Raw genomic sequence first — 144,179 nt, forward strand, 5'->3', positions numbered from 1 at the left:
TATTTCGACCTTTTTGTAAGTTTACAGTTGTAGTAATATGCATTTACTTCGAATTCGGTCCTCTCTTTTGTTTCCGGATGGAATTTTAGTACATCTATATGTATTATTATTATTATTATCATCAATGCATATTATTATCATCAATAGGCATACAATGAGTATAATAAACAACTTGTTGGCTAGTGTAGATTTCAGGCTCAGGAGAAGTTATTCTAGCTCCAAATTAAAATTCTTTATAAGAAAAATTTTGATACTGAATGATACAGTACATTAGAATTGCTATGCAGATAAATTGCTATCTCTGAAGTGCAGAATGTACTGTGTGTTTTGATTTCATTATCTTTTCGGTTAGATTACAAATTCGTATGCAAAAACTGTCGTAAATGAAAAATTACAACTTAATGTGAAGAAATTTACTTTTCTTAACAAGTTCATTCATTGTAAACAAATTCTCTTGATAAAAATAAATTGTATTGAATTGTATTGTATCATGTAGCTTGTATATTTCCAAAACCGTTTTAGGGAAGAATTTTCTTAGATAATCCACATTCAGCTTCAGAAATTGGTGCATTTCCTTGCCTTATCCCACTTTCTTGCCTCGTCAGCAGAAAGGATTTAGGAAGACAGTTAACGGGTTTCGTAGATCAGTAAGCAGACGAAGATTAAACTGAAGAGGAAGTCATAAGTTTCAAAAACATTTTTACAGTTCTTGCCCCTCATGTTTGATATTCCACTGAAAGAATGAATGAATATTCTCATGCATTAACAGAGTGACTGAATTTAAATATTTGAGGTCCCTGTTAAAGCATGTCAAGAGGGTCCAAATATGTATTTATAGATTTTTATCCTGAGAAAAGGACACCGCGAGGCCCTGTGCCTAATTCCTTCGAAGTAACATTGGGCGCATGATCAAAACTTTGTGTTCAGTTTCGCCTCGCCATTGTGATGACTTCCCTCTTGTGACGGTAGGTGGTAGGGTTCGTAGCATAGCGGTGACGTTATTTTTAGCTCCTGTATTATCGTGTTAGAACTATGGATTTATTCGTGTTAAAAGTGCAGTTTTTTACCAAATAGATAATTACAACTTGAGGATTCTGTTGGTAAGCACAGTTTTGTGTTATTAGAGCTCTCTTTCGAGTTTCTTCCATTTTCTTCTCACTACTATTGTTCTTTGGTCACTCAGCTTAGGCGCCATAGCCGAAACTTTTGGGAGGTGGCCACTCCTTTGCCTGACCACCATAGTCTCTATCCTTGCGAATTTGACTGGGGCTGTTTTCCCCCTTCCGTGACCTTGGACGGGCGTCGCATTGAAGCTACCAGTTTCATCGTTTTGTGCCTCCGGTGTTTACTTCCTTCTTACACTTACCCAGTGCCAGCAGTGCTTGTCTCAATAGCACGCATGCGTCGCAAATTTTCACTATCTGCATAAAGATCTGTACAGCTCCCATTTTATGCCAAGATCAGCTACCAGACTGCAAAAATCTGACCTGAAGAGTCTGTTCTCTTGGACTCCACGAAGACTGAAGAGGTTTCAAGTTAAACTCTTCTTTTATCTCAGTGCCATCACTTTTAGATATTAAATTTGCTCTACGCATATATTTCTGATTTCAGTTAACATGGATGATAAACAACCTACTGCAGCTGATATCTTTTCTCCGTTGCCATCTCTTGGTGAGATCTCAAAACCTCTGACCCCTCAAGTGCCATTGACTCAATCACCGGAACCGACTTGACTCTCAGGAAAGCTCATCTTCAAAAGTTGCTACTGATTCTCTTTCACAATCAACTCTTGACAAAGAACGTCAGACGGAGCTCCCTTCGAGTAATAAACTTGGAACTGCAGGTGCAGAGGAGAAAAATAATTTAACAAACGCTCAGGCAAGCGACCCGGGACAGAATGTTCTTATTTTATACGACAGAATTGCAAAAATGAGACGGGATCTCTCTAGCTTCCTTTCTTATGAAGGCAACAAGATTACCAAGCAATCAGGTAACACCATAATGGATAAATGGCTCAATTTGGAGTCTGTTGCGACTTATCTCCTTGTAGAGAACGAAAAGCTAAAGGCCCTAAACATAGAAATAAATACACGTACCAATCTTTTGGAAAGAGTTATAAATACATTTTCCGGTATAACAACAACAAATATGGCTTGTTTGGCCAAACAATCTGTTAGTGACAGTCCTCTACAGACAAACCTACATTAAGACATGATGTGTCCCCTGCCCCGATTGTCACGGATGATTCAACTTTGCAGGAAGACGCTGCTACTGACACCTCTATTGTCAGGACCTTTGCTGATGCTGCCCGTTCCGCTGCAAATGTTCCTAAAGTGAAACCTGACAATGTCTTAATTCTTAGAGCTTCTGAAAACAGTGATTGTAAGTCAAGTGCTGACGTTAAGACATTGGTGGCTAAAACTCTTAAATCGGATTTAAAAAATGTTAAGATCAAGTCTCTTAGGCTAGTGAGGAACAAAGGAGTCCTGCTGGAAACGGCCTCTTGTGGGGGGGTGGAATAAAAGATTTATATATTTAGTATATTTATTTTATTGTTATTTTTATTTCATTTTGTTCCCTATTATGTGTTTGTCCACTTTATTCTTATTTCTCCCACTTACGCATCTGACTTTACTTCCTAGGAGAATTCCAGATTCAAGGGAACTTCTCTATTATTTATAATTCCCTTCGGAAAGGCTGAGTGTTCAGGAATGACAAACAACACACACATTAATATATGACATGACATAGTTTATTTACACTTATATAAATTCAACAAAATATACAATTGAATAAAAAATTGTAATATGCATACAAGGTTAAGTCATAAATGCATAAATTATTCTTATTGCATAAATTATTCTTATTTTAACAATCAATATGCTATTTTCGTCATTATACTCTGTGTTCTCTCCATTCTGTTACAATACACTGAAGACTAATCTTAACTTTCCTAAAGTCTCTATTTGTTATTAGTCTTTCAGTTAGATCAACAATTCTTCATCAATTCAAACATTATATTCAATTATCTATCCTTAGAACATTCAAATATTCTCATATAAAATTTACTATATTCAATTATCTATCTTTAGAACATTCCAAGGTTCTCACTATAAACGTTATTATCCTTCTAACATATTATAATCATTTGAACAACAATTTAATTTATTACTTATCTTTCGTTTGACTATACTGTTTCACTCAGTCCTTGTTAACCTACGGTACTTACTATTATCTTTTTTTCTTTGGTTTGCTTTCCGGGGCGGTTTCAACCTTCCTTTTTTGGCTCACTGAGGATCTCCTTCATCTGCTACACCTGAATTTGCTACAGGTAGGTTTTAGGAACTCTTTACTGCATGGGACTGGCGTTCTTTCTCCGCCTTATTAGGGCTACTTCTATCTTTTCCATTCATTGCTTCCTTCCTTCTCGTTGAGCTACTAATTCCGCATTTTCGCTCCTTCTCTTGAGCTACTGATTCTGTGGATTTCGCTCCCTTTCTCTCCACCTTATTAAAACATATCACAAGAAAAACTCATAGGGCATCTCACACTAACTCCTTCTCCTCTCCACTTTATTAAAACTTATCACAAGGAAAAACTCATAGGGAGCTACCCTCGTTTTACCGGTCCACCTATTAAGAACTCTTTCAAGAAGAAAACTTCCCAGGGCGCTACCCTTCTCTTTTCCCACCACGACCAAACACTCCACTGTTAACTGACACATATTTCCTACCACAACAGAACCCTCAACTGTCCATGTTACTAACTCATTTTACTTATCTCGACGAAAATCTCGACTGCTGTGTCCGCTGACTATTTCATTTTCCCTATCACCAACAAAACTCAACTTAGAATCCTACTAACCCTTTTTCATAAAACCCACAAACTCAACTGTGGTTTCTCTCCTCGTTTTTTCCTGTTCACTCACTTTTTGTTCATCTTAATTTCTGTACCGCCTACATATGTCAAAAATAGCCAAGTTTTCTGTTTAACCAATCTTACTCATTTTATCAACTTTCTCTCTCTTCTATTCGCTAATTTTTATATTTCTCACGCTGATTCCTTGTTGTTCGATCTAACTTCTTATTTTAAGAAATTTGTAAACTTTCTCAGGCTGTCAGTACCTTTAAAGTCAGCCGCTTATAGTTATACTGTAGCAGACTAATTTCCCACGATCTATAAAACTTGCCATCACTGCCAGCCAGACAGACTTAAATCTAATTCCCAGCATTTCTTCCGTTTTCACTACCTTGTCTCTCTCCAGGTGTGACCGATTAAAGAAATGTCCAGACAGCACATGGTCCATCGCGCTATTGTTTACCAGAGTTGACACCTTTTACTAATAGCAGTTGCTACTAGTTTCTATTGTTCTGGTTTGTTTGTGTGAGCTGAGAGTCGAGTGTCCCTAGGTTGCTAATAGCTTTTCACTTACCGCTCTCCTTGTATAGACGTTGTCTAATTTAATCCCTTGGGTGATCTTAGTAATATTCTTGACGTATCGTTTCACTCCCCCATATTGCTATATTATAAGTTTTACTTTAAATAAATCTCCCTCCTCCACAAAATATTATATTTGTAAGATTTTACATCTTACACTCTAAAGCAGATCTGGAGTGTCTGTCCTCCTCGGAGTCTTTTACATCTGCAGGTATCAGCTCAGGTGTTCCTCGAAAGGGAAACTCCACTGTATTGATTTATGATGTCCCAAAGGAATTGACACGTGACGAGATATTTGAAAATTTAAATAACAAAAATCTTGGCGATTCGGATTTTACATTTGTGGAGGTTAAGATCGGAACTTTCTTTCGTTTCTCAACTAAAGCAAGGTCAAATTTATCTGTAAACTGGGCTGTTAGTTTTTCTCCCAAGATTTACAAACATATAATTACTCTGGAGCGCATATTTCTTGCCTGGAGTTCTCATAGACACAGACCTTATATTGTCGTAACGAAATGCTTTCACTGCGTGGGATATGGTCACACCGCTCAGTACTGCACCCACGAGTCCCCGTCTTGCAGTCACTGTGCGCGGGGTGGTCATGTGTTTAACGAGTGTCCTAATAAAAACGAAGAGCCATCGTGTATCAATTGTAAGAGAGGAAAACGTGACTGTCACCATTAGGTGAGAGATAGCAACTGTCCTGTCTACAAAAAGGCCTTGGAAACAGCACGACTGAGGATTTCTGATGTGTAACACACCCAATTCCAGTGTATATAGTGTAAATAATTCCCCTGCTGGTGATGTTAATAGTACGAACTTGCCTAGTGTTCAGTCTATTAATCTGAAATTTATGCAGATCAACGGGCATCATTCTCGAGTTGTTTCGGACGAGATTAGATTAACAGCAGAACAAAACTCAATCGACATCATCACTATTCAAGAGCCATATTTTGCTAAAGGGCGAGTGGGAGATTGTTCAAAGATCACAGGTTATTCTCTTTCCACCCGAGTAATCCAACCTGCTCACCAGCAACCGAAGACTTGTATTGTTGTATTAAATGACAAAATTGATGTAACTGTCATTAATGGTCTCTGTCACCAAACTGCAACTTGTATCCTTGTCACATATTCTACCATGACCTTTTATATCATCTCAATATACTGCCCTCCATCTGAAGACTTAAATAACTCATTAAATTATTTAGAATCCACATTGAATTTTCTGGGTCCTCCTAATGTCCTTATTTCAGCGGATGTAAACGCCAACTCTAAGTTTTGGTTTAGTGCACGCTCTGATGCTCGAGGGCAATTACTGGAAGAATTTATTATTAATAATAATATGAAGATCTTTAACAGACCTCAACAGTTCACTACATTCTCCAGCTTCTCCAGAGAATCAAATATTGATATCACTTTTTCAAATTCCTTCTGTAATGTAGCTATCAACGATTGGACTGTACAGCCTAACTGGACAACAAGTGACCATCGGGCAATTTCTTTCTCGGTCTCCTTACCTTCTCGTCCCTCAGATTCGAGTATCTGTGTGCCTGAGTACGTTCGCTTCTCAATTAATAACATTAATTGGGACATATTTGGACATTCTGTAAATGCTGATTTCTCCAAACTGACTAACTCTCATTTTGACGACGTCTGTGTCTGAAGCTGCGACACAGATTCAAAAAATTTTGATTAATGCATCATATAAATCATCAAGGAAAAAACGTGTCAATTTCAGAACTTGTTCCTGGTTGTCGTCAGAATTATCTTCCCTTCGGAAACAGGTCCACCACGCTCGACGCATCTATCAGCGCAATCGTCATTTGTCTCACGCTGATGTTCGCATCTTTTATAATTATTATGTTGATCTCAAGAAACCTTATGCGAAGCCAATTGCTACAGGAAGAAGGAAACTTCGACAGAATTTGTGTACAACTCTGGTAATGCAGACCAGTGGGGGCTACTTTACAAAATTGTAGGAAATAAATTATTTACACAAGAAGTGTATGGATCGATCATATACAATGGTCTGGAGACCACTAACTGGACGGATTCTGTAAATATTATTCTAGATAATCTTTTTCTACAGGACAATGTGAGCTCCGACTCTGATTTTCACACTAATATTCGTTCTGCCAATTCTCTGTATGTTTCTTCGATTAAGACTGAGCCTTTTAGTGCCATCAAGTTGGACACAGCGGTCAAACAAGTGAAAGTTAAGAAATGCCCAGGGATGGACATGCTGGAGAGTACCTTCATTGTACAGTTTGCCAAGATTAAGCCCAGTTTTCAATAAATGTTTTCCAACTTTTCAATAAATGTTTAGATGCTGGGACTTTTCCAGATCCGTGGAAGACAGCCCTTATCAAGCTGATAAGGAAACCAGACAAGCCTCCCCACGAACCGAGGTCTTATCGGCCTATAGCCTTATTGGCCAACCTTGGTAAGCTAGTAGAACGTTTAATTGCTCTGCGATTAAACAACTTGTTATTGGAACGGGGACTAATTGCGCCTAATCAATACGGATTCACTCCTGGAAGGTCCTGCGAGGACGTCCTTGTAGACTTCATTTCTTCAGTCTGGTTTAGCCTTGACTTGTTTACCTCCTATTTGATTTCAGGACACGGATCATTAAATAAGAAATTGTTTAAATTTCGCTTGTCTCCTACGGAACTTTGCCATTGTGGCGGTGTGGAAGATTGGCAGCACGTGTTGTACTCTTGTCCCTCATACAATGAATTTAGAGTAATTCTGCAGAATGTAATTCCCAACTTCATCAGGATTGGAACCTAATTTGGTATCAAATGCCACGAGTTACCGCGCTCTTCAGGATTTTGCTAAGGCAACCTTCAATAAAAGGCTGGCAATCCTTTCTGCAATGACTACACATGCGAATGTTTCAAATTCAGCTCAAGACTCTTCACCTTCACTGCAATGACGTCCATTTTCTCAACAAGATCTACAATTCTGGACTTGTGCTCTGTGTGTTTTTTTTTTTTTTTTTTGAAACTCTACACGTGTCCTACAACTACAACTCAATTTGGCGATGAAAATTCCTGTGCTCCTTTGCTCGGATGGCTGTTAACTGACTGTGACTTTGTTATTGGTGATTGACTGTGACTTTGTTATTGGTGATTGACTGTGACTTTGCTACTAATGACTGCAGGACTTACTGGATTTAACCTCAACTGTTTATAAGGTTTGCGCCTGCTTCTGGACTTGTGTAAAGTTTTGTCGGTTGAATGGTGCTGTTATTTTAACCTCAATCTGTTGAGGTTATCTTTTGTACTGTATTTAATCTTTGTATAGTTGTATAAGTTTTTTGGGCTCTTGGCGTCCCTCTCTTCTGCTGCCGCCGGTTGGTAGCCCCTTGGTCTACCTTCCCGTGGTGGTGGTGGTGGTGTTGGCGCGTTTCCGACCTGCTAACTCCGGGTAGCCAATCGGCCAGTTCACTTCTGGCCATTTCTGCAGAATCCTCTAATTTAAAAGTGAAACGAGGCGGAGATGAACTAACGTTCGAGGTGCCGCCCAAGACAAATACATGCATTCCCTCTTGTGAGAGCCAACGGTGCGAGAAAGGAGTTGACAGAGGCGTTAGCTACAGAAGCACCGCCTGCACTCGCAAGCAAAAGTTATTGCCAAGTACTTATAATTACTGTATTAGGTACTCACAGTATTCTCCCACCTCTCTTTCTGTCTTACAAATTGTGCTTTTTTTATTATTATTTTTTTTTTTAATTTTATACTTCAGCTTCAACGAGAAACTCCAGGATCACATGAATTCAATTCTTAATACAGAAAGCGGTTCAAGAGGACCAATATTTAAAAACTTTTGTTATCTCTCTGTTAAATTAATTGTATCTGCTAAACTGTTGATTAGAATGTTCAAAAACTGATGTAAATATTGAATTTAATAGTGTGTACTTTAAATAGTTCAGTTTTTCCTATTTATTTCTTTGAGAACAGTTAAACTTGATTGATTACAGTAGAGCTGTAAAGCCAGTTTGTGCATTTTTTATAATTTTTAAAAAATGATTTTCCAAAATCATTAAATGAAATGTATGGCATTTCTGTCGACAAGTTGTTTGAGTAAAGTCGAAATTTAATTTGTAGAAAAGGTAAAATCGTGCTGAATATTTTCAGTAAGGGATATCTCAATTCCCTCCTAATTCCACAAAAATAAAATATCGAAAATAACTCGTTGATATCTAGATAATTCTAAATAATTGTATTTATAAAGAAATTCACAGATAAATTTTATTTTAATGCAGTATTGGTAGCTTTAAACAGTCCGCGCATGTTTCAGAGAGAGAGAGAAAGAGTAGATTAAAAAAACAATATACAGGGGAAGACTAATAAATATGAAGTTAGAATCTCAGTAATTAACTGATAAGAGGTGCCTCCGTAGCCAGGTGAGAAGGAGCAGCAGTGTGTAGGACCCGTTTCTTGATTAGACCGGGGTTCGAGCCCGTCACCACCAAATACGGAGGATGCAGAAAGGTCAGGGAATGACCACCGCATATCCCGGAGCAATATGGCATTAGTTGCTAATGCTCCTAAAAATCAAAATAACAGAAACTGATAAGAAGGTAACTGTATTTATTTTTCACTTCTGTTAATCGCAGAAAAACAAAAAAAATATTCAACGAATTTAATTAAAAAACGAACTCTCTTGAAATGTAACACACTGGAAACATTAAGTAACTTGTTTTTGACTATTGCGATATCACCTGTTCCCACAACAGCAACGTCTTTCTTAAACTCTACTGGGAACTCAAATGAAATTTATTGAATGCTTTAGAAATAGTCTTGCCTTTCACCGACGAAACTGTGAACCACTCTGCTATTGTTTTAAGAATCTCTCTCTGCTCCAGATAAGAACTCCATATGACTGTTTGCAGTGTCTTATTGGTGCTTCATTTCTTTCTGTGAAAATATTTATCATTTTTTTATTTATTTATTTTTTTTTTTTATGAAAACCCCAAACACGAAAGGTATCGAAACCTATAGTACTTAGTACCGTGCATGGGTTGAAGGAGAAATATGGGGGGAGTGGGATGCCGGAAACTTTGCTCTAGAGACTAAACACGGGTTTCACCACTTCAAGTGCCCAATAAGCAAAGCATTTCACCGGTTGATGAAAGTCATATTGAATACTCTTCACTATACGTGAATAAGAGGTAAAGTGAAATACCACGTTTTATGACGACCATTCAGAGACATTTGAGAATAAATTTGAGCCATCAATACGCATTACACACACACAGGCACTTACTCACATACAAGTGACACGAATAATTCACACGATCTGCGCAGTATTGGTGGCATAATGTACACCTGTGCAACGTCATCGTACAGCAGAATACATCAAATATTTGCGGAAATGTAATTTGATGGAAAAAAATGCATTGAAAACGATAGCAGTTTATTGGACGATTTGAACGCACGTGTGTAGTTGGTAAAATTCACGTGCTTCGGATTTTTCGCGATATAAGTAAATGGAATTTTAATTTCATCAAAAAAGTTCGTGAAAGTGAATCAGTTGACAACAGTACTATTAACTACCCTCTGATAAGATGATAAAATCGATGTTTATTGTCGCATTTGCTGCTTTCCTAATCCAGGTAAAAACTTTTACAAACACTTTATTTGACCAGTATTTGAACTCTTGTTTCAGAAAATACAGATTGCTTTTATAATGCGAAATATTTTGTGGAGCCCCTTAAAATATTCCTTCGTTTGTTATTAATTTTAATTTATAATGGAAATAAAATCAGCGAATGTTGAGTGAATGGATTATTAAAAATGTCTGAGATCACCTTATTTCATAAAGCGTAATTGATCTATGACAGTAAATTGGTTGCGCAACTTGCCAGCTGCTTTGAGAGATCTGGCTTCCACACTTGTCATGACTGGAGGAATTTTTAGGGGTCTCTTTAATCAGGGCTGTACTCAGTCGATTTTAGCCGAATCGTCCACGTCTCGCATGAGTTATTCCCGATTTTTCAATGTGCGCAATACGTAAATCGGTTACTCTCTTACAGAAAATAATGCAGTGTGGTCCAAGTTACTGAGACACCTAAAACTCACTACCACCAATAACAATACCTGGGTAGAGTAACTTCGAATCCCTATAAAAAATGTTAATAATTCTTCTTGCTTGTTATAGAAATAGTATGGGTAATCCTGCAGTTTACTGTCGTGAGTCACAGTCAGCCATCCAGTCACCGCTGCTCGGAACTGTCGTGAATGGTATTATTATGATGGGCAGTTCCGACTTGACTGAGCATGCGCAACACTCACTCTAACTGACGGTTGCTGCTGTGTCTACCAGTCTACGTGCTGGGTCAGAATATATGGACCGTATCTGCCGGTCCCTAAATTCTGACCGAGAAGTTCCGACTTCACTGAGCATGCGCGACACTAACTACCGGTATATCTGATGGTCTATGTGCTGCGAATTGTCACGGAGTATGCGCGACACTCACCATACACTGATCACAGAGAAGTAAATAAATGTACTACGTACGCGCAATCTTTTTTTCTTCGTTTTCAGAAAGAATAAAAAATCAATTTTCTGACTACATAAGAAATATATTTTCATAATGAAAGTAAACAGTTATAAGACAATAAAGGAAATAAATAATTATTATTTTCAAGTAATATGTTTTATTTTGCCTGAAAATAATAATAATAATATGGCTATATTTTGTGATTATTTGTAATAATTTGTACACATCGCACATTGAAGAGTTAACAATAACGTGGACGTGTAAGGTGTAAAATCTTACAAATATATTATTTTATAGAAAAGTGAGATTAATTTAAAGTAAAACTTAACTTATCATAGAGCAATTTGGGGGAGAGGAACCTTACAAGTCAAGAATATTACTAAGATCACTCGCAAGGGATTAAATTAGACAAAGTCTATACAAGGGGAGCGGTTAGCTGAAAGGCTATTAGCAACCTTGGTACACTTCAACTCCCAGCACACAGAAGGTAACCAAAACAATGGAAACGGGTAGCAACTGCTGTTGGTAATAGGTGTTAACTCTGGAAGACAATGGTGCGGTGGACCATGATACTGTGGAGACATTTCTTTGATCGGTGACACCTTGAGAAGAGATAGGAAGTAAATACGGGACAAATGCTGGAATTAGAGTTAAGACTGGCGTCTGGTTGTCCGTGATGGCAAGTTTTGTAGATCGTGTGAAATTAGTCTGCTAAAGTATAACTATAAGCGGCTGACTTGAAAGGTACAGACAGCCTGAGAAATTTTACAAATTTATTAAAATAAGAAGTTAGATCGAGCAATAAGGAGTCAGCTTGAGAAAATAAAACGGGCAAATAAGAACAGAGTGAAAGTTGATAAAATGAGAAAGATTGGTTAAGACTCAGAACAAGGGCACGCCTGACACATAGGGGCAGTATGTATTCAGATGAAAAAGGTGAGTGAAAGGGGGGAGCAGGATGACAAAGTTGAGATTCTTGTCGGTGTTTCTGAAAATGGGATAGTCAAGAACACAGTTGAGTTTTGTCGGTGTTTGTCGAAATGGGTTAAAAAAGTGACTGAGTAGGAAACACACCGAACCCCGAGTTGAGTTTATGTGGGTGTTTATGGAAATGAGTTAGGAAGAGACAAAGTTGAGATTCTTGTTGGCGTTTGGAAAAATGAGTTAAGGATGACAAAGTTGAGATTCTTGTCGGTGTTTCTGAAAATGGGATAGGCAAGAACACAGTTGAGTTTTGTCGGTGTTTGTCGAAATGGGTTAAAAAAGTGACTGAGTAGGAAAAAGACAGAACCCCGAGTTGAGTTTATGTGGGTGTTTATGGAAATGAGTTAGGGAAGACACAGTTAAGGTTTTTTTTGTCGTGCTAGAAAATGTGAGTAGACACAGAACCCTGAGTTGAGTTTTATGTGGGTATTTATGGAAATGAGTTAGGGGGGGGGGGAAAGTTGAGATTCTGATCAGTGTTTGTTAAAATGAGTAAGGAAGGACAGTTGAGCTTATTCATCGGTGTAAGTAATAATGAGTGAGTAACATGGACAGTTGAGTTTCTGCCGTGTTAGAAATTATGGAGTGTAAGGAGAATAAGCCTGTCCGTCATTGGAAGGCAAGAGCAGTGGCCGTATGCTATAGTCTAATGCACATCGGAAGAAAGGCAAGGGTAGTGACCCGAATGCAATGAGCGCTGTGAAATATTTCTTAATTTAATAAGAATAAGAAGTTCTTAATAGGTGGAGCGAAGAAGCGAGAGTGGCACCATATGAGCTATCTACTTGTGGATGAGCTGTAAAAAGTGGAGTAGAGAAGAAGTTAGTGTGAGATGCCCTGTGAGTTTTCTTTTTGTGAATAAGTTTTAATAAGGTGGAGAGGGAAGGAGCGAAAATGCGGAATTAGTAGCTCGATGAGAAGGAAGGAAACAGCGAATGGAAGGTAGCCTGAATAAAGTGGAGAAAGGACGCCAGTCCCATGCAGCCAAGAGTTCCTGAAAATTAACTGTAGCAGATTAAGGTGAAGCAGATGAAAGAGATCCTCAGAGAGCCAAAAATGGAAGGTTGAAACCACCCCGGAAAGAAAAGAAAAAAGATAGAAGTAGGTGAGAATATAATAAGTACTGTAAGTTAACAAGGACTGTTAGTGAAACAGTATAGTAATTAATTAAAAAAAAAGAGGTAGCACTAGAAGTAAAATGATAGATACATTATCTCTGAAGTAAATTATATATACTAACAGAGTTTAATTAATTAAAAAAGGTTATTGTAAAATGCAAGGGAAACGAAGGATGAGTAATAGATTAAATTGTTGTTAAAATGATTATAATGTGTTAGAAGGGTAGTAAGGTTTATATGAGAAGTTTTCATTATGTTTTAAAGACAGATAATTGAATTATATAAGAAACTTTGAATATGTTTTAAGGATAGATAATTAAATTATACGAGAATCTTTGAATATGTTTTAAGGATAGATAATTGAATATAGTGTTTGTGTTGATGAAGAATTGTTTGTTCAACTGAAGACTAATAACAAATAGACTTTAGGAAAGTTAAGATTGGTGTTCAGTGTATTGTAACAGAATGGCGAGAACACAGAGTATAATGATGAAAGTAGCATATTGATTGTTAATATAAGAAACACAATTGTATCCAGGAGTAAGTGAAATAGGTATGGTGAAAGTGTATAAGTGTTAGGAGTTAGTTAGGGCAAGAAGAATGAATCAAGTGTTTTCATATAGTGGTCAACTCAGATTAGCTAGTGAAGGGAAACAGGAATAATAATAATATATGCAAGGTATCCTTGATTTAACTTTGTATGCATATTACGTTTTTTTTTATTCAATTGTATATTATGTTGTGTATATATATATATATATATATATATATGTGAATAAACTCTGTTGTTTATTAATTTGTGAGTTTGTTATTCCTGAACACTCAGCCTTTCCGAAGGGAATTATGCATAATTGAGAAGTTCCCTTGAATCTGGAATTCTCCTGTGAAGCAAAGTCAGATGTGTTGGTGGGGGTGTAAGAAATAGAGGTCTATATAGTTATAAGAGAAGAGAACAAATAAGGAATATTTAATAATGAATTATTATTATTATTAATATTCAAAAAAAATAAAATTAAACAAAAATTCCTTTTTATTATTTCTCCCCCCCACAGACGATACTTTACTTTCTGTAATAAGGTCCTTCTGAGGAAAAAAAAAACACTTTTAATAACTTGATACTTAAATTTAATGGGTATACAGGTCAATTTCGAGGGTAAAAAAAAAAAAGTGCAGCCATTATCAACCCACTGCAGGATGGAGGGTACAGCTATAAAACGGTGTTCGAGGGCCGGCCGCTAGTTAGTACGCCGGACCGAACCTATTGGTAACTCTCCAGGAGGCTTCGGGATCAGCTAGTGTATAATCTTGCTCCCTCTACTCTGCCAGATAGTGACTGGAAGGAGTCCGAGTAGTGTGTAAGCGGGGAGCATTATCGAGGCCACATTATGTCAAGGATCTGGGTATATTCTTACCACGTGTACGCCATATCCAAAAAATTCATTACTTCATACAGCATGCCCCACTCACTTTTTCTTACTATTGAATACACCATGAATTGTCAAACTAATAGAGCAAGCTTATCTGCGAAAAGATCTAAACCTCCCAAGCACTTCCTAATTCATTTCACAAATACACGTGGTCTCAATTCTAATCTCAACGATGCCCATTTCCACTTGCAGTCTGCCAAATCCCACGTACTTTTTCTGACAGAATCTCAGTTATCGATTGATTCAAATACTGCTCATCTCAGATGCCCAAATTATTCGCTGTATGATTCCTTTTGCCACAAAGGTGGTACTTGAGCATATGTCCGTTCTGATATTCCCTGTCAGAGACTTGGCAATTTGGAATCTCCTCTCTTTGATCTTCTCTGGCTCAAAATCTCTCTACCTCATTGTGTCAAATTCATCTGTTGTCTCTACCGTTCTCCCAACTCCACTAATCACTTGGAGCTCTTTGGCTTCCTCTCTTTGCAACTTGACTTTCTCCAGTCCAACTTTCCTAACAGTAATTTTCCTTGGTGATTTTAATGTTCACAACTCCAGCTGGCTTCCGTTTTCTAGTCACACCGACCCAGCAGGTCGAGATGCTGAGGCTTTTACAATTACTAATGACTTTACACAGATTGTTCATTTACCTAAAAAAATACCGGACAATCCTAATCATACAGCCAATACGCTTGATCTTTTTCTCACAAACAACCCTTCTAAGTACACGGTCGAAGCGAGAGGTCCTTTAGGCACCTCAGATCACAACTTGGTGATTGTCTCTTCTCCAATGGACCCTTTATCTCATGGCTATTCCCAACCTCGTGCTGTTTGGCATTACAAGAATGCAAAATGGGATGACCTGCGAGACTTCTTTTCTTCTTTTCCTTGGTCGGATTACTGTTTCAAAACCTCTGATATCAACGTTTGCTCAGATCGTGTCAGTGAAATTATTCTTGCAGGAATGGAATCCTTTATCCCACACTCCACTTTAAAATCTCGTCCTTTATCTAAACCTTGGTGTTCCAATAAATGTGCTAAGGCTGTTCAAGAGAAGAATGTTGCATATCGTAATTGGCTTGTTTCTAATTCTTCAGTTTCATTTTCTGCCTACACCAAAGCTCGCAACAATTGTAAAGCAGTTATTAATCATCCCAAACTAGAGTTTGAACTGGCTAAGAGTAGAAAACTTGCTTCTTGCCCTAATGGTAGCCGAGCATTCTGGTCTCTTGCCAAAGCTATTGGCCGCAACTTTTGCATATCTCTGCTCCAACCTCTGTCCAAACCAGATGATTCTGTTGTGACTTCAGCCAAGGATAAAGCTGACCTGCTAGCATCCCATTTTTCTTCCAGCTCATGTATTAATGATCTTGGTAAAACACCTCCCACCATTCCCAACATGCTCCATTCATTGCCTCCTGTGGTCTTCCGTCAAAAGGATATCTGAAGGATTTTGATGAATCTTGATGCTAAGAAAGCTGAAGGTCCTGATGGTATTGCTCCACTTGTTCTCAGAACCTGTGCTCCTGAACTTACCCCTATTCTTTGCCGCCTTTTTTCACATTCTTATTCCAAAGATGTTTTTCCTTCTGCTTGGAAATTTTCTCATATGCAGCCAGTTCCTAAAAAGGGTGACAAATCCCTCCCATCCAATTATCGTCCCATTGCAATTACTTCTACTCTTTCTAAAGTAATAGAGAAATCAAATAACCGCCAACTCTTAAACTACCAAAAACCTTCCGTCTGATCAACGGTCGCCAGTATGGATTCCTTCAGTGTCCATCCACTGGTGATATTCTGGCTTATGTTACCCATTTATGGACTAATTGAATGGAAAGGTTCGGTGAAACACATGTAGTTGCTCTTGACATCTCAAAGACTTTTGATCGTGTTTGGCATAAAGGTCTTCTAAAGAAGTTTCCATCTTATGGTATGCCAACTGTTTTCAGTAATTGGTTATCCAGTTTTCTCTCTGATCACTCATTGAGGGTGATGGTAGATGGCTCTCTGTCTTCTTACTTGTCCACTAATGCCGGTGTCGCCCATGGTTCAGTTCTTTCCCCCACTCTTTTCCTCTTGTATATTAATGACTTTCTTCCATTGACTGGAAATCCTTTCCATAGTTTTGCCCATGATAGCACATTGCATTCCACTTTTCATTTTGAGAAACCTTGTCCTGCTCAATCAGCTTCAACTGCTCGAAATTTTGCTACCAATTCCTTAAATGCCGAGCTTCAGGTAATTCTCCAGTGGGACAAAGACAACTTAGTTGATTTCAACCCTTCTGAAACTCATTCTTGTCTTATATCTCGCAAAAAGGATTCTTCTGCTCCTATGGTTATCTTTAGTGACACTCCGATTTCTAGGGAAAATGATATGTCTCTTTTGGGGATTACCCTGACTTCTAATCTCTCTTGGCACAAGCACATTACAAATATTGCTTCCTCTGCATCTAAACAACTTGGTTTTCTCTTTCGCTCTCGGCGTTACTTTCCTTCCGGACATCTGCTCACTCTGTATAAATCACAAATCCGCCTGCCATGGAATATTGTTCCCATATTTGGGGTGGTGTCTCCAAAACTTCGTCTGCGCGGGTAGCACTTTGGTATCGTCACCGTTCTCCCCACACCGGGTGGAAAAGGCCGGGGTTCGAATCCCGTCGATGACGCGAGGAACTTTAATGGGCTTTTTTCTCTCCGTGGCTGAGTTAGTTGGTCTCAGGCGTAGATAGCAAGGTTTTTTCTCCCCAGTAACTGGGTTTTTTTTCGTCCAGCAAAACAGGAAAATCAACCATAGAACATACGCAATTTACAGACACAAATACAGGTTATTGTATTTAATTACGGGCAACCCTAAAAAAAAAAAATAATAATAATAATGTCCCCAAAACCTCTCTCAGGCTTCTTGATTCCATTCAGAAGAGGGCAGTTAGGTTAATTAATGATTCATCTCTAACAGAGTCTCTCCACTCGCTGTCTCATAGCCGTATCGATCTATGAGACAGCTAGTTGATGTTTTTGCTGCATGCCTTTTCTACAGATATTTCCATGGGCACTGTTCTTCTGAATTGGCTTCGATAATTCCTGCTCTCTCTTTCAAAACAGTCTGAACACGTGCCGCCATCAGCCAACATCCATTTACTGTCCAACTTCAAACTCACAGAACCAACTTTTAATTTTCCTCGTTTATTCATTCAACTGCCGTTTTCTGGAACAACCTTCCTTCATACGTATTTCCTGAAAATTACAGTCTACAGAAGTTCAAGTCCAATATCAAGAAATATCTTCTTTCGTTTTCTCAACCTCCAACCCAAGCACTGTACTAAGTATTATAGGTTCTAATACCTCTCGTGTTTGGATTTCACATTAAAAAAAAAAAAAATTAAATTTAAGTTCAAAGGGATATTTTTATTTTTTTTATTTTTATTAATAACAAGATACACAACATGTAACCATTAACAGTGTATCTGAGATCAGATCAATAAACATAATAACAATAATATGAAATCCAACAGGTTGATAAACATTGATATAGTTTCAAACATTAAAATCATATGTACAAAAGAGGATTGTATCAAGTTGAGTTACCGGTATGCTCAGCCAATTCAGTATACTCAGTTCTGTGTGCTGTGGCATAGTGTTTGGGTCAGGCGCCACCTGTGGTTTCCCACATCTGCGCCATCAATACTCTTGATGGCGCAGATGTGGGAAGCAAAGCAAAAGGGGTTCTTCCTGAAATACCTTTGTACACAGAAAGCGATTGAAGAGCAAGAATATGACTATACTCTTTTACAAAACTTCTGTAAAAGCCAGAAAAGTGTTGTGTGTGTAGTTTTGTGTCGGGTTCTGACCTGGCTTCTTGGACGCAGTCCCTATTGGAATTCCACGTTGTCCGCCACCACCGCTGGGAGGTGAGCCAGGCTAGGCTGTCCACGGTACTCTGGCTGCTCTCCGTCAGGGATCGCCTGAGTTTCCTGACGGCGAACAAAAAAGAGAGCATTATTGAGGGAGATAGCTGAAAGATGTGGGTAAACAGGTGTGAACTCCGAATATTTTTTTGTTTTTTTACTCATGGAGCATAAGCCTCAGGCTTCCATGTGGATAATAATAATAAAGTGTTGGCTAAAAATTTTTTGTCACTGTTCGTCCAGAAAGAGCATCTTTATTTCCAGCACATGTAAAGCCGAAATTTAAATAAAAATGTTCTCGTTCATACTTCGGCACGACATCAGGAAAAGAGTTTTGGAAATATGTTTGCCGAGAAAAGTACCCAAATGTAAAAAAATGCAATGAACTTTTAAATTCTTGTTTTCGTTACACATATCTATGTGAATCTACTCTTATGGATTTGGAAACAGAACGTTCTTTTGGATTGGCCTTTCACAGTATATCCGCTAGGCAGATGACGCGAAGGCAAACTTCACTAATTAAAAATTTAAAGACGTATGAATTTAAAATAAGATTCTTTAAAATGTATAACCGTCATTTTTCTATATGTATTTGTTAACTTTTATAACCATGTACAGTGAAATTTTTGAGACGGTAGATAACGGCACATTTTAAAGAAAAAAAGTAATAGCATCATAAATTAAGTTGGCCACCCATCCCTTGCATATTCGATCATTACATTCCTCCTTTTTCGTACGCATACTTCTTTGTGCAAAACCCACCAAAATAAAGCGTCCCGGGGTCTAATCCAGTATATTAATAACTGGAAAAAACAATTAATGTTAATAACGGTATTCTGTGCTTAGGTCAAAGGCCGCGATCTGCCGTTTAAAACCTTTAAAGATTTAAACGTTACAATAAACGCCATCCTGTTTTTCACTAGCTTTAAATGCTGTGTGCATCAAACAATATTTCAGTGATGCAGACCAGAAATTTTGCAAAGGTGTAGCAGCCATCACGAACAGAATTCCTAAAAACAAATTCGTGGAGGTACGATGTGAACAAGTCACTGGATGTGCCATACTGCCTTCCCAATTTCCTCACTGCTCGCGTCCACATATTTTCGACATTCTTCTTGTGTACATCGTCGTCACGAGGGTCAACTAAGTGGTTCCGGTGATTGATTACGAAATGCACATAAACTCCATTTCCGATATTAGCAACGTTTCCGTAGGCGGCCCATCCGTCTGAAATGCTGTGTGTTCTTGGAAGAATATGGACACGAATTTTCTCTTGTAATGTTGCAGCTGTTCGATCCGCGACTTCCACAAGAAAGCATTTTCCGGAATCTCTCTCAATGCCTCCAAAAATCCAATGACGCTCACGCCACTGACCTCTATGTTACTTACGGTGGAAGTACTTGGATTCAGTGATCTCCACAATTAGTGGCTCTCCGTTAGCATCGAATACACCAATTTCGCCGGACTGCCTTTCCACCCAGCTTTCACATTCATCACGACAAAAATTGCACCAGTTCGGAATGGTATGTTCACTTTTGATTCGTGCTTCGTGATGAATAGCGTGTTGTGGCACACCCAGAGCCCAAAAGTAAATTAGACTTACCAGCTGCTGTAACGTCAGATGATGTTTTTCAAAAAAAGAGCCATCTCGAATATCTTTGCAGGCCCATCTTCGGTCGTCGATCCCTTGTCTTAATGCAATTAAGGATGCTGGCCCGTTACAATTTGTACACGTAACTGTATTCTTCAGCAGTTTCCGGCATGCCAACCACCGTAAATAATCGTCAGTTGTCTCTGTTTCGGCGCAAAGTTCTATCACTCGTCATTGCTCTGCTCCGATCTCTCCTCTACTTAGTATTTCGTCGTCATTAACGATCGAAATCTGTGCTCGTATTTGTCCAGCCATCATTTCAAATTCCCAATGTTCCCGTTTTTGAAGAAATAAAACAAAAAAAAAAAAAAATCAAACAAAAAAATTATCAAGTCATCTAGTCAAACAAATCAAGTCATCCAAACTTACCTTTCAACTTTAAAGATCAACAAGAACCAGCACAGAACTCGCAAGGAAAGAACAAACTGCAAAACGAAAATGAACGAACAATCTATATATCGAGAAAGCGCGATTAAATGTACGTGCTTTAATCATGTGACTAAATCTCTAGAAATGTCGATCGTGCGGGATTTGTCTTGTTTCTGTCAATCAATGTACCTCTCTCCCACGCATGCACCCCGTCAATTATAAACCGCACTTTAATCAATCTGCAATTCATGCATGGCGCCTCCGTAGCAAGGTGGGCAGGAGCAGCAGTGCGTAGCACACGCTTCTTGATTAGGCCGGGGTTCGAGCCCGTCACCACCAAATACGGAGGATGCGGAAAAGTCAGGGAATAACCACCGTATATCCCGGAGCAATATGGCCTTAGTCGCTAATACTCCTAAAAAAAAAAAAAAAAAACCAAACCAAACAAAAATTCATGCATAAAATTAACTATTAACATCAGAAATACACCTACATATCCCAAGATTTCATTGCCAAAGAAATAATAAAATGCGTAATTCACAAAATGTACACATGAATTTTATATCTATCTATAGATATTATGTATTCATAACAAGTAGTGAATAGAAACGACTTAAAAAGACCGGCTCTGTCGGTCATGGCAGAAATCCCAAACGACCATAATGGAATATAGATAAGTAGATTAGAGTGAAAATGAAAGAATGCTGACCACATCAGATCTCTTAACAAACTAGAACCATCATCAGGAGCATCATCCTCTGAATGGAATTCTTACATTTTTTTTTTTTTTTAATTAACACAGTATATACATATGATAAGAAATAATTGGAAGGAAAACACAGTCATAAAGAAGGGATAGAAACCTACCTCTAATACCCCCAATCCTTTCCAGTTATCCTTGCTATAATGTTAACAAATTTTGCAACGTTTTCAGATAAAAAAAATTGATATGGGTGTCAAATCTAAGACCTCTGTCAATGAAGACTCCAAGAGCTTTATTATTCTTAACGGATTTTAAACTTTCCCAGTCAGCACATACGGACAAATAGGTTCCCCTGTAGCGATAATATTTTAGTTTTTGACCTAGATATTGTTAATTTATGGAAGTCACACAAGCATTTAGATCTTTTATTATTTCATTAGATCTTTGTTCAAATGTAGCCGTGAAGAGCCTTCAACTAAGATTACTAGGTTATCTGCAATCATATGTCTTTGACTATATTCCTTCCGTATACAGTCCTCTAATACCAATTTCCACATTATTGGCCAAAAAACAGACCCCTGTGAGCATCCTCGAATAGCAGATCTAGTTATCGAATTCCAACTAGACTTAAGGGTAAAAGATCTTAACTTAAAATCATCCACTATGACACTAAAAAGCTGATGGGAGCATTTGCGAGGCAAAGCATCGATAACACATTGATATTGATATTTGATAATACTCCAAAAGATATTATCAAAAGCCCCTTCAAAATTAACGAAAATGCCAATTACATATTTAGCATTTCAATCTCTAATCAATTTCACTAAAGATTGTAATGCATCCTCTGTACCATAACCAGGAGTAAAGCCATATTGTTTATTTGAGGGCCCCAAATTTTCTTCCATATATTGCAATATTCGCTGTGAAAAATAAACATTCATAGATCTTGCCAAACCTGGAAGAAGAGTATGGGGCTCAGATTTAGGTTTCTCTGGTGACTTCAAAATGATCTTAAGCAGAGTATCCATCCAAGGCGAGAGAAAAATTCCTTCAAGAAGACATTTATTGAATACAAGAAGATTCTCAGGAAACAGGTTAAAAAAAACGCTTAATAACTTCCCCTGCAATGAGGTCCATACCAGGACACCTGTTTTTTCAATGGAAGATTTTACCTGAGATAAGATTTTCTATTGAAAGAGATTCCTCTTGAATAACGCTAACATAACCACAATCTAACCGATCAGTACTATCAGAATGCTCCCCCTTATCCATATGATGATGAGATCCATTGACTAGGCGATCAAGTATGATATTAATACTGCCCAGCCCATCCAGAGTTTTAGTCTCCACAACGCATAGAATTTATCACATTCCAGATGGCTTTAATTTGTGCAAACACAACTTATAAACAATACCCCATGGATCCGCATTACCAGTTGTTTGCACTACGTTTTTCCATGCATCAAATTTCCATTTAGCTATTAAACGGGTGTGTTTTCTTTTGATCAATTCATACTGAATTTTCAACCTTGTAATGGATTCCTTGTTATGTTACAATTTATGATATTGGAACTTCTTATACGCCTTGTTGACCTCGCTTCGGAAATCAGTAAGATTAGTGGTCCTCCAATGCACCGGAGCACCTTTATTTTGCTTTAATTTCATTTACTCCCTCGAGGCATTAAACAACTTCTGTTGTAATAACTGAACCCAATCAAATGCATTGATCCTATCCAACTCAGCTAACGACATTTAACAGAAAAGTGTCCTAACAAATAGGTCAGACTTACCCCAGTCAGCGTGCTTGATCACAAAACTTCGAAGTTGTAATGAATGAGGCTCAATAAATCTACTTCTTGCCCAGCCTAAGTTGAAAATGATCGCTCTGTGATCGCTGTTAATCTTTATGTGGTTTAACTTGCCCATTAGATATGAAATTGAAGGCCCTACTATTGGCTAACGTTACATCTATGTTAGACTCACCATTAGTAGTCCAAAACGTCGGTTCATAATCAGACTTATTAATGATCTCAAGTTTAGACGAGGATATCAGCTCTTCCAATGACCTGCCTCCGACATTCGTAAATCTAGAATGCCATAAAAGATTTTTAGCATTTCGATCCCGACAGATAATCACTTTTCTGCCTTTCAATCGGAATAACGCCTCTTTCAAATAGCTAAGAGAGCAATGAAGGTCCGCATCAGGCTGACAGTACATAGATATAATGAAAAATTATCCTCAAATAGTTTCAATGCCAACACAGACTGCATGCCTTGTAAATAAGGAATCAATTCTGGTCAGAACCCGATCAGAGCTGAAAATTAGTATAGCAGCCCTTAGTTTGTCACAGTTCTTTGTGAGAAAATTCTAATAGAGTTTGCTTATCCAGTTAGGACCTATTACATCTACATGTCTTAGAAGTGTGCCCGTACCTGTAACAATTATAACAAAAAGTAACCAAAGGAAATTCGTTAAACTTGTAGGACATCAATCCAATAAAGATTCGTGTTTGTGTATCAAGAAACTTTTTTAACTCTACAGGATATTTCCAAGGATAATTTAATTCCATTTTTGATTTCATTAGAAAACTTTTCTGTTCATCACTGACATCATTTCTGCATAGACCCATATGTATTATGTTTCATATAACTCACTAATTAGATCTTTATTTACATCGTTAATTACATATAGTGATAATACAGTGGAGATACAGTGGTAATACTAGATAAACCTGATTATATTAATAAGTTAGATTCAGTTGTTTCACATACCTCCACTTATCTTGAAGAAGACCCGGCACTGTTTACCAATTTGGTCAATCAATACAATAAAACGTTAACCACGTATCGAAAAAACGACTACATTACTATGGTTCAGTTAAAGGAATTGAAGTCCAGAACATACAATATTCCTGCACTTTTCGGTCAGGTAAAATTACACAAGATTGGGTTTCCTATTCGACCAATTGTTTCCTACAGGAACTCGGCATTTTCATCCTTAGCCACACATGTATATAACATTATAAAACCCTTCAGACAAGTAATAAAATTTGGGATTAAGAACTACGATACATTATTTAATAAGCTTAAAGACTGTAGACTCGGCGACAATGACAATTTATTCTCACTAGATGTTACCTCATTATATACGAATGTAAACTTTGAATACACATTAGATATTATTTGGGATATGTTAAATAAAAACTCGACACCGATTAATTACACGAAGCTACCTATTAAGGAAATTTTTCACTTAATTAAACTGTTAGTTGAGGCTAACTACATCACCTTTCGAGACAAGGTGTACAAACAAATTTTTGGATTACCAATGGGTTTGAGCCTGAGTGGCTTAATGTCAGAGATCTATCTCTCAACAATTGAGCAGATACATTTGACACTTTTTCGAACCCGTATCGCATACTATGGGAGGTATTTAGACGATGTTCGAGTTATTACTGATAGTAGTACTATCAGTAATAAATAGAAAATTTTACATTCGTTTAATAATATTCATTCTAGACTCAAATTTACATTGGAAAGGGAGGATACGGATACAAAGTCACTAAACTTTCTAAATTTCACGCTTACCCGGGACTAGAATAAAATACAATTTAGCATCTATCGAAAACCTACAAACACCGGTATGCTTCTACATTATAATAGCTATCACCCGTTCACCTACAAAAGATCGATTATCTTTAATCAATTTCTAACTGCCTATAAATATTCAACGACAGATTCTGCTTTGGACTCAGAAATACAAATATTAACTAGCAGATTCTTAAACAGGTGTTATTCCATTGCTACAATAAACCGAATTAGGGTACAAGCTAAGGATAGGATACAAAATACTACACCAACGAACAATAGTAATAGCAAAAAATACTTTATTTCTGTCCCATATGTTGAACAGTGGCACAAACAGCTTAACAGATTCTTTAAGGATACGGAATTTAAAATTGTAGCTAGGCCAATACGGAAGTTACACACTACACTGAACAATCGCTCGGTTCTCTCCACGTTCGCAGCACAAATTAATGATCTGTTATACAACATTTCTTGCAGTGATTGCGACTCGTCTTACTAAGGTTCGAGGCGATTTTCTCTGAATATTTGTGTAAATCAACATGAAGCCTCGGTTCGTGCTTCTCGTTCAGCAGCGTCAGAATTAGCCTTTCATGCCATTAACGAAAAACATACTTTTTTATTTAACGAGGCAAAAATACTTAATGTTCAACGTAATTATACGAGACTATTAATTGCAGAAACCGTAGAAATTTTAAGCATTCATACTTCGGGTAATAGTTGAAACGAACGGTCGGTTTATAGTGATTCAGTGCAGCGGAACATAGCAATATTCTGCTTAAGGCAATACGGCACTTAAGCTCTGAACAAGGTCAAGCGGTGACAAAGTTAGGGATTAAACCTTCCCCACTTCCACCTGCATATTTCATCGGCTAGTCATCAAACGATTGAAGTGCGCTATTTTGTTGTACTAAAGACTACCTGCCTCGAAATTACTGAAATTCCGGCTCCCATTTGCATTTCAGAATGACAGATTTCAGCGCATCAGCCATGCCGCTTACTTGCTGCATATGTCTGACGAATGATGACTTCATAATTAAATGCGTTACTTGTCTCAAAAACTATTGCAATAAGCCTGATTGTACTTCTGTCGGTATTAAGAGATTAAACAAAACTAGAAAACGCAAGTTTGAATGTGACGCTTGTAGGCAACAAACAGGGAAAAATGATGAAGACTTACCTAATGAAGTCATTTGCGAAGAACAGATTAACGACCTTGAACAAGCAACAAGAGTAATCCTCTCGCAGACTGACCTTGGAAATGGTATCTTGTGCCATCCTGAAGGATCAATTTTTGAAACCTTGGGATGCGATATTTGCCCGGAAGACTGCGAGCACTCTGAAGGGGGTTTCGCTAGACAGAGGAGCAATCACAGCCCGAATGAAAGGCACGAAGAGAACCTTAAACAATATGTCTCGCGTGCGGAATTAAAGGAAATCCTTGCAGACTGCATCAGCCCCTTTTCGATGCAGGCTGTGGAATACGCTGAAAACCTTGCAAGCATTTCATCCCTGTACATAAAATGCTACAGGAACTGCAGGAAGAGAATTTTCTTCTCAAAAAACAAAACAGTACAATATTGCACACCCTTAAATGACTGCAGGAAAAGCTAGGATGCTTTGAATCAGTCCTCATTGCACAAGGTGGCTCAGCGGCTTCCGTAACCGACGAAACTTGTTATGCGAAGCAGAGCTACCCAAAGAAAAGTAGAAATGATATGCATGGATTGCACAGGAGGATAGAAAGCATTGAAAATCACAAACAGAAGACAAGAAACGAATTGAATTCGGGGGAAAACATATCAGAACGAATTGCAAAACTACAAGAAAGCCAAATAATATGTGAATTCCAAGCCCAGCCGCGAACTGTCTGTTTGCAGCAGGACCTCGCAAGCAATAGCACCAAACCCAGTGAAACTTTAGGGGCAGCACAAGGAAATGACTTCACACATTCCACTAGGAAAAGTCGAAACCAAAATAGAGAAGTCGCAGAAATATTAGGACAACAGGAATCCACTGAAATGATTGGGGCATGCATGTATTCCGAGAGTACGAACGCCAGAGTTACATCTTCTCCCTCAGATAATGTTCCTGAAAACCCACTCACTTATGCGCACATCACTATGCTACCTAAAAAGCATAACACTTTTGTGGGTAGGAAAACCCGCCCATCCCAAAATTTCATGCCTACTCTCGCCGAGGACGACCGAGGACGTAATCCAGTTCACAGAGAAAGTATTAACGTGTCTTCCTGTAACACACCTGAAACAAACAAACAAACGGTTTTTTGAAATCTACAACATTACTTCCGTTGCAACCAGAGAGCAAATTTTTGTATCAAGGCTGGGGCCCATAACACAGTCAGAAACATTAAAGCCATGTGCGAGGGCGAACATGGGATAACTGTGGAAGGAAAGCAAGTGAAAACACGACACCCAACTTACTCCTCCTTTATAATCTCTTGTCCACCAGATAAAGCAACTCGCCTACAAGACGAAAGCGCCTGGCCAGTAGGTACCTTAGCCAAGCCCTACAGAGACAGATGGGCCAGACCACTGGTTCAAAATGATGCAAGGAATCGGGCTCAATAGCAATCAAAAAAAAACTACCCCCAGTTGGGGATGCAGAACATCATATCCACTTGTTTGCACAAAACGTGAGGAGCATCTCAAATAAGCTCCACACCTTACAAACGATGATGATGTACGAAGACCTGGATTTCAATTGCCTAATCGAAACCTGGTTGGGAAATGGAAAACAGTTAGATCTGCTAAGTGCGGCAGCAAACTACAAATGTGTGGGAACCGGAAGAACAGATAGGCGAGGAGGGGGAGTTATAATTTGCTATCAAAATAAATACCAGCCTATAAGAGAACGAAAAACCAATTCAAATAATTTTGAAGGGATATGCGTTACCTTTTCAAAAGAGCACGTGAAAATACAGTTATGCATCATATACCTCCCACCTGAACACACAAAAGAGACAAAAAACGAACTCTATGTTTGGCTTGCTGCAAATCTAAAGCCATCAGTCGACACAATAATAGCGGGAGATTTTAATTTGCCTCTTCCGAAACATTGGGTGCATTGCACTTAACGCAGCTTCCGACACCAGTTACAAGGGGAATGCAGCAACTTGACCTGTTGTACCATAGTTCTTTAGGCATAAGGCTAACGCAAAACTTCATAAAATTTAAGTCGGACCACAATCCCATTGAGGTAGAAGCAGCACTGAAGATACATAAATACATGCAAGGTAACCACACGAACTGGGAAAAGCAAAGTATCTTTTCTCCGTGAAGTATATTAATGCAGAAGTCATTCTCAGTCACCTGACTAGTTACAACTGGAATGACCTGCAAGAAAAGCCAGTAGACGAAGCTTTAGAAATGATCGCTAAAAAGCTATACCAAACAGCATTGGAAGGAGCAGCAAAAGAAATCAAAATATCTGAGAGAACAAAAGAATGGTTCAACCCACAACTGAAAGCAGGTTTCCTCAGAAAGCAAAAACTGTATAGAAAATGGCAAAGAACGGGTAATCCCGCCGATCACGTTCGTTATAAGAAGGAAAGAGCACATTTCATCAAAGCAAAACGACAGGCAAACTGCAGTGTTGTTCATAACAAACTAAAACGAGCAAAAAGAATTACTAGCAATAGAAATAGCACAGAGAATACGACCGAATGCATTTTCAAGGAATGGGCTAATAACACTTTTGGTAAACTGCCTGGACTGAATCAAATTGAGAACACTGATAATGGTAACAAAATTTTGGAACTCTTGAAAGATTTAAACAAGCGAAACTATTCGGCAAGAGAGGAACCAACAAGACCTCCATTGAGTGAAATACAAATCACCAAAGAGGGCGTAATGAAAGCAATCAACGATCTGCCCAATAAGGCCACTGTTGAACCAAACAAATTTCCAATGTTCATCCTTAAAATAAGTAGCCCATTTATAATAAATCTATTACTGCACATCTATCAGGAAATCATCAGGTCAGGAGCGTTCCCGCAAGCTTGGAAAAATTACATTGTAACCCCAATACCAAAGATTAAACACCCAAAATTGGCTAAGGATTACAGACCAATTTCTGTCAGTTGCACCCTACAGAAGGTATTCGAAAAAGCACTGCTTCCCACCATCAATCAAGACTGCTTCAGCCATAGACCACCACATTTGCACTCAGTCATTTCGGGGAGATCAACAATAACAAACTTACTGGAAACGCTTTTTCGCGTGCAGAAATCACTAAATGAGAAAAAACAAATTGATATTATTTTTTTGGATATCTCCGCAGCCTACGACAACGTCTCAATTCCAGCGCTCATTGCGATTTTAATGAATTATTTTAATGTAAGAGGAAATTTGTTAACTATAATAAGCAGCCTGCTAGAACACAGAAAACTTACTGTTAAGCACCAAAAGCTACAATCTTGCTTTACCATCTCGCTAGGAGTGCCACAAGGGGGGGTTCTTTCGGCTACCCTCTTCGCGGCCGCCCTGGAGCCGTTTCTTGCACGGTACTACAATTTTATAACATATGCTGACGATGTAAAATTCTTCATCACTTCCAAAGACCATGAATCAGCCGAAGGTATTTTCCAGATGGCAAATAGCACAATCCGAGAATTTGAGAGGTACCTGGATTGCATCGGGCTCCGTATTAATGCACAGAATTCTGCCCAAATGACCATAACTTACAAGCAGAATAAAAATGACATCTCGATCTCTGTGAACGGGTCTAGTGTGGAAAAAGTGCACTCTCACCTGGACCTGGGTCTTAAGTGGGATGACAGACTCACCTTTGCTCAACACTTTGTCCATATGAAGACAAAAATATTCGCTGCTTTATGGGCTACTAGACCGGAACTGGTAGGAATTAGGGATCCTCAGCTAGCGACCAAGCACATTTTAATGTGTGTCCTGCCAATTGCAATGTATGCCTCGCAAATCTGGTCTTCAGTTCCAGATTCACATTATAAGTCAGTCCTTGGGATCGAGTACTGGTTCTTGCGATGGCTTAACAGAGTTGCTGGTCACCCTTTTACTATCTCAAGGGCCATTCTCTACTCAAACCTTAACATCACACTCTGGATACAGCGGACAATTAACAGGAACATACACACTCTCGCACAAATGCTAACAGGCAGAGTAGATGCTCCAGTCCTGGATAATATTCTAGTCAAACCGCGTGCCACTGCTAGACGTTGCGGAGAAGTAAATAATCCACTGCGTCCAGTCCTGAACAGTCTTAGTAGCCTGCAAAGATTCTTCCCATCAAATACAGCAAAAGTATTTAACTCACTACACATAGATGCCGAAAAACTGTGTGAGGATGCAACATACCGGAAAGGGATCTTCCAGAATTCGTACAGACTTACCGAAATATGAAAAGTACCAAAGAATTGTGAGTAAAAGTGAAACTTTCCGCTTTAAGAACAATAATAATTTGTTAAGCTGTTGACTGGAAAAATATACCTTCTCTAACAGTTGTGTAAATATGAAAATATATATGTAAATATGTATGGAATTATTAGTGAATTGTAAATATATGATTTGTATAATGTATGTACAGAATCATTAATGTGTAAATACTGTATATATTAAACATAAAATGTGTATATAATATTTCGGGACGAGACTACGTGTTCAGTATATGTAACCAACTGCACGTAGTATCTCGTTCCCTGATATGTACTTAGCACCGTCCTGCACTTTGCCGTCCCGGGGTGGTTTCCTTATGGAAATAAACAGTTAATAATAATAATAATTCGGTAATTTTCATTCCTGTGATCACGACATACGGTCGAAAAGCGTTGTCAGATTCAGGAAGGAAAATCGTTTTGAATATTTTCGTTAGATTCTTTTTAATTGCGTTAATTTCATTTTTAATTGTTTTAAATTGATTTGAGTGGTGTTAAATTGTTTTTTTAATTTTTTTAATTATTTATATTTTACTCTAATGTACCAGTAAGTTGTCGATTTTTTCGTTTTTTCCGTTTTAATTTCTGTAGAGTATCATACGGAAGTGTTCTACGTATTATACTGAGGTAAACTCCTCTTATTATTTTACAAATAGTATTATCAACGTAGAACGTATTGATCAGTACAGCTCTGATTCATACTATCTAATTACATAATATATAAATTATTTTAAAACCAGGTTTGTTAGGCCTCGTGATATTCAATCTGAATTTCTTATTGAGGTCATTTTTCTTAATATCCTCGAGCTCCTTGTTATACTCAGTCTCAATCCCAATACCCTTGTCAGGTAGTCTTCGAATTCTCCTAATTGTAACCCTTTTAAGCCAATTTTCCATGATTTTGAGACCGCCTTTCCTACATCCCTGGTAGACTTAAGTTTAGAATCATGCTCAGGCCTCATCAGAAGTACATTATTAGAACACATTATTTCTAAGCCCATTATTCTGATTGTATAGCTGCCATAATTAGTTATGTTATACTTCCAATTTTCCTTTTAGCACCATTTTTAACAACCTCAATGTATAGCTTGCCAGTACAACGCAAACTCCTAATTACTGCTTTGTATTCAGGTAGTGACCACTCTAAACATCTATTTCTCTCTTTCAAGCGTTCATTGTCTATTCTCAATTTCAAGGCGAAACTTTCCAGATAACCCCATCTAGCCCATATTTGAGAGATAGCATCATTATTGATTCCATGTTCTTTAACAAACAAAAATTGCTCTAACTTTATTCTCATACATGCAATGACAACATTGATTGGTTCATTACGGAAATCGTTAAGCGTTTGTTTCTGCTTATTTTGGTTATTCAGTCCATCTCTATCAAACAACTGTGAATCTATTAAATCTCGTTCATAATCCAGTTCATTTTCTACTAAATCTTGCGACTGATATCCGTCAGCGTGTGAGGCATACTGATGTTTGGCAGTGCCAATGTTGACAGAATTATAAAAATTGTCAATATTCTCAACTGGATTCGTACATTTACTGTCAATGTTTATGTCCATTTCTATATTCTTGTTGACTTGTCTCATTTCTTCACCATTATCCTTAAATACCTCTACTTCATTTAATACATTATTTAGATTTTTCTTACGTTTATTGGCCCTTCTCAAAATAAGAGATTTATTCTTAACCGTAGTAGGGCCGACCAGGCTAGCCGGGTGGGTAAAGTGCCAGCCTGGCAATCCAAAGGTCGTGGGTTCGATTCCCGCCTCGGGCTTGGATATCACGATGGTGCTCCACTTTCCGGATGGATCTCACGGCCACGATACAAGGAGGAAGTAGGGAAAAACTGGTTCCTTCGTGTACTGCTCACATCATACGATAATGAAAAAAAAAAAAAAAAAACGCAGTAGGAGTGCCCACAGAGCTCTCTCCTTCGTCGCGATAAAGACATGTGCCACTTCTTGTCATAATACAATTCTCAAGGGTTCTGCTTCTGGAGGAATCCGATTTGGATATCAAATCAAAATCACATTCCAAGGCCCTGCCAGAAGCAGCCATAGCCCAGTCAACACTGCATTGTTCAACAGAAGGAGGGTCATGTTGCTTAATACTGTCAAATTTGGCCTCTTCAGTCTTTAGCTTATTACTTTGCTTTGAGACTTTCTTAAATATCTTATAGGAATCCTCACTATCAGAATCTGAAAACCCGTCACTGTCTTACACAGGTTCGCTAAAATACCCATTCACTGTATTTACCTCATCATTCCATACAAAAGGCTCAATCATGGGGAGTTCTTGAATTTTAACAGTGGATTTCATATTTGTTTTGTAATCTAACCTGACACAGTATCTTTGCTGGAACTCATTTTATTCATTAACGAGTTTATTAATCCAAATTCAATTATAATTGCCACTATAATTTCCAAAAATGACTTTTTTTTGAGTTTAGCGATGTTTCCTCAGATTTATAACATGACACACAAAATAGTAACGTCAAAATAGAAAGTTTCCACTGTTTAGCATAAACAACTTTCTTTAATAAAGGTTCCCCAGTCTACAAAACATCAGGATTTTAAATTATAGCCAGGTAAATTTTAAAGTATTTACGCTATGCTACAGCATAGGCAAACAATCAACTGACCATTAGAATGAAAAACGATCCAACTGTCAAAATGAACTCATGTCTATAAGTATTTAAATACTATCTGATATCTTTGGAAAAAAAACCTTTAACCCTAATACAACATAACTTCATTAACAAATATGATCAAGGAAATCAAATAACTCTTCTCAATACCATATTTTCAACATAAAATTCAGGAGCATATAATAACTTCCTTTAGCATAGGCAACAGCCAGTAGAGCAATTCGTCAACTACGTCGAGAACTACAGAGCTGCATTTCAGTGCAACTCCACAGCGATATCCAGCTGTGGTTTTGATTTGAACATCGCACTAATGCTCGAACGTGCCGATTCTGTAGTATGGGGTTTCGCTCATTGTTACCTTTCGCAGATGAGGTCTTTCTTTAAGATTCCCATGCAGACATGACCTTGGAAACTGTTCCTCGTGAAACACGAACGAGTTCAGCTGTTTTAAAGACCGAAACTCCTTCCGTATGCTTTCCAACAATCTTACCCCTTTCAAAATCATAAAGGTCTTTTCTTGGCATGAGAGCAATAATTACATGCAGTTAGTCTGGGTTTGCCTTTACAGATATGACGCTAAGTATGCTGGGATGTTTTTTGCATGTTTCATGCCTTCGTCAGTGGCAACTTGACGCCGCTGTTTAGCATAACTCTTTCCGCAACCTTGACTTAAATTTTTGCCAAGATTGGTGTTTAACTTTTTTTTTTTTTTTTTGGGCCATTATTGTAGTTCTCAAAAAGAAGGCAAGAAGAGCACATATTATAATCATAATATAGGTCCTAGTATAATCTTCGGCAGCTTTATTGCTCTAATCTGTGGCATAATTTTAGTTTAAATTTAATTTAAAAATAACACACTTTAATAATTTATAGATTATGAATCTAATAAAACAGCGTAATATTAATTGCGCTTATAGAAAAACTATTAATGAGCGCCTGTATAGTTACTAAATCTGTCCTGTATCAATGGCGGCAGAATGCTAATATTCTTATATCGACACAACACAATGGTGGCAGAAGTCGACTTGGGTTTCGAAGGCCAAGCAAAGAACGAATTCACCAACCTCATGAGATAAACACAACCAATGACCACCCTGCTAATTTCAAAATTTAATCATATTCGTAAAAGATAACAAAAAACAAGTTTTAAGCAATAAAAAGTTCTAGTGAGCAGCTCTCAAAAAGAGATACTCTCAGAAGCGTTTTGTTAAATCCTAGGATTTACCAGTTTGCGTTGGTAAAAGTCCGAAATATCCACATTTTTTAACCTCATTTCCTAAAGAGGTATGATTTTGATAACTTTTTTGTTGTTTCCGAATTAGCACTTCGAATTAAACACCGTGTTAGGTAATTTGCATGAACATTTCTTGCTGAAACATTAACGTGTGCAATTGCAGCCTCCAGGAAGAGAGAAGTCTCACAGCTCCTGTTATGCTGATTTCTTTGGATACTACATCCTCAAAAGATTGTCAATAACAGTGTGAAATAGGAAGAAATTATAATTTCCTGGGGCTTATAGGGAAACAGGTATTCTGTGTGTTATCAGACACTCAGTCTAAAACACTGATGGATCCAATATCTTTCTATTACAGAAGATTAACGAGAAGTCCATTTAGCATGCCTCTCTAAAATCCACTCATGCACACCTTCTCGATGGTAAGCCATGTTACGTCACTTAGGTGGCAACCAACGTGTAGAGTGGTTCTTTTCAAGAAGCCTGGTCAGCGTGAAGAGGAAAAGACCAAACCCTCCAGCACATGATAACACAACAAATGGCCCTCAGTCCCCAGCGGTTCTCACTCCCCCTCTTATGGCAGCGAGAGGATCACAGTGGAAGCAGAGGGTGCTAAGAATTTCTGAGTACGACCAGGTTGCCATGCACGGAAACTTAACTTGGCCTGTTACAACCTAAGATCGCTCATCGGTGAAGACAGGATATTAGAGCTGGAAAAGAAATTATAAAATGTGAATTAGAATATCATTGGTTTGGCCGAAACAAGAAGAAATTAATCACTAAAAATGTTTATCAAGTGGAAATCTGCTGTACACCAATGGAAACAGTGAAAGGAGCGAAGGTGGAGTTGGTTTTCTGGTCCATAAAGATATAAAAAACAACATTTTCGATTTCCAAAGTACATCCCCTAAGGTATCAAGACTAATAGTCAGGATTTCTAAGAGGTATAAGCTAACGGTTATAATGATTTATGCACCAACATCGAGCCATGATGATGAAGAGGTTGAAGAAATGTACACCGAATTGAGAGTCTTCTAGATGAACAGAAAACTCACTAGTGCAGAAAGGGGAACTATAGAAAATTTTGGAATTGGTGAAAGAAATGAAAGACGTAAAAGACTTGTGGAATTTGCAAAATCTCGAGGATTGTTAGTAATGAATACTTTTTTCAAGAAAAGGGTGAACAGAAAATGGACATGGAAAATCCTAAATGGATTAACAACTAATGAAATCGACTTCATCCTCGCTAACAGAAGATATATCGTGAATGATGTTACCGTCCTGAACAAGGTAAATGTTGGAAGTGATCACAGAATGGTAAGATGCACACTTGATATATATATGTAAGAAAATAAAGGAATAAACTGACTCAAGTAAATAATACGAAGGGCTTTGAGATAACAGGAGATGAGAAAAAGCAGCATGTACTGGAACTTAAGAGCAAGTTTGAGCTTCTGCAGACTGTTCAGGACCTAGATATCGACGAGGAATATTACAACTTTCTGAAAGTGATAAAGCCTGAAAAACCTATAGGAAAAAGAAATCCAAAGAAGAAAAAAATAGTGAAGAAACACTTGTCATGATAAACCGAAGGCGGCAAACGAAGAGCAAAATAAACACTGACAAGGAGAAAATTGAGTATACTGTGTTATGCAAAGCCATTAGAAAGAGACCCAGAGAGGACATAAGAAGATTTAACACAAGAAAAGTAGAACAAACATCAAGGGAAAACAAAGGATTTAAATCAGCAGCCATGAGCAGTAATACAGAAAGAAAAATGATACTGAAACTGAAGAATAGTGATGGTGTACTTATAAACAGCAGAGAAGGCATAATTCAAATAGCAGAAGACTACTATAGAGAATTATACAAGGAGCAGGGGAATGGTGCCCGCAGTGGGGAAGATGTATCGCAAATTAGTAACACCTACGACATACTCGATATTCTTCCTGATAAGTTAGAATATTCGTTGAAGAAAATGAAGAATCGGAAAGCCCCGGGGGAAGATGAAGTTACTGTAGAGTTGTTAAAATTGGGAGGAAGAGACATAACGCAAAAACTGGCAAGGCTCTTCACAAAGTGCATTAGAAAAGGTGCGATGCCTAAGCAGTGGAATAATGCAATCATAGTTTTGCTGCATAAGAAAGGAGATAAATCAGAAATTGGAAATCATAGACCAATTAGCTGCTTGTTATCCCACATCTACAAGTTGTTCACAAGGGTCATTACTAACAGATTAGAAAGAATACTTGATGAGAATCAACCGAAATAGCAAGCTGGACAGGATTCTCAACTATGGATCACCTTCACGTGATATCACAGCTAATGGGAAAGCAAATGAATATAAAACACCATTATGCCAGGCATTTGTGGATTATGAAAAGGCATTTGACTCCATACAGCATAAGGCAATGTTTCGGGCACTACAAAGACAAGGCATAAATACCCCATATATTATGATTTTGAAGAAAATTTATGAGAACACTACCTCCTCTATTAGACGAGACAAAGACAGTAGCAAATTTAAAATTGAGAAAGGAGTGCGACAAGGAGACACAATATATATATTTGAAGTTGTTTACTGCTGCCCTTGAGGAAGCTTTCAGAAGATTAGATTGGTCACAGAAAGGAGTCAATGTGAACTGAGAGTACTTAAACCATTTACGATTTGCAGATGATATTGTGGTCATAAGCCACGATCCCAAAGATTTAGAGGAAAATCTTAATCAGTTATGCGCTATGGCTAAAACAAAAGTAATAATGAAAAAGTACGCCACAGAAAGGGAAATAATGATTGAAGGAGCAGTAATTGAAAAGGTGGAGTCATATACTTATCTGGGACAAGTCATTAGCTGTAATAATGATAAATGGCTGGAAGTCAAGAGAAGAATAAATTTTGGATGGATAGCATTCAGGAAATATAGTCACATGCTGAAGAGCAATATCCCAGTTTGTCTGAAACGTAAAATAATGAATCAATGTATACTCCCCACCATGACTTATGGAAGTGAAACTTGGGCACTCACCAAAAGAATGGAAGAGAAGCTGAGAACTACACAGCGAAGAATGGAACGAATCATATTGGGAATCAGACTGTTAGATAAGAAGAGAAACACATGGATTAGGCAGCAAACTCAAGTAAAGGACATTCTTATCAAAACTAAAGAACTAAAATGGTCTTGGGCAGGACACATAGCTTGAAGACATGACAGATGAACTAAGAAAATAACAGAGTGGTACCCCATGAGGAGTTAGAAGAAAACCTGGAAGACTACGACAGAGATGGACAGATGAAATTCACCAGTTTGTGGGTAGTAAATGGATGACCATTGTACAAAACAAAAGAAATTGGAAAGTTGCTGGAGATGCCTTCATCCTGCAGTGGATTGAAAATGGCTGATGATATGATAATTTCTTGCTTCATTCGTTTTTCCAATTTTTAAATAAAGGCATAGGGGGAATATGCATATCCTGCAAAATTATCAGAGTACTCGCTATATTCTGGATAAAGGAATAACGTTTTCACTGATATCTGTTTATGTTTCTATGATTTCAATGTTTCTGTTTCTAGACTAAAAGCTCTGGCAAAAACCTAAAAAAAATAATAATAATAAATAACCTTACTATTTTGAGTTGTTGGTTTTTACAAATCGTCTTCGTCATCCTTTTGCCAAAAACAACTTGCAACTGTAAAAATTAACCGTATCAGAGTGGTAAAAGTCGGAAATCAAGGGAAAGTGTTGAAATTTCGGGCTTTTTACCAACGCAAACAGGTAAATCCTGTATTTATCGTATACTGTGTATATATATATATATATATATACACAGTATACGATACTGTGTATATATATACACAGTATCGTATATATACTGTGTTTTCCACATCTTTGTTTTCATATTTCATATATATATATATATATATATATATATATACACACACACACACACGCACACACACTGAGTGACCACTGAATTATGCCCGCCCCTATCAAAACTGAATGCAACCCATTGACCACGTGAGGAAGGAAAGTGCGGTATTAGTCGACCTACGTAGCATAGATAAGGTGTCAGTGGTTCAGTTTGTAGTAAAATTCATAGCTTGATTGGTAAAAGGAAGGATTTATCGGACTTTGATAAAGGACAGATTGTGGGTAATCGACGAGTTGGTGCTTCAATTTCCCAAACGGCTGAACTGGTGGGGGTGTTCAAGAGTCGCCGTATTTAAAGTGTACCAGGACGGGCGTCAAAATGGCCAAACAACGATCCGAGAGCAAAACTGCAAACGCCAGCGAAAGGTTGATGTTAGAGGTGAGCGCCGGGTCCGACGACTCGACTCATATAGGCGATCAGACGCAGCAGTGTTGAAGAGTTGGCTATCTAATACAACATGGGCCAACCCGGAAGAATATCTGGCATGACTATGCGTCGCACGCTCGTACGTATGGGCTATACCAGCAGAAGATCCCTGCTGCATCCTATTCTAACCAAGGTTCATCCGCGTAAAAGACTCGCCTGGTGCAAAGAGCATACAACTTGGACGTAAGAAGATTGGAAGAAGGCGTGCTGGTCGGATGAGTCACGTTATTTACTCCACACCGTGGATGGTCGGGTACGGATTTGGCTCAACAACATGAGGCTCTTGATCCATCATGCATGGTATCAAAACTGCAGGCTGGTGGAGTCGGTTGTATGGTGTGGGATATGTTTTACTGGCAGGAACTTCGACCCCCGGTGTATTTGGAACAACGTATCAGTGGTCTTCGTTATCATCAACTGCTTGCTGACTGTATACACCCCGCCATGTTACACTTTTTCCCGAACGGCAATGCTGTCGTTCAAGTTAACAATACGCCCAGCCATTGGGCACTTGTTGTAAAGGAATGGTTTGAGGAACACAGTTCTGACTTCCAGCATATCGACTGGCCTCCGAACTCCTTCGACATCAATCCCATAGAGCACTTGTGGGACAATATCGAAAGGCATATCAGGCGTCTGGATACACCAATCACCTCCATACCTGCATTGCTAACCGCATTACACACAGCTTGGTTGGCCGTACCCCCGACATCTTGTTGAATCAATGCCACGTCGGATAGCTGCTGTACTGAGGGCAAAAGGAGGACCTGCGAAGTATTAGGTATGTGGTCATAATTCAGTGATCTCTCAGTGTGTATGTATATGACGTAGCCAAATTGTCAGGAGCGTGAGTGCAGTAGACCGGGGGACAATCTCGTGACTGCTAAATAAGATTAACGTTTGTATTGATTCATTTATTGTAAACTCCACTAACCTGATGTCGTGCCGGAGTTAAACAAGAAATTATATATATATATAATCGATTATTGAATTCTTTGTCATAGAAAGCATAGTATTAGTATTAGTAATGGCCGCATGGTGTAAGAAAGCCTATGGCTTATGCTGCACAAGAAAAAAAAAAAAAAAAAACGAATAAAACAATGATAAAAAATAAAAATAATAATTAATAAAAGAAAAGGAAATTAATCCTATCATCCTATGCGCTTCCCTCACCCGAAGGTACTATCCAGATGACCTTTGAATTTCCCAAACTGTCAGCGTCTACCACCCATGAAGGCAACTTATTCCAGTAATTTATAACTCGCTGGCTAAAATAAAACTTCCTGCAGTCCAATCTAAATCAATAACTTGAATTTATGTCCCCTAGTTCTAGCATCATTTATAATCTTGAAAAGTTCGTCTTCATTCATTTTACTGATGCCTCCCAGAGCCTTAAACACCTCAGTCAAATCTCCTCTAAGGTGTCTAGTTTCCAAACTCTGCAACCCACATATTCGAAGTCTTTCTTCATAAGGACGCCCTTTTGCCGATCTCACCAGGCGAGTTACCCGTCTTTGCACCCTTTCAAGAAGCTCGATGTCTTTCTTTAGGTGCGGTCTCCATACTTGAACACAGTATTCCAAGTTTGGTCTAACAAAAGCCTTATATAGGGTGTTTCAAAAATATTGGTACAAACGTTTAGGGGAGGTAGGTAACATCTAAAGGAATGTGAATCGCATAGGAACCCATAACCTGAAACGTCACGGGAAAGTAGTAGCAGAGGTACAAGAAGTAGAAATGACACAAGACAGTAATTAGTGGCAAACATTTATTTGACATAATATTAACAATGGAGTACGAGATGGATGCATTTCATGATGTTACAACAGATGCTCGAAGGTTCCACCATGAGATATGAGCGATGCATGCGTGAAACCGACGCAGCATGGATTGGCGGACAAGGCCGAACACACCTGGAGTTTCTTTGACAGTAACAGCAGCGCAGACGAGTCTCGCCACGAGATCCATTTCTGTCTCCACAGGAGATTCATACATGATAGATTTGAGGGTCCCCCACAGAAATAAATCAAGGCTCGATAAATCAGGTGAGCGTGGGGGCAGGCAACGGTTCCATCGACGCCCAAAACGCCTGTTCAAATGGTCACCAACACACCTTCCATAATGGGCAGGCGTCCCGTCATGTTGAAACCAATTGTTGCGTCTTACATTTGCTGGAACATCGTCAAGTAACCCTGATATAACTTGTTAAAGAATGATCCGATATTTATCGGAGTTCATGCGGGCTGGTAACAGGTATGGACCGACTAAGCAGTCACCGACCATACCTGCCCACACATTTATTGCGAAGCGATGTTGTGCCGCATGCTGGCGCACACCCTGTGGGTTGTCGTGAGTCCACACATGAGCATTGCGCTGATTGAATAAGCCTTCTCGAGTGAAATAAGCATCATCCGTGAACAACACACAGGCTGGAAAATTCAAGTTTTGAACACTTTTTTGGAGAAACCACGGCGCAAAAGCCACACGTGCAGGATGATCTTGGGGGAGCAGTAACTGAACCCTTTGGAGATGAAAGTGGTGTAAGGAATCGTTGTGCAAGACCCGCTGTACACTGCAACGAGACACTCCTAAGGCAGAGGCAACGGCACGTTTGCTGGTAATAGGATTATTCTGGACGGCTTTCAACACACTTTCTTTCATGGTGGGAGTTCGCGTCGAACGTGGTCTGCCCGCACTACTCCTGTTACCTTTAAATGATCCGATCGTATGTATAGTTTAGCTTAATTTTCAGCATTAACCTCATAGTAATCCGCTTAGATGGTGGAGAGTTTTACCAAATACATAGTGGTTATAGGATTCTAATAACTTACAGGGATTATGGGTTTAAAACTAAGTTTTGGGCTATAAAAATTTTTCTAAGAAAGGAAAGTGCACCTTCCATTCTATGGTTGCCTAATTAAATTAAATTAAATGAAGAAAAATAGAAGCTAATAGCTGCGAAAGAGCGACTTTCGAAAATTCGTCCTCAGTTAGCTATTGGGTGGGGTGGGAAGAGAGCGCGCTTGTGTTATATACGGGTTGGGTTCCCGAAATGCATTTCAGCGCACGTGGAAACGTAATACGTGCTAAATTCCATATGGGGGAGAAATTAGCCGGAATCTTTTTGTTTAACACGTTGAGTGATGTATGGCGCTTAAACCATTCGATAACGAGGGCTTCGTTTTCAAGGATTTTGTAGCTGGAATTTAATTTAACTACTGTGATGGCTGAATCGATGAGTGGGTTGTGATTTTGAGATTGGACGTGTTGTGTTAGTTCTGTACTTGAATGAATGAATGAATTTTCTGTTTATACTCCGGGACGACCAAATGATCAGAGGAGTTCTTGCTGAATTAGTTTTGAAGCTATTACTTAATTGAAGCTAAAATTAGTTTTGAAACTATTACTTAGTTTTGAAGCTATTACTTATTTGAAGCTAAAACTAATTCAGCAGAACTAACACAACACGTCCAATCTCAAAATCACAACCCACTCATCGATTCAGCCATCACAGTAATTAAATTAAATTCTAGCTACAAAATCCTTGAAAACGAAGCCCTCGTCATCGAATGGTTTAAGCGCCATACATCACTCAACGTGTTAAACAAAAAGATTCCCGCCAATTTCTCCCCCATTTGGAATTTAGCACGTATTAAGTTTCCACGTGCACTGAAATGCATTTCGGGAACCCAACCCGTATATAACACAAGCGCGCTCTCCGCCCCCCCCCCCACTATAGCTAACTGAGGACGAATTTTCGAAAGTCGCTCTTGCACGGCTATTAGCTTCTATTTTTCTTAATTTAATTTAATTTAATTAGGCAACCATAGAATGGTAGGTGCATTTTCCTTTCTTAGAAAAATTTTTATAGCCCACAACTTAGTTTTAAACCCATAATCCGTGTAAGTTATTACAATCCTATAACCACTATGTATGTGGTAAAACTCTCCACCAGATAAGCGGATTACTATGAGGTGAGTTCTGAAAATTAAGCTAAGCTATACATACGATCTAGTTATTACATTGCAGCACATAAGGACTCCTTAAAAAATCAAGAGTCACTTTAAATGACCCATAATCGCACAAATTTTGATGCACACGAGTAAACGGTGGTCCGGTACATGTCTGTCTGGGAAGCGTTCTCCATAAATTCGTTCAGCGGCTTGTCCATTCACCTCTGCTAATCCATACACTAAGTGCATGTGTGCCAGCTCACAGTTCGTATATCGATGCATGCTCTTCGTGCGGTGACTATTGCTTCGATGAGTAAACCAGAATTTGGTTTATTATAAACTCCACTAACCTGGTGTCGTGCCGGAGTTAAACAAGAAATTATATATATATATATATATATAATCGATTATTGAATTCTTTGTCATAGAAATCATAGTAAAAATGTGGGAGGAGAACATACGATAGTTTAGCAGTTTTTTGGGCAATTTTTCAGCTGGATATTTTTGGCCAAATATTAAAAAATATATATATATATTTGTTTTAAAAATTCTACTATACCATTTACACTTTTATTTTTAATTATAAAGTTTTGCTTAATCAATATATATATATATATATTTTTTTTTTTTTCAATATCAGCCAACAGTTACTGCTGCTACTCGATTTATTGTAAAAATTATCGGCGTACGGAACCGAATAGTATAAATTGTATAGCTTCTCCGCACGCTTCATCCGTTTTCATTCAGATAAAATCAGTTTTCGTTCGCTTCAAAATAAACCCGTGACGTTTCATAAACTGAGAACTCTCCTTTTGAATGAAAAAAAGAAAGAAAAAGCAGTTTATGAGGCTAATTTTAGAAATTGTAAATTCGAAATGATAATACTTAGTTCAACTTTAACATTTAAATTTCGCCCCCAAAAAAAAAAAAACAACCTAAATTAAAGAAATACGTGGAACTGAGCCCCAGTTGTCTTTTAATTGAAGCGCATTGCACGTGAGACTAATTTTTGTAATGAAACTCTTAAAATTTTATTTGTTTGTTTAGTTATTTATTTTTTGTTTTCAGGAAAATAATGGGCAAACCGCAGACCCGGTAAGTACATTTAATTATTTAAAGCCTTTTAAAATTTCGGCCCAAAAAAAACAAACAAACTAAATTAAAGAAATACGTGGAACTGAGCCCCAGTTGTCTTTTAATTGAAGTACATCGCATATTACACTAATTTTTGTAATGAAACCTTTAAAATTTATTTTATTTGTTTGTTTAGTTATTTATTTATTATTATTTTTTGTTTTCAGGAAAATAATGGGCAAACCTCAGACCCGGTAAGTACTGAAAACCTTTTAAAATTAGATTGTCATAATATCAGTTTTAATATTTTTAAAATGGTAAAAATACTTTATGTATTCAAATTATGAAATTCTGATTGAAGTTTATTTTTTGCAAGGGAAGCCAATCCTGAATATAACAGTTACATTACCAGGCGTGTTTGTAAGTAAGAATAACTTCTTATACCTAGCATTTTATGAAATTATTAATATTTATTTAAATACATGCTTCTCACACAGACCCTAAATAATGATGAGAATATTGAGAGTTACAGAATCAATACAAAACTAGAATTAAAATATATAAAACAATTAGATCAAGAAAAGAGTAAGGAGTGTAAGAGTGACTCTCATATGATCTGGTGTATTTGGGTCTCGACGAGTGAAAGAGTAATTAAAGAAGGTTTAATTTAGCATCAACGAAAATATTAGTATAAATTTAAGTGTTCTAAGTGATAATGCCACTTAGAAAAACTCGAAGTTTGACAAAAGGGGCGATTAAGAGCTCAGGCATAGATAATGGCGACTAAAAGATTCACTTAAAATTGACAAAGGGACACCACACTTGAAATAAGGGCAAGTAAGGAGCCTGGCATAAACCAAGCAACAGGAAAGGCTTAGTTGTCACGCCGAATCAGTGAAGGCTCGTGACAAACTGTGGAAGAGGGCTGCTGTAAGCGATTCTCTGGGACGACTGTAGGGAAGTAATTTTAAAAACAATAAGAAATAGCAGTAAAGAATATGCTATTAGTGACAAATGGGCCTGGAGTACTGGGGTCCATAGTTTCAAATACAGATATATACAGTTAAACCCAGTATTTATTAAATAAAATAATTAAAAGTACAAAAGTACAAAACCAGTAGCTTTCGGAACACGTGTCCCTTTATCAACTGACAAAAATTTTTTAAATACATTACAAGCAAAGTGGCACGTTAGTCATTGTTGTAGCACGGACGTGTGCTGCCTTACGCCAGTGATCATCCATCAATAAAACCGTTGTCTCTAGGATGGGATGTATACGCATGCCTTTCTGGCGATTTAATGCCTTAGGGTTGTTTATTATGTTTAGTGACTCTAGCCATAGGCGGTGGCGAAAGTGTCGCGCGTGGTCCACTATCTCAAAGTCGCGCTTGGGGTCAAGATCGTGGTTGGTAGCCCAAAAATGTTCTGCAAGCACGGACTGGTCAGTTTCGGCAAGCCGGATTGCTCTGTCGTGTTCCGTGAGGCGATCCTGGAGACGTCTCGATGTCTCACCTACGTAGCAACTGTTACAGGCCCTACAGGTGATACGGTACACCACCAGGTGATACGGTAAACTTAAGCATAGAAGCTAACTCCTTAAAGGCGAACACTCGTTCAGACGACACGACTTCTTTCGTCTTGAATCTAAGTAACAAACAACTGTCCAACGAGCAGCTGAGTGTTTTATCTAACGGTATGAAATTCGCCGTTATACCATCGAAACCTCCCATCACACAGCTCGCTATGGGTATAGAAGCCAGTATTACCAACCTTCCGGAAGAAACTGCAAACGAGATCCGATTCAAGACTGCCACAGTCCTCCGCAACACTCGAAAAACGTACTCAAACCTCAACCACCGCCAGCGTGCCGCCCTGTCATCTATAAGAGAAGACAACTCCATCGTTGTACTTCCTGCGGATAAAGGGCGCCGGACTGTTGTGCTGGACCGATCAGCCTACCGAGAGAAAGCCTTGGCCCTATTACTCGATCCTAACGTATATGAACCTCTACCTGATCCTCCCGTTAAAGTCTTGAAACGCCTGGAAGCAAATGTTAATAAACTTGTTCGCGCATGGCTTAAAGATAAGAAGATCCCGACCGCGACTCACCATCTTCTACGTGCTACTGGCTGCCAACTACCACAATTCTACGGATTACCAAAGATCCATAAACCGGGTATTCCTCTCAGACCTATAGTGTCTTGCTGCAGTGCCCCAACGTATGAACTGTCCAAACACATCGCGAGCCTCCTCTCGCCTCTTATAGGTAATACATCTCACACCGTGAAAAAAACAGCAGTGAATTCATTAACATCATTAAGGACATTTCAATCCCTGATAAGTCTGTCATGGCATCATTTGACGTGGTTTCTTTATTCACCTCGATTCCCGTCCAACAGGCCGTGCACTGCGCCAGAAGGCTCCTTGAGAGCGACTTAAGCCTCCAATCCAGGACGTCACTATCCACTGATGACATCTGTACCGCCCTCAACCTATGCCTCTCTAGCAGCATCTTCACCTTTGAAGACTCACTCTACAAACAAGTACATGGCACTGCTATGGGTGCCCCTGTCAGTTCCGTAGTAGCTAACATCGCCATGGAAGATCTGGAGGAGCAGATACACCAGAACCCACCTACACCTATTACGACGTGGTGTAGATACGTCGACGATATTTTTACCATAATACCACGTGGTTCTGAAACGGTACTACTAGAACACCTCAACTCTCTATCCAATTTCATCAAGTTTACCGTGGAATCAGAGGTGGACGGTTCGCTCCCGTTTCTAGACGTGCTAGTGCATCGCGTAGGCCCACGTCTAGAGACCTCAGTATACCGCAAACCCATGTGGTGCGGTCAATTCACCAACTACGGGTCCGGCCACGCTCCAAGCCATCTCAATAGCACTGCCCGCACCCTGTTCTCCAGGGCCTGGAGCCATTCCAGCACCGACACAATTAGACGTAACGAGATCTCCCGTGTGAAGGCGGACCTAACCAGATGCGGTTATCCATCACATGTACTAAACAGATGCTTGTTACAGGCACAAGAACTTACTTCCAACCCAAGACCTCCGAAGCAAGTCGGCATATCGTCCGCCTACATTCCGTACTATCCAGGAGTGTCAGGACGTATCTCGAAGATCCTGAGAAGTTACAACATCAAATGTGTGCAATTACCAGGTAGGAACCTGCGTTCACTTGTCTCCAATGTGAAGACCCCTGTCACACCTGTCTTACGCAGCAATGTGGTGTACCGTATCACCTGTAGGGCCTGTAACAGTTGCTACGTAGGTGAGACATCGAGACGTCTCCAGGATCGCCTCACGGAACACGACAGAGCAATCCGGCTTGCCGAAACTGACCAGTCCGTGCTTGCAGAACATTTTTGGGCTACCAACCACGATCTTGACCCCAAGCGCGACTTTGAGATAGTGGACCACGCGCGACACTTTCGCCACCGCCTATGGCTAGAGTCACTAAACATAATAAACAACCCTAAGGCATTAAATCGCCAGAAAGGCATGCGTATACATCCCATCCTAGAGACAACGGTTTTATTGATGGATGATCACTGGCGTAAGGCAGCACACGTCCGTGCTACAACAATGACTAACGTGCCACTTTGCTTGTAATGTATTTAAAAAATTTTTGTCAGTTGATAAAGGGACACGTGTTCCGAAAGCTACTGGTTTTGTACTTTTGTACTTTTAATTATTTTATTTAATAAATACTGGGTTTAACTGTATATATCTGTATTTGAATACGCTATTCTTAGTAAGAAAATAGGCGGGAAATAAAAGTTAAGAAAAAAGGAATTCGACGTGATTGGTGGAAGAGATCTGGCGATGAAGGATGAACGAATAGATGAGAGAGAAAATAACATATGATTTTTGGGGAAAAAGATAGGGGATGAGACATAGAGAAGTCGGAGCACAATCGAAGTCGTAGTCTGAGTGTCGGTCGGAACAAGATCGGTGATGTGGGAGAAGTTAAAAAAATAACGATAGAGAGTGTAAAGTTAAGATAATTATGTGCCTTACAGCGAGAAAGAATCCCCAAATAAAGTGATGTCCCTACGGAGAGATTGAATTCATACGAGAAGTAAGAAGGTGGTCCTTATTTGTCCATCCAACAGCAGTACAGCCTACAAAACTGGAATGAAGGCCATCTCTTAGATGTAATAATCGCCAATCACCAGACGTCCTACAGAAAGGTGGAAGCAGCAGAAGTGAATACCCAATGGAAACACGAAGTTAGGACAAGGTAAGAGCAAGATAGAAATAAAGTAAGTGGACTGTTACTTTCATGCTATATAAGCCACAAAGTAAATTCCAGGATATATATATAGATGCATGTGTGGGCCTGTAATTGGGCAGTATAGTAAAAAGGAGTGTGGCAGCGAAATTGTAAATTGTAAGACAGCATAAGTGAATGTACTGGAACTAAGGTACTTAAATAAGGTACTAAGAGATGGCCTTCATCCAGTTTTGTAGGCTGTACTGCTGTTGGATGGACAAATAAGGACCACCTTCTTACTTCTTGTATGAATTCCATCTCTCCGTAGGGACATCACTTGTATAGTTATATATATATAAATAAATCTTTATTTGTCGTACCAAATTTAAAATATAGGTTTACATTGGTAAGTGACAAATTCCCTTCATGGCAGAAAATGCCAGGGGATTACCATAAAATGCGAAAAAAAGAATGTCTAAAATATACAAGAAAGGGCAACAAATATACAATAAATATACACGAAAAGATGACATATAAATTGCATTACTCTTCACTACATTTCTGTCTAGAGTCCTGGCAATTGTAATACAAAAGTTCATCTTGACATCGCATCCACTGATCAACTTGTGAGAGATATACATTGTTCAATTGCGTACACACAGTTCTTGGCAGAAATTCACACAACTACTAGGCAACAGTAGCCTCAGCGAACCACACTGCGGTTTGTTTTCTATATTTCAGATCTTCTGTGAGCCTTAGTAGGTCAATTCCTATACGTGTTAGGCACTGAATTGATTCTAACGCACTGGCGGGTATAAACCTGTCGGCCATCTTCAGTCTGTTGGTCTTCATTCTCAAGGATTTTGTACCTCTTAATGCAGATGGCGGGATGTGCCACTCACAAAGCTGCCAGAAGCATGGTGATGATATCGTGCCAGTCATCATTTTGATTGCGGTTATTAATCGTTTCCAGGCAATGATGTCTGGTAAACGCTGCAGTTTAAGCTGTTCAGAGAGCTGCGTGGTCCTTAACTGTTGAGGGAGATGGTGCTTATGGTTTGCCCACTTCAGCAGCCAGAATTCACTCGCATATATTCTCCTAATTTCGGTAGGGGTGGCTGACGCCCACAATTCTGCGCCATACAAAATGACCGAATACACTGTGGTTCTTAAATATCGTGCGGTTGTTGCAGTCTGTTTCACGTGCAAGAGGTGCTGTTTTGTTGCCCAACGTAAGCAGTTCATTTTCTTTATAATCAGGTCAATATGAGACTTGAACGTAAGTTTCGTATCAAATGTTACTCCCAGATCTCTATGCGTCTCACTCGCATATATTCTCCTAATTTCGGTAGGGGTGGCTGACGCCCACAATTCTGCGCCATACAAAATGACCGAATACACTGTGGTTCTTAAATATCGTGCGGTTGTTGCAGTCTGTTTCACGTGCAAGAGGTGCTGTTTTGTTGCCCAACGTAAGCAGTTCATTTTCTTTATAATCAGGTCAATATGAGACTTGAACGTAAGTTTCGTATCAAATGTTACTCCCAGATCTCTATGCGTCTCAACAACTGGAATAGGTTTGCCATTAAGTTTCGGGTGTACGAGCGTAGGGGATTTTTTGAGTGAGTACACCATAATTACAGTCTTCTGCGGATTTAGGGCCAAGCCAAATTTGTCTAAGTACACGAATAAGTTCAGAAGCTTATAATTAATCTGTTCACACAATGCACTATTGGTCATGGACGGTTGGATGGGTGTTAGGATCTTAATATCGTCTGCATAAGTGCATACATCATCCCTACCCTTGCAGAACGGGATCATCATGGCGGTAAAGAGGAGTCCAGATAAAACTCCACCCTGTGGAACTCCTGCATGGAGTTGGCGTTGAAGGATCTGACTATCTGTGCGGTAATAAATGGACCGACAAGTAAGTAGGGCCTGTAGGAACTTCAGCAAATTTCCTTTTATTTGGAAGGCGTGTTGGAGCAGATGAAGTAAGGCATGTACATCCAGGCTATCGAAGGCTGCTTTTATATCGGCATAAATTATTGCAATTTCCTGTCTGGCTTGGAAAGCATTTAGTATCGCGGCTTGAACTGTGAGGAGGTTAGTAACTGTTGATCTTGAAGTTATTGAATAATGAATTTGTTGAGGCTGCCCAGCCAGTATCTGATTCGACAACTTTGGCAAAAGAGCTTTCTCTAGTACTTTTAACAGGGTAGATGCAGTAGATATTGGCCTGTAGTGCTCCACAAGGTTAGGCTTTGTAATTTTCGGCATTGGAATTACAGCGTACTTATTCCAGTTCTCAGGGAAAACTCGGCAAGCAAGGATAGAGCTATAAATTGCTTGGAGTGGTTCAATTAGGTAAGGGCCGAGACACTTTACCATGAAGTGGGGGACTCCATCAACTCCAGCTGTCTTAGTTGCCCTGAGGGAGTTAATACTCTGTATTAGTGCTTCTTTAGTGATAATAACAGACTCCATCTCATTGTCAACTAATTGATCCCACTCAAACTCCCTGACCTGAGACTCATGATATATGCTGGAGAATCTGCTGATGTGGTCCATCCACGCTTCCTTGTCAAGCCCCTTATTTGTGTCACTTTTATGTGTGCAACGAGGTAGCTTTCCACTGTCAAGTGTGTCTTTGATGTAGCGGTTGATTGCTCTAGATTTTTCCCTATTAAATATTGCTCTGGCCCTCGAGTAGTTAATTCTATTTTGTGGGTCATTAGACAGTTTCCATTTTCTGTGCAGACTTTGCTTTAGTTTAAACAATGCAGTTAGGCTAGAGTTCCACCAGGTTTTAGATTTTGATGACCTCCTTACTACTTTGGAAGCCGCAAATTCTGTAATAGAGTTGATCCAACTGGTTAAGAGAGTTGTTGCAAATAAGGCATCACATTTGATTAGACATTCCCACGGGATACAGCTGGCAGCAAATAAGCATTTATTTGGGTCCAGAAAGGCTGGCGAAATGACAAGCTGGCTCTTAATTTTTTCCTTGACACTGAAGTCCACATACGGTAGCATTATGAGCATTGCAATTGGGCTATGATCGGATGGAAAGAACGTTTCGGGGGGTACATCAATTATACATTTACCAGAAGACAGAATTAGGTCAAGTCGATTTTCACCTCTTGTAGGTTGATCATTGATAAGAGAGATGGAGCATGGCTGTAGTTTATTTAACATGGTGTCCAGTAGGTTATTGAGCTGTGGTGGAAGGTTGAAATCTCCACATACTATATGGGTGGCTGACACATGTAATTTGTTGAGAAGCCAGTCTACTACATTATTTATCATTTCTAGACTAGGGACAGGTGGAATGTAAACGACTGCTATATCTAAGAGTGCTGTGTGGACTTTTAAAGTGACAAGTAATGCCTCATAAAGCTCTGAATCCGAGTAGGCGACCGAGATTATTTGAAGTGCTGTGTCACGTACAAACAGGGCTACTCCTCCACCCCTCGCTACAGATCTGGATTTGAAGTAGGCATTGTATCCAGCAGCGTCAGCAGCGACTAGAGACTCTTGATGTGGCTGGAGCCAGGTCTCGGTAAGACAGATAACATCAGCAGACTGTGACAAGAGCATTTGTTCCAATGTATCCAACTTGTTTCGTATGCTCCTAACATTCTGATAAAAAATCTTCCCTATGGATAATGGTTTTATCTGTGTCCTAGTAGGTCTTCTACGGGGTATAGTCTTACTTTGTATCATGCGTCGGGTAGTGACTATTATAGAAATCCGATTGACATCTGACTGGCGATCCGGTAGAGGTTGAGTATCCAGTGTAACTGACGGGGTACATATATTCTGCGATGGCCTGGTTTCCTTCCTTTGGCGTCATACTTGTGAGTTTGTGGTTGGCTTACTGGGATATACATAGCGAGGTAGTTTTAATCTCGGGTGGCCGTTGTGATAAAAAGGTCTGATGAGAGCTCCCACTGGCCAGAAGGAAGTGGCGGCAACATTATTAATATCTTTTTCATCACACTCAATTTTGAAGGACGCATATGTGGCTGCCCTCTTCAGTAGGGTGACTCTTACAGTTATATTCATGAGTCGTAGGCATTCAGACACAATTTGGCCTGGAGTAGTCTGAGGGTCGACTCGGGAAACAAAGATGGCTTTAGATTGTTGGATGGGTCTTGTGATCATGGGTTTTATTCGAGAGGAGAATGATGCACCTGACAATCTACCGCAATTGTTATTGGTAGGGTATTGTGAACCAGCTGCCAAGATGGAGTTGTTTCGGCTGTACCCGCTACGACAAGATGAGTAGGAGGGGACGGGAGGTCTTTGAACAACTTTTCTATTGAAGAAAATTTCATTTCTGTTCCCATATGATTTGTTATTCAGTCTGTTTGGCATAAGGCTATTGAGACAGTGTATAGCATTCTGGATTGGCGGGGAATCCGGCAGACTGGTATATGAAGTATTAGCTTCTTGATACGGCCACTCAGTAACGTCTTCATTAAGGCAATTTTCCACTTGATTATTTTTTGTGAATCTGTCGATGCATTTTCCCATATGAGTTAAGTGGTCTCTCTGAAACTCAGTTGGTTGGTTTGTGTCGAGATATCTGGCCTTAGGACCTACCGCATTAGGGTTATTTAATGTGGGAAAAATGATATTATTCACACAGCAGTCACTCGATGCAGGTGTGAGTCTTAACTTCTCCGTTCCATGACATGAATTGCTTGTGCTAAGTTTATCATGAGGTACTGATAGATTAGAATGCTGCCAATTCTGAGTTTCAATTTCTAGCGAAGGAATTATACCGTTGATAACACTAGCTTCTGGAACTGATTGAACACAACTCGTCATGTGTTGACGGTTTTGGGTGCCTTTAGTATCATGACCATTACGTGACCTCACCCCTGGTTGATATGTGTGTGAATTGACCCTAGGGACATTCGTCATCGTACCCTGATTGTCGTGATCTTCAGAGAGTTTTAATAATTTGGCTTTGACTAGAGACATTAGTTGAGTGTCTAGAGTGTTGATTATTAGATGTCTTATTTCGTTCGCAATGAGTTCTAGTTTTTGGTCGTCTAGGCGGAGGAACGTAGTATTATCTGATTGTTGGTACTCAGCTTTTTCTTTGGTTCCTAGGCAAGGTTCCGCAGCTGAGTTTGATATTTCACTCGGGGCGTCTAGACTCACGCTGTTATTTGTTTGGTTGTATTCATTTAAATTTACACTTTCAATAGTATTTCCACTGTTAGAAGCAGTATCAGTCAGGGTTTCATTATAATGTTGGCTGACATACACAATACTATCACTAGTATGCCGCCGTCTGCATTTATTTCTGTAGAGTTGCGCTCGGAACGTAAGTGGCTTAATGGAGGAGGTAACATTGCCAATGACATTAGCATCGTAATTTCCATTCACGGGAGGCTGTATCCCGATATCAAAATTCATTCCAGATATTAGTGTAGACACGGCAGATTGGCTGTGTTCGGGTGCTATTATGCATATTAACAGCGCTCTTGTATCCCTGAGTAATAGATTGAGTGCTTTAGGTGAATGAGATGTTAAGAGAAACGATTAAAGCCAGGTTTACACAAAAGGAAATGGTTATGCCAGGCATCTGAGCATAACCCGATGAATCTGTGTTAATTAAAAGGATAAGGTAAAGTTTCGAAAAACGTTAGGGAGAGCAGAGACAGTTAATGCTTTATAGAGGGGAAATTTTTCGTAAATTAAGAAACCTGACACTTATAAAATGTATTTTGTACCGAAAGTGGAAATTAAAATAGATCACAGCTTGTTACACACACCTAGCCAATATCTTAAGGGTATTTAGAAATAGGATAAGTGGATTTTGTATTAAACTGAATTGGAATGGCATCAAGAGTAGAAGATTCCCATAATGTCAGAAGGAATATATATACTGTATTAGGTAAAGTAACCTAACCTGTTTTAGGGCAAATACAAATAGTAGAATTGTTAAAGTATGCCTATGTTGTTCACCAAGAGAAGATAGACCCAATGATTAGAGGGAGCGGTGAAACATTATACCAGCAGATTAGAATCTGCTTGTGTAATGTTTGATTTGTCTTCACTTTGAGAAGAATTTATAAATATTATACTTATGAAATTTATAATATGTATTATAGTGTACTTGTATATATTATGATATGTATTTAAGTTGTTTCAAAGGTATTATAATTGTTTGTAATTATTCATAGACTCAGACACTGACTTGCCGACATAATTAGGTTCTATCAAGACCGAGGGAAATCACAACGCCCTCTGGACCGGGAAAATTCTGATTTAATTACAGCAGTCAGGTAGCGCAAGTAGGTATCAGAGGTTTGAGGGCACTTCTCTTTATTACTGTTTATCTCATGTAATTGAGTAAGCAAATGAATAGAGATAGCGAAAACAAAAAAATTAACACCTCCCCCTCCCACAGGAGCAAATTCTTATAGATAGGTGGATTAAGTGTAAAATCAATGTTGTTGTAATTATTCAATACCTGAAGAAAACGAAACAGAGAACTACCAAGTAAGTGATCAGTACGAGGAACAGGCAGTGAGCAATAAGTTTTATGACAAGAATTCAAACGAGGTACAGCGAAAGGTATTTGTTCAAGAAGAGACGGAGAATCGATAACATTATGACGTTGTCGACAAAAAGAGATCCATGGAGTTGTCGTCTAGAGTAAAGAGGAATGATTCTGAAGGACCACAAAGAGCTCCATAATTTCGACGGTGAAAGGCAATGTGATTTCGATAGCATAAGAATTTAATGAATTTAATTTGAATTCTCTCAAGTCGGTGAGAAAGATTTTCCTCTTGTGGGGACCAAATAATATCACAATAATCAAAAATGGGAAGTATAAGCTGCTTGTGGAGAAGAATAATAACTTCGTCACTCTTGAAAATAGAGGAAGAACGCTTAATTTACCCAAGAAGTTTGGAATTCTGAGATATTATGTGATCAACATGGAAAGAGGGATGAAGATCAGATCGAAATAGGACACTAAAGTCCTTGTATGTATCAGTACTTGCAATTAGCGAGTTTCCAATATAATAATCAGTAAGGATGGAGGGTGTAATTGAACGATTCGAGCGAAAGCGACATAATTTACATTTTAGCGGGTTCAGAAACAAAATATTTTTATAGAGCCAGAGTGAGAGAGAATCAACACAGAACTGGAGTTCATGCTGTCAATTGAAGATCGAATAACTTTATAAAGTTTAATATCATCTGCATACAGTTACCACTCAACATTAACGGAGTGAAATAAGGTTGACAAATCATTAGTATAAACAATAAAGAAGAGCGAACCGAATGGTGAGCCTTGAGGAACACCTTGCGAAACAGTAACTGGGGTTGTTGAAGTACCATCAATTATTACGGATAGTTTGCAATTTCTAAGCAGTGAATCAAGCAAATCTAATAAAGGGGACCGTAGATCATAAGATTAACATTAGCATTGGCACATGATGCAAGAAAGCCAGCTATATAGCAACACCAAAAAAAAAAAAAAACTGCACCCTTTTCATTTCACCCATCCACTCATTCCAAATGTTTGTCTAGTTCTGCCTTGAATCTATTTAAGCTATCAACTTCTACAGCGATTATTCTGAGCAAGAGGAAGAATCCCATCAGCATTAAGCATGCTCAAACCATTCAAGGCTGTATACAACTCAATCAGGTCACCTCGCATGTGCCCAGTCCCCAGTCGCTGCAATTTGCAGAAATTAAGCCTCTCTTGGTAAGGGAATCCCTTCGTTGCCCTCACCAATCTTGTTGCCCTTCTCTGTACACACTCAAGCAAATCTGCATCCTTCCTAAAATGAGGCCTCCAGACCTGTACGCAATACTCAAGACTTGGTCCGACCATTGCCTTATACAGAGGGACAATAACCTCCTTTTGTCTGCTAGCAAAATTCTTGTATTTCATTGACAAAACCAAACCGCATGATCCGCTCTGGCAGCCTGTCAGCATTGCTCAGAAAACTTCATATCTGAGTGCACAATTACTCCCAGGTCTTTTCCATTTTTTTCTACCTTAAGTGTAGTACCACACAGTTGGTACCTTCCTCTGGGGTTATTTCTACCCATATGCAGTACTTTGCATTTGTCAAAGTTAAACTTCGGTTGTCACTTCTCAGCACAACTGCCCAAATTTCTAGATCCTGTTGCAGTAGCACACTATCATTAACAACCTTTGGTTCATCTGAAAACTTCGACACTAAGCCAGATATACCTTCATCAATATCATTGATAAATATACAAAACAACAGTGGACCCAACACCGAACCCTTTTGAACTCCACTAATAACATTGATCCACGAAGAGCAGTGTTCACTGATTACCACTCTATCTGTCTTCTCCCACTCAACCATCCCTTTATCCATAACAGAAATTTGCCTCCATTGCCACACTGCTCCAATTTGTTCAGCAGCCTTCCATGTACAACAGTATCAAAAGCCTTTCTAAGATCCAAATATATGATATCAAAGTTATTCCCTGCATCCAGTTCCTTTGTGACCACATCATAGTATCCAATCAAATTGGGCAAGCTAGACTTTCCCTTAACAAAAGCATACTGTGTCCGACCTATAACTGAAGTCTTGTCTAGATGATCCTACAGTGCTTCTTTAACCAGTGTCTCCATTAATTTTCCTAGAACACAAGCTAAACTTACAGGTCTATAATTACTTTTGTCACCCTTTGATCCTCCTTTGTGAATTGGGGTCACATTTTCCCATCTCCTGTCCATGGGTACATCCCCTGAGTCCAAGGAAGCTCTCATAATTATGGCTAAGGGTTTGCTTAATTCTTAATTCTTCTGCTGCCACCTTTAATATAACTGGATAGATCCCATCCACTGCGGGTGCCTTTTTTATGTTTATCTTCAACAATTTCTCCTCCACTTTCCTCTAAGTTATTACAAAATCATCTAGCTCACTGCCAGAGATTAATTCACTTCTGGCATTCTTCTTACTGAATAACTCCTCATGTATGAATGTAGATGCCAAATACTCAATTAGTTTGTTAGCCACCTGAGGAGGATCATCAACAGTTGAACCAATCTGATTCATCCTTTTCCTTCTAGAATTTACATAGGTAAAGATTTCTTTGCTGTTTTTCTCTGCATCCTTTGCCAAAGATTTCTCGTAATCTGCCTTTGCCTGCCTAATCTCCTTTGTGACTTGGTTACAGACCAGCTTATATCTATCATAGGCTTCCCTGTCACCCATTACTTTATATGTATTCCGTGTATTTTTCTTCTCTGCCACATGTCTCATTAGTTCATCTGACATCCATTTAGGTCTAAACCTTGAACAATATTTCTTAGTTGGTATGTAAAGCCTAGTAGCTTCCAAGATGAATTCTTTGAATGCTTCCCATTTTGAATTTGCTGTTGGTAACATCATCAGTTGGTCCCACCGTATAGAGTTTAAATACTGTCTCAGACCACAGTAGTCCCCTTTACGAAAGCAAAAACTCTACCCTTTACCCTTGATAGTAGTACCTCTTTGAGAAAATCCAACTTGAGCACACTGTGATCACTGCCACCTAGTGGTTCCTTTATCTGCAGATTCTTAATGTATGAAGAATCACTATTGATAATCAGATCAAGAGTAGTTCTCCCTCTAATTGCCTCCGGAACATGATGATATAGAAAACAAGTATTCAATAAATCCACAAAAGCCTTGTTAGTGTGCGAGTGACCCCCATTGTAAGATGTTGATTTACTGGTCCTCTCTCTTTCCCTGTACAGTTGTTTATTATACTCAGAATCATTAGGCCAATAATACACTCCTACTCTCAATTTTGATCTCCCAATGCTTATGTCACACCAAACTGACTCGACACTGCACTGTCCAGCAGTGTCGACTGGCTCAACTTCTTTGGATTTTATGTGTTTCTTAACTAATAGCATAACCCCCTCCTCGCTTCCTATCCTGTCTATCAATCCTGTACACATTGTACTCTCCAAATACTATTTCTGCATTCCTTATACCTGTGTGACACCACGTCTCTGATATCCCAACAATATCTGCTTTTGATGTTTTGTCCAACAGCTCAAATTCATCAAATTTATTCACCAAACTCCTAGCATCGGTGTACACCTATGCTAGGAGCTTAGTAAATAAATTTGATACTTCAAGATGGCAGCTTTAAGAGCAGAAGATCGATGTGGACAGAGTCAAATGCATATGAAATATCAAGGAAAAGGAACCAATTTGATTTCCATTTGTCCAAATTATTTTGTAAGAAATGGGATAAGAAAGCCAGATTTTAAACAGTTGATTTCCTGGGAAGAAAAGCATACTGATGATTATTGATAAAAGGGTGAGATAGGAACTAAGATATTTATAATGTACGAGTTCAAAATTTTTCAAAATTGCGTTCAGTGAATATAATTTTCGTAATATCTGCGAAGCCGTTGACATCTTCAGACTTCGCTGTTAGCACAGTATTCTTGCTGTGCTAAGAGGGTGACCTGTTCTTTCACAGCAAGCCTTTTAATTTAGATTGTGATATCAGTTATTAATACTTTTAAATTGGTAAAAATACTTTATTTATTCAAATGAGGAAATTCTGATGTAAATTTATTTTGCGCAGCCGAAGTTACCACTCAACATAACATTGAACTCCACACAGATTTTGGTAATTAAGTATGAGCTGTAATTTCTTATTGCATTTTATGAAATGGATAATATAACTTCGTAATAACTGTGAGGCAGTTGACGGCGGATATCTTCAGACTTCGTTGTTAGCACAGTTTTCTCACTGTGCTAACAGAGTGGATTTTCTTCCACATAGTGTGGAAGAGATTTTTATTTATTTTTTTTTTTCACACAGTGACAGAATTGGTATTACTGACGAGTGTATTACTTCCCTTCACGAAAATGTTTATGTTTCATCCATAAAACAAAGAGCACAGAATTTCCACATGATCTCAGCAGAACTTAGTTTGGTTACGAAAGATTGCCTAGGCTAGCTAATAAGTTGAATGGCACAAGGATTTGTGTGAGTAGAGGATCAAGCTTCTTAATGGACTAAATGGTGCAAATTATTATGTCTGGCGATGAGTGTGAAAGAATACATGCCGGATTATAGTTCCTTCAACTCGCACTTCATGGTGTTCTGTTGTGATGATAATGAATGCAACTCATGGTGCTACGCCTGTAGCATGTACAGTTCATTGTGCATGTTGGTAACAAGTGGTAATCGATTAAGATGCAGTTCCTTGTGCTCCAATTTGGAGGTTATAAAACAAATACACTGCTCGACAAAATTAACAAAACAAAATGCTTCTCGTGAATATTTTATCGTGAACAGTGTCGCCGAAGGCGAATATTTGATCTGATAGGCATCTTGACATGCAAATTCCGAGTGTCCAATAGAAATCGATCCTATCGATCTGAGTACACAATAGAAATCCTATCGTTCCGAGTACCCTATAGAAATCCTATCGATCCGAGTACCCTATAGAAATTCATAGTATCATTAAGTTCCAATTCCGAATTACGAGTATCGAATAGAAATCGATCCTAAAGAAATCCTATCCGATGGATCCAATAGAAACCTTACAGAGCCGCATATTATGTAAATAATTCATGCCTATAAAAACAAAGGTGGCGAACGCATCACTTCATGCTCGGCTTGCTCAGTGGGATAGCCACATCTCCAGTACTCAGGATGACAAATTGTCGTCGTTCAGATGATTTTTTTGAGATCGTGGCCGTTGGACGATTTGAAACTGGGCAGTCGCAGCGGAGGTTGCATGTGTCATTCAGTGTAGTTGCAGCACTATGGAACCAGTTTCAGGAGACAGGAACCACCACAAGATGAACAGGCCAGGGTCTCTGTGGGCTACGTCAACCTGAACAGACCGTTATCTGGCTCTAACAGCATAACGGAACCTTACGATGTCCTGTCATCAACTGTCTCTAGAAGTTGCTGCGGCCACAAGTGAAAATATTTTCTAACCGGACTGTGTTAAGAAGGCTCAGTTCAAGTGGGTTCTACACAAGGAAGCCAGTGGTTTGTATCCCATTAACCCCAAACCACTGCAGTGCTCATCGAAACTGGTGCCACGAACAGGTGACCATGAACATGAGCCCTGAAAATGGGCTATAGTTCTGTTCTATGATGAATCCCGTTTTAGCCTACAAACAGATTGTAGACATTATTTCATCTGGAGACAACGAGAAATGCAGTACCATCCCTCCAACATCAGAGAAAGGGAAACGCACGGTGGAGATGGTACTCCCATGTGGAGGGAGGATTAATAATCAACGTTGGCACTCTTCATGTTTTTTATAAGAGTACCGTAGCTGCGAATAGGGACCTAGAACAGATCTTGTAACCCTATATACGAGGCGCCTCCGTAGCCAGGTGGGAAGGAGCAGCAGTGCATAGCACATGCTTCTTGATTAGACCGGGGTTCAAGCCCGTCTCCGCCAAATACGGAGGATGCGGAAAGGTCAAGGAATGACCACCACATATCCCGGAGCAATATGGCCTTAGTTGCTAATGCTCCTAAAAACCAAACCAAACAAACAAACAAACCTATATACGACTTTTTAGGGGCGCTGTTGACCCAGATTTTTTTAACATGCACGACAACGCCACTGTACACAGAGTTCAAGTGACGGAGGAATATCTTGAAACTGTAGATATCAATTGACTGCCGTGGCCAGCACGATCAACCGACTTAAATCCGATCGAACATACACTGTACTGTCACTTTATTAGGTACACCTACCTAGTAGCGTGTTGAGCCTCCTTTAGACTTCAGAATAGCCTGGATTCGTCTAGCCATGGATTGAACAAGATGCTGAAAACGTTGTGCAGGAATGGAGTACCATGTAGACACGAGCGTGTCACGCAGTTCCTTAAGATTCAACAGAGGTGTAGGTCTGCAGCGAACATCTCTTTCCAGCTCATCCCAAATATGTTCAATAGAATTGAGATCCTATCCACGGACTGAGCTAGCTGGCCACAGCAGTCATTGTCATATATATTCCTCGCACCATTCCATAGTGATTCAGGCTTTGTGCGCGGCGCATTATCCTGCTGGAAGTAACCATCTGACTGAGGATAAACTGTCAACACGAACGGATGCATTTGGTCAGCAACAATGTTTAGATACGATGTGGCATTCAGACGTGAATCTATGGGTATCAATGGACCCAACGTTTGCCAAGAAAACATTCCCTACACCATAACACTGCGCCCACCACCTTGCTCAGTACTCGTCAGACATGATGGGTCCATGGGTTCATGTTATTTTCGCAAAATTCTGAGCCTTCCATCAACATGATGCACAAGGAACTTCGACTCTTCAGACGAAGCAACTGTTTTCCAATCCTCGATAGTCCAGTGGTGGTGTTGCTCTGCCCACAGGAGGCGTGCTCTCTTGTTCTTCATTGAAAACAAAGGTACGAGATGTGGCCGTGATCTGTTGTAACCCATTCGCAACACAGTGCGACTAGTGGTCCGTTGCGATATTTTGTTCTGCGCACCAAGGTTGTATTCTGACGTGATGTGCGACATTGTGGCCCGTCTGTTTGCTTGCACAATTCTAGCCATCCTCCTCTGACCTCTCTCATCAACAAGCGATTTTTTTCCACTGGAGTGCTTTGTTTGTTATTTGATTTGTAGGAGCATTAGCAACTAAGGCCATATTGCTCCGGGATATGCGGTGGTCATTCCCTGACCGTTCCGCATCCTCCGTATTTGGTGGTGACGGGCTCGAACCCCGGTCTAATCATGAAGCGTGTGCTACGCACTGCTGCTACTTCCCGCCTGGCTACGGAGGCGCCCCCACTGGAGTGCCTTTGAGAGGATGTTTTCTGTTCGTTGCACCATTCTCAATACACCCTTGAAACTGTGGTGCGTGAAAAGTTCAGGAGAACTGGCGTTTCAGAGATGCTTTGTCCAGCACGTCTTCAACCTACTACCATGCCACGTTCGAAGTCCGTTAGATCACTCCTTTTCCCCATTCTTGCTACAGTTTGTATGATTAACTGATACTAGAAAGGTTGTTCTGCTGCATTTATATCCCCAACTGTGGTCATCTGACTTGCAAAGTTTGGGACAAACCATTTGTGTGCACAGCAGGGATGTATCTAATAAAGTGGCAGCACAGTGTATGTGTGTGTTGGCGCAATATAACCGAAGCTGCTTTTGCGCCATTAAACCCCAAACAACAACAACAACAACAATGTATGTGGGACGCTCTTGGCGTCGCATTGCCGGGATTTGAATGAATGGGATTTGTTGCTGCAGAATATTATAGACTTTCTTATATCGAGCATGATTCACCGCTGTCAGGCCTGTTTAGCCGTTGGAAGATGTCATGTGACAATATTTTCGAGCATCTTGTGTCGACTTCTGTAATGTGATTTTTTTGTTAATTCTTATGCAATCCCTATAAATATTCGTCCGAAGTTTCTCTCCGTCTCCATTTCATCGTTAATCTATGGTACACCACCATACCAAATTTTGTTCCGCTCATTGCAAGCTGCACGAGCTACACCACGTATTCTGTTAATTTTGTCGGGCAGTGTAATTTCTGATGCAGCTCATTGCTTCACTAGGGTTGATACAATCCTAATTAATCTTAATTGATTGATTTACTGAGTTATATCATGAACATGGAGTGGAACAATTTATATTTGACTGATACTATTCATGTACAGGTAGTTCTCGAATTTACGAGTTAATTCGTTCCTGGCGTGCACCCGTAAAGCGGGAATTTATTTCCCATAGACATAAGGTTAAAAATAGGGGTTACGTTCTCAACAATGAAATTAGTTAGCTAATTAGTTTATGTTTAAACAATGATTGATTTATCCAAATAAATGAAAATGTAGCCTGTAAAATCAAGCAAATTATAATAATAGAGAAATTATTTATGTCTTACAAATGTTAAAGAATATTTGTTCATCATCATCGACTAAATGCACACTGATGCAATAGAAGCGTTATCTGACGCAATACCTTGCTTTGTGACAAACAAAATGACTGTAATCAAACAACATCTTATACGTTTCCTTACAAATGTTACTTTTTTAAGGTGATGCAGTTATTGCGTTCGCCAGTGTAAAGTTTAATTCCACTGGTAGCCGCGAATCCCGAATATGAATCGATGAGGCTCAAAGAAATATTGCTGCGGTGTTTGGAACTAATGACTACGAAAAGGTTGGGTGACGGAAAATATGAATACGATTTTTGTAGGGTTTACAATACAAAATGATTACCTTATATTGCATTAAGGCAAATCCTGTGTAGTTGTTTAGTGTAACTGATACAATCAAATGTAAATATTCCTGATGGAATGAGAATCAGTGACGATCGCATGATTTTCTAAAAAGAGCTAAATCACTTAATGGAGTGAAGGGGGGAGCGAAACAGTATTTTGGAGAATCCAAAGCTTTAGTCATCGTGTAATAGTAAACAATTTTCGCATTATTTTGACCACGGGTGCTATAGCAACTTCAGCTCCTAACTGGGACCTCTCCTGATCATAATGATTATTCTTTCAGATATTGAAATTATGCAAATGGCTTTCTAGAAGTTGACTTTTTTTACCTTTTCTCGTTTTAGGCATGTCTTCCTACTATTTGCAATCCAACCACTGAGTGTTGTTTGCAAGGAAACTGCGCACCATTAAGCGAAGAAGGTAACAGCATGATTATTTCGGTATTTTTAATTTTACAATAATAATATCTGGTTTCCAGTTTTACAGCAATATTATTTAAATTTTTATAGTAGTAACAAGTTTAATATTTGAATAGCAGAAGGATCCATTATACATTTAATTAAACATTACCTAATCAATGCAGGTTTTAACACCGGTATTTACTTGTAGCTTCGATATATAAGTTTAGCCCTGTCGACGCAGACAGGCATTCACTTTTCACAACACATACTTTTTCATAAGGGCTATTTGAAGATACTGCTTGAAGTAGTTTAAGATTGCTCTTTCTTTTACGTTGTTTAAATTTCAAGCAGTAAGAAGGATTTGAACAGTGATTAAAGTACAGTAATGTACAATAAAAGCTATCCCATAGAGCCTTGAGACCATATTAATAGAATAAGAGTGCATTAAGCATACATAGTTTGCCTTTAGGCCAATAAGGAAGATAAGATTTTAGAAGAAACGTATTCAGTATAAAAGTATACCCAGTGTGCCATGAGGCCAAAAGACTTAGATAGCCTGAGTTGGTTTAAAGTGTTATACCCAATAAATAAACAAATAAATAATTAATATTAAAATAAAAGTAAAAAAGGTAAAATAATGATGATGAGGCAAATTGCTGATACAGTGGTGCCTCGCAATTCAACTCTAATTCGGCGACGAATTAGAGTCGAATTGCCAATTTGTCGAATTGCGGGTCAATATTTTCCTTCATTGACTTTACTATATTCTACTATATAACAAACGAAATTACAAAATACATAATGAGTACATACATTTCATTGAGCCTTAGATGTTGGAAGGATGTTTTATTTATCTTGTTCTATCCCTTCTCGTCTCTTCTTGCCTTGAATGGGGATGAGGAATTGATCAAGGGTGGACTGTCTCTCCCTCTTTTTCTAGAATGACAGACTTGTTTCTTTGAAAAAGAAACAAGTCTGTCATTCTAGTTACAACAGCAGTGTTGGGATGCCATTTTAAACAAGCGGACTGCACCTTCTCCCAATGGAATAAAATTTCTTTAATGGCAGCTGTTGGCATCGGCCCTTTTTCTGTCTTCTTCTTCTTCACGTGAAATTTCCTTTTCTCTCAATTAAAGGTAGTTGATTTTTTTTTAGAATCAAAAGAAATATTATAAATGTCAGCATATATTGAACATCGTTGACCCGACAGAGAACGTAATTTAATAATTAAAATAAGAACAAATGCAAAGGAAATACCATGCTGAGGAAATGTCGCGAGCTAGGCCACAGTGTCTATGTGTCTGCAATTCTGCCCAGACACGATAGGAGGGATTATATGTTAAAAGCCTTGTGGATTAACTCAAGACTTCAAGGACTCTGCAAGGCTTTAGGGGAGAAATTTCTTAAGAGGAATAAAATTAATGAGTCAATAAAATGAGCGAATTCGAACTGCTGGTTAAAACAAGTCACGCGGACATAATAGGGCTTACGAAGACGTGGTGCCACCCGGAAATTGGTGATGATGAGTTTCAGTACGGCTTGTATAATGTATTTAGGAAGGACAGGGTGGATAGAAGGGGTGGTAGGGTAATGCTTCTTATCAGAAGCAGCCTGAGTGCGACGATAGCTTTCCCGGATTCAGACATTTCACATGCTAGTATAGAGTCTGTATGGTGTGAGATAGTTGGAAACAAAGGTATAATGCGAGTAGGAGTAATCTACAGACCAGATTACCCCTACTCGCATTATGAAGATTACTCCTACTCGCATTGTGAAGATTATGACAAAAGCCTATACATGCAAATGAAATGGGCAAGTAAGCGTCGATGCCTTATTATGGGTGATTTCAATTTGCCTCTAATTGATTGGAGTAAATGGGAAGGAAACTCGACATGGGGAACAAAATTTTTAAATCAACTAGATGACTGTTATTTGCATCAACATGTCAGGGAAAGTACTAAAGAAAAGAATATCCTAGACCTCATCATCACACATGAATCAGATGACATAACAGGGCTGACAGTAGAGGAACCAGTAGCAGGAAGTGATCATGGAGTTCTACGGTGGATGATGACGAGAGAGGTAGCAGAAGTAAAAGGCAAAGGAATGGGTTTTAATTTCAGAAAAGGAAATTACGATGCGTTAAGGTACTACATGGCCTCTATTAACTGGGTAGATATCGCGCAGAGAATGAATACAATTGAACTGTGGTACGCTTTTAAAACATTAATCACAGATGCCTTGAATGCGTATATACCATTAAAGAAATACTCCACGAGGAGGGTTCCAATTTAGATGAATAGTGACGTTGCCACATAACTTGAGCAGAAAAAGGTGGCATGGAAATGTTACAGAGCAACAAAAAGTACTGAAGCCTATAACATCTACAAGGTGATGTGTAATAGAGCCACAGAAAAGGTTCGACAGGCAAAGGCAGTTTATGAGAAATCACTAGCAAACAGAGCAAAGAGGGGGGATAAAGAATTCTTCACATATATATGAATGCCAAGAAGAGGACAAACCAGATCGGACCTTTACGTAAGGGAAAGGGGATAGTATTAAATACACCAGCTGCCGTTGCAGATGAACTCAACAGTTATTCTGCATCGATATTTACAAATTAAAAACCTTTTGTGGCAATGGGAAATTGTGGGAGCGAAGTTGAAAAATATGTAATTAATAATATTGAAATTTCGCAAGACTATTTAATGAAAAAACTTTCGAGCCTACAGACCAGTAAGGCGCCTGGAGTTGATAGAATATACCTTACAATCTTATGAGAGGCGGCAAGTGAGTGCATTGAACCATTGAGGCTAATTATGCGAGCATCACTAGACTCTGGGGAGATTCCCTTGGATTGGAAAAGTGCAAATGTAGCTCCCATGTATAAGGGTGGCTCCAAGAGTGAAGTGGGAAATTATCGACTTGTCATCTGATTTCAGTGGTAGGGAAAATCATGGAGGCAATGATCAAGGGTGGAATTCAGGCTCATTTGGATCGAATTGAAATTCTCAAGGATACTCAGCATGGTTTTGTAAAGGGAAAATCATGTTTAACAAATCTGGTTCGCTATTTCGAAAGGGTCACTCACGAGCTGGATTTAGGGAATAATTTCGACATTGTTTATTTAGATTTCAGCAAAGCCTTTGACTCAGTCCCACATGAGCGGTTGCATTATAAGCTGGAACAGGTGGGAATCACTGGGAAAATCCTTAGATCGATAGAAGGATGGCTTCAGGGCAGGAGGCAGAGGGTTGTGATAAATGGCTATTCCTCAGATTGGGCTGATGTAAGAAGTAGGGTTCCCCAAGGATCAGTATTAGGACCACTGTTGTTTTTAATTTTCATAAACGACATCGATGAAGGGATAGAGGGCGTGATGTCTAAATTTGATGTTAAAATTGGTAGAGTAGTTAATGATCACCGTCAAGCGGAGCTTCTTCAGAGAGATCTACACAGACTCCAGGAATGGTCAGAAAAATGGCAGCTGTGCTTTAATCCAACAAAGTGTAAGGTATTACACCTGGGAAACAGTAATCCCAGAATAACTTATTCACTTGGTGGAGTTCAACTAAACCCAGTACTGGAGAAAAGGGACCTGGGTGTTACGATACGGTCAGACATGAAATTCTCTGAGCATTGTAAACAGGTTTCAAGGAAGGCCCATGGTGTCCTATCGATGATCTATCGAACTTTTGCAAGTAGAGATAGGGACGTGATAATCCCATTATATAAGGCTTTTGCTAGACCACACTTGGAATACTGTATTAAGGTATGGAGACCGCACCTAAAGAAAGACATCGAGCTTCTTGAAATGGTGCAAAGACGGGTAACTCGCCTGGTGAGATCGGCAAAAGGGCGTTCTTATGAAGAAAGACTTCGAATAGGTGGGTTGCAGAGTTTGGAAACTAGACACCTTAGAGGAGATTTGATTGAGATGTTTAAGGCTCTGAGAGGCATCAGTAAAATGAATGAAGACGAACTTTTCAAGATTATAAATGATGCTAGAACTAGGGGATATAAATTCAAGTTACGGGTGGGGAAATGTTTAGATTGGACTGCAGGAAGTTTTATTTTAGCCAGCGAGTTATAAATTACTGGAATAAGTTTGTGGAAATTCAAAGGTCATCTGGATTGTACCTTCGGGTCAGAGAAGTGAATAGGATGATAGGTTTAATTTCCTTTTCTTTTATTAATTATTATTATTTATTTATTTATTTTATTTTTATTTTTTTTTTTATCATTGTTTTATTCGTTTTTTTTTTTTTTTGGCTGGTGCAGTATAAGCCATAGGCTTTCTTGCACCATGCGGCCTATACTAATACTAAAGTATAAGGCATTTGTACGGTATCCAGGACATAATGTAACAACTAGTCGTTATGAAATAATAATCCCTCCAGTGAGTTAATATATATGTGGTGACCCCTATGTGATGGATCTGGTAAAAATAAAAATAAATAATTAATCAATTAATTAAAGTTAACGCAAAGAGAAACATGCAGATAGTAAGAAGAAAAACTAAAGGAGTAGGAATAATAGAACCTGAACTCGATAAAGGCGAAAATATAGTAGTACAGATAAGAAATAGTTTCTCCTACATCCTCGGATTACCATAATAATTTCGGAGAAATAAGAACAAAGAGTGTAGGACAGCTTAAAGACAATACAAGAAATAAGTTGCGGCTCGGGTATGCCCGGGATCGCAAACCCGTTCCTATACAACGACCTGAGCTGAATTTGCATGTCACTTTAGCCTGAACATAAGTATATACGGTGTGATTATAAAATATATACAGTGTGTTTATTAAATAACATAAAATAAAATAAAATAAACGATACACTATATAATTTGCAGGCCGGTGGGCACAAGTTTTCTAAGCCGTAAGACACCAAGAAAGCAAAGCGTATCCAATGTACATGACTCTAAATCCGTAATTATGGTAATTATATTGAAGCAATGGGTTCAGAAAATAAATTTTTGAAAGGAATTATATTTATCGCCTTCCTGAAGTGGTATTTCAGGTAAGCGATAGGGAAATTATTATTTATCAACTTATTTTACAATGCTATTATATTTGTTGCACATGTTGTGTTTTTATTGCAAATAGAAGCAATCTTCAGGCATTGGGATAAAATGATATTAGCATGCACTGATTTCGATATATTAGATCTCCAGTTTGTAAGGCCGGATACATTGAAACTAAATGCATCTCTTTTATTATATACGTTTACATCTATATTATTATGGAATATTTCTATACGAAGATCCAGGTAATTTGCTATAGTATTAAAACTATTAGTTTTTTTCAATACACGTTCTTCTGGATATAATTTGCTGTAATCCTGAACGAAATGCTGACAATTAAAACACACATAGATCATCTACGTATCTGTATATAAGTAGGTTATCTTGGAATGTTCTTTCTGTAGAAAATAGATAGAGGTTTGCAATTATGCAGGACTTCCCATACGGGTGCCATTCACTTGTAAGTATAACGATGTTCCGTCATATACGTAATTCTTAAAAATACATAAATTTATTAAGAGTTTCCCAGTAGGTTAAATCAAACTTTATAGCATTTTTATTTTCGAAATATAGTTTTTGGAGAACATCTTTTAAATTGCTGAGATTGATACATGATGTTATGAATCAAAATGCAATAGGTGATTTATGAAATTTAGGTATACCATATATAAACGGATATTTTAGGTTATTGTACTTTAATTTTTTATGCAATGCTATTAGTTTTTTGATTATTATATTAGGGGAAGATGCTATGTATTTGTATGTGCTACTGGAGTGCAGTTCATTTTTAATAATTTCTATATAAATATGACTTACATACAATTGCATAATTGCAAGCAGCTTTGTCAACCGGAGTAATTACAAAATGTTTGTGTATTTCTTTGAGCCGCTGATTTATCAATTTTGTATTATTTAGATTATCCGGTATGAATTTCAATTGATTATATTTGTTAAATATGATATTTAGCATTGTGAACAGCCACATGTGGTATGCCTCAACCGGTATGTTATATTTGTATGCAGATCTTATGCAGTATTTTAATAAATCTAGATATAACAGTTTTTTAAAAGTTGATTTATTAACAGGTAGATTAGGTCGAAACTTAAAACCGAGTGATAAAATATCTCTAAGCTCGGAATATGATATTATATCTAAATCTCCGGTTATAATGTGGTTATGGTTAGGATCTACGTATACATAAGAAATGAAGGCTTGTGGCAAACACATATATCCTGTCCAATGTTAATATTGTAAAGGTTTGTAGCTATTATTTTATAGTTACACGCTTTAAGACCAAATGGTCTAGAATATCTAAATCTGATATTAATATGTAAGTTATCAAGTCGTTACGTAAGTTAATAGTTCTATGTATATCCATGTATATCCAAATTATCCGTCATTTTATTTCAAAAATATAAGACAAGGACAGAGTTTTCTGGTTGCTTGTTAATATTCAAAATATTAATTCTGAATTTAACAATGTCTAGTATAATGTGCATAAGGTTACAAGATCCAAACACATAATTATTAGCTTTCCTGTTTAAGGCTTTGAGTGCACTAAGTTTAATGCTGAAGAGTGTATTATGTATTTTACTAATGTTTATGGGATCGGTGTCCCAAATTTTAAATAAATCTATGAAATCCCCCAGCTGTTCTCGGTCGCTCTTAAATGTTTTAGATTTACTATATTTTCTTTTGCATTTAGAAATATGAAGTTTAGCAATTTTAAACATATTATAAACACAAATATCTTTCAAATGATTAGTCATGTATTTTTAATTAAATCTGTTATTCAGTCCGTATGCATACAGCGTTTTATATTGTAACATGCTAATTTCTTCTTGCAGTAATCTTTCATTTATGATAATAATTACATTAAGTATTGAAATGAAAATATTACCAAAAGTATGTTTTTGGAAATGTCTAAATTCAATATCATGTTCAAGATTACCTGTTTTCTTACTAGATTCGTTATTGTAAGTATTAATGTCTGAACGATATAAATTCATTCTAATATGTAAATTGTTACTGGATTGACCAATATATTTAACATTGCAATGCAATATTAAATATATTTAACATTGGATATATTTAACATTGCAATGTTTTGCTTCCTGTTCGCTGAGTGTTTTGAGTACTTCCACAGTTGGTTCGTCATCGTGATCCTCCACAAGCTCTTCCACATCAGCCTCATCAACTTCTCCTATGTAGAGGTTCTCCGCCGTCGAAATGATTTCTCGCATGGCCGTAGCTGCTTGTTGTGATTCTTCAGCGGCTTGGACTGCACTGTTGTCATCCCGAAAAATGGAAGGAACGAGTTTCTTCCATTATGCACGAAGGATCCTCTGTGTCACTCCCTCCCAGGCAGTTTTAATAAAAGAAATGCCGTGAAGTATATTGAACTCAGCCTTCCAGAACTCCTTCAGTGTCTTATCAGAAGAATGAGTTACGTCGAAAAGCTGTGAAAACAAAGCCTTGGTGTAAAGTTTTTTAAAACAGGCAAGTACAGTACTTCTTGATCCATGGGTTGGATCAGTGATGTGTTGTTTGGAGGCAAAAACTGGACTTTGATGAAATCAAAGACAATTTCAAGAATGTTCGCCAAGTCTTGCGGGTGGGCATTAGCATTGTCAAGAATCAGCAGTGCTTTCAAAGGTAAATTGTTGTCAATGAGGAATTTTTTTATGCTCAAGGCAAACTCCTCAAAAATCCAATCTTTGAATACTTTCTGGTCTACCCAGTCTTTTGCATTGGATCTCCACATCACTGGCAGTTTGGACTTGATGATTTTCTTCCCAAAGCACCGAGGATTTTTAGAGTGGTAAACGAGAAGTGGCTTTACTTCAAAGTCTCCGCTTGCATTTGCTGCCAATAACAAGGTAAACCCATCTTGCATAGGCTTATGTCCTGGGAGCATCACTTCTTCTTGCGTGATGTATGCTCGATTTGGTAAGCGCTTCCAAAATAACCCAGTTTCATCCCCGTTAAAAATTTGCTGTGGCAAGTAGCCTTCCTTCATTATTAAATCTTCATTTTTTTTTCACAAACTCTTCTGCAGCCTTTTTATCTGCACTAGCTGCTTCCCCATGTCTGAGAACACTATGGATACCTGTTCTACCTTTGAATCTGTGGAACCACCCACGACTTGCTTTGAATTCATCAGTCTGCTCTGAGATACGTCCTGGAATTTTCTTCTGCAATTCTGCAAAAATTAACCTAGCCTTCTCACAGATAATTGCATGAGTTACTGGATCTCCTTTCATTTGTCTTTCTCTAATCCAGGTAAGAAGCAGCTTTTCCATTTCTTCATTGATTAAAGATCTGTTTCTGTTAGAAATTTTCATTGCTCTAGCGAACACCCTAGCACCTATAATCTTGTCTCTTTGTTGCCAAAAAGTTGCCACGGTTGACCTAGGGACGCCATACTCTTGAGCTGCATCTGTAATTGTTCTACCTTTCTGCACTTTATAATTTCTTTCTTCTTTTCTATGCTCAACCAAGTATGTTTCTTTCCTGATTTATTCCGCTGTTCACTTCTCTTTGGACCCGTTATCAAATTTCAAACTGCCAAAGCACAAAATTTTTACTATATGAGAAATGGAGAATTATAAATTAGCACAAACAACTCGAGCAAACATGAACTAAGACTACTATTATTAACGAGATAATGTTGTCTCATAACTGAGGAATAAGTGACGGCATACATGTAGCTATCTTTGAGGGCGGCTAACGTAGCTGAACGATTGTAGGATCTATTCCCACTTTATCTATCATTGGTTAAATGTTACTCCCGCTCTTTAATACCATTGGTTAAAATGTATGAAGCAACCGTCACTATTTAGCGCTATTTAGTAACGTTAAACGCAGCTACGTAGTCCAGCAAAGAATTCTATCGTGCAATATCATGTAGCGTTTGTGCCGGCCCGTCCGACTGTCGAATTGCCAGGCCCCACTGTATTAGGATAAATTGAATTGTATATTGACGAGGGCTAGCGCCATTCAATACATCCAATCAAAAATTGGCAAAGGGTATCTTTTTCTGTTTGTTATCTGCTAGTTTAGCTAAGCCCAAATGATCTAAAATTATACAAATTAAATTAAAATTTAGCAGTAAACTGGCAAAATAACAGCTAGCCCGACAGATAGCAGTGAAACAAACAATACAGAAAGTGAGAGCGAACTGTATACAAGTATTACATGCGGGGTCAGAAGTTAAATTCTAATATTCTAGTGAAAATTCTATTTACTTGTGAAAAACAAATAATTTAAGCTATTTTTCTGTGAAAAATAATTAACTTAGTAAGCAGTGAAAAAGAAAAGGCTTATGCCTAATTAAGACGAAAGGAGGTAAGAGAAAAGATAGTAATAGCACCTCAACTTCCTTCGCATTGCTCTAATAGATTTTGAGGTATAAAATTTCGAGTTAGCAAGCAAAAAGCAAAGAAAATAGCATATAATAATACTTTGGATAAACCAGGAGCGTAACTGCCGTCCTGGTATGACAGTAGGTAGTAAAGATGTGAATAAAACTTTTAACTAAGTCCTGACATAGCTAAAAGTTGTCCAAATGCTGAATGTAGCAAAATTAAAATAAGAGATAAAATAATATCTATACACTAAAAACGTTTTCGTCCTAGTGATTTTGAGCCAAAAAATTCGAGCCAATGGGAGAAACGGGCGGGACAATTACTTCACTACAAATGTGCAGGTAATTAATTACATTACTATCTTCCATTGAAAGAGAACTGCCTCCGTAACGTTCACCAATCTCATGCACATGCTTCACTGTCTAATATATGACCGCGCCTGGTATCATTTGATGTGCCATTGTAATCTCAGCTGAAGAAAGGACCCGATATAGTTTAGTATTTTGTAAATATTTTAAATATTTGTATAATTTGTAAATATTTTAAATATTTGTATAATTTGTAAATATTTTAAATATTTGTATAATTTGTAAATATTTAAGTCCTGCTCTTTCAGATGCAACAATATTCCTCATGCATTATCGAACCCAGAACAAAAGGCCTTTCCTAAGTGACCTGTGTAAACACAGGTAAATAATTACATAGTGATATTTATTCTACCTTGAGAATACCGGACACTACAAAGGCAGAGGTAAATAATTACATAGGTCATGTCCTGATTAGATATTGATCAGTGCGTTTCGACAGGTGTGTCTTTTAGGTAGAAAAGATTTGACTTACTCCGTCATACCTCTACATTTTACGTAGAAAAGCGTGTGGGGGGTTAGCGGGCAAAGCGAGCAGGGGGCGAAGCCTCCTAGTATATTAAAGAAATACCAGTTGTTGTATATTGAAGAAATACAAAAAGAAATAATGAATTACCAGATATAGTATAATGAAGAAATACAAGTGAAAAAAAATGAAATACAAGATATAGTATATTGAAAAAGTACAAAAAGAAATAATTTTAAAAATTTCATAAGAGTTACCTCCATCATTATCCATAGGATTACTTCTCTTCGAAACTCCACACTTTTATTACACACGGTTTACCGTGTATAATATTGGTTGGAGTTGGAGTTTCGAAGAGAAGTAATCCTACGGATAAAGATAGAGGAAACTCTTATGAAATTTTTAGTAAAAAAATATATAATAAAAAGAAATAATGAAATACCAGATATAGTATATAACAGAAATACAAAAAGAAATCATGAAATACCAGATATAGTATATTGAATAAATACGAGTTATAGCATAGCAAAGAATATTATACTTGTTATTAAAATATTTAGTACAGAAATATCTAGAATAAAAATAAAATAAAATTCAGCCTATCTAAAATAAATTTTTAAAACCGTACAGAATAGTAAATCAAAAGACAGTGACTGGAGGGAGTCCGAGTAGTGTGTATGCGGGGCATTGTCGAGGCCACGTTATGTCAAAGATCTGGGTATATCCAAAAATTTCTTATCATATCCAAAAATTTCATTACTAACATACAGCATTACTTCATCGAATGCACCATGAATTATCAAACTAATAGAGTAAGCTTATCTTCGAAAATATCTAAACCTCCCAAACACTTCCTAGTTCGTTTTACAAATATACGTGGTCTCAATTCTAATCTCAACGACGTCCATTTTCACTTGCCGTCTGCCAAACCCCATGTACTTTTTCTGACAGAATATCAGTTATCAGTTGATTCAACTACTGTTCAACTCAGTTGTCCAAATTATTGGCTGTATGATTCCTTTCGCCTCAAAGGCAGTACTTGTGCATATGTCCGTTCCGATATTCCCTGTCAGGACTAGTTAATTTGGAATCTGCTCTTTTCGATCTTCTCTGGCTTAAAATCTCTCTACCTCATTCTGCCAAATTCATCTGTTGTCTCTACCGTTCTCCAAACTCCACTTATCACTTGGAGCTCTTTGACTTCCTCTCTTTGCAATTTGACCTTCTCCAGTCCAACTTTCCTAACAGTGAGGTAATTTTCCTTGGTGATTTTAATGTTCACAACTCCAGCTGGCTTCCGTTTTCTAGTCACACCGACCCAGCTGGTCGGGATGCTGAGGCTTTTGCAATTACTAATGACCCTGCACAGATTGTTCATTTACCTATAAGAATACCGGACAATCCTAATCATATAGCCAACACGATTGATCTGTTTCACACAAACAACCCTTCTAAGTACACGGTCGAAGTGAATGGTCCTTCAGGGACCTCAGATCACAACTTGGTGATTGTCTCTTCTCCAATGGAGCCTTTATCTCATGGCTATTCCCAACCTCGTGTTGTTTGCCATTACAAGAATGCAAAATGGGATGACCTGCAAGATTTCTTTTCTTCTTTTCCTTGGTCGGATTACTGTTTCAAAACTTCTGATGTCAACGTTTGCTCAGATCGTGTCAGTGAAATTATTCTTTCAGGAATGGAATCCTTTATCCCACACTCCACTTTAAAATCTCGTCCTTTATCTAAACCTTGGTTTCCAATAAATGTGCTTAGGCCGTTCAGGAAAACAACGTTGCATATCATAATTGGCTTATTTCCAATTCTTCAGTTTCATTTTCTGCCTACACCAAAGCTCGCAACAATTGTAAAGCAGTTATTAATCAGTCCAAACTAGAGTTTGAACAGGCTAAGAGTAGAAAACTTGCTTCTTGCCCTAATGGTAGCCGAGCATTCTGGTCTCTTGCCAAAGCTATTGGCCGCAACTTTTGCCCATCTCTGCTTCCACCTCTGTCCAAACCAGATGGTTCTGTTGTCACTTCAGCCAATGATAAAGCTGACCTGCTAGTATCCCATTTTTCTTCCAACTTCTGTATTAATGATCTTGGTAAAACACCTCCCACCATTCCCAACTCGCTCCATTCAATGCCTCCTGTGGTCTTCCGTCAAAAGGATGTCAGAAGGATTTTGACGAATCTTGATGCTAAGAATGCTCCAGGTCCCGATGGTTATATTTCTCCACTTGTTCTGAAAACCTGTGCTCCTAAACTTACTTCTCTTCTTTGCCGCCTTTTTTTCACTTTCTTATTCCAAAGCTGTTTTTCCTTCTGCTTGGAAATTTGCTCATATCCAGCCAGTTCCTAAAAAGGGTGACAAATCCCTCCCATCCAATTATCGTCCAATTGCGATTACTTCTACTCTTTCTAAAGTAATGGAGAAATCAATTAACTGTCAACTCTTAAACTTCCAAGAAACCTTCTTTCTGGTCAATGATCGCCAGTCTAGATTCCGTCAGTGTCGATCCACTGGTGATATTCTGGCTTATGTTACCAATTTATGGACAAATTCAATGGAAAAGTTCGGTGAAACACAAGCAGTTGCTCTAGACATCTCAAAGAGTTCTGATCGTGTTTGGCATAAAAATCATCTAAACAAGCTTCTATCTTATGGTTTTCCAATTTTTTTTTTTGTAATTGGCTATCCAGTTTTCTCTCTGATCACTCACTGAGGGTGATGGTAGGTGGCTCTCTGTCTTCTAACTTCTCCACTAATACTTGTGTCTCCCACTCTTTTCCTCTTGTATATTAATGACCTTCTTCCATTGACTGGTAATCCTACCCATAGTTTTGCCGATGATAGCACTTTGCATTCCACTTTCCTGTTTGAGAAACCTTGGCTTGCTCAATCAGCTTCAACTTCTCGAATATACGCTACCAATTCGATAAATGCCGATCTCCAGGTAATTCTCCAGTGGAACAAAGACAACTAAGTTCATTTCTATCCTTCTAAAACTCAGTCTTGTCTTATATCTCGCAAAAAGGATTCTTCTGCTCCTATGCTTATCTTTGGTGACACGATTTCTAGGGAAGTTGATATATCGCTTTTGAGGATTACCCTGACTTCTAATCTCTCTTGGCACAAGCACATTACAAATATTTCTTCCTCTGCATCTAAAAAAATTTGTTTTCTCTTTCACTCTCGGCGTTACTTTTCTTTCAAACAGCTGCTCACGCTGTACAAATCGCAAATCTGACCTACCATGGAATATTTTTCCCACATCTGGGAACAAATATAGGTACACATCTGGGGCGGTGCCCCCAAAACCTCTCTCAGGCTTCTTGATTCCATTCAGAAGAGGGCAGTTAGGTTAATTAATGATTCTTCTCTAACAGAGTCTCTCCACTCGTTCTCTCATAGACATACTGTTTCTGCTGCATGCCTCTTCTACAGATACTTCCATGGGCACTGTTCTTTTGAATCGGCTTCTATAATTCCTGTTCTCTCTTTCAAAACAGTCCGAACATGTGCCGCCAGCAGCCAACATCCATTTACTGTCCAACTTCAAACTCACAGAACCAACTTTTCATCTTGCTCGTTTATTCATTCAACCGCCGGTTCCTGGAACAACCTTCCTTCATACGTATTTCCTGAAAATTACAGTCTACAGAATTCAAGTCTAATGTCAACAAATATCTTTTTTCAGCTTCCCAACCTCCAACTCAAGCACGGTACTACGTACTACAGGTTCTAATATCTCTCGTGTTTAGGGTTTTCATAAAGAAAGGAATAAACAGAACATAACTTACCACCTTATCCCAGTAGCAACTTAGCTAAAATGAATTATGATTCAGAATATTAGCTATTATAACTCAGCATGTCACCTATTATAAAACAAAGAGAGAGATTGCAGCGCCCCTCAGTTTAGGTTACTTTAAGATAAATGAATAATGAAATAACTGAAAATCATAGAAAAGCTCCCTCTGTATTTTCTGAAATATAATATCCAATGACAGTATATGGATATTATATACAAATATAATTTGTATATAATATCCATATACAAATGAATACCTATAAATATATTTAATTACTGCCCTTAGAACAAATATAGGTACAACCTTTCAAACAGTAATTCGTTCTTAGGAACGTGCCTACTACGAGGGTGGTTCAATAAAGAATCGCCCTCACCTACTTCCACATATCGCAGGATTATGATATTTTGTCTGTAGTATCATACAAATCTCTGTACTAAACATGTAAAATTTTAGCCCTGTGTCTTAATTTATGTTACACTTACAGAGCTGAATGTGTGATGAAGTTGCATGTCTCATGGACAAAGTTGAAGCCAGAGCTGTAATCCGGTATCTGTTCTTGAAGGAAAAATTTCCTAAAGCAATCCACGAGGAGATAACTGCTGTCGTGAATTGTCCAACGAGGTGAAGATTAGTTTGGGCTCTGTTGAAACAGTCCTTCATGACCAACTCTATTTAAGGAAATTGAGTGCAAGATGGCTTCCCAGATTATTGACTGGTATTCCGGAAGCTGACGACAACAGAAATCACAATAGTTGTTAGCCTTGTGCCAAAAAAATGAGGAAGACTTTTTCTCTCGTCTAATCATTCAGGATGAAAGTTGGATACACCATTTAGACCCTGAAAATAAAAAAACAGTCCATGGAATTGCGACGTCATGGTTCCCCACCCCCCAAGAAGGCAAGGGTCCAAGCGTCAGCAGGAAAGGTTTTGCCGACAGTGTTTTGGGATGAGAAAGGCATAATAATGATTGATTACCTGCTGAAAGGTAGAACAATTACAGGTACCTATTATGCCAACTTACTCCCAAAATTACGGGAGAAAATCAAAACATGTAGGCGTAGCATGTTGTCCAAAGGTGTGAGAATGCTTCAAAAGACAATGCCCCAGTTCACACTTCTGAAATTGCAACAACACAATCGGCCACTTGTGGATATGAAATACTGCCCCATCCAGCCTACTCATCCGATCTTGCACCATCGGACTTCTTCTTGTATCCTTCCCTCAAATAATTTCTTCGTTGTATCCACTTCCCTGACGACGAGACACTCATTTCTGCAACAGGGTTATGGTTCAAAGGCCAACCTCAGCACTTCTACAAAAACGGTATCCGTAGCGTCATCCATCGATGCGAAAAATGTGTAAATCTGCACGGTGGCTATGTAGAGAAGGACTAAAACCTATGCCAAGAATCAACAGGCTAGCACCTCTGCAGCTAGGTAAGGGCGATTCTTTATTGAACCACCCTCGTATTTACCCTCGTACAAGCCCTCAAAATAACTTTAGAAAGAACAGAGTGAACCAATAGAACTGTCATATTCATTCTTTATTCTTTAGAAATAACATTACTAGGATTTATATTACTGTGCCATTTATTAATAGTAATAATAATGGCTTTGTTTAGATGTTTAGAGATAAACCTAGATGGAAAGTCATTCTTAATCAGCTTAGTGCTCAATTCTTTAAGTGATTCTATAATATAATATTATTACTTATTTTTATCAATCTAAAGCTCTGCGATGTAATGACATCGCTCTGAATGTCTTTTGAAATATTGGAATGCCAGTGCGTTAAACTAATTGTTTCAAAATTAAAGTCTTTATGTTTGTCATACACTTTAGTATATAGTTTATTATATACATTACAAATATCTACATCTAGATATGATGTTGCTATAATACTATATTTATTGGCACATTCTAATTCTAACTCCGGTGGATAATGCGGAGCTATATCTTTCAGAAAGTTTGGTTTATTTAGTACAATAAGATCATCAATAAAGTATTAAGTTTTTATTTAGGTTTCTTTCAAAATAATGTAAATAAAAGTTAGCAACTATGCATGAACTTCATGCCCCCATAGCTCTTCTAATATGCTGTTTATATCTAAGTCTTTTGGCCTCATGGTTCACTGTACTTTTGTACGGAATACGTTTATTCTAAAATCGTATCTTCCTTATTGGCCTGAAGGAAAACTCTGTATGTTTGATACACTCTTCGTAGGGTTCTACGGGATAGTTTTATGGTACGGTATTGTACTTTAAACACTGTTAAAATCCGTATCTTACCTACTGTTGTAATTCTATTTATATAGACGGGTCTCACAGATTCACCGTTTTACATTCGTCATCATTCAGAGAAAGGACGCAGGTGCCGCCTAAATATACGATCTCGACAGTATATCACAATTTTTTTTTCTATTATATACTATTCACATACAATCAATCACCACATACCTTACACAGGTGACCGTGGCATTCATTCACATTTACACAAGTTAACGTTCAAAGAACTTAATTTCATTTTATACATATTCACGGTACAAGTTACATTTTTGGGATATTCTCATTCATTCACCATTTACACACATTTATTCAACTTAGTACAGTATCCTGAATAAGACAGCACTTATATTTTATGGGTTTTTTTTTTTGCATGTTAAGTGGACTGATTTCCCACGCAGGGTTAACACTCATCCACATTCACACGTTCATTTGGACTCACTTAGACATGCACACACACTGACAACACATACTTACACCCAGGGAAAACTCATGCCCGTATATACACATACCCACATGTGTATGTCATGTGTCAGTATATAAGAGTAGCTAATTAAATTATACAGATTATGCTCTTAGGTTATAACTAAACATAGTACTTCTAATTAATATGGATAAGAATCACAGAATTTTATTCAATTTTAACTTAAATACTTACTGGTTAGGAGACATATTCTAGCAGGCCTGTCACTTTTGGTTATATTCAGGAATGTTTCTCTAGATAGGGAGAGATATCATGGTTTATGGTGTATTTGCATGGTTACTTCTCCTTGTCTCAAAAACTTTCTGAGCAAAGTCAGAAGACCATGTAGTATGTCTCAGCAGAGATAAGTTTATGTTCTCCGGTTTGAAGGATCAATCTTGGTTATAAGCCTATATCTGTGGGGATGGTACTTGAGGTAGTCATAAAGGACATGAGCCCAATCGTCATCGGCTCCACAGGTATATTTTACATCGTGGGTTAGACCCAGTTGATACAACTTTGCATTCAGGTAGCCATGCCCTGACAGCAAAACTATGGTACACAAACCAAGAGAAAACCAGGAAGGTGGTTTGGAGGAGACTATGGTTACTTGTGGCAGGATACTCCTAGTTAATTCCCCTTTGGTCAACTTTCCCAACTGGTGTACCATTGGTGATAGAATAAGGAATGTATCCTTTTCCTCTCTTGTTTCATTTCGGCTTCAATATGCAGTTCAATCCCTATGATGGTCATTGGGAATTTCCTCTTTAATCTGTAATTTAGACCTCTTCTGATAACTTCAAGATCTAGTGGCAACGTACCAGTCAGGACATGCAGTGCAGTCTACTGACCGTATGCCCTTGTTATTGTAGACAGAATGATACGCTGGATGGATCCTAGTTTTGTTCTACTATTTGCTAGAACAATCCTAGCGAACCAAATGCCAGCAACGTAAGTAATAACTAGGAGCAAAATTTCCTTATACATAACGGCAAGGGTCATCCTTTTTAGACCCCATTCTGCTCTGCTGATCTTAGCAATCATACCGGCATAGTTCCTGACTTTTTTTGCCAACATAAGGGAGATGGAGATAAAATGTTGGTACTGAATCAAAAATAATTCCTGAACACTAGTTCGGCTGAAACTTTTATCTGTGGGAATCTTCAGATGTTCAGTTTTACTTTAATTAATATTGATTTTTTTCTTGGTTCTAGATATTGTCAGCTTGTGAATTCAAGTCCAAGACTGCAGGATTTTCAGGGCTTGAATTGCTTGGATTTCCAACTGAGCTATGGAATTTTCTTTGAGAAGGAGCACAGGGTTGTCTGAAAATGGCAATGTCATTAATTCCTGTTCCTAGGAATTCGTCCAGCACTAGGTTTCAAAATCAGTGACCCGACACTGAACCCTGGGGCAATCACGGTCAACACTACTCTTGAGTCTCTGGTTGTAACTGTAACTGTGATTTTCCTGCTTTTAAGATCGTCTCTGATGCTGTTGTATAAATTCTGAGATATTTCATTCTGGAGTAATCTCCTGAGTATGCTGGGCCACCAAAGCATATTGAAGGTTTCAGCAGAGTCAATGGAGCTGGCCAACAGGTAGATTTACTGAGTATTCTGCTTTGGAAAGTGTTTGCATAACATGTCCTGGACTTCTGATTACCGTTGATCAAAGGAAACGTCTACATTTCTATAGTCGTCGACCATGAACTGCCCTTCATCATGACACTGCATCCAGACTACATGCAATGCGATGAAGCTCGGCAGTTTGTTAACTATTTTCGAGAACATTTAAATTCACCGTCTTCCCATGGCCGCCCAGCTCATTAGATCTCACCCAAGTGGGCATGTTTCGGACCTACTAGGAAAGTACTTTCGGTGCTAACGATCATCTACCTAACAATTTGCGCACATTACTGGACAAATTTAGCAATTCATGAGTAGCGCTACCACAGTATACCTTGCATGACCTTGTGTATTCCATGCCAACAAGTGTACGGGCTGTATTACGTGCAATAGCTAACCCCACGAGGTGTTAGGTATCAGCATTTGCATTAATAACAACTATGTAGTTGCTAATAAAGAAAACTCAATGTACATACTTCCCATTAAATGATCATGGTAACTAATTTTTCTTCACACTTAAATTGTTTGGAACATTTTTCTTCATGGAAGTCGGATACTGATGTATTATCTTATTTCTAATTGTTTCTTTTTTGAAAGTTGGTACATGTTTTCTAATATCAGGGCTGGTCCTTGACTTCATGGGTAAGAGAATTAATGTTGTAAAAAAAAAAGGACAAAAAGAGAAATCCTCCCTGCATGCATTGAAGCAGCAGGAGTTATGGGCTTTTTTCAGTTACTCTAAATTCATTTTTTTTTGTTTATCCAGACTTACTCGCTCTCCCTCTACAGCCATCATGCGTTGGTAGGATCGCAGTCCTCCGCACACCGGGTGGAAAAGACACGAGTTCGAGTCCCGTCAATGACGGGCGGAGTTTTTATGGGCCTTTTTCACAACGTGGCTGACTTAGTCGGTCTCAGGCGAATGTATCATGATTTATTCTCCCGAAAACTCGGGCTTTTTGTTAAGCAAACAGAAAATCAACCTCAGAACACACGCAATTTATAGACAATATACACGAAGCAACATGGTCTTGATCACCGATGCTACTAAAACACAACTCTCTCTATTGATAATAATATTAATATGTACAAATTTGTAAAATTATACTATTGCCTCTTGGAGTACTTCATTAATAACACGTCTTTCTGTAGGTAAACCTTGTGATGATTCGGGCAAAACAGCCTGTCCATGTAAATCTGGTTTAATTTGCTTTCAGGATGAATCTGTAAGTAACATTTGATTTTGTTGAAATATATGCAAGAAATTGTGGGTTATGGGATTTTTTTTTCGTTATACAGTATGTGGTCACTCCTTACTCAGGGACATGCAGATGTAGTCTCTTGGGTCAAGTGGCATCGGTGGTGTCCCACAACTCTGCAATAAGTTCCCGTGTGTTGAATACTGCACCGTGCCAGTAGTCTGAGATGTGTGGTTTTTGCAGTGGTATGCTGGAGCCGGCTCGTGTGAGCCGATTGTTAAATTTTCACGAATTATTCGAGCCGATTGTTAAATTTTCACGAATTATTCGAGCCGGTTGTTAAACCGACAATGGCTATAAATTGAAGAGCGGCACGCACTCAATTCACAATGACTAGGGTCATTTGGGCAATAAGCCTGTATGTGTGATGCCACGGAAATTCCAATAGCTACTGAGTTGTTAGAAAATTTTCTTAAAATCATCATTTGATACTTTTAAAATCATCTATTGTAATTATCACTCGACGATGGAATATCGTAAATAAAACAAGTTAATCATTTTTAAATATTTTTAGATAACATTTTTTCTATTTATCACCAATCACATGAAAATCAAACTGAGCGAGAAACTGTAGCTAAAGAATTTGAAATTGATATTATTAAACTTAGTCGAGTACTGGAACCACGATGGGTGGCATGTAGTTTACGAGTTTCAACTGCTATATGGCGGGCATATCCTGCGTTATATTTGTATTTTTCAAGTTCTTATTCCGGTCTGGCAAAGAGATTAATTACCATTATTTTTTTTGCAAGATCTTGCTTTAATGATAGATATTCTTGAAGAATTTTCATTACTGTACTTTCAACTGCACTTCAATCAAGATCAACTAACATTCAAAAAGCGCAAAAATTAATTAAACGCTGAATAAGAGCTTTGAAAAATTTGAAGGTTGGTACTGGAAAAAACATGAATGTCAAGTTGAAGATTTTATGAAATCAGATAAGTTTAAAGATATTCCGTTTAATAAAAATAATGAATTCAATGCTTTTCCTAGAAATACGTTACTAGAAAATATAATTCAACACATGAATTTATGTATTTTTTCAGACAGAAATAATGATGAAAACATTTTAAATTATTTCGATTTATTAGAAACATCTACTTGACCTTATGAAGAACTAACTTCAGGTTAGATAGCTGGGAAAACAAGAATTGTGCCATTTCCATTTAAGTGAAATTTTAAAATATGAAATTGATTTGAACGATTATCCGGATTTTGTAAATAATGATGTGGAATAAAAAGTCATTTCAATCCCTGCAATAATCAATAAGCTAAAAAGATAGTTAGCACTATTGCAATCAGTAGTGCTGAAGCTGATGGAGATTTCAGTTTGGTGAACATTAATTGTTCACGAAATAAATTAACCAAAGAAGACATATCGGATTTAATGACGATAAATTTATTGTGAAAAAAGATAAATCGATTTAACGATAAAATTAACGATAAATCGATTTAACGATTTAGTTAAATCGATAATCGATAAATAAATTGTGAAAAAAGATAAATCGCAAGCATAGATTGGCTAGGGATGCAAGAGCTCGGCAAAAGTCAACGAAAACATTTTGTGAGAAGCAATTAGCTATATGGAAATTATAATCAAAATATTGAATATTTTATTATTGATAGAAATTTTTTTATTCTAAATTGCTGAAAATCAGTAAAACTTACAATAAATATATACACACGTGTGACAGCTGAGCCAGGCAGAAGCGATTAGATGCTCTGGCCGGGCGAACCATGGCGTCGCCAGAGCGTGCCAAAGAAGTGTTTGTTGGAAAAGAGCACGGGAGTGACAGTTTAAGTTTTGAGCAATAGGTGAAGGTGGATGATAGGAAGGCTTTCACCAGGAATTGGGAGAATAGGGGAGAAAAAGTGCACTCCAGCAGAAGAAACCCACCATCCAACGGAGATGGACTGCTGAGGACAGCAGAAAACATTGAGGGCGATAGAGCCCACCAGGCGAAGTTTTAGGGTAGGGAGCGGAATGGGTACTGCTCTGGTGTTCGGAAGATATTAAAGGTATAAGCTTTATACCTTTAATATATTAAAGGTATAAAGGAAGATATTAAAGGTATAAGATATTAAAGGTATTAGACGGTACGACTTAGGCTGTGAGACCAAACATTTAAATTAAAGGTTTCCCAGGCTTCCTAATTAGCTTCAATAAAGCAATCTTCCATTTCAATGGAAACAGTCCTTCCTCTAAGCACTTATTATATAACAGAAGTAACATGTTAGGTACCAGCTTAAAAAACCTCACTATAAATGCATTCTCAATCAAATCTATTCCTGGACATTTTGCAAAATTAAGTTTCTTTAACACCCCTGCCAGTTCATCTATTGTAAACGCCATGGTATTGCCTCTAGCTACATAAAACTGGTTTTTTCTCCGCTGTTCGGATTGGCACTGTGAGTCTAAGATGTAATCGTCAACCGGGAACAGCTCGGTTAATATTGCATCTACTGAATGCTCCCAGCCAATAGTCTCAGTAGAATCATCTTGAATTATATTAAATACCTCCAAACTTCTCAGTTTATCTCTTGAAAACTTATATAGCAAACCCCAGGGATCATTTCTCCCCGATTCTTTTACAAACAATCGCCAGGTTTCTCTCTTCCGAGTTTCCATGGTTCTCTTGTAATTATTTTTAAGAGATATGTAATTGCCATGCAATCTAACTACCTCAGAATGACTCCAATTCCAATGCCGCTGGTACTGTCTCCTAGCTCGATATACAGCCCGTCTTAAGACAGTCAGTTCGTTTGTCCACCATTGGCAGGATTTTAGTTTAATAACCTTCTTCCTACCTGACTTATATGCCGCTCTTACTATTGAATCCTCTATAGTATTAGCTAAATATATTGCAGATTCACGAACTATCTGTTGTTGTTTATCCGAGGGAAAGTCCCGAAGAACAGAAGCTTCATACATGGACCAATCAAACGATTTCAATGAAAACCGAACAATATGCGGTATCCGATCTTGAGTACCAGTTAAATCCGGCACATTCTTCACACAAAACAATATGGCTCGATGATCACTTGATGTCCAATCAGGCATTACCTTCCAGTTACAAATACAATGTCTAATACCAGAAATTGTTATAGTTAAATCAATATTAGATTCACCCATTGGACCACAGAAAGTAGACAGTTGATTTGTCTTTTTCATTACAAATAAATTATTGTTCGATACAAACTCTTCCAGCAATAAACCTCTCATGTCAGATGTTGTACTATACCACAGTGGTGACTTTGCATTAGCGTCTGTCGAAATAATCACTTGTTTAGGTCTTAAAATGAGCAACGCATACTCTAAATAATCCACGCAATTATTAAAGTCCATTGAAGGAGCACAATACAGAGTCATAAAATAGAATTGAACATTTGCCGAGGCTACCATACACATGTAGCGACCTGGTTGCATAACCTATGAACAACCACTACGTCTAGATCTCTATTAATGACCACAACTCCAGTTTTAGGCTCTTCCTGCACCGGTTGTATTATTCGTAACGTTAAGGGATAACCAAATATTCTAGATGTTTGCTCACCTGGAACTCTAGCCCAATAAGGTTCCTGTATTGCCACCAAATCAATTTGAAAATCCTCACTAATCTTCCTAATCTCGTCCGCTACCAATCTCGGTCGTTGTCCATTAATCTGCATTATTTTAATTCCTGTAGTATAAAAAACTTCAGTTAAGTCAGGATCTTCTTCCAACCCCCTCCATCTTCGTTCATTACAACTATTCATTAGCAGTCCGAGTTCGTATCCTTTCCAGTGCTCTTTGATATTCTGGACATCTTACGTCCCTTACTGAATGGCAAAAATCCCGCTTACGGCGCTTGTAGTTAGCACAGCTTGGCTCCTGATCTTTGTTTGGGAATTCAGCGTATACATGCCCCCCCCCTTTGCACAATGACCACAAGTAGGGGAGCTGTGAGTACAATATTTCGTAACGTGTCCATCTCCAAGACATAGAAAGCATCTGGGAACTATAGTAAAGGGGCGGTGCCTATGCGCACTTACTGCCAAGTATAAACGATCCAATGTGGATATAAGCTAATATAACCTTGGGGAGAGAGTAGAAACCCAGTGTACAAAAGCTGTACTTCTAGACTTGGTCGTAAACCTAAAACTTATGTCTTTCTTAACTTCCTCAAACGTGATCCCGCGTTCTTCCAAATTCTTACAGTATAATTCTTCAATGATATCTTCCTGACTTAGCTCCTTAGGAATATCATATATAAACACAGATGGGTTGCCCTTTTTGGGAACACCCCAAAAGTTATTCCAACAGACGCCAAAGAATCCGATGCAGCTATATTCACCAAATCCGTCTTCAAAGCTGTTTCTAATAACACCCCTTTATTTCGCACGAAACGTAGCGGTCGGACTTTCACTGACTTAAATTCATTTTTAAAGCATTTGCCACAGCAGTTTTCACATCAGAACTCGATTTAAGCTCACTACTATCAGAAGCTCGAAGAATCATAAGACTTTCCCCAGACTTGGGTATTCCTTCCTTAGGACGAGTACCACTCGCTATCTTCGCATAAGTACGCTTTACTTCCACCCCCTGCACTTGCGCATGATCTTCACTACCTACTACACCCTCCTCTTCACTCACTACTTCTTTGTGGGCCTCAGTCTTACTATAAGGCTCAGACGAAAATGTTTGAATTAAATGTTCTTATAAATTCGCCCGTTTACTGATCTCAGCATTTAAAGCTCTAAGTTTCTCATTTTCTATTAATACAGCCGTAGTCGCTGTTTCTAACTTAGCCCATTTGTCCGTAATTATGTCTCCTGCCTTCTTTGTAACCTTATTAACTTCTGCCAAGAGGAAGCTCCTAATATCTTTCCTCATTTTCGAGATCCCCTCACACATTGATGATACACTTGTACATTGTATTGCTCATCAGTCATAGTTTCAACGTCCTGATTTGGTATAAGTTGCACCTCAGTATTCGCAGCTACTTGTTCTCTAACTTCCTCTTCATGCGCTAACTGAATATCCGTATTCTCATAAACTCTAAACTGATCCTGACTACGTCCTCGAGAGTATACAAACTCCCCATATTTTATAAACTCTTCCCGCGAGTGTGGAATTTTAGGTGGAAGTAGGGGGGAACCGTCCTCCCCTGTATCAGATCCCACTGTATGCTTCCTAACTGTTCCACTTTATCCTTCCATAATTTATTATTAAATTCAATTATCCAACTACACAGCTAACAATGTGTTAGTTCTTATTAATTTCGAACAGTAAACTCAAACTAATTACTTTGCAGTGAAAACTAATCAACTGCTAGATTACCAAAAAAAAAAAAAAAAAACACACACACACACACACATGCAGAACAATAAACCAGTACGCTATTCTTTCTACAGATCCCTATTGATAATAATAAATATTAGTTCCAGAAATAAATAAATAGTTTTCAGACAAAACAGTAATTCTGACTATGTATAATCACACTACTCCTCCCACAGGAGTAGTTTTAGAGTACTCCTCCCACAGCAGCAGTTAGTTTTTAAGAAAAGAATGATGCCAGACTTCTGCTGGATCGAAGGCTATGAGAAGAAATATGGCTTTATATTAATGTAATAACGTTTCCTTGCAGAGTCGCCATTCCTCTCGTGATTGGCAACAGAAGCAAGAAAATTTCTGATTTTATCTGTTAAATTGCTGACAAGTTTCTGAAACCTCAAGTCTATCGTCTAATTGTTAACCCTCGAATTTGATGTGGGAAGCGTATGGAAGTTTTTATCCGTTCAGAAGAATTTCTGGTGGCTTATTATATGTATATGTCTAAGGTGGCACCTGGATTAACGTCCATCTCCAACAGTATCCTCTGTATGCAAGTAAAACCTCTACGAATGGGCCTACAGTGTAAGTGAGTGAAAAAGTGTGTGTAGTATAAATGTAAAAAAAAGGGCTCTTTCGCCACCAGGGAGTCTGATTCCTGGTGCCCGTTCTGGGCCTACTTCACTGTCAGTACATTGAACACAAAACACCGCACCCACCAGATGTAGTCCAATACCGGTGGGTGTGGACTCCCCTTACTCCCAAGCTGTCCTCACCTGGGAAAAAAAATAAAAATAATAAAAGAAATGACTTATTATAATTCAGATGTTTCTTAAAGATCACGAATTTAGTCTTAGTAGAAGACATTCTGAGTATGTTAGTACTAGCCCATTGGGAAAGGTCGCCAAGGATATTTTGAAACTGGTCTTCAAGAACATGCCTGGACCTACCAGAAACTTAGATAACTAAATCGTCTGCATAGGCAATCTTTATAGAATAATCACAGCTCTTACCTAGCCAAGAGTCCAGAACTACAGTTCAGAGTAGTGGCCAAAGTACTGAACTCTGCAGGCATCCTCTGAAAACATGAGTAGAAAACGCCATATGTTTGGCAACGACTTTACGCTTCTATCAGTAAAATATGATCTTAATACTTTGTAAATGATGGAATTGTATTTGGCATGTCTAAGTGTATGGGGGACGCTCTCCCACCAAAGGGAATCAAAAGCGCCCTCCAAGTCCACAAACAGAGCAAGTTTTGTATTTATCAGAAGAAGTGGAGATATGCCCTGTAAGCGTATTAATGGCATCACCTGTGGATTTTCAACATTTGACCCCAAATTGGCAGACCGAGCAGAATTAATGATCGTGCAATATTCTGTTAATTCGAGGAGTCAACAAGTGCAGAAATAATTTATAATTGGGAAATTCCTTCAGGAAAACATTTTTTGAACATGACAAGCAAAATTTGAGGATAAAGTTCATGGAATTTAATTATGAGAGAATTTTCTATAAGGATTAATCCGGGGAATTTCTTAGCAATTAATTTTGTGAAAGTAATATTTAGTTCTGTTAAGTTGAATAGGTCAATATCTGACGGTTCTGTGTAATGAGCATTTTCTAAACGAATCCTAGCCTGTCAAGGAGAGTCTTGTCCTGAATCATCCTTAGGAAACAGTTATTTGGTGATCATTTCAACAGATGAGAACCAATCTGATGATTCCTGGTGGCTGTTAATGACCATGTTATTAATTTATCTGCTACGTAGCTTATTTCTTGAGATTTTATAAGTTAATCCCCACGAATCTGAGTTACCTGTTTGTTTCTCATGCCATCAGCGAGTTTTCTAGTTTGCAATAGCTTCGAAATAAAATATCCGTTTGTCTTTAAGACACTGCTTTAAGGCTTGAACATCGAACGGTGCCTGTTTCTTTGAAGACTTTCTGGTAACTGTTAGCTTCAGCTTCGCTATCCACCATTGAACCACGTTTGATTTAGCTTGCTTTCTTCTGGCAGAGTATTCAGATGTGATGTATAAGAGGTTCTGGACGTACTTGGTATGTTCTGATGCTGAAAGGGAATTTAAATTCTGAGCACTTCCTGGTTGAAAATTTGATCCAAAATTTGTTAATTTTCGTAATAGAAAATCTTAAGTGTCTTGTAGATCAGTGGTTCCCAAACTATTGAGATCTACGGACCCCTTCAAAAATTAAAAAAAGTTCGCGGACCCCCTATATATATGTATATGTATATGTTTCTGTGTGCGTGTATATACTTTATGATGAACACTGAGTTTTCTGAAAAGAAAATTCAAGGTTTTATGTTTAAAACAACTAAACTTTATTCTAATGTTTACATAAATACATAATAATAACTTTAGTTATCATCATTTGCTATACAAGAACAAATAATTTGACCAGTTCCAGAGGGTCGTTTCGCGGGCCCCCTGGAACTTGTCTACCGACCCCAGTTTGGGAACCGCTGTTATAGGTGAACACCTGCCAAAACATGATACTGTTTTGAAATATAAAAAGAGATTGCAGGGTGATCATTATTAACCAAATTAGGTCGCACCTTCCAACGTGATATACATCTAATAAATTTGGTAGACGTCATAGTCAAGTCAACGTTAGATTCTCCATTAACTGTGGAGATGTTAATAGGTTCGTTTGGTGGATTTTGTATGATCAGGTTGTGTGAGAGAATTAATTCCTCTAGCCTCGTACCCGTGGGATCAGTAAATCCGTTGTGTCAAAGGAACTCCTCAAAATCGCATCCAGCTCTATCATCAGAGCCCTTTGTCCCCAGAGCATTGATTGGAAGGACCCAGCACACCACCTGCTTCGAATATTCTACTTACCTGATAATACACTGAAAGGACAGAATTCATGGGATACCTGGTTCCTGGGTAACGCGACGCTGTCATCCCTCTCGCTAGTGGGCGAATCCACTGCTTGGCAGGTATACAGGTACACTGCATCATTGCATTCACGTAGATGGTAATTCGATGTCAGTATGGGTAAACGTCGTGAGTTAACCGACTTCGAAAGAGGGATGATAGTGGGTGCCTGACGCATAGGTCACTCTATCACGGGGGTTGGTACAGAAATTGCAATGTCCCTGTTCGACAGTATCAAGAGTGTATCGGTAATAAGCTATTCCTGGAATAACATCATCGTGGACAGCGCTGTGGGTGGAGAAATGTGGTGAATGAACGTGGCCGTCGACGTCTGTCTCTCATTGTTTCAGCCAACCGGAGAGCGACAGTGGCACACCCACGCCATCTTAAACGAGGGGGGGGTGCCAGAAACGTCTTCATCAAGACTCTCAGGTGATCATTAGCCGCAATAGGCTACGGGAGCCGCCGACCAACCAGAATCAAATTGCTAGCACCAGGACAGGACTCTACGCCTCAACTGGGCGAAAGCACACCGGCACTTGACCTTGGATGATTGGAGATGGGTCTCCTGGTCCGATGAATCTCGTTTTCGGTTATTTCAAGCGGACGGGAGGGGGGAACCGCACGAAGCTATGCATTCGTCATGTCAAAAAGGAACTGTTTAGGCAGGTCGACGGTTGGTAATTGGTCCGGGGAGTGTTCAACTGGCACACGTTGGGACCTGTGGTACGTCTAGATGCATCTCTGAACGGTCTAGGTACGTGTCCATCCTTGCAGACCATCTGCATCACTTTATGGTCATCGTGCATCCATAGGGAAATGGGCTCTTGCAGTAGGACAATGCTCCTCCCCACAGAGTCATGGTGACCAGAACTTGGTTCGAAGAGTATTCCTCGGATTTTACCACCATGGAATGGCCTCCCCGTTCACCGGCCATAAACCCTGTGAGCATCTTTAGGATGCTGTGGAAAGGTCCGTTCGAGCTTTGGGTCCTCGAAACAGGAATGCGACGGAATTATGGACAGCGGTGCAGCAAGCATGGATGGAAATACCTGTGGAATGCTTTCGTGAACTAGTGTACTCAATGCCTCGCCATGTGACTGCGCTTATCCGAGCGAAAGGTGGACATACCCGTTACTAGGTAAGCCTTCCATGATTTCTGTCCACTTAGTGTATGATAGTCTGATGGTGGGCAATAAGAGATATAAATCACATTGGATCCAGAGAACCAATAACCTCAGCCCGCAAACCATGCAGAAAGCAGATTACAGAGATTGCAGAAACTACGAGATCCGGATCTCTGAAAACAAAGCTGCACGTGGAATCCTTTAACCCTTAACAACCCTATATCTCCTAGGATAACCAGTAACGTGATTCCGTAATGAATATCGCTCTTACAACGACACTAGGTCAATAGTTCTCTCCTCCATCACATTCGTCAATTTTGAGGCTATGTTCAAAGCCCTCTGGTCATCGATCTGCTTAATAGCATATGTTTGTTTATCAGCCATGGTTCATTCATTCTTCATCGAAGAATATCCACCGCTCAGGCATATTCGAGACGTAGCTTATCTACAGCAGAGTGCCAAAAAGGCATCTTTCTTCTCCAGTAATTAACAGAAGACAGGGAGTCCTCTGTTATTATACACTCTATAAGAATAGCCACGTTTACCACAAAAGCCACCACTCCTAAAAAATTTCGCGATAACACTCAGCTGGCATCAGAAGGTTTCTCACTCTACTCCACGTAAACACGAGACCTAGCTATCAAAATCTTCACTGCATCGGGAGATGTCTTCATCACAAAATTAAAACCTGATTCAATATAGTTCGACAAGGACGCTACCTGTTTTCCATTAACGTTATTATTATGTGAATACCACTCTTATACACATGAAATTAATAATATAGTTTATTAGGCTGTTCGACTACATTACTGTATATCAAGGTGACGTTTCGGGTCTCTTACCGATACCCATCTGATGACGGGTATCGATTAGATAACTGAAACGTCACCTTAATATATAGTAATGTAGTCGAACAGCCTAATAAACTATATTATTAATTTCATGTGGTATTAATATAATAACGTTAAAACCTGATTTATCTCACATTTTATTCCTGTTCACAACAATAACAGAAGAACGAAACTGCTCTTCCTGTTGTACCCCAATGTCCACCAAGATCCTCTGACAAAGTTCTATCAAGAAGCGATCGGGTCATAATGTAGTTAAATAAGAGCAGGCCACGGAGAAGGGGTCTGCTAAAGATGGGAAGGGGAATAGCCCCAGGGAGGGAGAAAGACATGGGAGACAGATGCTCCCATGAGAATGCCATATGAAGCCCACATGGCAGGTATCAATCCCGACCTCAGAAGGGGTGAGCGTGGCAGCATATAAATCCGACGCTGAGAGTACGTCGTCAGCAGATCCTACTCGGGAGAGACGGCCGGAGTTTGAATTGTGCCAAGGTTTGCATTTAAATCCCACCTTGATGAGAAGGATGTATCCAGGTCAGCAATGAGAAGAGAAGAGACTGGGAACGCGTCGAGTAATCACTTAGAGAAGCATGCTAAAACATTATACGTGACTGGGAGTTCACTCCCAGTTGGATGGTTTGTGGAGGAGTTGAAGCCATTTTCGCTTGAAGAGAGAAGTAGTAAATGTGGAAAAAGCTGTGAAAAAAATGTTTGGATTTGATTAGTGCCCTAACAGGTTGCAGAGTAATCAGGTTAAGATCTGTGAGTAGTCGTTGCCAGAGGTCAAGATGGATGGTGGAAGAAGAGATTAAGTATTCCCAGTCTTTAGTTTCTTCGCAGAAACATTAATAATCTTTAGAAAGATCATGCAGTTTTTCTTTATGGAGCCATGTCCAGTTAAGAGATATGATGTCTCTACGTTTGGTGTAAATAATTAAAGGCACTTCTCATAAATGGAAGAAATCAGGGAAATAACTTGGGCATGTGTGGACATGTGTATATGTAAAGGGTGGTTCCTAGAACGTCAGTTCAACTCTGCCTCGTATCACTGTGAAGAATAGTACCACTATAAAATGTCCAGAAATGTTATTGTTGTAGGTCTGTGTGTATTACGTGTGTGTTCCATTGTTGTTCTGCACCAATAACAGTTTTGGACATTTTTTGGATGATTCTGGGTGCTCGTCCATATCACTGGAAGGTGGGCCGGTCTATGTAAGGCACGAACTGTCTCAAAGGAGACTGACCCATCTGATGTTGCTAGAAGGTGTGCTAGGATTCTCTGGGGATCTTTTCCGGAGGAAAAAAAGAAAGAAAAAAGCCCACCCGAGGTGCTGGATATGGAAAATAAAATATAAAAGAAATGAATAAAAATAAATTTAATAATTAGAATAAAATAAAATAAATATATATATCATAATATAAAAATAAGAAAAAAAAATAATAGATAAATAAAAGAAATAGATAAAAATATATAAATAAATAAAAAGAAAGAAAGGCAGTGGTGGTGCTAAAAAAAGCCGGTGGTGCTAAAAAAAAAGCACTTAATTTTGTGTGTTGGCCTAATCTAGAGAAAAAAGTTCACTTCCTGAGGATTTGAGTTTATAAATACATTCAGCAAAAGGAGATCTAACCAGCTATATCCTGTTGAAATCTGACGGCACAAAAGCCTTCGCAGAAATACGTCTTGGGCGAAGGACTGAAGAATCTGAAATGATTCCGAGCTTTGAAGCAGAAACGACACTTGTCCTGGTTGAAAATTAATAAATGCATGAAGACAAACTCTAAGAAACTCATACAGGCAGCAGTGAAACAAGATGTGATTCCAATTTTCTGGTAACCCACACGAACAGAGGTCTGTTTGAGATAAATTGAACCTAAAAAGACTGATTCATCGATCCATGTCTTGTCAACAGGTAAGACGTGCATATAGATCCATGCAGAACCACAATTGAACACGTTTTTCCAGGTGAAATTAAACTTTTGGTATAAATTTTCTCGTTGCACCAATGGGAGATGTATCCCATTGGGACAGCCAGATATTAACTAACTCGTTCCACAGTCTCCTTCTTTCTCTTTTAGTATGATCTTGAAGGTTCATGGTTATTCTCAAAAATTATGTCTCAATATGATTTTCAGTCTGTATAAAAATTCTCTACAAATAACCTGAAAGTCTAAAGGTAATGTTCTGACCAGTACCTGCAGACTGTCCTGCAAGCCTTAACTATAGATCGCAAGATGGTTTTGTGCAATGAGGCGAGTTTCGATTTGAAGTGATTGAGCTGTGCCCTGTGAAACCACGCACCGGCAGCACACGTGACCAGCGGGAGGAAAACTGCATTGCATTATATCCTCTAGAAAACCTTTTAAGGATAAAAGGTTTTCTATAGAGACCCTATTCAGCACGGGACACTCTAACAATTGCACCAGTAAATCTACATATTTTATATAAGTTTATCAAATGAGGAATAAAATTGAGACTGGAATCAATTACCACTCCTAGAAGCTTTTTCTGTTTAATTATGGGGGGGGGAGAGAATATCGTTGATCATGACCAAAGGAGGACGAGAGATATCCAACTTTTTGCCAAAGATTATCACCTTTGTTTTTGACAAGCTCATTTCAAGCTTATTGGTAACAGTACAATCATGGAGATCCAGGAGAACAAAATTTGTGGTAGGTTCATGAGCCGCCCTGGAGTTACCACTGACCAAGATGGTCGTCTGCGTACGCTATTATTTTGACGTTATCATAAGATCGGAAGATCCACTGCGGCAGCACCATGTTCCATGTAAAAAGAGCCAACCCAGTGTAGAGCCTTGTGGGCACGCTATAGATCTTGATACTTGGATATGTCTAGCCTTGACTATTATGGTTCTATTGGCAAAAAAAAAATACGGATTAAAAGAAAAGGTGGTTGGAATACCTTGTCAATTGCAGACGTCCGAGGACGCTCCCACCAAGGGAGTCGAATGAAAACAGCCATGATATACAATGAGTGATCACTCAATTATAGCCACCTACCTACTACTTCGTAAGTCCTCTTTTTGCCCTCAGTACAGCAGCTCTCCGATTTGGCATTGATTGAACAAGATGTCGGAGGCGTTCGGGAGGTATGGCCAACCAAGCTGTGTGTAATGCGGTCAGCAATACAGGTATGGAGGTGATTGGTGTATCCAGACGCCTGATATGCCTTCCCATAGTGTCCCACAAGTGCTCTATGGGATTGATATCGGTGCAATTCGGGGCCCAATCGATATGCTGAAAGTCAGAACTGTGTTCCTCAAACCATTCCTGCACAACAAGTGCCCGTAGGCTCGGCACATTTTCATCTTGGAACACACCATCGCCATTCAGAAAAAAGTGTAACATAGCGGGGTGAAAACAGTCACAAAGCAGTTGACGATAGCGGAGACGTTGATACGTTGTTCAACTGATACGTTGTTCACATGCACCAAAGGGTCCAGGTTGCTGCCAGTGAAACGTGCCCTACACCATGCAACCGCCTCCACCGGCCTACACTTCACACATAACTTTCTTCCATACTGTTAGACAAGACCCATTGCAGTGTCTACAAGCTCAACTCATCGATAACTTTCGATTGACCTCCAATTCGACCTGATTACACCATTTCAGCTAAGTTCTGGGCAAAAATACCCACAATACATAAGCAATACAAATGGCCCAATTCCTTCCTGTCCAATTCAGGACTGGATAACACCCTTCCAAAGCATCACACTGATGTGGGAGTAGCACCAACAGGTTCTGCAGATTAAGATACCCCAAGGTCCACTCACGTTCTCTCATCTGGATTAAATATCTAAGAACACCACTCATTACAATCCAGACTGGCCAGATTTTTCATCCTAATTTAGAAATTGGAAAAATTCATAATTTCACACTCTGCGGAAATTCCTCCAAAAAAATATACTAGCACAACACATACCTAAAGCCCTTCAAATATTTACCAAAGTATGGATTACCAGAAAACAAGAACCCCCTGGACCACGTCAAAAGGACAGCTCCACATCAGAAAAAGGAAGGGCAGCTGCACATAATGAGAGACTGTACCCTCAGAACTTTTCAGAAATCCAAGAACTTAGAGACACCATTGAGGAAGACAAAGAGGCCAAAGAAGAAGAAGAGAAAACTCAAACCACCAGTGAGAAACATGAATCACAGAAAAATAACATACCAGACTGCCAATCCTTATACGAAGCAGCATCCCATCTGAACAGAGACGTGGTCATATCTTATCCCAAGATGCTAACAAAGTTACTAAATCAGGCATCATCAATTTTGGGCTCGAAAGATGGTCTGAGATGGAGACCATTAACACAGCCTTGATAATTGAAAACGAAAAGCTTAAGGTCAGAGCGGAAGAACTCGACAAGAGGGTTAAGGACCACGAAACCTCATCTAAGGACCTTTCCCATTCTTCCAAACTGACATATGCTCACGCTTTAAGACAAGGTAAGAAAATGCACAATGTCAATCCTACCTGTGATCTATTGGACAAACTCGGACATGAACGACATTCTCACCCTCCGCCAGAGTCCATAATATCAACAGCTCCCCAAAGATCTCCAACGCAAAATGTATTAATACTGCATGCATGTGAGGGGTCAGATCTAGAATCCACTCAGGATGTTAAGATCTCAGTTGTCAACAGATTGAAAGATGAATTTAAAAATGTGAAAATCAAATCAATCCCTACAATTAAAAACAAAGGCATTGTACTGGAGACAGCTAGTTCTATGGATCTAGACAAAATTGCTTCTTCGGACACCTTCTCCTAGTACGGTCTCAATAATTGGAAACCCAAAATGAATTACCCAAATATCCTAATATACGACATCCCAAAGGAACTCACTAAAGATGACATTTTAACAGACCTTTACCACAAGAACCTGCACGACTATGGTTACAGTTTTGAAGAAATAAAGAATGCTATTAACCTGATATTCCACACACGATCAAAGGCGAACTCCACCAACTGGGTTATAAGCATCTCAGCCAAATTAATAAAACACATCTTGGAATGGGACAGAATCTATCTGGTATACTCGACTGACAAGTTCCGCAAATTCAACATAGTGAACAAATGCTTTCGCTGCCTAGGTATGGACATTCATCCCACAACTGTACACACAAAATTTTAACCTGCGGTCACTGTGCCATGGGGGTCATATCTACGCCGATTGCCCCAACAAGCAAACGGTCCCAAAATGCATCAACTGTAAGAGACGCAATAAAGACCACAATCATTCTGTCCGGGATCCCACCTGCCTGTAACACCTGAGAGCACTGGACCAGGCAAGAACGAGGACCATCAATGAATAACTCACCAAATCCTTCAATGACCTCTGCCCATGCTAAGGTCATCACAACTGTTGCTGATCTTTCTGTTCTACAATTGAATGCGCAACGCTCCAGAACGGTTACTGACGAGGCCAGAGTTATCATCAACGAACACTCCTACGACATTTTATGTCTACAGGAGCCTTATTTCTCCAGACAAATTCATGGACGAAATTCAAAGGCCATGGGATTTCCGATCTCCTGAAGAATCATACATTTACCAGAGGGTCTTCCAAAAACAGCCATCATTGTCTGCAATGATTCTCTCGATGATACTGCAATATCCTCCCTATGCATCCAAAATGCTACATGTGTTCACATTTCACCATTCCCACACCTTCTATATAATCTCTCTCTACTGCCCACCATCTGATGACATTAAAAATTTCCTGAACTATCTGGAAGTTGCCTTTGATAAACTCTGTCCGTCTCAAATAGTAATCGCAAAAGATCTGAACGAAAAATCTCTACTATGGAACAGCAAAACCTGTGATCCCCGTGGGCGTAAACTAGAAGAATTTATCCTTACTCACAGCCTGCACATCCTGAATCAACCTAACCAACCGAACCCCCTTCTTTACCATTCTAGGCGAGTCAAACATTGACCTGACAATCTGTACGCCAGAATTAACCAACAAGATTTCAGACTGAACCGTTCTCGAAGGTTACACGTGTAGTGACCACAGGGCCATCTCTTTCAAAGTTTCTGCCACACAGCCTGCCACGATTCCACCTCCCTAAGAATTAAGAAGATTTTCCATTAAACACATAAAATGGATATCCTTCATAAACTCCATAAAACAAGATATCCATGAAGACATGATTGACTCCTTAAATCAACTAAATATAGAAGAGTACACATTTTACCTATAAGAAGCAGTAATAAGGGCCATAGCCAACTCAACGAAACGCAAAACACCATGGAATACATCTGTCCCCTGATGGAATTCTCACCTGATAGAGCTGAGAAAAAGAGTACATCAAGCTAGAAAACTCTACCAACGTAGACGTTCCTGGCCTAAAGCTGAAGTTGATAGATATAAGAACGACTACCGTACCTTGAAACGTCAATACAACGTGGAAATCGCCCAGCAAAAAAGCACAACTTGGCGGTCTTTTGTCGCTTCTATTAACCACTTCCCTGGGGCCTTCTCTCTAAAATTAGTAAAGACAAACTACCCACCAATGAAATCTACAATTCCATTGAGGACACAACACTGAAACAACAAACTGGAAGGACACAATCAGTACAATCCTGGAAAAACTGTTTCCTGAAGATGGCACTACGGCCGACTCACCTTTGCAGTCTTCCCAAAGGATTCTTAATCTAGAAAATTCTTCCACCAGGAATACAGAATTATTCAACCTCACAGAATTACAGACAGCATTAGACAAACTCAAAACCAACAAATGCCCAGGTTCAGACCTCCTGGAAAACATTATCATTAAAAAATTTGGAGAAATAAATCCCACCATATTGCTAAACCTATTAAATAAATGTCTAATCAATGGCAGTCTCTTCCGCCTATGGGAAAAAGTCCTTGTAAAACTAATGAAGAAGCCGAACAAACCACTATCAGATCCTAAAGCTTTTCGACCGATGTCCCTTCTTCCCAACTTTTTGAAAGGTTGTTAGAAGTCAGAATTACAGATCTCTTCCAAAATCAGAACCTACTCTCATCGCAGCAGTTTGGTTTCGTCAAAGGCAAGTCATGTGAGGATGCTCTTCTTACACTTAGAAATCATGTCCAAGACTCTAAAGCTAAATATGAACTGGCTATTTTTATAGACTTCGAAGGCGCCTTTGACTCCCTCTGGTGGGAGACCGTTCTTGATAGTCTCCGCTGTGCCAACTGCTCATCCCATCTATATTTTGAGACACCCTGTATATATATAATTATTGATAAAAAGTAAAGAAAGAAAGTTAAAACGACAATAACTGTAACTAATATGTAAATAATATTTATGAGTCAATGCAGTTGCAAGCAATCATGCAATACACCCATAATGTTTATAATATTAAGGATAATATAAAGAATCATTAGAATAAGCAAATCAATCCAATAATAATACCATCAGGGACCTAAGAAAACGCAAAAAAAAAAAAAAAAAAAAAAAAATATCGCTTTTTACCGACAATCTAGATGACTTCAACTGGGGCCAACCACCCAGAATGAAGGCAAAAAACGACAAGAGGTTCTCTGTTTCTGTGATGATCAATATATGCTAAGTAATTTAAATCTAAACCAAATATAAACCAGTATAGGCCAAATGTAAATCGAATATAAATCGAAAGATGATAATAAAAGTTAAGAAAATTTAGAAATATTAGAATCAAAGGTAAGAAATATAAGTAAAATATAAATGTAAGCATATATTAATCATCGTTGACCCGACAGAGAACTTAATTTAATGATTAAAATAAGATTAAATATATAATACATACTACATATTGACCGTATCTAGGACATAATGTAATAGTCGTCAAAATAATATGTGGTGCCCCCTATGTGATGGATACGGTAAAAATAAATAATTAAATTAACACATAGAGAAACATGCAGATAGTAAGAAGAAAAACTAAAGGAGTAGGAATAATAGAAGCTGAACTCCACAAAGGCGAAAAATAGTGGTATAGATAAGAAATAGTTTCTCCTACGTCCTCGGATTGCCCTAATAATTTCGGAGAAATAAAAATAAAGAGTGTAGGACAGCTTAAAGACATTACAAGATATAAGTTGTGGCTCGGGTATGCCCGGGATCGCAAACCCGTTCCTATAGTAGGACCCTGAGCTGAATTTGCATGTTATCTCAGCGTGAAATTAAATTTAAATAAATTTAACTATATATTAAAAAAAAAAAAAAAAATGATACACTGTAGTTTGCAAGCCGGTGGGTACAAGTTTTCTACGCCGTAAGACACCAAGAACGCAAAGTGTATCCTATGTACATATATACATGGCAAATAGTTCCGATACTATAGCAAATTACTTGGATCTTCATATAGAAATATTCCATAATAATAAAATAGACGTAAACGTATATAATAAAAGAGATGCATTTAATTTTAACGTAGTTAGCCTTACAAACTGGAGATCTAATATATCAAAATCAGTGCATGCTAATATAATTTTATCGCAATGTCTAAGGATTGCTTATATCTGCAATAGTAATAAAAATTGTTCAGCGGGCTTAACAGCGTTGTACAACAAGTTGATCAATAATAATTTCCCTATCGCTTACCTGAAATATCATTTCAGGAAAGCTATAAGCATAATTAATTTTAAAAATTTGTTTTCTGAACCTATTGTTTCAATATAATTTGCAATATAATTTTCATATTTAGTGCCATGTATATATGTAAATAGGATACACTTTGCATTCTTGGTGTCTTACGGCGTAGAAAACTTGTACCCACCGGCTTGCAAACTACAGTGTATCATTTTTTTTTTTTTTTTTAATATATAGTTAAATTCATTTAAATTTAATTTCACGCTGAGATAACATGCAAATTCAGCTCAGGGTCCTACTGTAGGAACGGGTTTGCGATCCCGGGCATACCCGAGCCACAGCTTATATCTTGTAATGTCTTTAAGCTGTCCTACACTCTTTATTTTTATTTCTCCGAAATTATTAGGGCAATCCGAGGACGTAGGAGATACTATTTCTTATCTATACCACTATTTTTCGCCTTTGTGGAGTTCAAGTTCTATTATTCCTACTCCTTTAGTTTTTATTCTTACTATCTGCATGTTTCTCTTTGCGTTAATTTAATTTAATTATTTATTTTTACCGTATCCATCACATAGGGGGCACCACATATTATTTTGACGACTATTACATTATGTCCTAGATACGGTCAATATGTAGTATGTATTATATATTTAATCTTATTTTAATCATTAAATTACCTTCTGTGTCGGGTCAACGATGATTAATATATGCTTACATTTATATTTTACTTATATTTCTTACATTTGATTCTAATATTTCTAAATTTTCTTAACTTTTATTATCATCTTTCGATTTATATTCGATTTACATTCGACCTATACTGGTTTATATTTAAATTACTTAGCATATATTGATCATCACAGAAACAGAGAACCTCTTGTCGTTTTTTGCCTTCATTCTGGGTGGTTAGCCCCAGTTGAAGTCATCTAGATTGTCGGTAAAAAGCGATATTTTTTTTTTTTTTTTTTTTTTTTTGCGTTTTTTTAGGTCCCTGCGATCTTTGATATATATATGCAGAGAAAGAATCGGATCTAACAGGCAGAAAATTGAGTAGGGGTACCGCAAAATAAAATAAATTACTTAGGGATACCGTTATTAAAAAAAGATTGAAAACCACTGCCTTAGACCATCATTGGGATTACGCAGATCGGCAGATTCGGCATTTGGATTTTCTACCATAGACTAATACAGATTTACGGGATGCAATCATGACGACATGATACACCATGCCTATAACGTTCAGAGGCCTTATCCAATCCACGCCTCACTATATGGCAGCACTATTTGAGGCAAGAGGGAGTCATACGCGCTATTAAGTAAGTAGTCACAATGTTTTGGGACACTGTAACTTTGTATGATTTATGAGTTTAAATGGACAGTGGGCAACTAAAAGTCTATGAAAAACACTGCTACACTAAAACTAGTCAAATGTCCCTTCTAATTCGATTACAAGGACGGAGAGTGTTTTTGTGTTGATATTATAATTATTTCAAAAAGGGGCAGCCTTTGATTTCCGAAAGTCGAATTGATCGGGAGACATAATTTCTGTTCAGTTAGAAAAAGGTTAGCATAAAAGGCTATTAGCCGTTCATGTTTCCATCATGTAAGGCTTTCCAGTAAGGCTTCTCCAATTCAGAATTATTAGATGTTTCCCTGGCCTTGAGATAACTAAAAAGAAAACAGCTAAAATAATCAAGGAGTGGCACTTTCTACAAGGTGCCAAGCTCTAAACGTTGAGTAAAGGGACAGAGAAGTCGTTTGATAAAAATACATTCAGTTTCATCAATTTCGGGATATTTCTTCTTCTTCGTGGATATAACCACTGAATCAAGGTCCTCAGGCCTGAACAGTGGGTAGAAATAGCTAATGAACGGTTTGCTTTATCACGGCGAACAGCACACTGAAATGAGGAGTCCACAGAGGCATCATCTACCGAACTAACCGATTAAAGATTTGATTAATTGTGTCAGTTAAGTTAAAGGTTTCCCTGTCATCAGACGAAATACTGAAAATATAACGAGTGAAGATTTTATTTTTATAGATTCTAGTGTCTCGCATTGGGTCTGGTGACTGGGATTTTCCTACATTCCATAGTACCAGTTCTGCTTAAAAATAGTAGCCCACTGGACACTCATCCTTCCATCTAGTCTTTCAGTCAAGGAAGCCAGACTTCTAACCTCTATAAAGTTTGAGAATAGGTTGAGGTGGTTTTGCTTCCACGGTCTATAATTATTCGCTTTACAAGATGATTAATGATTAGAGATACTGATAATAAAAGGATCGATTGGCTTCACTTTCACGGTCCATATTCGTACAAAAAAAATCAAGAACGGATTTTCCATTAAATATGTATTAGAGTTATGTATTATTTAGAGTTATGTATTAAACTTAACTGCATTATTATTTTTTAATGTTCTTGCAATTTTGATGTAATCGAATTAAACCTTCCATTAATTCCTAGATACTGAGGTATCTAGTCTGCTGATGGGTGCAAAGTGCTTGATGCACAATTCTTCCAAAAAATTGGAACTACTATTATATTTAAACCATTATTTTATTTATTTATTTAAATTCTTTTTCCTTAAAATATATGTACATATCACAAGACAGCAACATACTAATAGGGAAAATCAGTTGCAACCATTTAATGTCAAGGATAGCTTTAAATTTTACAAAATCAAATTTATAGTTATTAAAGTATCAGAAACACGGATAATTCAACGACACAAGTGGATTTAAGGAAATACATATTCAAGCATCTGCATGCAAATGAGGTCATTTCACCAAATTTAAATATATATGTAGAAACACTGTATTGATGTAATTTTAATTTGCCCAATTTGCCTTGATATTCGATCCCTTTGAATCAAGTCTTCCGTTTGTATCATATTTCAAAACCTGTAGTTGCAGAAGAGCAAAGGAGAAATGTCCAAAATTCCCAACATTCTTAAAAATTTTCATTGGCGAAATGCTTTTTACTTGAAATGTTTTGCAGCGATACTGTGTTCAAAATACTCTACTTAAATTTAAAACTAAACATCAAAGGCAATGTGACTTCCTACGCAGCTAGGAATTATGCAGTTATGTTTCACTGAGGACAAGTCGGTATACAATTGTGTATACCGCTGTTGTTTAATGTAAATGCTCTTTTATTGAAGATTAATTGATTTTTTGTTTATTGCTTTGTTAATAATATTTCATCCATTGAGGAAATGAAATTGATGAAAACTGATTTAATTTGCAGGGCGACAGATGTACTTGAAACCGAAGCAAATAATCTAGTATGGAAGAGAAAAGAATTCTTGATTTCATTATAATTCAGGCAAAGAAATATTGTATTCCTCTGAAAATTTTACAGTTGTAAGAGCTGTAAATTTCTAATTGAAAATATAAATAAAAGATGTTGCATGCATTTGAAATCATTAGTTATTATTATTTCTTCAGTTAATTATATTAGATTCGACAGTATTCATATGCTCTGAGGATATTACGGAAAATGATACAAAAGCATAAATAACACATTTTTTACATATACTCCCACTTGAAAGTTTGGAATCAGAGTGCGTGCGTGACAACAGTTTTCATTAATATTTTTCGAAATTAGCCATTACAATGTAAGGCAGTGGTTTTCAAACGGGATGCCGGCAACAACAACATTACAAAGGTGACGCGTAATTTGGGTTTAAGTTACTTAAACTTTTTTTTAAATTCATATATTTCTTTCATTATAAAAAGGTATTTCTTTGTAAAAAGAGGAAAAGACTACAAACGATTGAAGAAGAAATAGGAGTATGCCCCTGCAATATTCCACCTAATTCAAGTGTTGAGAAGCGGACCACAGGGATTCCCCCATTAGCCGCTGTTATTCATCTTGTGGTGGAGCTAAAACACGAAAGCCAGCCATTTTTACGTTGAGTGTTGTGGAAAGTATATTGATGTCAAGCAGCACTGGGCGTTTCCCCCATCTCCGCGTGGCTTTCATTGTGGATGTAATAGTTCACTGTAAAAGTCCACAGATTTAAAAGTGTGTGGATTTTGTAAGTGTAGCGTTATATTGTTGTTCATCTGGCCATTTAGCCGCTAGACCCCTGCTGGGGCCCAAAGTTGCCCACACTCGGCCTCGTGGAGGCAGACCAGGTACACAGTAGTTTGAAATTTTTACTCTGGCAAGCCCTGCCACCTAGTTTCCTGGAATTTCAGTAGATAGGGCCTATGTAAAAGAAAAAAAAAATAATAATAAAAAAGGGGGAGGAGCACTACAAGTACGAAAGCCGAAAGTTGTTTTTATAATTTCACTTTAAATTTAGGCGTACTTAATTTTAGTAAGCTGTGTGTGGGTCTTGCGCATTGCAGGATAGACAGAGGAGGGGAAAGGCTGAAGACTGGTGGGAAAAGAGAGAAGTATAGGGTCAATAGGGAAGGCGGTCCCAGAACAGTAGTGAGGCAGGCCCATGACTCACCAGACAAAAGGAGGCGGGGGCAGACGGGAATAATGTCTCCCCCATCCCCCTCCAGGGATATGGAATAAAAGTGATTAGGGCTAGGGTGCCCTATTGAGATCAAATCATTTTCTTTGACATAGACAAGAACCTAACCCCGGAGCAGTTAGCCACAGAGATCATAAACAGAAATCTGAGAGAAACCCTCCAGCAACTACAGCGAACCCTTTCACATAGCAATTCAATTGTTTTCCATTCATCGTCAGACACAGCTTCAGTTGACAGTACTGCACATAGAGCATTTGGAATGCAATTTTTCAATTTCAAAAATCTCTCAATCATATAGAATGTGCTATCCCATCTAGTCTTGCAATCTAATATAAGTTTATATTCTTTCCCATTAAATTTTGCTTTAACAAAATTTCGTAATATGTCATTTTTGGTAGGCGATTTTCGAAAAAGCTTGCAAATTTTTCTGACTTTAATATTTTTTGCAATATTGGCCATTGGATTGAAGAAATAAATGAGCTCATCGGTAAAGTCGATTTGATAAAGCATGCCTTGCTGTCTTTCTTCATCATCACTACTTTCTTCTTTATTTTCATTTTCTTCATTGTCTTTGGGAGCCTCAGACTGTGGCACCATAATTGATTGCTTTTTCATAAAGTACATCTATAACTGACAGATGTATACAATGGGCTATACATTGTTGATGATTAGGCGTAATTTGTTTGCCAAACTTAATCATCATTGCTGCTCCATCGGTGGTGCAGGCAACAATATTCTCATCTAAGTTCAAACCAAATTCCTTTAAGTGTCCCTTCACAATTTGCTCAGTTCTTCTGCTATCAAGTGAACCATTAATCTCAATAAGACCTAACGACCAATGATTGCCTTTTGAATGCACATTTATATTCATATACCTTTTATTTTGTATAGACGTATATTCGTCTAGAGTCGATGAATACCGTGCACCCGAAACCAATGAATTTTTGAAATGCTGAATGAGTTCTTCTTTCTTAGTTTTATAATAATTCAGAACCATATTTTTAATTCCATTCACTGAGGCTGGTGGTAATTTATCGTATTTATTTTTCTGAAGGTGAAGGCTTGATTGTATAAACTCACTCTTGGCAATTGAATTAAAAGAAAATCCATCTAAAGCAGCTAATTTTGAAATCTTTTCTTCCATAGATTTTTTTAACGATAAAGTTTTCTAATGTTCTTACCATTTTTACGGGAGGTTCACTGTTATCTTGTTTAATGTCAATCTGATGCATTTTCTTTAAATGAAACATCAAAGATGATGTGAATCCTCCAGATGACTTCATTATCTTCTGACATTTCGAACATTGTGCTTCATCTTTGCTTTTTCGAGCAAAATAATTCCATACATTTGATTTCATCTTAGACATATTAAGAGTAATAAATATTAATTAGTAGGAATTTATATCATCGACAATTTTAAATAAAAATATTGAAGATCACAAAGGCGTCACTCCCGCAAGCACTGAATGAAGAGTCTAAACGAGGCAAGTTTCAAAATTTTCACGAAAGAAATATTTTATTTATTTACTAGCAATTTTGTTTTCCCCAATTAAATCTACTGTATTTTCAAAATTACATAAAAGCTAAATTTGGTGAAGCTGCTTTTTGGAGAACATTTGATCGTAAATTTAATAGGAATAAAGAAGCAAAAAACTTTCTACGATTCAAATTTGATGCAATATTCAGCGAATCTGTTTCTAGTGGGTAACCATCAATAAGGCGCGTTCCACAACTTGCCTGGCGAACTGTGGGGTGTGGAATTGAAAGGACGAATGATATTTTATTTATTTTTTTTCGTTTATTTATTCTTACTTCGTTTTGTTTGTTCCCTATTATGTGTTTGTCCACTTTATTCTTATTACCCCCACTTACGCATCTGACTTTACTTCCTAGGAGAATTCCAGATTCGAGGGAACTTCTCGATTAATTATAATTCCCTTCGGAAAAGCTGGGTGTTCCAGGATGACAAACTACACACACAAATATATAATATAACATAGTTTATTTACATATATATACAACATAAAAAAATGAACAAACTGAGGCATGTACTATTAATATTCAACTTTGTCTACTTAGTATTAGTTATATATATAACTAAGTACATTGGTTATACTCTATTAACGTTATCCCTTCCTTTACAACACAAACAATATTAGTACAGCAACTGTTATAGTTTCTTCCTTGCACATGATCCATAATTTCCTTACATGCTCCATAATTCTTACCTTATACACTGGTCTAGGACTTTACACTCCCCTTCCAAAATGCTAATCATACCTCCAGGAAGCAACTTATGATAAATATCCCTTTTCTCTCCTTTGCTTATAACATAACATATGTTTTATTATTAATCAAAGCCACTACTATCATTAACATCCTTTTCTTCTTGTTTAGCTCCTTTCACTAATTACAAAGTTATACCTGTCAAATTTCTATTATTATTATCTAACTTATCTCTCTCTACATTACGTATATAATTTTATACATGTATATATCTCTCAGTATCTTAGATCTCCACTAATCTGTTATTAGGGTCCTAAAGTCCTTTAAGGTAACGAGAATACTATGTTAGTCACTTACTTAAATTCTTCTTAGTCGGGGGCTTCGCTGTTTTGGATCCTTCCACTCTTAGTTGGAAATGTCATCATCGTATATCAGGGCATTCATTCTAGAACTCCTAGCGAATTTTCTAATGAGGATCACAATTCTGGTATTCTGATGGACTCACTGTACACCTGTACTGGGCTGGCACGTTGCATACTATCATACTCCGTCGATATGGGGACTGCTATCTCCATCCTGAGGCCTTTTTCCAACTTACACGGGCTACTTCCATTCGACACTTTATCGAACTACTAATTCCGAGTTTTCGCTCCTTTCTCTCGAGCTACTGATTCTGCGAATTTCGCTCCCTTTCTCTCCACCTTATTAAAACCTTTCACAAGGAAAAACTCATAGGGTGCTACCCTCGTTTTCACGCTCCACCAATTAAGAACTCTTTCAAGAAGAAAATTTCACAGGGCGCTACCCTGCTCTTTTCCCACCACGACCAAACACTCAACTGTTAACTGACACATATTTCCAGCCACAACGGAACCCTCAACTGTCCATGTTACTAACTCATCTTCGCAAAACACTCCCAAATTCTCAACTCTGTGTCTGTCACATTTTATAACACGACACAAAAACTCAACTGCCTGTCCTAACTCATTTTCCCAAACGCCGACGAGAATCTAAACTTTGTCTTTTCCTAACACATTTCCACACACCCCCACATACTCAACTCTCAGTCTTAACTCAATTTTCCAAACGCTGACAAGAATCTAAACTTTGTCTCCCCCTAACTCATTTCCGCACACCCCACATACTCAACGCGGGGTTCTCTGCCACTAACTCATCTTCATAACCACCCACATAAAGCTCAACTGAAGGATCTGTGTCTGGTTCCCCCTGCTCACTCACTTTTTGTTACTCTGAATTCAGCAACGCCCCTCATAATTCCTGCCCGCCTTTTTTCTGAGTTTACCCAATCTTCTCATTTTGTCAACTTTCATCATTTCCTATTCGTCCTTTAAAATTTCTCAAGCTGTATATTCAGAGCTCATTTTAATCTTTCTCACGGTGTCTATTTAGTGCCCTATCCAACTTCTTATTTTAAGAAATTATAATTTTCCCAGATGTCTGTTCCTTTGAAGCGCGCCGCTACTTTGTTTGTGCTTTTAACGAATTTGTTTTTCACTATCTTCTAAACCTGCGATCGCCGACAGTCGGACGCCAATTTTAAAATCTCACTTGAGCATTTTACCCCTATTTACCACCTGGTTGGTTTCCGGAGGTCCCCGAGTAAAAGGAATGTCCGACCGATTGTGTCCTTCACGTATTGTTCTGTCCTAGCCTAAATTGTTTGCACCTCCTCGCCAGTAGCCAATTGCTACGTTCGGCCCGTAGTCTCCCACGCTAACCTTTACTGTTACCTTGTCTACATTTAATCCCCTTGCCTGTGACCCATTATCTAATTAGTATTTGTGACCAGTACTGTTCCGCTGCCCCATATTGCCATTTCCTAATCTTTATTTTACATTAATCTCATTTTTTTTTCTAAAATATTAAACATGTAAGATTTTACATCTTACAGAACAAGATAGATGGAACGGAGAAATGTTGAGCATTTTCTTTTACGCTATCGCTCCAACTCACTCAGTCGTAAATGAGTACACCTGCATCGTGCCATGATACAGGTGGGAAGATAAAAAGGTACCCCTCCTACATTTGGGCCACTTGCCCATGAGATTCGTACCTAAACATAAAATAAAATAAAAAACATGTTTAAAACATAAAGCAGTTGAACGATCCAGACAAACGAACAAACAAAAAAACTATATTTGAGGGCTAACTAAGAAAATATTCGAATCCGGTTTTAGAAGCTCGGTTTCGGTTTTAACAACTCAATATGAAAACCGATTTAACCGGTTTTATAAAACCGGTTTGCAAGCCCTAGTATATACATAGTTGTGAGGAAGACAGTACACCAAGGTATGTACGCGTTCATATGTGCAAAGCACATATTTCAGAATATTTCGCAGGCGTGCATTAAGTTGTTCGGTATACGGTCTCGCATTTTCTTGTGAAACAACTCGTCGATGTGCCTGTGACGTGCCGTTCTGCGCCTCATAGTAGATAGCAGGTGGAGATATTGGATTGAGTCGACATCAAGGGCCAAACAAAAGGGGAACAAGTTCGGCCAACGAGCGCCTGTAATTGCGATCCGAAGCGAATTTCTGGAGGTCAACTCCGATCATTATCAGGGCTTGTACTGTAGGAAGTACTTGTCCAGGTAGGAATCTGTCACTGATCTTCAGCCTATTCCGTTGTAGCTGAAGAAGAGGGGTGGCTCTTAGGGAAGGAAGTGCAACATGCCACTGACATATATCCCAGAAGTCAGGGGAGTTGATTTTGCCAACCAGCATTTTGACTGTGGTCACAGTTCTCCTCATGCCGATTATTTGAGGCAGCCGCGGGATTTGAAGTTGGTCGGCCATGCTGGTGGTCCTCTGTTGGGGGGAGGGTCAATGTTTGCGGGTTGCCCACTTCAGTATCCAATATTCGCTGGCCAGGATGGGTTCATGAGAGAAGGATTCGCAGAGGCCCATATTTCAGAGGCTTACAAAAAGGTAGGATACACAACGGTTTTCAGATATATGATTGTAGTTTTTACATCTGTGTTATGAAGAAGATGTTGACGGGAAATCCAGCGCATTCAGCTGATCTTGCCTAGAACACATTCGATGTGACAGTTGAACCTAAGGTTTGGGTCAAAGGTTACACCGAGATCTTTGTATTTAGTTACACTTGGAATAATTGCACCCTCCAGTGAGGATTGTATGAATGTGGGGCACTTCTTCAGAGAGAAAACCATAATAACGGATTTTTGGGGGTTCAGTTTAAGACCGAAATGGTTGAGATGGCTAGAGAAACCTGCGATGTTATTACAGATTAAATAAATATCTTTTATTGCAGGCAGTGATTGGATACATGATTGCCTGATGCAATATTACCCACAACAGCGACAATGCTAGGGGTTTCACATTAAATAACTAATACAGGTAAAATTACATAAAACATATATAGGACATAAAACGTATAATTACATATTTTACATTTAAAATTGATATTAACATGGGAAATGAATACACATGAAAAGACGATGGCAGTCACTCGGTTGAAGACGAAAGCTGGTCCCTGATGATGCGTCTTCTGTACGATTTGTCCTTTATGAACTTTTTGTAGTCCACATCTATCTCCTGGACGTTGTGGAGCATCTCCATGGGCAGGAATCTATCCCCTATTCTGAGCCTCCACGCCACAGACTGCAGAGAGGGGAGGGCTCTTAAGGGTTTTGGGGGGAACCTCCAATTGCACATCTGCCAAAAATTTGGCGTATTGACTTCACCCGCTATCATTTTAATTGACACAAGCAAGCGGAGGTCAAATATCCGTTTGAAGACTTTTCTATAGTTTAGAAGTTGGATGATATCTGAAGTATGTATGAGTGGTGGCAGTTTATGCTTGAAGAGGACCCACCGAAGAAGCCAGTACTCATCAGATGCAATGGTTTTTAGAGTGGTTTTCGTGGCCGACGCCCAGATTTCTGACCCGTAGGTGATGACTGGCTGCAGAAACCGGTATATGTATTGGAGCGTGTACTCAGGCTCTGTGACATGAAGGAGGTGTTGTTTAGCAAGCCATCTTGCTCTGCAGACCTTGTTGTGAATGTCTGCAACGTGGTGTTTGAAACTGAGTTTAGGGTCGAATATAATGCCGAGATCTTTGTGCTTGATGACTGGGGTGATGGGGGTTTCGTGGATTTCCAGGTTTAGTTGCGTTGGGTTTGATTTGAGGGAAAATACCATTTGTGCAGATTTTTTTGGATTTATTTTAAGAGAGAACTGTGCCAAGTATGTAATGAGATTCTTAAGGCTGTTGATAATGGTTTCAGAAACAGAATCAGGTCGGGCGGTCCCGTTGATCCGATAGAGGAGCTTCAAGTCGTCTGCATAACTGATAAATTCTGTTTGCTGACACAGGAATGGGTGGATGGCAGCCGTAAAGAGGAGCCCTGAGAGAACTCCGCCCTGGGGTACACCTACACTAACTTTCCTTGTGAAAGATTTTTTATTCACAGTCAGGTGAAGGACCCTGGTTGTAAGTAGCGACTTCAAGAATTCCAGTATATTGCCTTTTATTTGGTATCCATCCTCACAAAGTTGCAGGAGGGGCTGGATGTCTATGCTGTCGAATGCAGACTGGATATCCAGATACACAATTGCCATCTCAGCCCTATCTTGTAATGCCCCCAGGATGGTGTTGGTGGTTTGCAGTAGGTTGGTAATGGTGGACCTGCGTTTCAAGGCATAGTGAATGTATGGTGATTCACATGACAGAACCTGGTTGGTTAGGATGGGAAGAAGGCACTTCTCCATGACTTTGAGGAGACATGAGGCTTTCATTATTGGCCTGAATTGTGAAATTGAAGTCGCTCCTTGTGTTTTGGGGATTGGTCGGACAATATATTGATTCCAGGCTGTTGGGAAACTTTGCGTTGTGAGGATTCCATTGAAGATACCTAGGAGTGCATCAATGATGTAAACACTAACGCTCTTAAGAATGAATTGTGGGACCCCATCATATCCAGTGCAAGACGTTGGTGGGATATCATTGATGGCCTGGATAAGCTCTCTTTTTGTGATGATGATGGAAGCGAGGACATCTCGCTGACAACTGTTGTGGATGCTCTTAAGGTCTGACGCTGACTTTGGCTTAAATCTTGTGATGTAGTCTAGCCATTCAATTGGATTAAGTTGTTGAGGGAATTCATCATGCCTTTCCTTAAACGGTGCCTTCCCGATCTTGATTGTTTTATCGATGTAGGATTTAATGGCTTCAGATTTGCTTCTATTAAACTGGGCGCGGGCTCTTGAATATGCAATTCTGTCTAGTGGGTCTGATTTTGCTTTCCATTTTGCATGTAGCCTTTGTTTATTCTGAAATTTAAGGCTGAGATCTTGGGTCCACCATGCTTTGCTTCGACAGGAGATTGAAACTGTTTTTGACGTTGCAGTTCGAGCAATAGACTGCAGCCAGCAGGTAAGAAAGTGCAGCCCGAGTTGTGGATGACATTGGTTTAGGGCTTCCCAAGGAAAAATGGATGCTGCGAAGCAGCATTTCTCTGGATTGAGGAGAGAAGGGCTAATCACTGTCTTCTTAACTGGTGCCTGGTGTTGCCAGGATGTCCTGGAAGTGATTGGAAGAATGAGGGCTACTGGTAGATGGTCTGACATGAAGGCTGTTTCCGGTTGGCTGTCAACGGTGAGGGTGTCTGTTGCAAATATTAGGTCTAACAGGTTAGCGCCTCTGGTAGATTTCCGATGTGATCACTCCTCTGCCGGCTGATGGTGGTATTTCCGTTAGGAACGTTATATCGTCGGCGTAGGTAATAACATCATCTCTGTTACACACAAACGAAATGAGGTCAGTAAAAAGTAGCTCCGATAAAGCGCCACCTTGCGGCACACCTGCATTAATGAGTGGTGCCAGAGTACTCTAGCACCAGTGGTGCATCCGGTCAGCCTCCCCGTGGCACGGTGTGGTAACGTCGGGTTCCACTAGGGGTTCGGCGGCTAACAGACCGGAGGAACAAAGAGCACAACACAATATACAGCACATGACCCCCACACACTTCAAATCTCTGGCCCCGATACAATGTATACCCGCGGAGATGGGAGAAATCGCAGGAGCCGTTAGACACTAAATACCTTACACCTTACACCTGCATTGATGCATCAGGTATAGGAGAGGTTGCGATGAGTGAGGTACACTGTTCTATTCCAGAGGAGCGAGTGCAGAAAAGCGAAAACATCACCTTTGATCCGAAAGAAATTGGTTAGGAGATTCAAAAGGGATGAGATGTTCAGGCTATCAAAAGCAGCTTCGATATCGGCATAAACAACCGCCATTTCTGATCTGGCCTCAAGTGCATTTAGAATTAGATCAGCTGTATCGACGTTATGCATTTCTATTGACACCGTAACTATGGTGCAATATGCAATTCAATGGCGAAAAATAAGCAAAGTATAACAAAGAGACATATTCATGCAAGTAAGGGATAAGATTTTCACAGGGATAACTTTTCTATAACTTGTCCTACAAACATGAAACTTTCAGAAAGATTTTCAATAAATGCATTCTTATTTGCACAAATACAGAAGCTGAGATGAACGTGGCATACTGTATGAAACCAAAATGACCAGCCTTGTCTCCTGACTGCAGTGCTAGAATTCTAGTTTAGTCTGTTCTACAAAAAGTACATAAAACATAACAGACAGAATTAAACCGAGTTAATAGTGAAATTAGTGAGGTTTTAATGTGTTAACAAAAGCTTCATTTACTGCCTGACTTCCATAAGATATTTATTACATCAATAAAATTATGTAATTTTAAAGAAATATTATTTAACTGTGCACAAAAATTACATGAGATATAGAAACGTTATCAGTGGTGTTTATATTTATCAATTCAGTTAATAGTTAGATGCAGTGATCTGTTTCTTTGGTTTCACAGCATTTGTCGTTGTTGATATTTTTTCCAATGCAATCATGAGTAGATCAAACATAGCGACCAAGGAGACTCCGAGCCATATCCCAATATATCCACCAATATTACTAAGTACCTCGATGCGCTAAGAAAAATAAAAATTTATCAAACAGTTACCTCTGTGATCTTGATTCTATTCCATAATTTGCATAAATATCAAATATAAGTTGCCCTTGAAATTGTCGAATGGAAACTTTCGGAGGTATTTTCTAATCTGGACAGTATGGCACCAGTCCTGATCGACAACTTATTTACCTATCAGTTCAGGTATAAAAAAAAAACTCATTTAACACCGTAATTTATGGACGTAGAACCACTGAATTATCACCTCACATGAAAACTTGTCATACGTCAAATTTGTGAGAACCATATTTCCCATTTAGTTCTATTTGTAGGAGACATAGGGCGGAAACACACTGTTATCGCGTCACGTGAATCTCGTCATGTCCCTGTCACAGAGTAGTACTCTGTGGTCCCTGTTTAATGTAAACTGTGAAGTCGGTCGGAGAAGAAACGTCTTCACTGTAACTTAGGGTGGCCAGATTAAAAATTTGATCTCGAGGTACTCATGCTTATGTTTGGGGTATTCATTCCTCGTTTAAGGGTATTTTATTAAGAAAACCGAACAATTTTAAAGGCTGTGTGAGTTGCTTGAGTGATTAATCTGTTAATGGCATCTTCTGTGCTGCTACCTGCTTTGAATCCAAATTGCTTGTCACTTGGAAGTTTTTGTTCTTCACATCTGGCGGTTAAGCGAAATAGGAGCAGGCGTTCTTGTAAGTTGGCCATTACAGAGAGCAAGGCAATCGGGCGGTAGGAGGTTGTAATTAATGGTGGCTTGTCGGGATTTTTCAATATAAATTTCAGGGTTGCCGTTTTCCAGGATGTTGGAAAGGTGCATTCTGTCAGGCACCTATTTAGAAGGCTTAGGAGAGTAACAGGATAGCATTCTGCAAATTTTTTAATCACATCCACTTCCAGCAGATCAGCAGCAGGTGTTTTTCCTACTTTCGTTTTGTTTATTGCTAAGTCCATCTCAATGTTAGTGAAGGGGGATTCCACAGAAGCAGGAGGATAGTTGTGATTTTCATCTACCATTTTTTGTTGTTGTTGAGTCATAGCTGCAGCTTCAATGGGATAAATGGTGTCTAGAATATTGTTAATGCTATCCTTCCAGGTGTAAGTAGAGGAGCCATCCATCTTTAATGTCGTATCGAGTACCTCTCCTCGCGGCAGCTTGTTTGTTACGATCTTGAAAACGATGCCCCTGGGGTCCTTATGCCCAGAAGTGGATACCAGGGTTTGCCACGTTTGCTTTTTACTTTTACGAATTAGCTTTGTGTATTCATTTCTGACAATGCGGTAAGCCTCCCTGGCAGCATCTACCTCATGGGGAGGTAGCCTTGATCGAGCCTGCTGGAACATTTTTCTTGCATGGTGGACTCTTCTTCTGAGATCCTGTAGTTGGGGATTCCACCAGGGAACTGCATACCGGTAGGGCCTTCTGCGTTGGAGAGATCACATGCAGATCTTATGGCAGTGGTAATAATCTGTACGCAATCGTCTGAAGGGAATGCTTCAAGGAGTCTTCTTGTTAGCTCAGTCCGAAAACGTTGCCAGTCTGCCTTTTTTGAATTGTACCGTATCACATCTCATGGGATCGGAGGGGTCCGTTCCACAGAGCTAACCAGAGAAAATGATATCGCTCTGTGGTCTGACGTGGTCCAGGCTTCTTGTACAGTCCATTTGGCTAGTTTTTTGGCAATGTCTGGGGTGGCTGCTGTAACATCAATGGTGCTCTCCCAAAGGGGGGCCGCTGTAAGTTGGAAATTGATCTGGAAATTGATCTTCTTTTTTACTTGGAGGCCTGTGGCTAGGAAGAATGCTTCTAGTTTTGCACCATTTCTTTGTGCAGATCTGTCAGGGGTGCGACTGTGCCAGAGCAGAGATCTGCAGTTTGCATCCATGGCTATTAGTAGTCGTCCCCCCGGGAGAGTCTCAAGAGCCGTCTGAATGGTTGAGATCGCTGGCGTGATGTCTTCAGCAGGGTGAGTATATATTGTTAACAGGAACAAAGACCCTAACTGAGTTATGATTTGTGCACAGGCACTGTTTGCAGTGCAGAGTGGTGTAATCTTTGTTGTGCTGATTTCTGGGTTTCTTATGATTATTGCTGCCCATGGGGTTTCGGTTTTACAGTAGACCATTTTATTGGATGCAGGGTAACCTGTGACCACACCTGAGCGAACATACGGTTCCTGTAATAAGGCCACATCAATTTGGTTTTCTTCTATTTTCACTTTTAGTTGGTCAGCTACCAGCTTCACTCTTTGTGCGTTCAGTTGAACTATTTTTATTTCATGGTGGTAGTTTATAGAGGGGCCTCTAACCATAGTTCATTCTCATTTGGTATTGGCTTTTGGCTTTCAGGTATACCATACAGTTCCCATCCCTGATTGAGTGTTGATGAGGAGCCTTCACTGCTTTGCAGTTTGCACAGACTGGGAACTGGTCTTTTGCTGGGTAGCCTCTGTACTTGTGCCCTTTCTGGGCACAGTGGCCACATGTTGAATCACGCTGGTTGCATGTGTGTGATGTATGGCCAAAGCGAAGGCACTTGTAACATTTCGTAACTGAAATATTCTCCTTAAACCTATGCCTTCCCCAGCCTATGAAAATGCGACTGTGTTTCTAAGATTTGCCATGCTCGCGTGGAGAGCAGGATTACCCAATTGACATTTGAATGTATTTTAGATTTAGTACTGTATTTTGGGCTACGTCTTCTTCCACAGTGTCCTCAGGTAGGTGCAGACTTTGATTTTTGTGGTAAATTTCCTCTTTGAGTTCTTCTGGGGTTACACCTTGCTGTATGTCAAATAAGACAATTGAGGGTCCATTTTTCTTGGGAGCCTCTGCCTTTAAACTGTACTTGGTCATATTTTCATTACTTAAAATTGTTTGTGCCTCTTCTCTGGAATTGGTTTCAATTACCACACCTGGGTGTCTAGTCTTCCGCATACTTTTGATCTGGATTGTGTTCATTTGGTCTTTTAGATTTTTGGTTAAGGTCTCCTTTACAGCGTCACTTGTGTCAAGCTGCGCGTCTTCTGTCGGCTTAATCAAGATAATATATGATTCTGTCTTTCTTGTTAGTGTTTTGGTTTGGGGTCCATCTGGTTTATGGGATGCTACTTTTGCACCATTCCGCAACGCCTCCGCAAAGGTAGGGGGGCGTTGTTGCATTTGTTTTCCCCCTTTCTCAGGGCGAACCTCCCATTTCGCTTGCAGTTTTTCGTATTCGACGTAGAGGTTTAAAATCACCGTCTCCATCTTGCTGAATATGGTAATGAGGTCAGTGCGGATAGCAGTAGTAATTTTGGATGATTTTCCCACATACTCCTCAAGCGTCCCTCTGATAGCCATAATTTTGTCAACTGGGGTTCCAGTTAGAGGGGGGGGGTAGAGTGGGGTTCGGGTTTGCAGCTGGTTCTGGCACTTCGTTTGTTTCTTTATGTGCATCTTTGTTCACTTCTTTGCTGGACTCTTCAGTCACGTCCGGGTGCGAGCGAATCAATTGTGAATCCTTGGGTTCACAACTGCTTCTCTTTCCCTTTTCTGGGCAGTAGATTTCGCCTAATTGTAGCTCCTCGACAGATAAGTCCGCAGGAGTGGGAGAGATTTGGTCAGTTGTTGTGCTGTCTCTCTCTGTGTTGTTTTTTCCAGCACTTGAAATGCTGCTTTTGCATTGGCTGCAGTAGTATCTAGATCGAGCCGTGGAACTTATCTTTGGAATCGTAGATCTTCCAGAACAGCACTCACCCAGGCTTCTTTTGCAGGGGCCATTACAGATCAAAAAGACTAATATTTTTGCAGCAGCAATCACAAGTTTGTTGGCTTGCGCGACCAGGCATAATGATTATTAAAAGGAGAGAGAATTGGCAAAGAACAAATGTTTAAGGTAGCACTACATTTGGGGCGGAAGGATTCTGCAATTTTTATTATTTTTGTTTATTTATTATTTTTCTTTTATTTATTAGAAAAATTACTGCAAATTCTATTTGCAGTAATTTTTCTCAAGTTTCACAAGTTCCTTAATTTTAAAGTGTTCAACTGCTAGGCAATAAAAGCACTTCCTACTATGTGAGGAGTGTTTGTGTTCAGTTATATTTAGCGTTAACACGACTTTCCCTTCTTTAATTGCCCCAGCGGATAGCCGATGTCCGCTGCAGTGAGACAAAGTACTGTATACAGACCACCTGCCGGTTGACCTAATTTAGGTGATCTCTAAAATGCTGGTCAACGTGACCTTGTGCTGGAAAGCATTCCGCTGGCTGTAATGCTTGGCTGAACAAAATAAGATATGTATTCAAGTTTTTAAATTGAGAATAAAGTTGTTTACCTGATCATTTAGTGGGTACAACTTGCCTCAGGAAAAAGGACATCAGAAACTGATTCGCTGGTTATCAGAAACTCGACAAGATGTTGAGCATAATCCTTTAAACTATTCATTGAACAGGAGCCTGAAAACATGCGACCACACAGTGAAAACCTACTCGTCAACTTTTTCTACCTACTAGGGCAGTTGCTTATAGCCACAGATTATAGTATACTGCCTGAATGTATGCGTATTTATTTCGTGAAGTTTCCGGAAAACTTGCTGAAATACGCCTTGTTGCAATGTGATGCAGCAGCATCTCTGCAAAGCCACTCGTGTGTGTGAAAATTCTTTTGTTTGAATGGCCACTTTACAACCACGAAGCAACAATCAAGAGCTGATTTCTGGTTCCGTTCCTGCCTTGAAGAAGCGGAACATTTAGGTCCATATCACGATCTTACGGATTCCAAGAATATAAGCTGTGGTTGAAATAGTATTGTTAAATATTAAGAAAGATGAATAAAGCATCGAAAAGCAAGCAATTCAAAAAACTAACGAACTGCTAAGAAAGCGATATTTTCAAAAGTGGGTGAAACTACGTTTTTGATACGCTCGAAGAGGGAAAGAGAATAACAGCCTCGATTCGCATATTATGAAAAAAGCGGCACACGCGGCTCCCAAGATAGACAACCCCTCTTGCGATTTGTTCTGTGGATTCTAATAACCTTTCAAAACACGCGATGTTTTTCAGGTTTGAGTTTTGTGAAAATGCTAATCTAATCTAAACTCAGTCACCCTTTCAAATGATTAAGGAAGCAGCTTTCGCTGAATGAAGATTAGATTAGTTGCAGAAAAGAATCGACAGCTGTGATCTCCCAAGCAATTGAGAAGACAGCAGGAATAAAACAAGTTCACTTAATATATTTAATCGTTTTTTTTGCCCTCTTTCTCTGATAAATAGAGGTGAAAAGTAAAATAACTTATTATCTTGTTAGCAATCAGGAATTAATTGATTGGTAACATTTAATTGTAGTTTCTGTTACCGAAGTGACAAAACGTATTTAGGGAATGGTAACTTATAGCTTGCATTTTGCGTCATTAAAAGATAGAAACCACTTTTCTGACCCTCTCGGGCGCCTAAATCAACCCGAAGAATCGTTGAAATCCGCTGATCATTAACCATCCTCATCTTGTTCTCAAACCTACCCATGTGATTTTCTGCTGTTCCTTGTCACCTTTCTACCCATTCTTATTCCAATGGTGGGTGATTTTCCTTCTGCTTGTAAATTTGCTCTTATCCCACGGGATTCTAAAAATAGCTGTAAATCTCGCAGTTCCAATTATCGTTCCAATTCCAGTGCATTGACCTCTGTTCTTTCCAAATTCTTTCATCTTATCAATCTTCTTTCTTTCTGTTCTGTTCTTTCATTCTTCAGTCTTATCAGTCATCACCATTGTAGATTCCTTAGTTTTGATCTACTGGTGATTAGTATTAGTATTAGTATTAGTAACGGCCGCATGGTGCAAGAAAGCCTATGGCTTATGCTGCACCAGCCAAAAAAAAAATCCGAACAAAACAATGATAAAAACAAAATATAAATAAATAAATAAAATAAATAACTAAATAATAATAATTAATAAATAAAAAAAAATATATATATATATATAAATAAAAAGGAAATTAAACCTATCATCCTATGCGCTTCCGTTACCCGAAGGTACTATCCAGATGACCTTTGAATTTTCCCAAACTGTCGGCCTCTACCACCCATGAAGGCAACTTATTCCAGTAATTTATAACTCGCTGGCTAAAATAAAACTTCATGCAGTCCAATCTAAACATCTCCCCCCGTAACTTGCATTTATGTCCCCTAGTTCTAGCATCATTTATAATCTTGAAAATTTTGTCCTCATTCATTTTACTGATGCCTCTCAGAGCCTTATAAACCTCAATGAAATCTCCTCTAAGGTGTCTAGTTTCCGAACTCTGCAACCCACATATTCGAAGTCTTTCTTCATAAGGACGCCCTTTTGCCGATCTCACCAGGCGAGTTACCCGTCTTTGCACCCTTTCAAGAAGCTCGATGTCTTTCTTTAGGTGCGGTCTCCATACTTGAACACAGTATTCCAAGTGTGGTCTAACATAAGCCTTATATAATGGGATTATCACGTCCCTATCTCTACTTGCAAAAGTTCGAGAGATCATCGATAGGACACCATGGGCCTTCCTTGCAACCTGTTTACAATGCTCAGAGAATTTCATGTCTGACCGTATCGTAACACCCAAGTCCCTTTCCTCCAGTACTGGGTTTAGTTGAACTCCACCAAGTGAATAAGTTTTTTTGGGATTACTGTTTCCCAGGTGTAATACCTTACACTTTGTTGGATTAAAGCACAGCTGCCATTTTTCTGACCATTCTTGAAGTCTATCTAGGTCTCTCTGAAGAAGCTCAGCTGATTGTTCGGTGTTACTCATCGCTGGATGAATTCGATAAAACTAAAGCGTTGTTATTGGCACTTCTGAGGCTTTTGAATGGGCATAAACGTTAAAAATGTAATTTGACATAAAACTCTTCCAAACATGCTCCAATCTTCTTGATTTTTGATTGTTTTTGGCAATTGGGTATCCACTTTTATATCTGACCGCTCACTATGGTAGATGGCTCCCTGGTAAGCCGTGTTTCTGTATAGCGCCAAAGCAACTAAACTTATGAGGAATCAATATATTATGTCTCTAAACTGCAGGTAGTTTTGGTAATTTTCTTGTTACTGGATGATAAAACATTAGTTTCTTTTCAAAAAAAGTTGAAAACATCGCATGAGATCGACTAACTCTGCCAAGTTTGAAATTCTCTCTTCTAATTTCCGCTTTAATGTGGGTTTTCGCGAAACTTCAGTTCTTTCTCCTGTTTTTCTCTTATATACCTCTTATATGCGTTCTTCCACTGATTCGAAATCCTTCCCAAAGTTTTGCTGATGAAGCACATTACGTTTTGTGTTTCGGTTTTAGAAACCTCGCACTGCACACACAGCTTCCACTTCTTGAATGATCACAAGGAATTTTTGAATACTGCCTTCCGGTAATTCTCTAAATGACGAAGATAAATTAAATTTAACCCTCCCCCAGCTGAAGCTAAGTTTATCCTGATTTCTCGCAAAGCAGATTTCTAACTTTTATTCTCTCTCTCTCTCTCTCTCTCTCTCTCTCTCTCTCTCTCTCTCTCTCTCTCTCTCTCTCTCTCTCTCTCTCTCTGTTGTCATTAGAAGATCAAAAATATTGTGTGCAAAAAAATGAACACTGAATCGAACCTGAACGTTCAATTCATGTTTTCCTTTTCTTCTAAAGAACTCCTCACTCTACAGAAACACGAAATCCAACGTATGATTGAATATTATTCCCGCATCGGGGGTGGTGAACCCAAATTCGCTGAAGTTTCTACACTCCATTGAAAAGAAGGCGGTCACAATTAATTAATGACCCATCCCATACAAAATTTCTCTGCTCTCTCCCATTGACTTTCAGTTTCTGCTGCCTGCCTTTCAAGAGATGTTCACGTGGGCACCGTTCTTTCGAATTGGCATCTGCATTTACTCCACTCGCTTCTAAATCATCCCAAGCGCGCGCCTCTACCAGTCCGCACCAATTCTCTGTCCAAATCAAAACAGAGGACCAACTGTTCCTTATTCCTTCTACTTCTCTGCTTTGAACAACCTTCCTTCACACGAATTTCCTGAAGCTTGCAATCTACAGAAATCCAATTCAAATGTGAACAAGCATCTTCTCTTCTCTTCTTAGCCTTCAACCCATGCGCAGTATTATGTAATAAAGATGTACCTGTATATTTTTGAGCACGCAAAATAACAAAAAATTCAAATAAATAACGAACGATTTAATACATCTGTTCGTTTTATTGTTTGAATTTTATTTCGAAAAGAAAGAATTGTTTTGAATTTCCATAAATTTCTGAAATCAATTCGCCTGTGATTTCATTTCAGCCCGTCCTTGTATCTCGATTGCAACAGGAATTCATTGGAAAAGGAAGAACTTAAAACACTCTCGTACATAAACCACCACATGACAGGCGTTACGCTATTTATTGCACCCCTAATCACTCTGTTGTTGAGGGAAATCCGGCTATGAATACGCAATTCTAGAAATTGCGTATTGATAGCAAGTGGAGCGCAGCTGCTCCACTTCCTGATGTTTCAACGTAAACTGTTCCATCGCATTTTAATTACCCCAACTGCGGCTTCCTTTTAGTTAGTCTTCCTTTTAAAAGGTTTTCATGATTTTTGCCTTCCAAAAGCTCGGTGTGTCCGTGCAGGCAAGTTGAACGAATGACTTGTGGTTGTAAAGCGATATAAAATGGCATCTTGGCTTCGCACATGCCAACTATCCAATCTGCAAATAACACCGTGCAACATTGACACAAGAACAACTAACTCTGCTACGGGAGGACATTTTTGTGTTTGTGCAGAATGTGAAAGAGTCGATCCACAGATCATAAATCTCTATTAGGGATTATCATGACTTTTATTCTCTCTCTCTCTCTCTCTCTCTCTCTGCCTGCAAAAACACCTGAAGTTATCTTCATCTTGAAATAAAAAGGGGGAAATGATGAAAACAACATCCTCGATTGATATCTGAAGTGTGAAGTGTTAAGAGTTTCCCAGTATTTTCGCATACTGATGGACAGCGAAGAAGATGCATGAACTGCACACACACTGGTCAAAAATACAAACATTTATTCCGTATGGAATCGGCCCTCATTCGTTTTCCGAATGACGTAAATAGGTGTATATTGGCAGGGAGGAAACGCTGAAAATAATTGGAAAGCAACAACTGGTTCCATAAAGTGTAAGGTGTATTTAGTGTCAGACGGCACCAGGAGTTTCCCCCATCTCCGCGTAATTTTCATTGTGGGGATACCAGTTTGCTGGAAATGCCAGAGATAAAGTGTATGGATATTGCGTATGGGTAGTGTCGTGTACCGTTGTTCATCTGGTCGTTTAGCCGCTGAACCCCTGCTGAGGCCCAACTTTGCCCCACCTCCGCCCCGTCTAGACAGACCAGGTATTCAGTAGTTTTAGTTTCACTCTGGCAGGTCCTGCCACTTAATTTCTTGATATTTCTGTGGCTGGGACCTAAACAAAAAATTATATTGTATTATATGTACACTGAGCGATCACTGAATTATGACCATCCTTATTAAAATTGAATGTGACCCGTTAACTACGTGGGATACAAGAGTGCGCAGTTAGTCGACCTACGTAGCATAGATAAGGTGTCAGGGGTTCAGTAGGAAGTAAAAGTCTGAGTGTGATGGGTAAAAGGAAGGATTTATCGGACTGTGATAAAGGACAGATTGTGGGTGCTCTACGAGCTGGTGCCTCGATTTCCCAAACGGCTAAACTGGTGGGGTCTTCGAGAGCCACCGTATTTAAAGCGTACCAGGACTGGCGTCAAAATGGTCAAACAACGACTCGACGGCAAAACTGCAAAAGTCAGCGAAAGGTTGATGTTAGAGGTGAGCACCGGGTCCGACGAACTCGTACAAGCGAACAGGCACAGCACTGTTGAAGAGTTGACTACCCAATACAACATGGGCCAACCCGGAACAATATCTGCCATGACCATGCATCATACGCTCGCACGTATGGGCTACTACGGCATCCTCTCGTAACCAAAGTTCATCGGCGTAAAAGGCTCGCCTGGTGCAAAGAGCATTCAAGCTGGATGTTAGAAGCCTGGAAGAAGGTGTGCTGGTCGGATGAGTGATGTTATTGTTTATCATTATCTGTTTATTTCTCTTTCGAGACACCCATAGACAGCACGTGGTTACAAGGTGTGGTTACATTATATCAGTATTTAGAAGCATATTTACATAATCTTATTTACAATATTTGGAAATGAAAAAACAGAGTATTTGGTTAATGAATTAATTGTTAAGTTGGTTTAGTTAATTGCGAATGGTTGTTAAATGCTAAATATTATTAAATTAGTCTTCTTATTATATTTGTACCTGCCGGTACACATTATCAAAGATTTCTGCCCTATACATTTTGTCTGTACATAGTTTCTCTGCATCTATATTTAAATTATTAAAATAATTCACAATATTTGCTGGTAAAAATCTCCACAGAGAGTTCAATCGGCACTTGAGACTTGGTTCTTCTCTGTTTATTCTGGGTCGTATCATCCGAGGGCGAGTGATCACGTTTCCCACTTTCGGCGCATCTTCTCTCCGTTAGTAGCTTTGCCAGAGTTAAGATGTTTCTGGTTGTGATGATATACTTCCAGGGTGTGATGTCCATTTTGGCAGACAAGACCGCTCTTGAGATGGTAAACGGTTTTCCGGCGATCTTTTTTAGCAATCTCAGGAGCCAGTATTCTACTACTAAGAAGGCCTTGATGTTGTTCTCGGGGGCCGATGACCAGATAGTCGATGCGTACAACGGAATCGGTGTAACGCATTTAATGATGTATTTTTCCTAATGTGTTCGAAGTGAGGTATGAAGTTTAATCCTTCATCCCACTTAAGGCCAAGGTCAACATGTGCGGGGGACTTTTGGACTCTGGTGTTGTTCACAAAAATCATAATTCGTAATTTCATTTTTCTTCTTTTTGTTGTTGAAGGTCATTTGGGCAGTTTTCTTTTCATTAAGTTTCAGGCCAATGTAGAGCAGATATTCTTCTAGCTTCCTTATTGCCTCGTTTGCTTCCTCTGATAGATGGGGTGCAGTTTCTTGTTCTTTAGAGATTACAAAAAAATTAAATCGTCAGCATATGCAATAAATTGTTCAGTTTTGGCCTAAAAATGGGGCTAGTGCTATTGTGAAGAAGGTGGCGGATAATACGGTCCCTTTGGGTAGTCCCCGGAGATACAGTAAGTTGCTGTTTGTTTCCCGTTTATTGCGATAATTTGTCTTTCTTGAAGGTTGTTAATGAGAATGCTTAAAGTGCTTCCTGAAATGAGGAAATACTCCTTGAGGATTACTGTTATAGCCGGAAATACTCCTTGAGGATTGAGCCGTAGTCGAAGGTGCTGCTGCATCCAAGAAAACGATGTCCAACTGTTGTTTATTATTTAAAGCTAGCTGTATTAGGAGTAGAGTCTCCATTAAATTTGTAATAGTCGACCTTCGAGGAAGCACAGAATATAAGTATTCTGGCCTGTCCCCAAAGCAGCGTTGATTGACGGTGTTGAGGATTGCTTTCTCAAATATTTTTTTGCGGAGAGCATCCGATTGCGATGGGCCTGAAATCCCTGAAGTTTTCCCTGCTGATATTAATTTCACGTAACATGTTTCTAGCTCTAGTTTCGTTAGTGTGAGTGGTATCCATCAGTTTTTCAATCATTTTCTGCCTCTTGCGGATGTTTTCCTCACAATTTTTCTGCTTTTCATTCAAAGGCTTTCCGAATGTGACTTCTGTCCACTGTCTAAATAGCTGGTCCGTCATTTCTTTTTTGTTGTTTTTCTTGCTAACTATTCTCTTTCCTTTTTTTAATTTTTCCTTCATAACCTCAAAGTATGCTCCTCTTTTCAGTCGAATGAACTTTGCCCTTTCTCATTTATACGTTGTCCGATCAGTCGGGTGCCCAGTTCTTTTTCACTTTCGGTAGAGCTTTTCCTTCTTTTTAAACATGACTTTAACTTGTGGAGTGAACCAAGAGTTCGCTCTGTCTGAGATCTTTAATATTTTCACTGCTCCTCGACGGGCGATATGCAAGAGTAACCGCGAAATCTCGTCTATGGCTTCTTCAGTGGACATCTTATGTAGACTTTGAAAGTTGCAATGCGCTAAGCATTGCAAGATGACCTCACATTTAATATATTTTGGGGAAAATATCAAATTCGATTCATTACCCTGATGTGTGCCGCAGCCTGTCTTCGAAGAGCAACTTCCATTGAAAGCGCAGAGTGGTCGGAGGCAAACTGTAAGGAGTTGTCTATTCAGGTAACCTCTTGCGCGTTATAATAAATTAAATCCAAGCGCTGTAATCCTCTTGTCGCGGGTGTTGTTAATTGTTTCATTCCGAGTGCTTCTACTGTGGCGTCTAGCTCTGCTTTTGCATCTTTATTCCTCGGTAACCGCATATTCAGATCTCCTAAGATGATTGTGTCAATATTTACGTCAAACGTTGATACCAGCCAGGTAAAGAACTCATTTTCTGATCTCTCTCGTATGTTCTGGTGGCATGTAGATAAGACAAAGCTGTACCTTGTTGTTCTCACCAGAGAATGTGGCGATAACAGCTTCAAAGTTATCAGAATTAGAGCTTTGTTCTTTCACAATCTGGAAGTCGGTTTTATATAGCATCATTACTCCTCCGCCCCTTTTGATCTCTCTCCCTCTACCAATGCACTTGTAGCCTAAACTGTCTACCAGAGAGTTCAGCTGCTTATTATTTTGGAGCCACGTTTGTCAGACAGATAAATGAGTCTTCTGCATTTATTAGAAGACTCTGCAAGGTGTGGAGTTTATTGGATATGCTGCGAACATTTTGTATAAACAGGGAGACTATTGTATCTCCTTTGAAGACTGGCGAGATGTTCGTTAATTGCTATTGTTTTGCTAGGGTGTTCACTGCACTAGTAGTGGGCCTTGTCGATTGTTCTCTGAATCGTTTAACGAGGGTGCCACTGGGCCATATGTTTCTGTTCAGTAGTTGGGCTTCACAATTAATGGGGCAAAAGATAGTGAAGGAGGAGTAGGCAGGGTGTCTGGTTCGTACTTGACGTACCTCAACATCGATACCAATTCCCTCAACACACATTTCTCTGATGACAACGGGAGTAATTTTGGGGTTGCTTCGCGACACAAATATTTTCCCTCTCGTTTGAACCGAGGTGAGGTTGTATCTTTTGGCAAGACAAGGACGATATCCTGTGGGTAACCTCGGCGAGGAAACAGGAATTTTATGCTTAGGATCGCCGTTTGGTCGCGTTGCATCATGTTGCTGATTGGTAAGTAGTGGGTGGCTTTCTCTTTTAGTGGAACTTTGGTCAGCCGATTTTGATGAGAGGGTAACCATCTGTGCGTAGGTAGGTTGTTTCAGTGCATATGGCTCTAAGTTGAAGCAGTGATTCTTATCTATGCAGGGTTGGCTTGCGGGTAACGCAGTGCTAGCGACAGATGTCTCTGCACTCTTGTATGTTCTGCAGTCTGGATTTCTTCTGTTCGGGAAGTAGTTTTTAGTACTTTCCACAATTTCAGGGCGTATCTGTTCTCTGCGGGGACCTGCTTCGTGCAATACTGTTTTGAAGTCTAACTTCCTGATCCAAATTACTTTCTTTATTCTGGAGGTCATTGTTTTGCATATCAGTGCAACGGTGAGGAGTTACGAAATTGCCCTCTTCCAAAGTATTAAATATTTCTACCGATGCATTATCCTCTCTTCTCGAAGGGGGAAGGTTTCATTTTTCCTATAGGCCATTGCTGTGGTTCCTATTTGTTTACTCTTTACACAACATTTTCCCAGGAACCCTTTCCTTTTGCTCAGTGACAAGCGAGAGAGGCTTGAATACCCCGAGCATTGCAGGCATATTCTGTGCTTTGATTTGCTGCAGTTTAAAGTATCATCTGCAGAATTATGACAGAGTCACAGGTCCCAGTAGTTACTGTGAGTGTTGTGTTCTTAGTCTAAGTCATTATTGCCGTTAGCAAGCAGCTTCCTGTTATTGCTGAATTAAAAGATTAAAAGAATTAGAGTCCCTGAGGAAGGGTGGCGGAGGTTTCGACTCCTGAGGCTAACTAGTCAAATAGCTCTATTCATGCAGGATCAACGATAACCTTGAAACAAGGTCAGGCGGTTTTATGGCCAACGTCCATAGTTCAATTACTATTAATATAAAAATATTAATAAATAATTACCTGATTAAGGCACAGGTCAAAGAAGAGTATCACTGTGTAACTGGTATCCTTAGGATCATGTAGATAATTCACATGGAACTGTTCATACAGAATTTCATTCAGTATTAAGCCATACATGGAGCACATAGAGTTTGTGTCCGCACCGACGCTCAAATCACCTTTACTATGACTGTGCTTTACGTGCCCCTTTATTAATAATAATAATAATAATAATAATAATTAAGGGATAAGTGATGACACAACGGTTACGACATTGGACTAAATGATGATGGACCCGGGTTGGAGCCCCAGCTTGGGTGAGCGAACACGTGTCCGTCACACTGGAAGACCGGCATAATAATAGTACTAAAAAAAATTAAAAATAATAAAAGGAAACAAATTCGCGAAAGTCACATCAGCAGACCTACCTACGAAAGGTCGAATTCACGGCTGAGGCAAATAGGGAAGCCATCTGGTGGCATTTCAAAAAACTACTAACACTACCATAGGGCGAAAGGCAAAGCTAAACAGTTACACCTTCATACACTGCTGGGAAAAATGAACAGCACACGTAGAAAAAGTGATGTAACTCGTGCAGCTTGCGATGAAGCGAGACAAAATTTGGTATGGCGGTGTATCATAGAACACCGATGAAAAGGAATCAGGGACATTTATATGAGTTGTTTAAAAATAACCAAAAAGGTCACATTGCAGAAGACGATACAAGAATCTCAAAAATATGGTCACATGACAACAGTACGGCATATGATCCCTCCAAACAGCTAAAGAATCATCACAGCGGTGAATCATGCTCGATATAAAGGTGTCTATAAGATTCTGTGGTAAGAGATGCCATTCTTCCCCCAGGGCAGACCACAGCTCACCAAGTGACACAATAGTTGTCTGTCGGCGTGCAATGCGACATCCAAGGGCGTCCACACATACTCGATCGTTTTTTTTTTAGTCTGCTGATCGTGCTCGATATCCACGACAATGGTGGACATCTTTTGTTTCAAGGTATTCCTCCACTTGAGCTCTATGTGCATTGCGTAGTCTTGCATGAAAAGAAAATCTGGGTCACCGCACTCCTGAAAAGTCGCACATGGGGTTCGAAGATGTGTTCTAGGTACCTCTGCGCAATTACGGTGTGCCTCTTAACAATATGAAGAGGGATGCAGCCGTCGATCATTATTCGGCCCCACACGAGAACACTGCCTCCACCGTAAGTGTCCTTTTCTCTGACGTTGGAAGGATGGTACCGCATTCTTTGTTGTCTCCAGATTACATAACGCCTAGAATCTGTTTGCAGGCTAAATTGGATTCATCAGAGAACTGAATTGTACCCCATTTGTTAGAGCTCGAAATTACATGTTCATGCAAAGGTTTAAACGAACTCTGGAGTGGTTTGTGGCTGACGGGACACAAACTACTAGCTTCCTTGAGTGCAGTGTCCAACTGAATTGAGCCTTCTTAACGCAATCCGGTTAGAAATGTTTTCGTCTTGACTTAGCTCTTGGCCGACCTTTACCAGCTCTTTCGTGTCTCTTCAAACTGCGTGTGTAAACTAAAACTAAACTATATTATATTAGGGCCATGTGGAAAGTAACTTTACACTACCCATGTGTATTGTGTCTGTGAATTGTCTGTGCTCTCTGTTCGATTTGTCTGCTTTGCTGGATGCAGGATGATCATTCAGACGGGGTACACACATAGACCCCACCAGATAGTCAGGATACTACATCAGAAGAAAGGAAATACCAGTTGACCAAAGAAAGTGTACCTTACTGCAAGTACGAACCCCAGGCACTACTAAAGACCCAATCCCACAAACGGTACTGGGACCGTGATATAATAACCGACAAGACAATCCCACACAACAGACCGGGCATAACTCTTTCAACTCCCTATCTGATTGACATATCGGTACCCAACACTGGCAACCTCCAGATAACCAATGATAAAAAGAGCTGAAAGTACACAGACCTAAGACTGGAGATAAAAGACATGTGGTACATGCAACAAGAAACGACCACCATCCCATATCAACCACAGGTATGGTGCCAAAGACCCTACACAACAGCGTACGATGTAGCAGCAATAGGTCTTCCAGAGAACACCTACAAGGAACTCCAGAAGGTCTAATCCCGAACACCAGTAGGATAGTGACAGAGGTCCTCGACCAACAATAACACCCGGTTATAAAAACCACTTTGTGCACTTGGTACCGGTGATCGTCACGAAGTGGACCTTCCATCAGGGAGAAATAATATAATAATAATGAAAGACAGAAACTGCACGTTCAGGATAAATATATTTTCTAAATAATAAAACAATAATACTCACATACACATTCACTTGAATATGTATGCGAGTATCTCAACTCTCTGACTATCCTACGAGTGTTCAGGATTAGACCGTCTGGAGTTCCTTGTAGGTGTTCTCTGGGAGACCTATTGCTGCTACACCTCCTCATATATGAACGCATGTACACACTCTTACACCTACATCCGCAATGCACTCGATGATCCTTCAAGGGGAGTGGGCGGTACAACAGCGATATATGCAAAGCAGGAATAACTTCCGGCAAAGAGAAGGTTGCTGTTCTTTCTTTCTTTATGTGTGTGTGTGTGTGTGTGTGTGTGTGTGTGTGTGTGTGTGTGTGTGTTTGTGTGTGTGTGTTAAAATTACCAGCGTCGGTAGTCAGTCAAATTAAACTCAACTTTTATGTGTTTTTCTTCACTGACACTTTGCTGTTTGATAAAAGAAATGAATCTCTTTGTCACGTTGCTCTGAGTATTTCCTTTTCTCCTGTTTATGATCCAGGACGATACCACATGATGTTAGAAAGATTTGAAATACACGAAACACAACAAAACGAGGAAAGGACGCAGTTTTACAGTGAATGGAGAGTTCCCAGAAGGTGCAGTGATAAGATTGTCCTGTAGAGTACAATGACGCGATATTTTTCTTAAATTCTGGACGGTGTTCAAAATACGACACCCTCCTCTGTCAGGAAGAAATTCAGATTATTAAAACTGATTTGAGGATCGTCTAATTTAAGGTACTTTCCTGTTTACGAAATAAGGTACTTTGCTGTTTCCCATTTCAGAAAAAAATGCCCCAAAATAATATTCATTATTTAGAAAGATATTTAAAAGAAACAGCAGTCAAACATAATCGCAAAGGGGCAGCGCTAATGATAAAGCAGGCGAGTATAAACTTATGTAAAGTGGGGTTTCAGGACTCAGGAGCACAAACTGAAAAGAGGAACACAGGAAAGGAAACTATCGAAAGATATCTTGTGTAGCCTGATCATCAATGAATTTTCAACTGTCTACTTCTGTAATCTATTTGGTTTTCATTCATTTTTCAGTGCGCAATCCTTTAAAACCAGATTCTGAATAAAAAAATTAACAATCAAATTACGTTATTTTTTTTCTCTCTCTGAAAAGAAACGAATCCCTCTCAACACACTCGAAGAATCGTCTAAATTTGAATGTGTTGAATCCGTCTATACCAGATCTAAGCCGTTATAGGCTTTTGTCCTGTTTTTCTAGTACAGAATTGATTGATAAAACTAAAACAAATTCTGAGTTCGAAACAAATTCAAATTCTGCGCAAATAAGTTCTGACGGAAGAAAGTCCACGAGGCACGTGCATAGCAAGCCTGGGTATTCTTCCCCGGTATGCAAGTTTGTTGATGGAATAACTGGAATTTCTCCAAATTAAAAAACAGAATAAATTTCCTTCAGAAACGGCCACTATCGAGAATTCCTCGATTTTATGTCGAAATTGAAACCCTTTTTAGACCGATGACAATAATATAGCTACAACATCATCACTGAGGATTCAGTAGAGGCCATCAGTGAGGTTATAGAAGCAATCAGAAAAGAAATGGAAAAGGAAGAACATGTTCAGTTGTATGGCCTCAAAAAATGGTGCTCTCTGGACTCTTGCTATTCCGCTTCATTGCATTAAAAATGATTCAGAAACAAGTTGAAAATCTTATTGAACTGGTCCTTGATTATTTCTTCAGATTCCAAATAATAGAGGTCTGCCTCAAATGCAAAATACCTCTATTTAGAGAGCTGCAAAGCGGTTTTACTGGACAAACCCGCTAACTAATCCGTCATACTGCAGTGAGTTTTTGACGTAACTTTGGAATGGTTCAAGTTCCGTCGGAGATTTCAGAAATATGTTAACACCACTTCGGGGGAGACTTTGATTGGAACGTCAAGGAAGAGGAGAGCGTTTGTCCCCTTGAATAATACAGAATTTTCATCCCGCAAAACATGCATATCAGCTATTCAACACGTTCATCCAAATACATTCATACTCACTCACATTGCGCCTCCGTAGCCAGGTGGGAAGGAGCAGCAGTGCGTAGCACACGCTTCTTGATTAGACCGGGGTTCGAGCCCGTGACCCCCAAATACGGAGGAATGCGGAAAGGTCAGGAAATAACCAACCCGAGCATATCCCCGGAGCAATATGGTCTCGTTGCTAATGCTCCTAAAAACCAAACAATAACTCACTCACATATTCGTCCGCCAATATTAATGGGTAAAATCGTGATTTGTTAGATTCGAATCTTAAATTGCATATGACGAAACTGAACTCTTTGCCTAAATCTCCAAAATAACGAAACAACCAAACCCAGGGTGTTGATACAATAAAATCCAAGGTGAGAATTAAAAGCAAGTGTTCTATTGAAGTCTGAATTGCATTTATTGTGATTTTAGGAGAAATCTGATATATCTGACCGATCGTCACAATCAGCCGAAATCGAAATTACAGCGCTCAATTTATATGAATAATTTATATGTAGATGTAAAAACTGTTGTCCAACTGAATTGGAATCTGTTCTTATTTTTTTGAAAAATTTGAATAAAATGAGTAAATCTGGGATGAATTTCAAAATGGTTGCTGATGGAATGCTTTTGGTTGTGCACATTTTCTACTCTGTCTGGTGGATTACGGGTTGTAGACTTGAAAAGATTCTCCTTTGGAACAGATTTGATATTTACAATAACCTGAAATAGCTCCTACTAGAAGGCTTCGGAGAAGAGCAAATTATTAGTCCCCAATTTCCAGATCCCTGGCCTACAACGCCTATCAACATTTTTGCACCAGACCTTTGGTTGTTTCTATAATTTCTGTGTTTTCGGAGATTTTTCGGATTTGGAGGACGGATTGTGCCGCAGGAAGTGAAAACTACATTGACAATTTGATGGCTGCTGTGGAGAAACCAATTTTTTTTTTTTTTTTTTTTTTGGTAGTTGTTGGCGCATCGGCTTCTGTGGCCATAATACACCTCCCAAGGTTTTTTCAGTACTTCGATCCAAGCCAGAGGCGAGATTCGAACCCGCGACCTTTCGGTTGCCAGGCAGGCACTTTACCCACCTGGCTAGCCTGGTCGGCGGAGAACTCAATGAGCAGTCTTTATTGCTAATCAGAAAATAATCGTTGGCAAGTGCAGATCAGATCTTCAATAGAATTTGGTGAAAAAAATGATCTATGTGCTATTTTTCTGAATTAATCACTTGGCATATGCCCTTGTGGTCATATTCGAACTCCTATTTATTATTTTTTAATTCGACATTACTTATTTCAAAGAAAGAAACCGTCTTTTCGAGTATTTTAATTTTAAAAAGTGGGAAAGGACTTTATAACCACCCTGTACATATAAGGTGTTTAGTCTACACCAGTTCTGTTTTAATATATCTCTTACTGTATAACTTAGCCACGTTGCAGTGACGAGTATTTCGTACTACGTTCCATTACTCTCTTTAATGCGTAATGAAGATCGTTAGTTTATTTATTCACGTGACCTCTTTCATCGAGATTCGCTTTCTGCACTGTTTATCGGCAACACATTCCTATAAACGGAATCTCGAATATTTGTACTGTGGAGTTAGTAGAAACCATCAGCTTTTCTAACCATCAAAGCCAGAGGGTACGATCGATTCTTCCCTTTCACGGTTTCCCAGGCATTGCATGACTTTTATTATTGAAGACTGTCAGAAACTTGAATGCAGAATGCAACCACAATTGGATTGTGTTTCGAGCAATTGAATGTGTTTGTTTCATCGTTTGCATTTTATTTCTAAAAGCAAGAATTGTGTTTCTTTTCCACAAATTTATCTAATTATTTGTGTTTTATTTCATTTCAGTCTCTGTATTTCGATTCCGGCAAGAATGCTTTGGAAGAGTTAAAACAATCTCGTACATAAGCCACCACATGACAGGTGCCACCACTATTTATGGCAACTGTAATCACTCTGTTATTGAAGGAAATGCGGATATGAATACGTAATTTATAGAGCACAGCTGCTTCACCAGCGAGTGTTGGAATCCATTCGAACATAAACCACCACATGACAGGTTTCACGCTATTTATTGCAACCCTAATCACTCTGTTACTGAGAGAAATCGGGAAATGGATACGTCATTTCTAGAACCCAGATACTTCACCAGCTAGTGTTTCCACATGAACTGTTGCACAAACCCCTGATCGCATTTGAATTATCCCAACTGTCAACGAACTTCATGATTTCTTTGAAATCGTCCGCATGGTTTTGTCTTCCGAAACCTCGGAGCTTTCGTGCAGGCAAATTGACCGAATAACACCTGGTGTAACAGAAATATAATAACACCTGATGGCTTTGGCGGATAGTAGTCGCTGCCAACTAACTAATCCCGTGTATGTGACACTCTCACGGGAACGACTAACTCGGCCACAGGTGGCCATTTTGCCTTTCTGCAGAATGTGAAAGGATCGATCCGCAGTTGTTAAATACTTCCTCGGAATTATGTTGATAAACCGTGTTTGTGCACTACCCATTCGCAAATTTTCTTGAAAGATATTCGTCTTTTTCGGCTTCCCTTGTCCTCTTTTCGGATTTTAAAGATACCGCATAAAGCTTCAGAGGAAAACGCACATAAAATTCTTCCCGGATGGTGTATATGATGCCATCTTTGTTTTATTTATTTATGCAGTGCTTTCTGCTCGGATGTGGATAATTTATGATGCCCTTACATCCTTATTGCATTAAATGACCTCTCGAAGTTTGTCTTGTGCCATTAGATATCCACGCGTGTCAATTTTGTTGTTCCCTTTTTGAGATTGGAGGAATTCACAAATTTCGTCAATGTCGACAAGGGTGATGAGCTAACACCGAAAGGTTTTATCTTGTACACGCTTTTTTATGGGCCCAGTGACCAACTTACCTACCGAAATATCCTCATCCTTTTCCAATGCATTTGCCAAAAGGAAATACCCAAATAAATGAGAAGAATGTCTCACAAAACTAGGGGAAAAAAACCTTAATTCCAGAAATTTTAAATCTGGTATTACAGTATTTTTGGTATTATAATTTGTGTGGATTTCTTCTCCTTGGTATTAACATGGAATTACGGCTATCGAGTTTTTGGTTTGTCGGGATTATGGTCGGCATCCACAAGACAGTACAATTAGTTTTAACATCGTTCTCCGATGTTTCATTTAAACTCGTTTGAATACATAAAATTAGAATGATAAAGGATTTCTACAAGGACCTAAAAAGGATCTTTACTTCATCAATAAATATGGAAGGATTCTTTTCTCCTTTCTTTATGACCTCTTTTTGACACAAACAGTTTTATGGTTGTTGATCAATGATGTTGAAGAAACAGTAAATGCAGCTGTTCTATTTGACTCATTGACTGTTCTGGCTTAACTTCACAACTGATTTAAGATCGCGCATCTTCAAAATTGGGAATATATTTCCAATTATAACAACACCAGTTAAGATCTCAGCAGTCCTCCTTTCATACCACTGCTCTGCCAAGCCCCACAATTAAAGCACCACCCCGCCATGATAAGAGTATCCTGAGTCCCCTATACGACGGTCCCCATAAAATACCAGTCCATATTTCTTTAGGAAGTCATGCCGTTCGCTCGAGAACATGCCAACTCAGAACACCTCCAATCAGGACGGAAGTTCGTCGAACACCTGTCATCAGGGTGTACTTCCAAAATATCAGGTCCATCAGGAACAAACTAGACTCAGCAGAACAGATCTTCCTCTCCCAGGTTGCTGACGTGGTCTGCCTCGCAGAAACGTGGCTTCAACCTAATGAAGACACACTCTTCTGCTCAGCTATTACTGGTTACCACATGCTGTCTGCCTCCAGGGAGCAATCTAGAGGCGGTGGAGTAGCCATACAGTACAACACCTCCCTATTCTCATATGAGAATTCGACCTCAACTAAAACAAGCTTTCGAAGCGATTATAGTCTCGCTACGCTTCCACTCCAGCCACATTGATATCGCATCTGTGTATATTCCCCCCAGGGCCTACAATTGAAATTATTGAAGATCTAGGGAACTGTCTCTTAAACCATCTTCGTCCGTCTGCACAACGCCTTGTTTGTGGTGATTTTAACCTGCTTCCAAACCGATACCACCTCTTTATCAGGCCCTGCAAGTTTTTCAAATCCATCAACATGACACGGATCAATAAGAACCCCACCAGGGGATAGAACCTATTGGATCTCGCTTTTGCTTCAACACCATGCACAGCTGAGGATGATCCCATCGCATTCTTCCAGTCCGATCACCAGCCCATAGTTTTGACATGGTCATTGCAGGTGCCAAACTTCAACATCCCTGACAACAAAATAGTCAAATACGTTTCAGCACCTAAATACCTTAATCCTCTTCTCTGTGTAGAAGCAGCATCCTGCATTCCTTGGGATGTCCTCATTGATTGCGACCTCAGCCTCGCAGTGACACTCTTGTCTAACTGGATTAAATCCGTCACCAACTATGCTGCCACCAAACGAGTAACAGTAACTACCCGTTCCAGATCGTGGTGGACTGCTGACCTCAACAACAACTTCAAAATGAAACAAGTCCTACATAATAAATGGAAACTATCGAATGGCAGTCAAGACAGAATCGCCTTTTCCCGCACCAGAGCCCATTTTAATCGAAAGAAAGCTGCTACAATCCAAGTAAATCTTAACCACACTGTGAGGAAAGGAAAGCCATTCTATGCTGCCCCACATGGTGGATTCAGTCATACGCTTGATCCTCAAGAATGGCTCAAATACATCGCCAGGTTTTCAGATACAACCAGTCTCATCTACAGTTGTCCAACCTGACTATGAAAACCCTTCAGATGTCCTAGGGACTATCCAAATCACGAAACAGGAGCTCATACGTGCCATCAATTCCCTTCCCACAACAGCCACTGTTGGGGAGGATGGAATTCCGCAATTTATGATCAAATGCTTGAGCACATTCATCATAGACCCTCTTCTCTCGATCTGCAACAGATGCCTAGCTGAGCATTATTTCCCACCCCAAGTGGAATAAGTACAGAGTATACCCCATCCCTAAAGACCAATTTGCCACAAACGTCAGCCAGTTCAGACCCATACCAGTTGCCTCTTGTCTGTTAAAAACGCTTGAAAAGGCTTTGCTACCCACAATCACTCAACAGACACCATCTGAAATCCACTATGCAATCGCAGGAAAATCATCAATCACTAACTTGGCAGCCACCACAGAACGCATCCTCTCAGCATTCGAACAAAGAGCTGAGCTAGCAACCACATATCTCGACATAAGCGCAGCCTTTGATGCCGTGTCTATCCCGGCCTTGCTCCTCCTACTTAAGGAGAAATTTCAATTTCGAGGTGATATGCTGTGCTTTTTGGAATCTCTTCTCTGTCACACGGTACTTATTCTCCATCGGTAACAATACACCCTATCTTGCGACATTACTGCTGGAGTACCGCAGGGCGGTGTCCTATCCGGTGTCCTGTCACAGCTATCATCGTGCCCATTATTGCCTCAACGAATGGTCTCCTATGCTATGCCGATGACCTAAAACTGCTTACTCAAATTAAACCTGGCGACAACCCGTTCAGCTCAGCAACAGGATCAATTTCCAACTTAAGGATCTATAATTGTACCTGGCAAACTTCAATCTAAAAATCAATCCACTGAAGTGTGCTCAGGTTATATTCTCACTTAAATCCATGCCGACAGTACTCAACGCTTCACTTGCAGGGATACGAATACCAAACGTACCCTCGCACACAGACCGCGTTCTGTTTGACCAAAAGATGTCCTTTGTCAACCAGATTGACAAAATCAGTACCAGATTTTCTCGTCTATGGTTGATCTCAAAGCAGCAGCTGCTACACGTCCGACATCCTGTCACTGTTAAAAGGTTCATCACCTGCACTGTCGACCCCGCCATTCTCTATGGTGCAGAAATATGGGCCTCTGCTGCACCTACAAACCTCCGGCGGGTGTACACCGCTGAATACTGGTTACTGAAATTGGCCAATAACAAGCTTCGGCTACCTCCCGCTACCACAACCACCATGATGGCAAAAGCACTCGGCCTCCCGAGGTTAAAGTTCCTGATCGTGGAAAAGAGGCTGGTCTTCACAGCCAAACTCATCACAGGCCAGATATCATCTCCAAATATTTGGAACGCCTGCTCTTGGAGGATTCCACAGCCAAGCCTAAGGTCGGTACCAGCACTCGTGGCTCACCACAACAGGCTTGTACTCACTGAGAGATTTCTTCCCAAGCAGATGCTCGCTGCCCTCAACCGTGTGGACGCCGACATCGACAGCATAATAAGTAAGAAGAAGGACAGACACAACTTTATCAAAGCCCTTGAACCCTGATATTTATTTATTTGTATTTCTTATGTATTTATTTCTGTATTTATGTCTAGCTCTGTGTTTTTATGCTGTATTTGTATTTCTGTTGCATTTGTGATCGGCATTTTGTAGCCTTTTTGTATGTTCGCTGTATTTTGTAGCCTTTTGTATTTGTACGCCGTACTTATCTTATCTATATGTGAACCCCTGGCGCTCGTCGCCGTGATGGGATATTGTGCTGTACCTCTACTTCACAATAAAGATTTATTTATTTATTTATTTATTTATTGAGAAGTGAGGGGCTAATCTCTATCTTCTTATCTGGTGCCTAATGTTGCCTGGATGTCCTGGAATTGATTGGAAGAATGAGGGCTACTGGTAGATGGCCTGACATGAAGGCTGTTTCAGGCTGGCTGTCAACATGACGGTTTCTGTTGCAAATAATAGGTCTAACAGTTTAGCGCCTCTGGTAGAGGAAAAATTCTGGAGGGTGAGACCTACTGCAGCCAGATTAGAAGATAACAATCAGCAAAGATTGTGTCGGCCAGAGGTAATATTACGAACTCCCGCCGTTATTAGTTGATAAACTACTAAGCGCCAGATAGCCAAGGGTTTCCACTTCTGACTGCGAGAGATTCAGGGTTTTTAATGGCTCACACTGCTAGCCTTCCACCCACTAAGTGGCAGTGAATAGCCAAAGCACTACTCATGACAATTCACTTCTCTTGTCATAAGTGCTTTTCGCACGGATTAGTAACGCAGTTTAATGGTAAACCACGATCAGACCTTGGCACAGAATGCTGCAATTCTTTTCTAGCAAACCAGCCTAAGGAGTACATGCAAATTACAAATATACTGACGCCACAACCTCAACACATTCCTTTGCAGAATGTTATTCTTGCAAATACATGAAAGTGGTGTTATATTTAGCAATTAATGTAATATACACTAGAAATGATTTATTCATTAAATGAATGCGAAGAGTTGATAAACTACAAAGCGCAGTAGGTGTCCCGTTGACTTAACGCTTAATTCGTTACATTTTTGAAAGATTTGTTATTAGTCAACTAAACAAATGAAAGTTATATTCCTGAAATATAACGAGTACAGAAATCATTGTTATTATTCAGTTCTTTCAATTGAGAATCAAAGCGAGTAATTTGTGCGAAAATTAGTTTTCATGTGCTCTGCTTAAAGTGAACTACAGTCAAAGAAGAATTGCTCCTTTGGAATATATCGAAGTTTCCTTGAGGTATAGGTTGCAAAAAGTGAAACCCCTGAAGGAAAAGGGTGGATGTTTACAGGTAAACGCCAATAAATCTTTATTACAGACATTAACTGTAAACCCGCCTGGGAATCTGCTAAATGATCGAGTACTGTTTGTTCCTTTGCTAAGATGAATTTGAGTAGTTTTTAAACAATTATATTTCTTTTCAGATTGAAATAGAAACGGCATCCAAAACAAAGAAATTAAAACAAAACTAATGTGAAGATAAATAGGCAGCAAGCTCACTTAAGTTATTCACAAGACACTACGTCCAGATTTAAAGCTGAGGGTTGAATGAACTGTAAATTAGCATTCCTTCACACTTATAACAAAGAAAAAACCTACATATTACTAACAGCAATCTTATTCAAATTTCAGTTACAATTCTTGTGGCTCCACTTCAAGACTTGTGACGTAGTTACTTCCTCCTCTACCCATGGAGTGATGACGGGTAGCGCATTGTCCAACACGGTTGAAGACAAGCGTAGGTGTGAACTGGAAACTGCAGCGAAGACATGACTGCTTCACTAGTTGGCAAGTGATTAGGATGAATAGAAACAAATCACACTTAGTTTAAGTATAAAATTGTGGCTGCACTGTAAAAAGTTAGCTAGAATGCACAATAGAAACCGGCACAATAGAAACACTTCATATAGTGAAAATCCGGAAGGGAGGGATTCGATGTACTGAAGGACAGTTTTTAATACGAATTTTTCCCCTCATGTACATAACTGAACAGCGGTTAGAAACTAGCAATTGCTCCTGCTGTTTTGAATGTCACGTACCTCATGGTACAATGATGCTGGATATTTTCAACTTGCTAATGCACTCCACGGAAGGACATTTGGTACATGCATGCAGTAGCGAAAGAAACGGAACGATCTGTGGAAAGCGGAATGAAGAAATATGCTAAAAGGTTTATGCTTCGCAAAATGTTCTTACCTCCATTCGCACTTAATGGACTCAATCAGCGAGTCCTGAAAAGTCACAGCAAAGTCTGATCACGATATGCAAAATGAAGAAAATAAAATTCTCCTCTAGTGACTATCGCTTGGCACCCGGCGCCTGTAATCTCGCAAGTGACGCACTGGATTGAGTCCATGCTCTCTCGCGCAGTGTGGAAATTGAGTAACACTGTCTATGTGGACAGGACTTTATGTTTTATTTTTGTACACCATGACTAAATTAGTCACTTTGCATACGCTGTATACCGACTCTCATTTTCTAGAAATCAAAAACAAAAGAAGAGACAGAAGTAACGCGACAATCCATGGAGATCCATACGGGATACAGATGTCATCCATTCCATGTGGGGGTACACAACCATCCATCGAAAGCCAAGTACACCACTTGGCTTAATGGCCCCCAAATGCATATAAACAACTGAATCGGATAGCGAGATGAAATCACGAAGCACTCTCAATGAGTTCACTCCGAAGTTATCGCAGTTCCGTTGACGAGACTGGCATAAGTGTAGGGCCAACAGCCATCAGGAAATTTTCTATAATGGGGTACACAGTTGCTACTAAGCCGAAGCTGTCTCAGAGCAATGCACATCACCGCCAATCGTAGTGCAAAGAATGGAAAAATTGAGCATTGCAGCAGTTTCGCAACGCGATATGAAGCATCGCCGCTACAAAGTCCACGAACCAAGTTGTTTGGTTGGTTTTAATGGGAGTTTATTGGCAGAAGGGCAACTAAGGCCAAATTCTGTCTGTCACAGTCATTCTGCAAATGAAATCATTCCTGCCCCCTTTTTTTTCAGTCATGTGTCAGATAAGTTCATATATAGATAAATTTGTTTAAAAAAAAATAAATAGCTCTGACAGATTTGCATCATCACTGAGAATATGCTTCATCTCTAATGAATTGTTTTGGGTTAAAGCTGATTCCAAATTTGTTAATCGAGTAGCATGATTTTGGGGACACTCGAGGAAAATATGTTTCACTGTTAATAGAGGGGGACAATCACAACAGTGAGGAGGTTGATAAGCTGTCATCAAGTGAAGGTGGGTAAGATAGGTGTGCCCAGTGCGTGTCCTTGCAAGGACAGCCTCTTCTCGTCTCTTTAGTCGTGAACTAGATTTTCAGTATTGTTGGTTTTCTTTATTTGGAAGAGTTTATTGCGGATCTGTTGCTGCCATACTGATGCCCATTGGCCAATACGTAACTGTTTTATGATGAGTTTGGGGTCCATATAAGGAATCGAAGCAAATGAAGACACGGGATTGAGTGGACGTTTTGCTTCTTGGTCTGATTTCTCATTTTCCTGGATTCCAGCATGCCCAGGAATCCAGCAGAACCTTACCGCTGTGTTGTATTCTGTGAGATTAATTAACTGTGCTCAGATTCTTTCAAAATAGGACGAGAGTTCGGAAACTTACGTTGTAAAGAAGTTACTACGCTCAAGGAATCTGTATAGATTATTATTTCTTCATTAGACCTGATGTTGCCGCGTTCAATAGCCCATTTTTATTGCGTGGAGTTGAGCGGTGTAAATACTGCAACTAGGGAAAAGTTTTTCAAAGATAGCACAAAAGTGGAAAGAACCACTGCAGCACCTACGCCTGTATGAGATTTGGATCCATCAGTATATATTTGCAGACAGTGTGTGTTTGCTGATGCATGGGCTGAATGT

At 39.1% G+C, this 144,179-nt stretch overlaps 1 long non-coding RNA gene across 1 annotated transcript; it reads left to right on the forward strand.

The window, feature by feature from the left end:
• Positions 1-9,980: 9,980 nt before the first annotated feature.
• On the forward strand, positions 9,981-105,057 carry LOC150087401 (uncharacterized). Its single transcript, XR_016546882.1, has 5 exons — positions 9,981-10,061; positions 43,624-43,650; positions 63,233-63,308; positions 82,848-82,921; positions 104,980-105,057. It is a non-coding gene; the product is annotated as an uncharacterized LOC150087401 (long non-coding RNA).
• The last annotated feature ends 39,122 nt before the right edge of the window (positions 105,058-144,179 follow it).

Source organism: Mastigoproctus giganteus, chromosome 4 (assembly GCF_048544385.1).
Source record: "Mastigoproctus giganteus isolate SK-2022 chromosome 4, ASM4854438v1, whole genome shotgun sequence".
NCBI classification, from domain to species: domain Eukaryota; kingdom Metazoa; phylum Arthropoda; class Arachnida; order Uropygi; family Thelyphonidae; genus Mastigoproctus; species Mastigoproctus giganteus.